General features: G+C 43.7%; 4 protein-coding genes and 3 long non-coding RNA genes across 16 annotated transcripts; 3 read left to right on the top strand and 4 right to left on the bottom strand.

The window, feature by feature from the left end:
- Positions 1-14,872: 14,872 nt before the first annotated feature.
- Positions 14,873-46,139, bottom strand: znf618 (zinc finger protein 618). 7 transcript variants are annotated; one of them, XM_060038142.1, is made up of 14 exons: positions 45,759-46,137; positions 38,761-39,068; positions 36,687-36,764; positions 36,247-36,291; positions 31,029-31,118; positions 29,411-29,491; positions 28,276-28,365; positions 26,823-26,909; positions 25,922-25,999; positions 25,170-25,214; positions 23,872-23,949; positions 23,222-23,404; positions 20,221-21,344; positions 14,873-18,669 (listed from the first exon to the last, which is right to left on the bottom strand). In XM_060038142.1, the coding sequence occupies exons 2-14, from the start codon at positions 39,038-39,040 to the stop codon at positions 18,064-18,066; spliced, it is 2,865 nt and encodes a 954-aa protein (XP_059894125.1). In that variant the 5' UTR covers positions 39,041-39,068; positions 45,759-46,137; the 3' UTR covers positions 14,873-18,063. The 7 variants fall into 7 exon arrangements, with proteins under 7 accessions (XP_059894125.1, XP_059894124.1, XP_059894123.1 ...); XM_060038141.1 differs by having other exon boundaries at positions 29,411-29,499; positions 31,028-31,118; XM_060038140.1 differs by having other exon boundaries at positions 38,707-39,068.
- A 28,011-nt stretch (positions 46,140-74,150) lies between these two features.
- Positions 74,151-74,860, top strand: LOC132448019 (putative nuclease HARBI1). The gene is given in 3 exon segments (XM_060039082.1): positions 74,151-74,423; positions 74,494-74,688; positions 74,691-74,860. Coding segments are annotated over 3 exon segments (624 nt in total). The 5' UTR covers positions 74,151-74,164.
- An 18-nt stretch (positions 74,861-74,878) lies between these two features.
- LOC132447582 (uncharacterized) lies at positions 74,879-75,339 on the bottom strand. The gene is made up of 2 exons (XR_009523125.1): positions 75,204-75,339; positions 74,879-75,121 (listed from the first exon to the last, which is right to left on the bottom strand). It is a non-coding gene; the product is annotated as an uncharacterized LOC132447582 (long non-coding RNA).
- A 6,829-nt stretch (positions 75,340-82,168) lies between these two features.
- Positions 82,169-85,171, bottom strand: LOC132447448 (uncharacterized). Of its 2 annotated transcripts, XM_060038241.1 has the most exons (8): positions 85,020-85,171; positions 84,409-84,545; positions 84,155-84,278; positions 83,713-83,867; positions 83,391-83,470; positions 83,021-83,134; positions 82,783-82,884; positions 82,169-82,624 (listed from the first exon to the last, which is right to left on the bottom strand). In XM_060038241.1, the coding sequence occupies exons 2-8, from the start codon at positions 84,540-84,542 to the stop codon at positions 82,542-82,544; spliced, it is 792 nt and encodes a 263-aa protein (XP_059894224.1). In that variant the 5' UTR covers positions 84,543-84,545; positions 85,020-85,171; the 3' UTR covers positions 82,169-82,541. The 2 variants fall into 2 exon arrangements, with proteins under 2 accessions (XP_059894224.1, XP_059894225.1); XM_060038242.1 differs by lacking the exon at positions 85,020-85,171 and having other exon boundaries at positions 84,409-84,569.
- Positions 85,172-117,024: 31,853 nt separating this feature from the next.
- Positions 117,025-125,166, bottom strand: LOC132447439 (regulator of G-protein signaling 3-like). Of its 3 annotated transcripts, none has more exons than XM_060038227.1 (4): positions 125,011-125,166; positions 122,668-122,729; positions 120,602-120,768; positions 117,025-119,632 (listed from the first exon to the last, which is right to left on the bottom strand). In XM_060038227.1, exons 1-4 carry the CDS (start codon positions 125,100-125,102, stop codon positions 119,432-119,434), a joined length of 522 nt encoding a protein of 173 aa, XP_059894210.1. In that variant the 5' UTR covers positions 125,103-125,166; the 3' UTR covers positions 117,025-119,431. The 3 variants fall into 3 exon arrangements, with proteins under 3 accessions (XP_059894210.1, XP_059894211.1, XP_059894212.1); XM_060038228.1 differs by having other exon boundaries at positions 125,020-125,130; XM_060038229.1 differs by lacking the exon at positions 125,011-125,166 and having other exon boundaries at positions 122,668-123,252.
- LOC132447465 (uncharacterized) lies at positions 120,058-120,811 on the top strand. Its single transcript, XR_009523090.1, has 2 exons — positions 120,058-120,284; positions 120,579-120,811. It is a non-coding gene; the product is annotated as an uncharacterized LOC132447465 (long non-coding RNA).
- LOC132447466 (uncharacterized) lies at positions 120,908-121,830 on the top strand. Its single transcript, XR_009523091.1, has 2 exons — positions 120,908-121,058; positions 121,292-121,830. It is a non-coding gene; the product is annotated as an uncharacterized LOC132447466 (long non-coding RNA).
- Positions 125,167-128,295: the final 3,129 nt, after the last annotated feature.

Below are 128,295 nucleotides of genomic sequence, written 5' to 3' on the forward strand. Positions count from 1 at the left end.
GTGTGTGTGTGTGTGTGTGTGTGTGTGTGTGTGTGTGTGTGTGTGTGTGTGTGTGTGTGTGTGTGTGTGTGTGCGCGCGCGTGCGTGCGCTCGTGCGTGTGTGTGTGAGTCTGTGTGTGTGTGTGTGATTGGCATGATATATACATTTGATCAGAAGCTCAAATACTACAAAAAACCCTTGCATACAGGTAGAACGTTGATATTGGGGAATCGAACCCATGGCGATTCTGCCAGGAGTGGAACACACTAGGGACCATGTTGGCACCCCACGCACACATGACATCATGCATTAAACCTTAGTACAACAACATTGAGCAAACTTTCCTAAATTAATTGTCAAGTGTTCTTGGAACACTTTAAAATGAGTTTGTGCTGTGCTAATATAGAGGATTGGACTCTAAATCAAATTGAATTAGTGTTGTAATGCTAATTTTCCAAAGAGGTTTTTTTTTCGGGGGGAACAGAAAATGAAAGTGATCCACTTTAGGTTGCAGATTATCATGATAGCAAAAGTAGCATGAGTCGTCAGATACTATTTGCTTTGGGGGGGGGGGGGGTGGCAGTGGGGGCAGGGTGGGTTTACCCTCTTCTCTTGAACTCATGTCCCCTTTTGGATAAAAAGGACAAAAAAACGATGATTCCTTAAAACAGAACATGCGGTGGTGCCTTGTCATGTAAAAGAAGGGTTAACATGGTATTCAGACATGGATTCAAATAAAATGCTGCTCTTAAGCAGCTGTCTCTGAAAGGTCACGAGGAGTGTGTGTGGTCACAGTCATTTGCCACCATATATTACTCACGGTCAGGGAACAACCTTTACCTTGATGTACACGAGACGGCGGGGCGCGGAAAAGCTCCAGATACTATGGGGGGGGGGGGGGGAGGGGGTGACACCGGAGGACCCCCCCCCCCCCCCCCCAGTGGCCTCGCAAATACATGGCCGCCACCGTCCCATAAACATAAAGCATCCTCCATCCCGAGGATGAAGTCTTCGTCTACATCCTCGGAATGTACGTGCTATGATGTCAACGACTGAGCGCCGAGGTCGTCAAGCAACGTTTATCTTTCTCTTGGTTTTCAGACTTTTCCTCCTGATACAATGGGCCCGCTAGTGTCTTAAACAGATGAAATAAGAACGTGATCACTTCCAGGTTCACCGTTTCCTCCACACCAGGATTGCAACATCAACCAACCCTTGCCCATTTCTAGAGACACACCACCCAACAGACCTCAATCAGTCCAGCTCTGGTATCAAAGAGAAAAAAGCTTAATCCGAGATGGTCAGGCCAACTGTTGCATGTTGCAAGCAGTATGTGTGTGTGTTTGCGTGTGTGTGTGTGTGTATATGTGTATGTTGTTTTTTGATTGCTAGCAAAGTTTGTATTTGTGTGTGTGGGTGTCTTTCTCCACAGACCTTTTCTTCTTCATAAGTACTGAATTGTACAGGGCAGCATGTGCGATCCTACGACTACGAGAGACATTGAGTGGAGTTCACTTCAGGTTACTCTTTCATCGACTTTATCCAATCAGCCTCCCCCCTCGGGCTGTAACCATGGCCCGATTCGACCGGCAACCCCATAATATCTGTTGTTTCCAAGAGAGCGCGAGTGCCACCAGATATTCCTGGCTGTGCACTGTTAGCCACCCGTCTTAACCTGTGACCCGCTATGCTTTATGTCATGGGGAGCAGGTGCTTAAATCCCACCGCAAGTCTTTGTCTTTCCACGAATCACCTGCCCTTCCATTCCAGGCACACCACCCACCACCAGCACCATCACACCACCCACCACCAGCACCATCACACCACCCACCACCAGCACCATCACACCACCCACCACCAGCACCATCACACCACCCACCACCAGCACCATCACACCACCCACCACCAGCACCATCACACCACCCACCACCAGCACCATCACACCACCCACCACCAGCACCATCACACCACCCACCACCAGCACCATCACAACACCCACCACCAGCACCATCACACCACCCACCACCAGCACCATCACACCACCCACCACCAGCACCATCACACCACCCACCACCAGCACCATCACACCACCCACCACCAGCACCATCACACCACCCACCACCAGCACCATCACACCACCCACCACCAGCACCATCACACCACCCACCACCAGCACCATCACACCACCCACCACCAGCACCATCACACCACCCACCACCAGCACCATCACACCACCCACCACCAGCACCATCACACCACCCACCACCAGCACCATCACACCACCCACCACCAGCACCATCACACCACCCACCACCAGCACCATCACACCACCCACCACCAGCACCATCACAACACCCCTGCCACCACGAGCACCGCCATACCACCACCACCACGAGCACCGCCCTGCCATCACCAACACCATCACCGCCAGTACCCTTACCACCATCACTACCACACCCCTATGACCCCCCAACCTCCACCACTACTATCACAACCCGAACACCGCCGCACCGCCCACACTCCACCCCCACCCCCACCCACGACCACCACCCCACCCACCCAAACCCCCCAAACCCCCCCTACTCCAACCCTTGGCTCTTTGATATCTCTGACATCTTCCGAGAAAAGTAATCAAGCAACTTGTCTTCTTTGTTGATCAAGAAGATGCATTTAGAAATGACTTTGTTGCTATGTGTTGGATCTGCTATGTTGCACTGCCACTAATAAAACGATACAAATCAGCGAACCCTGTTTTTCTGATTCAGCTTCTCTTTCAAGTTTGTTCAAGAAAAGTGCTCATGCCTTACTGTCAGTGTTTGGACGTTACTTCAAAGGACCTCATGTCAAACTAAAGGTGAACTACTGGATGCATTAATGGCAACACGGAACAGAACACTCAAAGAAGTGAAACAGTGCGCATTCGCACGCACACACACAGACACACACAAAAGAGACGCAACCAAACATTTTCTAACTCTTTCTCACCCTTTATTTGCTCCAACTCTTTTGCCCAGCACCAGATTAAGGTCTAATTCTAATGCAACAAGCTGTACGAGGTGAAAGTAACAGCTTGGGCCCCAACGTGGAAGAACGCAGGAACACGTCATCCTAAAGGCAGAGAGACTTAGCGCAGCTCAGCGAGAACAGAACAGAACGATTACCTGACGCTTTTTTACAGCTTTACAGAGAGAACGGCTACGACCAAACAGTTATTTTCTCAAATCAGTTTTGTCTTTTGTGGTTCAAGGCTGATGATGGTGTTCTGTTGCAGTGGTTTCTGTCTATGTATTTTTGTGTAGAAAGTCGGTGTGGTTTGTGAGATGCCATATCGAATAGATAACAAACTTTATTGACGATCAGTTTTGCGTTTCCATAACCAAATTTTAGCTTGCTGATTCCTGGTAACTTTTGTTTTCGAGAGGAGAAGTGGCCCATTCATTGTACGATCATAATCCTACACTGTCATCCGAGTTACTGCAGAGCAGTATGACTCAAGTAGGGAGAAAGAGAACAACATTGTCCCATAATCCATTAATGGACCAGGCTTAATCTGTGACAGTTGCTGCTTGCTAAAGTGCAGACGTAAATGCTTTTCGCATTTATGCGCCTTTTTTTGTTGTTGTTGGAATGATTTCTGCGGGAGACATATTTAAAAGTATGTAGAATCGACACTGGAAGGTCACGATCAAACTTTAAAAGTTCAAGGTGTTGTGAAGTTGCAGTGAACTGGTAAAATTATGAAAAGCATAGGTCTAGTATGGCACAGTTTCTAAGGACGGTTTGGATCTGGGAGTATTGCCATGGCCTTAGTAAGTCCCCGGCATTTTTTTTTTTTAATGTAATGGCGTCACAGAACACCCATTAAAGCCCTTAAGAATATAATCCCTCGCTACCTATAACCTCACAATACTTCAACTTCCCAGGGTTTCAATATCACTTAAATTCCACAATACGAGACCAAAAAATTAAAACAGAGGCTGAAAATGTGGGATGAATTATTTGCCAACATTTAAAATAGAATAGAAATTGGTAATTTGTTTTTTATTGTTTTAATAGACTAGAAATACTGTATATACATTCAGACAAAGCTGCTGTAATCTGATGTAATGCTTTGGACAGCTGTCAGCCCTAAGCATGAGGATAGGTCCATGGACCATCATAGATGTATATAGGTTGATAGTTAGATAGATACTACTGTGATAATCCCTAGTGGGTAAATTCTGGTGTTTCAGCAGAAGGAAGTCCGACAGCCAAAATAGTGATAAGAGACAAAACAATGCCAAAAACCTGAAAACAAAAAAGACGAATAGTAAAAATACAATATAGTAATCCAAGATTAACACGCAAGCAACAAACAAGCATTTGGGAAAATTAGTGTAAATAAAGGGTATACATTCAAAAGTGTGATGGCCTGTAAAAAAGGTGAATATATATATATATATATATATACATATATTTATATTCACACACAACAGTATAGTAATGTACAAGGCTCCTTTTACACATACCCCAAGCGGTGTCTTAAAAACAACAACAACAAAGAGGGGATATCGTATTACCCTCCAAACTGCATCATATCGCTAAATTGCAAAGTAAGGGTGAGACAGCAAATCCCAAAATACCCCACCACCCCTGCCACACCCCCACCCCTCAAAATGCCCCCCCCCTCCCATCACCTCCCTTATCCGCTGACCTCAACCCTGCTTTATGTAAGTGCATAATTTATTTGTCATCGTGGCTGTGGAGGAACAGGAGGAGGAGAGGTGAGGAGGAGGTGGGGGTGGGGGAGGAGGAGGAGGTTGGGGAGAGGAGGAGGTGTAGGTGAGGGCGAGGAGGAGGAGCTAAGGGGGATGATGTCAACTGAGTTGCCTCTCTGGTGTCTCCGCTCTCCTGCACGGTGACACCAGAGATTCCCTACCTCCTGCTATCACATAACCAGATAGCTCATCCTCCTCCTCCTCCTCCTCCTCCTCCTCCTCCTCCTCCTCCACCTCCTCCACCTGCTCCACCTGCTCCACCTGATTAAACTCCTTGTTCAGATCAGGTGTTAAATCGCGGGACATCAGCCAGGATGTGATTTAAGCGACTTACAGCTAGATAAACATGTTTTGGCTGGGCGGCATTAATAGACGACAAATATATTGGTGTTGTCTTCTCCGCACACTGGCACTGGTTTTACACTGATCAACGGGATCTTATTCTGGAGGCTTTCAGGGTTTTACTGGAACGCTTATTTTTATATACTGTAGAAACATATTATTCACCTCGAAAAGCACCAGTGTGTGTGTGTGTGTGTGTGTGTGTGTTGATGTGCATGTGTGTGTGCACGCCTGTGCGTGTGTGTGTGTATTGATGTGCATGTGTGTGTGCATGCCTCTGTGTGTGCATGTGCATGCAGGTGAGTCTGAGCATGCACAGGTGTGTGTGTGGAGTGTGTGTGTGTTGATGTGCCAGTGTGTGTGGGTGCGCGCGCGTGTGTGTGGATATGCATACATGTGTTTGTGTTGATGTGCATGCGTGACTCACGTCAGTGCATGCACACCTACAATATGTGTGTGTGTGTGTGTGTGTGTGTGTGTGTGTGTGTGTGTGTGTGTGTGTGTGTGTGTGTGTGTGTGTGTGTGCGTACGTGCGTAGCGCTCAGCTATCTGGGCATCACGTCAGTGCGCCCGGCCGCCGCCGTGGCCGGTGTGGTGAACAGGCAGGCCTAATGGCGGGTGCTGGGTTTACCGCGAGCTCCCTGCAGGGACACCATAAACGTGCCCGGGGTGGCACAGGGGAGAGTATGGCACAGTCAGCACACCACCGCAAACCACGCGACCCGTGCCCACGTCCGTCGCGCGCGCGCACACACACACACACACACACACACACACACACACACACACACACACACACACACACACACACACACACACACACACACACACACACACACACACACACACACACACACACACACACACGCACCCCGTCCATATGGAGCTGGTTAAAGTAAAAGCTCATTAGCCCGGGCCTGCTTGGAATACCGTCGCAGTGTGCGCGTCCATAAAGAAATAGAAAACACAACACAAAAGTTAGAAAGCGGTGTCAACCAGGTTCATTCCCTTCACGTCCCTGTGTGTGTCTGTGTGTGTCTATGTGTGTGTGTGTGTGTGTGTGTGTGTGTGTGTGTGTGTGTGTGTGTGTGTTGCATATTTCAGAAGTATGTTTCTAAGACGTGCAGGAAATAGTGTTTTTTTGGAGGGTGATTAGAAAGAACGATCCGATAATGAGTTCTTGATAAAAAAAAAGTTGTCCATGTTATGTTGGTTGTAATAAAGCTGCCTGTATTCATTACATTAACTGTTTTTATGCATCCAATTAAACAGGAATATAATGCGTCATCTTTATTGGGTATGTAAATTCACTCGAGTCCACACATCTAAACCCTGCTACTGCCTGTAGAAGCTTCTTTAGCTAAGTCAATTCTAAGTCAATCAAATGCTTCTAATCAAATTCCCCAGATAGGCAGGGGTTATAAAAGAAGACATAAAAAAGGAGCACTTTACATTTGTAATGGGTTATTCCTTTAAACCAGTCACTGACAAATGTAATTTTCTGGCCCAAAAAACAACAAAAGCTGTCTGACGTCATGTTAGTGGCAAAGGATCAAACTCTTAACCAACTCTTATCAAAGCGGTAGCGGTAAGTAGAAGAGTGGATACTATGGTAATAGATGTGGATACATTACAATACGTAGTTTGAGTTTCTTCACTGGTAGAATAACCAGACATGCATAATAGATGAGAGACGGACAGAGTCAAAGTATGACATTGGCCGTTTTAAAAGTATGATACAATTCAAGAGATCCTTTGCTGAAGTTTTAATTACCAAAACAAAAATATGTTTATCTGTGTGTGCGTTTCGTCTCTCCGCTGGGATAAAACAAACAAAATCAGACACAAACAACAAAAACGAACATTCATTTGAAGTAAATGGATGATGTCAAAAGGAACAAGCCATGTGTGCGTGTGTGTGTGCGAGTGTGTGTGCGTGCGTGTGTGTGTTCGTGTTTTTGCTTTCTGTCTTTATTGTATTCTCATGCATGCCCTTGTTTGACTAAACATTGACATCACAGTGTCGGCATGCTTCACCTCCAGATGAAATGGAAATACCCAAAACAAAGTAGAGTAGGAGCTAGTGTCACACACACACACACACACACACACACACACACACACACACACACACACACACACACACACACACACACACACACACACACACACACACACACACACACACACACACACACACACACAGCACTGGGTGGGTGTGTGCATGTCCATGTGTGTTTGGGTGTGCGTTTGTGTGTGTTGCTGTGTGTGTTTGTTCACATTGAAGGGTTGCGTGTGTTTACGTGTGTTTGCGCGCGTGTGTGTGTGTGTGTGCATACGTGTGTGTGTGTGTATGCGTGTGTGTGTGTGTATGCGTGCGTGTATGCGGGATTGTGTGTGTACATACATGTGTGCTTGTGTGCTTGTGTGTGTGTGTGTGTGTGTGTGTGTGTGTGTGTATTTTTGTTTCTGGAATGCAGTGATATTTATTCTGCTGTGTTTCTCCTTGTGCAATTTCCTGAATCCAAAACGTCTGACTTCCATGTTTCCTCAACATGTAAGCCCGGAGAGGGGTTAGAATAGCATGTCTGGCGTATCCCCCCAGATCACGTCAAGCACACGCTGTTCTCTGTTGACGCAAAACTGTTATATTACGAAAAATGAAGAGGAAGCGCCTGAACCCGGATTGATAAACTTCAAGTTCAACACTCGGGTTCGATATAAAACGACACAATGTGTCCGAGACCGAATGCAGTCGCTCTGGGCAAGCAGGCGGTCAAGTCTTCAATAGGGTCGAAAGAGCGTGAAACATGAGACAATGCACCTTTTGCACTACACCTCTTCCCTCACCTGGGAAGCCTGTAGAATAAGAGCAAAGGCCTTTGTGGTCAAACCAATGGCTGTGTCACCTGCCAGCTCTGTCCGGCTGATGTTATGGATAGGGCAGCTTGCAGAAATCTGCAGCACAAACTATCTTATGGAGGCTGCCGTATTGATTATTCGCCGTTGAACTGTTCTCGGATCAGGTTCACTCAGGCAAGAAACGCATCTGCGAAATGACTTCTGTTTGTTTCTGCCAAGGTCCACCTTTCAGGAAGGTATCGGGCTGCTTCCAACAAATTACACACCACGTAAAGTTCATCGGCAGCATGCTCACGCGTTACGCAGACACGATAAGCGCCGCGTTGGCCCAAGATGGAGTATTTCTCGCTCGGCCACGTAAACAATGGAACCGAAGCGGGGTAAAAAACACAAACACACGCACACACGCACACACACACAGCTTGGTGGCTAGGTCAATAAACCAAGCACATGGTGCTGCTGGTGTGTGTGTGTGTGTGTGTGTGTGTGTGTGTGTGTGTGTGTGTGTGTGTGTGTGTGTGTGTGTGTGTGTGTGTGTGAGTAAACAATGCACAGAAGAGTAAACAATGGACACGTGCATTCCCGGTCAACAACGCCGGGCCTACCTTAATACGTCTGGGGCGTATTAAAACAGACACACACGCACACTCCCACACTCCCACACACACACACACACACACACACACACACACACACACACACACACACACACACACACACACACACACACACACACACACACACACACACACACACAATGCACAAGCAGATTATGCAAATTGAGGTGATGGAGGGCAAACGCGGGGACGCTAACAATGGCATTGAGTTGATTGAGCTGGGGGGGGGGGGGGGGGGAACCCAACCCCGACCCTACGCCCCCCCCCCCCCCCCTCCCCCACCACGACCAAACCCTACGCCCGCCCACAGCCCACCCACACAACCCTCTCCCCCTTCCCCTCCCCTGCGCCCGGGTTCTGAAGGCGAGGTTAGATAGTGTCCGCTGTCAGTCAGCCCTGTACAGGGGTCAGGCATCGGAGGGATCCGCTGGATCCAACCCTCTCACTGGGGGGTTGCTGATCAATCAGCTCCTCTTTTCATCTGCGCCCGTAAGATACCATCCGCACCCCCCGTCCGCACCCCCCCCCCCCCCCCCCCCCCCCCCCCGCCACCCAACCCCATCACAACAAAAGAGAACAAGAAGATAAATAAACATGACATGATGTGTGGGGGGGGAGGTATAGAAGGAGAATGTAAACAGAGTTTCTCGTTCGGACCCCCTTAAAGGACTTTCTAATTAACACGGGGCATTATGTCTTACTCTGTCCTTCTTTCTCTCTAATATATTTCTCTATTTCTTCCTTACTTTCTCTCTTTCTTTTTCTCTTATATCTCTTTCTTCCTTACTTTCTCTCATATCATTCTCCTCCTCTCCTACATTTCTCTCTCCTCCTCTCCTACATCTCTCTTTCCTCCTCTCCTATATTTCTCTTTCTTTCTTCCTCTCATACATCTCTCTCTCCGCCTCTACGATATCTCTCACTCTTTCCTCCTCCCCTATATCGCTCTCTTTTTGTGTGTGTGTGTGTGTGTCTGTGTGTCTGTGTGTCTGTGTGTGTCTGTGTCTGTGTGTGTGTGTGTGTGTGTGTGTGTGTGTGTGTGTGTGTGTGTGTGTGTGTGTGTGTGTGTGTGTGTGTGTGTGTGTGTGTGTGTGAGTCATCACAGGTGCACCTGCCTTGCCCTGGGGGTCCTGGCTCTGTGTTCTGCTCTCCGTGTCCAGAGCCAGGGGGGCCTTTATAAAAGTTTTTAACGATGGACGTACTGGCGGTGATGGGTTCTTCCTGGTGACGTAGTGACGCTACGGCTAGACCTACCAGATCAATCATCCAGATTCTTTGGAATCGGTGGAAAGCACTCTGGTATTACCGTCAGCCGCCTACACGTAATATGAAAGAATGGGGAGAGGGGGGAGTTACTCGCAGAGGGGAAATGTAAACAATGTTCCAATAGAATTTTAACAGTTTAGTCTATCCTATTATCCGTTTGTGACGGCTCTGTTTAACAAATGAAAACCATCCATTAGCCGTGATTATGGAGAGAAACAATTGAATTGAAAATATGAAGAAGAAAAAAAGGGAAAAAAAAAGTCAGCACGATTGGCCGAATAGAAAAATGCCTAGTTTGTATTTTTGTGTTTGTCTAAGTTGAGCCTCTGCCCGACGATGCCAAGAACGAAGTACATCCACCCCCTTAAGATTAACGATAGCCAGCCTGTAGTTACAAATCACTGAAATGAGATGGGCGGAATCCGGACGGAACAAGTCACTCAATGGTAAATCATTAAAAACGTACTTACTTTACCGTTCTCTAGATCTAGTGCAGTCCCTCGCTCTGACACATAAGTTGGCTACTCTGGTGGTCTGGATGACTGTCATTATTTACAAACTAACTGCAATACTAGAGTTTGGGGGGGTTGGGGGATGGGTGGGGGGGTCTGGGGAGGGGGGGGGGGGGACACAATCGTCAACTGCCACAATGGAAGGAGAAAAGTAAATTGATTTTAATCATCCTCTAAAGGTTTTTAATCCAATTTACTGGTTTTCCAATTACCAAAACAGGAGCAATAATGTAGTCGCGGATGGCGCTTGGCCTGTCTGAGCACTAAACACTCCCAATCATTACGTCATATGGTTAGCCTGGCGAAGTAGGCCGACGTGTTCTATCCAGGCTAACTTTAACCTGAATAGGGCTCAACGGGTTCATACATGATCGATGGATAATGCAGTGTTTTAAAAAAAAAACACAAGACTGAAAATAGAAAGGGGATTGAGGAAATTGGTTACATTTCAAAGTAAAAGCTCATTATATTTGAGTTTTGGGTAACGTCTGAAGGACTTTTCCTTTTTATTTATATTTGTACTTACATACGGTACGGTACGATACCTCAACAGGTGTACGCTTACAAATCAATCCATGGATGTAATACTATATAGGAATAGCACAAACAAAGAAGGAGACAAAAGATTCCAAATAATCAAAAATAGTGAAATCAGATAGATGCCTCAAAAATAACATTTCAGATTCACTTTTGTTTTTGGTAAGTATTTCCTACCTAGCCCACAATGGACAAAATATTATCATATTATGTACAGATTATTAAATTATAAATTAAAGATGTCTAGTCAGTCAGTGTGTGTGTGTGTGTGTGTGTGTGTGTGTGTGTGTGTGTGTGTGTGTGTGTGTGTGTGTGTGTGTGTGTGTGTGTGTGTGTGTGTGTGTGTGTGTGTGTGTGTGTGGTCAACCATCAAATGTGGTACACAACATGTAAATTGTACATATTTGTACTGTGTTCAACCTTGACCTCTTCTCCAATTTTTTTTGTCTTCACTCTCCTCAAAGCAAAAAATAAATCTGCGCACCTCTCACATAATCTCTTCATAGTCATCTCATAACTCAAATAGGACATGAAATATTAAAAATCCTTTTGGACAGGCCCCCCCAATTTCCCTCCGTCTTGGCTTCAGAGTCATTTGCTTCCCCATGACTATGAATGCTTTGTATCCAAGGAGAGAGTACCTCTGTACTGTGCACATATTGCATGCACACGCACACACACAAAAACTCATACCACACCACACCTGGACACTTTTTTTTTAGCAGCATACCCTGGATCACACCTGCTCTATAAACTACACCTTATGTGTAACCTGTTACCTATACAAAGTATACAATAAGCAAAACTAAATATAGACATGCGTGTGTGTTTCTTTTTTTGCCATGTGTGTGTGTGTACCTGTGCACAATGTATGCGTGTAATGTGTGCGTGCGCTGCGTTTGTGTGCGTGCACAGTGTGTGTGTGTGTGTGCGCTGTGTGTGTGATCAGTGTGTGTGCGCGTACATTCGTGCATGTGCGAGTGAGTGTATGCGTGTGCGTATATAGCATGACCGGGGGTTCATGTGAGGTCATAGGGGTGGTGTTGGTGGGTGGGAGGGGCTAGGTGGAGCGTTACCGGGGGCGACACCTGATGGCCGCGGGGAACGATGCGTCCTGGCAGTTCTGTACGTCGGTGTCACTCCTGATATCACTCAGCCCCTCCTGGAGACCCGGAGGGGTAACCCACGGCGACCAACGCCGCGACCGTCCCCCGTTCTGCACCTTGGGGGGAAAAGGTGGATTTGTTTTATATAAATGCTTTGTTCCTTCCTTCTGAACCTTCTTCGCTCTTTTGTTCCTTCCTTCCTCCTCTCTTCTGTTCTTCCCTTCTGCCCTTGCTTTCATGTCATGCCTTTTCCCTCGCTCCACTTCCTCCCCCCCTTCCTCCCTCCCTCCCACCCTCCCTAACTCCCTACCTCCCCTCCTGTCTGTTTGTTTGTTTGTTCCTGGTGAGGCTCTGGGGAAAGGTGGTTTGAGGAAAAAGCTTTCATCCTCCCTCCCTCCTTACAGGAGCAGGTAGGGGTTAAGACATCTATTCAGGGATGCCTACAGGTTACGCTGCGGACATTTGGGGGATGGAACTCTGTTCCTCTTGGTCGGGAGTCAACCACCCGAACCACTGCACTGATGCTGATGAATCATAATGCACAGTGCAGAAGTCCTAGAAGTCAGCAGTCTCCCCTAACCCTATAAGTACTGTATATAAGGAGACCCAGGTGGGGCCTCGAACCCAAGCGAGGTCTCGAACCCAAACGTGGTCTCGAACCCAAACGTGGTCTCGAACCCAAACGGGGTCCTGAACCCAAGTGGGGTCCGGACCAGAATGTTGGGAACCACTGACGCACGGCGTTCGTCAGGCCAGCTTGTCCCCCAAACAATAACGAATGGGTGGGTGGCAGTCTGCAGTTCTTGGCAGGCCCTCAGGTCCAGCAGTGAGGAACTCATTGTTCACTTTCATCTGACCTATGATGTCATTATCTATAAAGAACATCCTAGTACACCCCCACACACACACACACACACACACACACACACACACACACACACACACACACACACACACACACACACACACACCAGGTGAAGTGGTGCTGGCAGACACAGGAGCGCCTCAACAGAGGTGGAGCTGAGACAAAGCTAGAGACTGCCATCTTGTGTTTGTATGATGGTACAGATAGGGGAACCCCCACACAAACACACGCACACACACACACACACACACACAAACACAGTCCCATGCATGGGAACACACAACCCTACTCACTCACATACACACACTAACAAACACACATGTACAGACCCCTAACCGCAAACACACACACATCCACGCTAACACACACACACACACACACACACACACACACATCTGTTTACCCTCCAATTTCTTAAGCATCAGTGATAAGAAAAAAGTAACACCAGGCCACACACACACACACACACACATAGAATTCCGGAAAAATTCGAACAGCCAAGGCAACCCCCTACCCCCCTTGAACCCCCCCCCCTCTCTCTCTCTCTCCCTCTCAAAACACACACACAAAAAAATACGAAAAAAGCTGATCTGCAACTTTTTTCCATAAGCCAGCACGCAACGGAAGCAATTGTGCAATGATTATGTTGTTTTTCCCCCCGTTTTGCCGTTCTAATGACTCCAACTCGGGGCAGGCTGTGAGCTCAATGCAACCTCACCATACCACTCTGCGGTAAGCAGACGTGGAAAACCTCACCTTCAGCTGGGAGAGGAGGGGGGGATAGGGGTGTGTGTGTGTGTGTGTGTGTGTGTGTGTGTGTGTGTGTGTGTGTGTGTGTGTGTGTGTGTGTGTGTGTGTGTGTGTGTGTGTGTGTGTGTGTCTGTGTGTAAGAGGTGGTGGTGTTTGTGGACTAGGAGGTGAGGGGAGGATAAGAGAGGGAGATGGAGAGAGTGAAAGAAAGAGGGGGAGACAGACCGAGGGGAGACAGAGACAGAGACAGAGAGAGAGAGAGAGAGAGAGAGAGGATGGAGGGGAGTCCGAGAGGGAGAGCGAAAAAGGGAAAGGGGAGTCAGAGGGGGAGAAAGTGGGGGGAGAGGAAGGCCGACGCATGTGCTGCAAATTACACTTTCGCGGGCAGCCCTTGTGGCGGGGGTAACCAAGGCGACAGCGCGCGGGTGTTTTTGCATGGCTGCAGACCGCCGTGGGGGGGTGGGGGTCCCACTGACCCGGGTACGAGTTGTCAGGGGGAGGGAGAAAGACGGCAAAGCGGAGGGCCAGCCCCACTTTCCTTTTTTCCTCTCTCTCTCTCCTAATTCGCCCCACTGGCGGCCTCTGCGGACCCCTCGCACGCACCTCCAACCTGCCTCCCCCCCTCCCTCCCCCTCTCCGTCTGCATATGCGAGTCTTCAATCGCTTCACCCTTATACAAGGCCCCTTCTCCCCATCCATATGTCGGGAGGCCCTTAATCTCACACTCCCCCCCCCCCCCCCGCCACTGTAGTCGGAGCTCAGCTTCCTTTTCACCCTCTCAGGGGGGGTGTGTGTGTGGGGGGGGGGGTCCTTCTTCACATGCCATCACTTATAGAGGACCACATTCTTCATTTTTCTCTCTCAAAGCAACAAGGTAACCCCCTCACTGCCCCCCCTTTCCTCCACACACACACACACACACACACACACACACACACACACACACACACACACAGGGAGGGGGGGGGCTTTTGGGGGTTATATACAGTAGGAAGTCTTTTTTTTTGTTTTATACTTTCGGCTTTGACTGAAAAAGTGAAAAAAGTGAATGGGTCGGCCTTCTAGAAAAAAGAAAAAAGAAACACAAGGTTGAGCTCATCGACTGGTCTCAACCCAGGGCCTCCGCGGAACTGCCCTCACTCTCTGTGCCTCTCTCTCGCTCGCTCTATTGACTCTTATACGCACGTACAGTGTTCCAACCCTCTCTCTCTCTTCAACCGTATACCAACATACAGTATTCAAACCCCACACTGTATAAACACACCGGGGAGAGCCATGTCAGTGATTAGGTATTTATTTGGGTTTGTTTGTTCACACGTCACGTATTACAGTTAATGTATTTCAATAAACATTGAACAGCGCTGCCATGTATGATACAGAAAAGACTAAAACTAAAAAAAAAAGAAAAAAAAACTAAAAGAAAGAAATGCATTTAATTCTCACTTGTGTTTTATAAAAATAGTGTTGCTAGAAAAAAAGTAGAAATTAGGCGTTGTACTAATCGAACTCAAATTGGACTACACGACTATACTGAAAGTATAACAAAAAGACAAGAAAAGAAAAAAAGAATAGGGTACATTGCGTTCTTTGTCAAGCAGGGTATAAAAGGAGAACATTTCTGTCAACGAAAGACATACAACAGATGCAACAGTGAACTCTCCACCTGATTTGCTAATGGACTAAATGTTCTAAAACATGACAGATTTCTATGTCAACCATCTTGTACAGATATTTGAATAAATTAAAAACGCAAAAATAATTCTAATAACGTTACCCAAGTTTAGTTCTATATATATCAAAACTTTTTTTTAAACGCTAGTGTAGAAAAAAGAGGTATGGTGGTATCGGTGCTCGCTATATTTCTGTAATGACGATGCCCCCTGGTGGCAGAAAAACAGCAGTTCACTTTTATTTACACTCGAATGGTCGCTCAATCCAGATAACGTCACCCCAAATACACCAACCTACGCGATTCGGAATAAGATCACCTATAGCCATACTCGTATAACCATAGTAATAATCAATAAATTGCTAAGGCTCTTCTTTCAAGCAAATAATAGTCTCGGTTTATTTGTTAAAGGAACAATCCGGCCTATTATTAATAAACTATTATAATAATTATATATAATACATGTTCATGAGATGAGACATGTTCATGAGAATTTTTTTATAGTCTTTGCATGCATATCTCAGATAGAAAACTCTAATCTCACCAACGAAAATGTCATTAGTTAAATAGACTTTAGTGCTTCAAAAGTGGCATTTTGTTATCAAAGCATTCCTACTTGGAAATGGAGAGTTGATTTGGCGCGAAAAACTAAGAAAAAAATGATAGAATATATAAATAGTATGGACACAAATGAATTAGCCTTCAAATCGTTTACTCAACAGTCGTCATGTTAAAAAAAATAGATAGCTTAAATTCGTAACTGACCAAAATGAAATGTTTACTGCAAACAACACATTTGAATAGTCATGCCTTTGTTGCTCTAAAATAAATGTGAATTCTTCCACTTTTGATTTTATAATACGAAACCAGTTACACCGACTTAAGCTCCTTACAGTTTAGGTTTCATTCAGTGCATGAACTGAATCCCTGAAAAACATGATCACGATTTGATTTGCGTTTTTGATGCTGTGTGTGTGTGCGTGTGCGTGTGTGTGTGACAAAGCAAAGGTTTCTAATTGATCTTAAAACGGGTGGAAAATCCTGATTTATAACTGAATTCAATGGTGTGAGATATTCTCTGTTCTTAAATTCAGACTACACTGTGAAGCAATTTCATTTGAGTATTCCTATTGAAGATGGTTAGCAGTAGTCTGTTTAGATCTGTTATAATATATGCACATTTTAGTTTTTAGTTCATGACCACACCACCAAACCAATCGGTGATTACATAAAGAGAAACCAAAGCGATTTTCTTCATATAGTTGCCTGATTTATACATTTAAAATATTTTTAAAATGTAACTTCTTGAGTCAATTTATTCGCCGAAATTTGTATAATCAATGCACATTGTTAAAAAAGATTGGCTTGAGGCTTTATCAATATATACAATTAAATAACATTTTTAGATAACGTTTTAAAAGTGGTCTCTGAATCAAACTAAAATGGTTCCGACACTGAAAAAGAACCAGCAGAGGTCACTGTTAGGTCCAAAAATAAATGTAATCAGTACACAGTCAGTCATGAAAGTACACAACAATTTGCATTTTACAAACAATGCAGTCATGAAATAAGATACCTTCTAGTTTCAAGTGACAACAGACTCTAGGCCTGAATAATTTTTTTCAAGCCCCAGGCAAATATGAATTCAAATAGAATCATGTATCGTGAAATCATAACGCATACCTCGTCTGTAAAGTGACGTTGTTTAACCTACAAAGGATCTGTTTTGGTGCCGCTGAACGGAGCTAACAACACACAGGGGTTGGACCTTGCCTTGCGTTCATCCATACCCGCTCATTTGGATGACCTTGAGGTGAAGTCGGCATAGTGTCCCTTTATAGCAGAAAAATAAACGTGCTGCTTGGTGGGGCTTTCCTGAGAACAAACTCCATGCATATGTCTAATGCTAAACAATAACGTCATCCACTACAGCAGGAGCTACACAGGAAATGGCATTTTTGCGTTGATAAAAGTGAATTGTGAAATGCGAATCCAACACAATTATGACTTTAATATACTTTTCTGAATCTGTTAAAATCAAATTTTGGTCTAGGGACAACTATATGAGAAGGAAGACGGATTATTTTTTATAGAAATTCCTTTTACCATCCTATGGAAAAGCTGTTTTCTCACTGTAAAAAAAGAAGAAACAATACAATTGGACTTCAGCAGTTGTGATACAGGTTGCAAAATAATATCGTACCTATAGTCTAACGTCGGCTTGGTCGTGAACATATATATTCAATCAATGCACTGAAGTGTATAGGTCAGTGTAAGGTCACTGTAAACCCTGTATTAAAGGTTGTATCAGCGTCAGCGATGTTGGGTGACGTGGCAGTGAACTTCATAACACACATGCCCGTGTTGCTCCGTTTGAGAGGATCCATTGGATCACCATAGCGATAACCGCTATGGTGACATAATATAGAGTGAAGGATTCATAGATACTGAGGACAAGTAGGGGGTGCAAACAAAAAAATTACTTTAGTTCAACGACTCCAACCCTTTAATCATCGTACTGTCCGTGTCTCTTCTCACCAGATCTAATATTTAACTCACTGTCCAACTGGATTTGTCCAACCGCTACAATACGCCCGTTAAGTCTTTGAGTTTGTCTCGAGTGTACTTCAGAAGCACTCTGCGTCTATACACGTCTAAACCCTCGATGCGTCACACACACGAACCTCTAAGATTATAAATAGTCTTCGGGGATCTCCAGCGAGGAGGTCGTTGGGGTCACTATCCGATCTACACCTATATATATCCTAGCGGCGCGGCTGCACCTCAAAGCGAGTCGGTCCTACCCCATGTTGGAGCGCAGGAAGATGAGCTTGTTCATCTCCTCGGCCGTCACCTGCTGCCGGCGCTTCATGGCCAGGCTCTGCTCGCACAGCGCCACGCACTCGCTGCGGACCCCCACCGCCGGCACCGCCAGCAGCCAGAGCGCCAGGCGCGCCAGCCGGGGGAACCTCTCCCCGGCCCCGCCTCCTCCTCCTGAGGCTCCGCCCCCCGCCGCTGCAGAGCTCCAGTACTGGAAGAGGTCCGGCGTGCCCTGCACCGGGGGCTCCGCCAGGTACTGGTAGAGCTCCTTGCGAACGTGCTCACCGCCCACCCCGTTCCCCGAGGGGGTGGACTGGGTGGCGGAGGAGGGGGGCAGGGCGTTGGCCCCCGTGGGGACGCCACCACCGCCGCCGCCGCATTCGAGACGGCCGCGCTTCGGCGGGGGCGATCCGTCGCTGTTGTGGTCCTCGGCGCCCGAACCTCCCCCTCCACCGCCGCCGCCTTCCCGGGGCTCGGAGGCCATCTCGCAGGCCCGGGCGATGATCTCGTCGTGCTGGTAGGCCGGCACGGGGCGGAGCTTCAGCTGGGGGTCCAGGATCATGGCAACCTGGTGGGCGCGCTCCACCTGGCATGGGAGGAATACTAAATAATTAATACTTTAAACAACGTGGAGTGGACCGTTGAGCAGGGTCGGCTGTCGGGACACAAATACAATGGGGTGAGCTTCAGGGATTCTGGGGTGTGGCCGAGAGGCTGCAGGAGCACGTCGGCGCAGATCGGAGGCTGGGCTGGAAACCAGGAACCGCAAGGGGCGGAGAACCGCAAGGCGCGGTTCTCCGCCCCTTGCGGTTCTTGGTTTCCAGCCCAGGCTCCGATCTGCGCCGATTTGTTCATCCCTTGAATAACAGTTAGTCTCAAAGGACTTCATAGGACACATTTAAAACACCCCCGAACCCTCGCCCCCCAAAAAAGGAAAAGCTCCACTTTGTTATGAAGGAAGAAAGCTTGAGATTTTAATGACGGAGAATAATGTGGTATCTTTTTATTATGTGTTCTATGGTGTGATAAAAAAACTAAACATAAAACATTGTTCTTTTGTCCAACAAAGTGTGAGGTTTGATGATGTCTTATATCTGTGATGTCCCGCCATGTTTTTATTGATCCCACCCTAGTTCCAGGGAAGAGCAAAAAAATACGGCTATAAAAACCATGGGCTCGTTTATCAAAGCCTCAACTCCTCACGCTTCTCCCTTCAAAGCAAAGCACCGGATTGATGCCTTAAACCCTTTAGAGAAAAGATGGAACAATCCCTCCCGGCAGGAACGCCACTGGGAACCACCGGCTCCTCAAACTCCCACTCCAAGACCCCCCCGACGAGAGTGCTAAAAACAACAACTCCAGGAAGCGCTTGGTGGCTCCCCCCAGCCGCTAGTGTGCTAACCTTGCAGCGACCCGGGTTCAATGCCGACCTGCGGTCCAAAGCCGACGGCATCGAGTCTCCTTCAAACCACTTTCCTGTCTCTCCTCACTGTGCTGTCCTTAAAAAGGCACAAAAGCCCATCAAGTACGTTTTAAAGTTCAGACTGGTGTCAGAAACCCATCCCCTCCTGAACGCCCAGCTCCTTGCTGGTGAAACATCTCATCGACTGACTTGCGACTTGAGCCTTGTTATTTTCGCTTGTAGTCTTGATGGACGTGCTTTGTGGAGCTGCTCTATCGTTTGGGGATTGAGAAAGCACTTCCAATGTTATGTGTGCGCTGCAACGTTTTGCACTGCCACTAATAAAAATGTTTTTCCTAAATCCTAAAAAATCCTACGGCTGCTCTGCATTGTGTCTAGGTATTTATTTAAGAAAATTGCCACATAGTTTGTCTAGTTATTCAAATTTTCATTATGTACTTTAATTGTCCTCCGCCTCAACTTGTGAGTCGCACTGGATAAAGGCGACTGCTAAATATGTTTCCAAACAGTTTTTGTAGGTACAGCTCAAGCAGCAAGCTACCCCTTTAATCGGCACCAAACCAAAAATGTTTCCCTTTGAACTACTACTAAACTATTAAAGTTTTAGCATCATCATTAATATTCGAGCGGTCTAGGAGGCATCCAGAATGGAAGGAGCTGTGGTGTACACTATTCGTGGTTCGGGACCAAATCAAACAAAAAAGGAATGAGTACCTTGAAGTTTTCCTTCAGCGCCTCCAGGAAGTAGTGGCAGAGCTTGCTGGCCGTGCCCGCGCCGGGCTCCCCGGCCTTGGCCGTGAACAGCTTCTCCAGCCGCAGGTAGACGGGCAGCACCTGCTGCAGGGTGGGCCTCCGCTGGCTGCTGAGCTCCAGCGCCGCCAGCCGCAGCGGGGCCAGCAGGCAGGCCAGCGTGGCCAGCAGGTGCTTGTTCAGGCCCTGCAGCAGCGGCGCCGTGGCCTTGCTGCGGCCGTACGCCTCGCACACCTGCTCAAAGTGCGTGTGCACCTGGAGGAGCGACTCCGCCGTGCGGTCCCAGCACGGGGGCGTGGCCGCCTGGGCCCCGCCCTCCTCGCCTGCCGGCGACGGCGCCGGCCCGGCGGCGGCGGCGGCGGCGTCCTCGCGCAGCGACAGGCGGGTGGACGAGGCGATCTCGCGGCACGCCGCCAGCAGCTCCGCCAGCTCGTGGAGCCCCCGCGCCTGCAGGCTGTGCTTCCCCAGCACCGCCTGCACCACCGCCCCCAGCGAGCACCCGGCGCAGCGTAGGCACACCCGGCCCCGGCCCCAGCCCCCGCCCCCTCCGACTCCCCCGCCGCCCAACGGAGAGCCCCCGCCCACGCCGCCCGCCATCCGCGGCTCCGACACGTACACCGTGCGCACGTCCGACATGACGAACTCCGACAGCACGTTCTGGATCCACTGCTGCACCTGCTCGGGCCCCTCCCTCAGCTCCGCCTCGCGCACGCCCAGGACGTAGCGCCGCAGCCGCGCGCCCTCCACCTGGTGGGCCGTCAGCACGTAGCAGGCGTCGGGGCCGCGCGCCTGCGAGTGGCACGTCACGCCGAGGCCCAGCGCGGCGTTGGCGCCCAGCGCGCACGTCACCTTCACCTTCACCTGGTTGTACATGCGCGGCAGCTGCCGCAGCGCCAGCGCGCTCATGCTGCCGCCGAGGGCGTCGCGCGTGGAGTAGGCGCCGTGGCGGGCGCCCGTGTCCACCAGCGTCTGCGCCAGCTTCAGGAAGTCCTTGCCGCTGAGCACCGCCAGGGCGCTCAGGTCCGAGCACATGACGCGCAGCAGCCGCTCCGCCACCTGCTGCCGCTCCTTCTCCGGGAGCCCGTTGTCTGCAGTCGTCACCGTGGTGACCGCGGGGAGGGGGGGGGGGGGGGGGGAGGGGGAGGGAGGGAGGGACAAAGGACGGATCAATACGAAGGTCTAGAGTTGCATGAGGCTGACGGGGTGATTTGTCGTATCGCCGCTCGCTGAGTTAGTGAACAGCATTGTATATTTTGCAGGGCGTCTATATTGTGTAACATAATGCAGTTACTGTTGGTGTTTTTTTTTTATGTGCAAATACTAAACAAAAAGGAGAACGGTCAAATCCAACCGTGACCGTGGAACCGGTTCAATGTTCATAAAACATTCTTTGCTGATTTTATACACATAAGTAAATGTCCCCTTTCTTCACACACACACACACACACACACACACACACACACACACACACACACACACACACTGTGGCATCCCGCCCCTGAAGCCTCGGCCTGAACGGTCCCGTGGGACCGTGAAGGACGGGGTGTACCACCCCCACCCACCAGCCGGCGACGGAGAGCACCGGGTCCTTCCCCCCAATCAGGGTGATTGGGGGACACCTGGCCGTAAGCAGAGGAGCCATTTTAAGTGGAGGTCCAGACCAAGAGCACGGCAGAGGCAGAGACACACATGGACTGCAGAGGCTTGAGGCCCACGGAGACCCAAGCGCACCCTTATCCTGTCTTTTATAATTGCAATAAACGCCGAAGTCGGCTTAAACCAACCGTTGCCACCTGTTTTCCTGAATCCCGGCCCATTCTCCAAGCCGGATACCACAAAACACACACACACACACACCATGAAAAACTCTTGATCGATGTTCATTCATATTTGAAAATAATTGCGACTACCGTATATCACCTGTAAAGCCTGAAATAAGTAAAGGAGTTGGCCTTGGAAAACCCTGCGTTATTTTTACAGAGAGCAAAATCCAATAACGAGACTGCATTATTTTTCTTTGAAATAATGCAGCCCATTAAAATAATGGTCAATAAGCTCAGTAGAGAGCAACAACAATAAATGCGAAGGGTAATCGAAATGTTGGATTGAAATTTAACTGTGCGTATCGGACCAGTCATTGTGGTGTTAAATTTCTAAAGCAAAAATAAATAAAAAATGCACTAACAATATCTTCACAGAATATCTTCTCAAACAATCTCAGCAAATGGCAACCGCAAATAGGCTACAAAGAACAATCAAAACCGGGATTGATTTGTTTGTGTGCTACTGCAGTGTTGTTTTTTTGAACGACAATGCAGTCTCCAAAGCTAATTATACATTTATAGACTCAACAAAAACGCAACATTTTTGTTCTCCCTCTCATTTTCCACGAGTTGAAATAAAAGATACATTACTTTTTCAGTGAACACAAAAGGCCTATTTCTCTCAGATTCTGAGCACAAATTGGTTAAAATGGAAGCACGTGCACGTCGTCCTCACAAGGTTCCTGACCCGACTGCGGTTCATTGACCCAAACGTCTAGCATGGTCAAATACTCTCTTTCGATTGGCTGTTGGATGAACTTCTCCTTTGCCAAGCAAAAGGCTGTTAGTTTTGCAAAGGAGAAGTGCTCACTCACAGATTTTGAGCAATGTGTGCAAAAAATATTGAGAGAAATAGCCTTTTGTGTGCATTGAAGAAGTCTTGGAACTTTCATTTCAACATTTAAAATTTTTTAGCTATTTTTGATGAATGTAGTTCAACGCAAAATTGTGATCTATATTGATAAAAGGTTTGGTTTTTTTATCAACAAAAATAAAGTCATCCTAGTTCTGCATATCTTTTTAATACTTTTCCACCCAACAGCTCCCTTCTGGGATTCACAAAATCCATCTCATGTACATCTAACCCCCATCTTCAATGAGCTCGTTAACAGAGCGCTGGAGCCCTCCCATGCTGACTCACGGCTGGGGAGCGAGTGGTTCCTCTGAGCCGCTCCGTGGGCCTGGGCCTGGGCCTGGGGGGCTGGGGGCTGGACCGCAGAGATGGTGGTCTGGGCCCCTCCTTGGCCCCTCCACGGTGGCTCCTGGGGGCCTGAGACTGGGGGCGATTTGGGAGAATCCCCCTTGGTGTGGTTCTCGTTGTCGGCTTTAAACATAGACGGAATAACAACAACAACATTCACCACAACAGTCAAATCGAAAAGAGCGTTTGTGAGTTTGTATGTTAGACGCGTGGCATGGGATTAGAACACAATGCAATGGTTATGAGTGGGTTGAAATTAAATGAAGCAACAAAATATAGCAAAAGGAGATAAGAGGAGATGAGAAAAGCAGCAAGCTAACTTTCCCTACAGAGAGAACATTCAGACTAGTACCGATACCTTTTTTGTAATTTCAGCAGTATAAACTAGCAGTTTGACTTGCACCTTATATTTTGTCCCATTAATATTAGTTCAGGCCGATTATTATTATTAATATTATTTCAGAGCGGCTACATTTTAGTGCCAAAATTAAACAAACATGTGCACCCCCCCCCCCCCCCCCCCCTTCTCCATGCATGATGTGCTTGTTGGCATCATGCAGCCGTGCATCCCCCAGGTGTGAAGGACTCACCTGCGTGGGACTGCATGTGCTCCAGCAGGTTGTTGTAGAACTGGAACTGGATGCCACAGGCGCCACAAGTGTAGGGTTCTAGGAAATCACAAAAAGGGCCAAAAGAAGTTGGACTCCCTCTCTGGGTAGGCCAGTGAGATTTTGGCATTCGCAAAAACTCTGGACATTAGCGTGATGTTTATTGTTTTTTTTAACTGCCAATCAAGCCATTGGGCGGATGCTTTTATTCAAAGCAACTTAGAGTGAATTATGGGTCATCGAGGAGCCAGGTAGGGTCGGCTTAGCTCAGGAGGTAGAGCAGTAGAGCAGTTGTCTTGTAACTGAAAGGTTGCCAGTTCGATCCCCAGCTCCTCCTAGCTGAGTGTTGTTCTGATGTGACCCTGAGCAAGACACTTGACCCTAACTGCTCCTGACGAGCTGGCTGTCGCCTTGCATGGTTGACCCTGCCGTCGGTGTGTCAATGTGTGTATTAACCGATGTAAGTCGCTTTGGATAAAAGCGTCTGCTAAATGCCCTAATTGTAATTGTAGGGTCGAGGGCTTGTGAGGGTATCTTGCCATCAAGGATGCCCAAAGGTTTGGTGGGGTGACAACCAGGGGATTGAATCCAGTGGCCTTCGGCTGGGAGTCAAACATCCTAGCCACTAGACTATCCTGCCCCTGATTGGTCTATTTATAAAAAAAAAAAAAAAAAGAGACCAGATTTTCTCTGAGATTTTCTCTTTGGAAAGTCTAAAAAATAGACAAATTTAGCTTTTCTTTGTTGTCCTGCAGATTACCCGATTATTGGAGATACACTCATAGAGCGTCCTAAACCTACTTTACAGAAGCTGCACATTTTGTGAATGAAAAATGACTTAAAAACACTAACACCACTCACTCCGTTTTAAACTGCCCCTGCACTTTCATCTGTACTGATTATCTAGAGTGTAAGTTAGCCACGTTTCATCTTGGATTCCAATAATAAAATACTTGGGCAGGAGGGGAGATCGTTTACACCCATGGTTTAGACCAACGGCCAGTTTGTGATTGTTTTTTTTTAATCAAGCCCGAGTCAGCCATCACCAGATTTTGACACCATTATTTTAGTGGCAGTGACAAAAAGTCCCTGATTTCTATATTGAGACTAAGACGTTCAAAACTATTTTGGGTTCACTGGCAAAAAAAGGAAAGCAAAAATGAAAAGTACAAAAAAAAAAGCAAAACGTGAAAGGATTAGAGGAGAAAATGCGGAAGATGCCATGAAGACAGGGAATGACTTGATAAGTGCTCTTGGTGATGGATGGTGTCGGGACATACTTTGAGTTGTAGAGAACGTGCTAGCCACCAGGGGGCTTGTGGTTCCTGGGGAGGAGAAGAGAGGTGGATGAAACAGCGCCCTCTGTAGGCCACAGGCGGTACAACAGCATGCTCATACATCACAGTCTCTGCACTGACTTCAAGAAGAGGGCTTTCTCTTCTGATCGTTGATGCCAGAAACAGGTTGGAATAAATAAACGCTGCTTTTCTCAAGGCCATTTGGTACAACATACTGGGTCCTCTTTGAGTGGGCTAGAGATGTCGTGTTTGTTTGTATTGGCAAAACATTGTCTTGGTTTGGGTGTTGGTTAGACTACAGTAACAGCTTTGAGATCAAGGCATATAAACAGGCTGAATTGGCATTTCATTTTTCGTATCATCTTATCAGTATTTGGGACCAATTATTTCTCCTTCACTGGTTACTCTAATTGCAAGTAAAAATCTAGAATCCAGACCAAATCATACACATATCTCAACTGATTAACTGATTGTAAGAATCAATTAAGCCCACATTAGAAGCAGGCTTGACTCATATCTGTGTTCATTTAATTCAGTGTTCTGTGCAAAATATTGACAAGAGCCTTTTTGATGATACAGTGCTGCGATGGCTCATTAACAAAGTATTAACAGCAATGTTTATTATGGGATTGCGCTGCCAGACATGTTTTCTCTATGCGCACATGATGACAGATTTCTACTTAAACACCAGGATTAAATAGATAAGTGAGTGCATAAAACTTCCCATTGCTTACCACTTGAGTTCTTGGAGCTGTTGGTGTCCACCAGACTTGACTGCATTGTGCTTTCCACTTTACGAATTAACAGAGTGTCTTCGAACACAAACATGACAATAAGAGGAAATGTAAACCAGGAAAAACAAAGTGACAGCCTATCTCTGCATCGAATTACAATGGTTTTCTAAATCAAACAATCCCAAGCACTACATCCAACATGGTCGTAGTAGTGTTAATGTAATGTACAATGCACATTTTCTAACAGTATCAAAAATATGGGCCACATTTTTCATCTTCATTTCCCTTGCTTTGACCCACTTCAAGGAAGTGTGTGTGTGCGTCACGCTTTAAATAGTTCCTTTAAAGCAGAGCTCCATAGCAGAAGAGGGAGGGGGGGGGGGGGTTGATCAGGTGAAAGATACCTCAGCTAAAGACACCCTTTAAGGTACTAAAATATATTCTGTAGTCCATCGCTGTAGGATGCGAACAAGTAGGTGTAGCACACGAGGGAATGCTGAGAGAGTGAACGGTTTATTATGTATTTTTAATTTTGGGTCTTACGCCTTCCAATTTAGAATTTTACTTTCCTTTGACTGTTGCGCTTTTATCGCCATGTAATCTGCTTTTCCTCGCCCTTTGTGTTTAAAAACGCTGCTGTATAAATAAAGAGTTGATTTATTATTATACATCATTATCAGACGTGTGATGTATTTATACCCAACATGAATTGAAATGATTCCAATTCCAGCGCTTGAATAAAAATGTTGTCAGCGTATATATATATTTTTTTAAATGGCCATCTTATCTCACCATCTTGCCTAACAACATGCTGCAGTGTGAAAAAAGGAAAGAAATGTAAAAGACAAAAAAAAAAAATACACAACATTTCGTGACTGCACGGTAGAGAGGAAAGACTTACTTTTCTCCTTGCTCGGTTGACCAAATTTGTTCAAGTCAATTTTCCCTCGCTGCTGTGTGCACGGGGACTTCATGTCAAAGGAACGACCTGAAACAACAAACCAAGAGTTCTGTCCCACACTCTACTTGGAAAAGTAGTTCACTGTGACTCAAGTTGTTCATACAGGATGGGTACACTAAAAACATATTGAATGTCTGTAAAAGTTTGTGCTATACATCCAGTCATTAGCAGTTTAGTTTAGTCACTAAAATTACATATTGGATCATATATTTTCTTCATTACAATGTTTCATAATCTTTTTATATTTATATTCATCAACATAAGCCAAAGAATGTATGGCATGATAGTATTATGATAGTAGATATGCTGAAACCAGGAAAGAAAATGCATAATTCTGTTTCACAGTTTGCTTCCTAATAAAATTAAAACAGTATTTTTTCCGAGGAGCTATTTTTGGTAGCCAGACTTGTACATAACTGCAGCAAGGCCTGAGGTCAAAACATATCTAACATAAACATAATTTTAGGACGCTTTTTTATAATTTGGTTTTCTGAGCATGCTAGGACTCGGGCCGAGCCAAACATGCCCGCACCCATCATGCATCTTGTCGAGTGTGATTATCAGCTGCTTCCAATCACCCTGGACCAAACCCTGAGAAAACTAAAAGAGCCCCTCCTCCCTTTTTGGCAAAAGTCTTTCTTATGAGGATCAGATTCAATCCATCCACTTTTTTTTGTGTCTTTCATTTATGTTCAATGACTATGTATGGAATTATATTGGTGGGATTTCAAGAACTCATGCCCTGACCTGAAAGCCATTGGGCAACACAAGGAATTTGTCTCATTCACAGTTGGATTGTGTACGTCTAACAATATGAAATCCAAAAATAAATTGTTTTTAATTTAACTTATACAAAATATCAAATGTTCTGTACATCTGGAATCATAAATAGAAAAATAAGATATCAAAACACGATGGCAGTATAGTTTTACAGTAACAATGTAATTCCCTGCATGCACTCCCGTATTCAAAGCATTTACTGTGTCGCTGCATTCGCAAAAAAAAAAAAATTACAGCCAATTAGAATTCCATAAAAAAAAACAGCCAAACAAATTTCGAACAGCCTGTAAAGCATCTTATAGAAATGACATGAATGGTATTTATCAGGGCTATTCAGTCAAATAGCAGACAGATTTAGAATTTGATGTATTCATATTTAGATACAAGCCACTGAGGAGATGTAGGGGGGGGAACCTTTGCTAAAGGACGGCTACGGGTTGGACTGTAGATATGGGGGATGGAACCCAATTCCTTCCAGCTGGGAGACCACACCCCAAGCCACTAAACCGTCCTTACCCCTTATAAAAGGGCATATGGTGCAGTGCTGCACGATGTAATGCCATTTCCTTTTTCATTTGACATGCAACTTTCATTTGATAATACAAGTGCTCACCCATCGGTGTGTGAAGAGCAACGTGTTCCTGGTAGGGGTTAAAGTACTTGTACTGCTTGCCGCAAACCTCACACACATAGCTCCCCGTTTCTGAAAGGGAAAATCAGATCAAAAAGCGAGGCAAATCAGTAAGCAACTCATTGCTGATCTAATATTTTCTAATGACGTAATCTTACGTAACATTTGTTTTGGTTTTGACTCATGCTGCCTTTACGACTGCCCATTGGGCATACTGAAAACCTAACTACCCCTGGAACGAGGGATCCCTCGAGTGTGTACTTTCCCATGGTTCCTTCCCTCTGAGTTTCGGGCCTAAGTTTTTACATGCCCTTTAGTTGATTTAGGCTTAAGGGGAGTTGATAATGTGTGAGACTAACTGGGATTGAGGGCAACATAAACTATAACTCAAGTCACTCAACTGAATGTTTTGTCAAGTGTAAGAAGCTTCTTTAAAAAAAAAAAATATCATTTGGATTCATTGGTTTGGAGCCGGAGTCCCAAAAAAAAGTGGATGTTTTAAAGCAGAGAGTGGAGTCAACATAAAAATTGGGGTCACGAATCAAACGAAATCCTGCATTATTTAACACAAATAGTATATTTAAAGTGCCTGTAAATCGTCATTTTGGGTGACTTTTTTTTTGCAGTTTTTGCAGTTAGCACTCCCACCCACAGGCTTTCCCACCGATCGAAGGCCACACAACTGTATATGTGGCTCTTACATGTCTCCTGCCTCTTTTCCCTGACAGATTTGTATTTTTTTGGTTTTTCGTTTTTCGATGAGCATGTTTGGTTTTGTTAGCCACTTCTGGGAGGTGGCTTTGTGTGTTACCCCATTGTGAATCAAGACTGAAATCCTGCTACCTGACAGTGAACATGCACAGCTAAACTAGAGTTCTCTCTCCTGATTGGACAAATTGGGAACGGGATACCTATGTCCCTGACCAAGTCCCTGACTCAGTGATGCCTGTCGGAATATAGAGCTACCCAAAGTTTATTTCAACAAATAAACTTTGCTTATGTGTATAGAATAGTATGTATAGTTTTGTTTTGGATGGGATCCTGTTCTGCACTATGTATTGCCTGGCGTCACAAAGCTGCATCCTTTGAACACATAAACATCCACATGAGGTCTTACTTGGTCCAATCTTCTGATAGGGTTCGACCGGCTCTCCCTCCTTAATGTCTTCCACCGGTAACCCCACCTGCTCGTACGGATCTGAGAGGCCAGAAAGCACAAATGACAAGATAAACATCTTGTCATTTGTACATGGGTCGTGGAATTGCCACAATATTTGTTATTTTCAATTAATTTCTATAACAATTCTTTATAACGGGTTGCTTTTTTCCCCAACAACAAAAAACAATTTGTTTGTTATTTGTTAATGAAAGTAAAATGCATCCCTAGATGCCTTGCATGAATTAGTATTGTATTGATGGACACACACACATATATATATATATATATATATATATATATATATATATATATATATATATATATATATATATATATATATATATATATATATATATATATATATATATATATATATATATATATATATATATATATCAGTGGAGGCTTCTCCATTGAGGAGAGGGAGGAAGATCCTCCCTAACATTGTTGAGAATAAAAAATTTAGATTGCCCCGACTATTGTAATGAATTAATGCCCTTAAATATGACTACTTTATTGCCTTTGAATATATAATGTTCGTTTCCCTGGGTAAAGGGACATTAGCACCCCCTATCGCCTATTGACAATTACTTCAGGGAGGAACGACCTCCCTCCTTCTCCGTTGACTCCCATTCATTTTCCCGAAAGTACTGGCGGCCGGTGGATAACATGGGTTTCAATGGGAGAGAGGAGGAAAATCCTCCTCTGAGTGGGTGGGACCTTAAGGGGTCTGATTTGCGCAAAAATCTATCCGTCTGCGCTATGAACCAATAAGCAGGATCCCTGGATGTTGAGCAGTGTTGCCAGATTGGTCCGATTTCCCACCCAATTGGGCTACTTTTAACCATGTTAGGCTGGAAATATTATCATTGGGCGGGAAATCTGCCCAATCTGGCAACGTTGTCGATAACAAACCCGGTCTGCATTGCCGCGGTGCTCAGTCTGAGAGACGCAGAGCAAGTGAAATCTGCGATAGCGAGATCCTAAATGCACAATGGAAACATTGGAAACGGAGGACATTGTTAACGTCTTATTACAAAAAACATTCCATTCATTCAGAAAGAGGTAGACCACTTCCCAAAATCAAGGTCATCAGAAGTAATGGCAACGTCAGTGTTGTGAGTGCTACATGGTTTGCTAGGTACGCATGACTTACTGGTAGCATTACAAGCAATTGTAACTGAAAATAAACATAGCTAAATAACTTCAGTCAGTGAGGGCAAAAATAGGCCCAATAATAGGCCCAGATTTTTTTATTTACTTTTACAAATCAATAGTAGGCCTGATTTGACTAATATGCTTTGCATCCTTTCCTTCTCAAATTACAGTGATGCCACTGGTGGCTTTGTATACATTTTGTTCACATAACTCCCTCCCTGCTATTTTGTAGTTCACCAAAACACCCTGAAACAACTTGAGTCTCACATTCTTATGCCACCATACACCAACAGTGCAAGCAGGCCAATGGCAACCAAGCGCGCAGTCCTTCCTCCCTCACTTTAAAAACCACCAGCCGCCACTGATATATATATATATATATATATATATAGAGAGAAATGATTAGCATGGTGTTTACCATCGACCGCGTGCAGGTCCCGATGCTCCTGGAAACAGCTGTAGTACTTGTACTTCTTCCCACAGATGTCACACGAATACCGGAAGTTATCTAGATAGGGAGACAGGACATTCATTTTTGGTTTGCTTTTGATGGTCAACAAAGATTGCATATTTATTGTCCGGTAGCCGGTAGAAGGAATGAAAAGATAAATAGCACATATTTCACCTTGGATTTAATCCAACTGATAGTATGTGAATATTCATATGGCCATTGTTTAACAAACTATTATACAGTCAATCACAAAAGGAGCAGGGTCTTTCAAAATTATTCCGAAAGTATTTAAGTTGTACCCATTCATTTCCATTTAAAATTTGGCAGGGAGTGCGACTACAACTAGAATACAAATGTTATCAAAGAAAATTGACCAAAGTGAATCACTTCAAAGAACACGGCAAAAGAAGGCATTTGAAAACAAAACAAAAACCCTTCCATAAAGTGCTGTGTTTCTGGTTGATGCTTTGAAGAGGGTAAAGGGGAACAGAGGGAGCTAGCTAATTGCTATCTGCTAATTTGCTAGATTACATTATAGTTTAGCTCTGAATGAGGATCCGCACAAAAGAACAGGCCTGTGAATCATTCCTAAACAAGCTATTGTCGAGGCACGTTCGTAAAAGAGCCACGGAGAAGCCAAATCAATCACTGGCAAATCAAATCATAGCTCTGTTGGCAACATCTGACAGAACTAAGCCCCCTGGTAACACTTTTAATCTGCCGTCATTGTTTAATTAATGCTGCCTTCGGAAACTAAAGTGAACAATCGACCCACAAATAGCAGAAACGATCAATGACAAATTTGATACGTTTCAGACAAAGAATGATATAATAATTATCGTCTATAGTTGAACGTCGTGCTTAGCTTGTGGCCTTTGACTGTCGTGTACGGAAAACAAGATGGACCTACGTATTGACGTGGAGGACGATTCAACTTTTAAAACATCTTTGATAACAAGTTTAGTTTATTTTCTCCTGGTTTCATACTTCAACTCATAACATAATTAAATATGCACCAAGTCACTTTATTTTTTTAGCTCTGCCATCACTTTTGATACAATTATTTGACATTATGAGGACGTTGAAGGTATAAAAATCTAGCGACAACGCCTCAATCAACCCAGGGATGTTTTTATCCCCCCCCTCTCCTTCACAAAAAAATCTATTTAGTGTGGGAAGGTTAAAAAAAAAAAAGGCAAGGAAATCTAATCTTGAACGAAAAAGTGATGGCAACAGTGGAAACGGTAACACAGTGCACGTTTAATTTATTCCTTGCCACATGTCAAATTCAAGCAATGTGCTCCCTTATACAATCCATATGCGAGTCGTATGAATATTTTAATGACGCTGTGGTATTAACAACGGCGAGCTAAATTCCTCATAGTGCTGTTGAGAAAGATTTCCTGGTCTGTTGGGGATAAGGCTATATTTGGCTCTGGGGACTTGGTGAGATATCAAGGCCTTGTAGACCCTTGCTAAAGAAAATCCACATTTACACACAATAGGTCTTTGTAGGTCTTCCGAAAATAAAGTCTACATGGTCATCTTCAAATTCAGAAAGTTTGTACCGCTATTTTTTAAGCATAGAATCTGTGCTATACTTCACCTATGCAGTTTCCTTATTTTGAAAGTTTTTTTACAGAGTATTTCAAAACAATGTGGGTAAAAATCAAACCTGCCAAAAAGCTGTCGTGAACCACTGTTTGCACAACTACCATCTTCATTGCAAAAGTTCAAACCCCGCCCCTTTCTTCCCTTTCATTGTCCTTTTCTTGAAGAAAAGATGAGAGAGTCCATCAGAATATTAACCAAACACTGTTCTGCTAGTCTATGGTTAGTCTATCGCACCAGTCCCTAGAGGGGGCTTCCTGTATCGTCCACCAGTACTCCTGGTGGGTGTGGGTTGGGGCAGGTTCAGATGGGCAGGGTCAGGTGAGGTCATATCTCTTTTGACTGAACTGTTTTTGTGTGCCCACAACACATGGCAGAAGTGTTCGTAACCCCCCCCCCCCCCGAACCCATTGATCGCTTGGCTCCCGGTGTGCAAAGTGTCTGGCGCAAATACGACTGAACATGTTGACAAATCAAGCAGACATTCAAGTTAATTTAGAAGAAGGCGTAAAAATGGATAGTGTAGAGTCTTGTTCAGAAATACCTTGGATACCTCCGAAAAGTAAAATGTGTTGTTTTGGAGAAACCAGCAAGAGTAAGCTATATCATGATAGCAGGCCCCCCTTCAAAGCAACTGCCCAAAAAACACACAACTAGCTCACATCAATGTTAATGGTTCGCACCAACTCATTATATTACTGACACTTAATTTTATGACTGTCACGTTTTATATTTAGGTTTTTACTTTAATTATGCTATTTCGGCAGATCTATGCAAGGCGTCTTTTCAGTACAGAGAAGAGAGTACACAAAGTGAAATGTAGTCAAGTGATTATCATCATTATTCAGAACGGGCCTTTGTTGCTGCGGACTGCAGACGGCGGCCTGTTAAAGGCAGGTCAGTGACGCCGGTAATTAGCCAGCGGAAGCCGCAACTTGCTTTTCTGCTTCTCCTTTTCTTATTGTTGAAGTGTATGTGGGCGGGCAGAAAAACACATTTAAGACAGAAGAGAATCAAGAAGCAGGGGGGCAGGGAGTGCTATTAGTCAGTCCTAAATAGAACACATGCATTTGTGTCATCACTTGAAGTACAATTATGACACAGAGCATTGAAAAAAGTCCATCCCGAAAAACAACCGATTTTTATCACCTATCATGCCATATCCTTCAAACAATTACATTCATACACACATACTAACATACATACATACACACACACATATTCTTTGAAGGTTACTGGTTAAGGCTAATTCTTGGCTTGTAGTTTCTAATTCAAAGTGCAAAAGCTTTTCTTCGTAACATGTCATTTTCTCAAAAATTAAAGCATGCAGACAACCTCAGAGCATCAGAGTGGTGCTCTGCTCCATGTCCGGGAGGATGTGTTGAATGGGACTAAAACGTTCATAGTGAAAAGGGATCGCATTTCGGGACGGAGCCAAAAGCAGCCTAAAGAGAGCTTTATGCTGAGACCAAATTAGATCAACAGTCCAATAAAACCGTATATTTAGGTATGTCCTAGATGAACACCCAGTGGATTTTTGCACTGGATATAGAATTTCTTTAGTGCAAATGTGAACACAGATGTACACCTTTCAAAAGCATCTATCACAGTCGGAATAAATGTATAAAAAAAAGAATGAAAGAAAAAGTCTTGATCGTCAGAATGTCAACAATTGCTGTGAATACTAAGTAGTTGTAATATTTATCATACTTAAAGCTTTTGCAGTACATTTAATGTTTTAGCTATTTGTCAAAATTCTATTTACATCCCGACAGCAATCAGTAAAGCAAATGCTCTGACAAAAATAGGACAAAGATCTGTTATCTGTTGCTGTCAGAGGCATTGATCATTTCACTCAGCCTGAATGAAATGATTCTTTACCTCCCTACCTGGCTACAGATCTTCAAACAGGTGGCCGACAGGTTTCCAAAATGCTGGGCAGACCTATTGCTAAAGCTAGCTAGCTAGTCATGTTTTTTTGGGATTAGTTTTGGAGGGAGGCCTGAAGGGATTTTTTGTTGGTTTAGATACTTTAAAAAAAAATAAGGCCTACTCTGGCTGGTTTGTCCAAATGGCCTACCCTAGCTTTGAAGAAAATATGAAATAAACAGCTTACTTTCAAAATATGACCCATTTCCAAGTAAAGAAATAGCTAATTGTGCCAAGATGAGATTTGATTTGATTGTGCCAAAATCAAACTACTTGCCAGCTGTTCCCATTTCTAAATGCAGGAGGTTATGTTAATTACATTTGGATGGTGAATACTACTTACAATACTAATGTTCTTAAGCTTTACAAGGTAGGAGATAGGGCTTCTCGATTCTAATCTTATTTTGGTCAATATTGAAATCATTATTCAAACGATTATTTTTGAGTTTGAAAACATGATAAATATATTCAGCATGTCTCTCCCAAAAAACACTTTGAAACTGAGAACTTCGAAAATTCTAATCGAAAATTTGATTACCGGTATATTAGTTTTGTTTGCGTTAGACCATTGGTTCTCAAAGTGCGGCCCGCGGAATCATTCCTGGCGGCCCGCAATGACATACATAATTATGTAAGTTATTAAAAAAAAATATATATATATATATATATATTTTTTTTTTTTAATCAATATTAATTTAAACAAATATAAATAAATATAAAGAGAAAATTCGACTCTCTAGCTTTCAATTAAATCCTTTTACATTTTTTAGTTTTAATCCGGCTGTACATTACTTTGAAAGGGTGAACCTCAGTTTCATGATTTAGATCTCACTTGACCTCACTCCCAGAGGTCCACGGTGCGGGTGCAATGTTTTTTTTCACCACTGGGATGCTGACGGCGTTTCCCGGCAACATTTTTTTTCCTTTGGCGGCCCTCAGTCAAATTTTGGGTTCCTAAATTGGCCCTCAGTTGTCAAAACTTTGAGAACCCCTGCGTTAGACGCTAAAATCGAAATCGTGTTCAAATTTGATTAATCGCCCAGCCCTACTAGGAGATGTGAAAAGTTTTCATTTTTAGTTAAAAAAAGATGAGACCCATAATTTGTGTGAAACACCACCCCGGTGTTTGTTCGCTGTACAGAGGATCTATTGAATACGTTTAAATAAGATGCGTCGTCAATCCAACCAATTAGGAAGCCTCAAAGAAATTAATAGTCTGTATAGCGGGCTCGTTAAAGGTTGTATCAGCGATTCTAGGCCGAAACATCAGTGATCTTATTCATCTGATCTTTCCTCACGATTCACTAGCTGCCCACCCCATAAGCAGGCCGTCAATAAAACGCGTCTCTGTAGGCAGACCATGCTCAGAGATCGCACACGAAAACAAATGGTACTACCAACCACTCAAAACCAAAATAAATAGAACTCCAACCAATCACCGACAAGGGCTGGGTGTTGTGGGGTTTTGCGCTGCGTTCATGATAGTTTTTACTGGATGCAAACGCGGAAGGGGGGGGCGAGCGGGCTCTGCTTGTTTGGGATCTCGCTTTAAATATCAACAGAAGTGACGTCACCAGACATCGCTGAAACAATCTTTGATAAATAGCGTGGTAGTTATATTGCAGTTTTACAGTTTGATACTCACTGCTGGGAGCTGGCGGTAAGGCCTCTCCAACAACTGTATTTGTTTCTGCAATGAGAAAAAGATGCACATGTAAGAAATAATTTAAGTCGTTGAAAAATGGTCTTGCACATATTTTGGACCAGCAATATTATTACACATAGGAATATTTACAAAATATATCAAAACAATCTGCTAATCCAATTAAAGATGAAAATATGGCTATTGAAAGACAAATGTACTAGACTATCTGTATTCAGATAAATGGGCTACTGGTCATTTGGTCTAGATCTACCAGGTAATGAATTCCAATGACATTCTGTAAAATAACTATGCAAAAGCATCTACTATCCAGCTAGCGTCAGATCCTTTCGGACAATTGTTTTGGACCATCAAGTGAGTGCATTGGGATTAAATTGCGCCATAGCCTTTTCACAAAGATCGATAGAAAGCATGTGCTTTACCTCTGTGTGCCCTGACATGGGTCTGAAAACAGTTGTAGTACTTGTACTTCTTTCCACATACCCTACACACATAGGAGCCTACAGGGGATTGAGAGAGAAATAGGTTACATGGACAACATCTTATGTAAAGAGCATCTACACAAACAAGCACATTTTCTACACACATATCACAATGCAAACATTTTGATACCAAAATAAATCTGATGAGATGTCATTTCATTTCGATCCACATGTTTGTGGATGAAACCCACAATCATGCCTCGCTTTGCAGTTGCACCATTTAAAAAAGGCATATGAATTCTAAGCGTTTCCAATCCGATAGCAAACATTGATTGGCTGAGGCAGCCATGGAATTTGGCCCCAGGCCGCCATATAGCAAGTTGTTTGTTTAAGATACACAAACTGTCTCCGGACATAAGACTGTATTTCAGGGATTGACTGGCTTTATCAAACAAGGGATTTCATTCTTGGCACAGACTGTGAAGTATATGACTGACAGGCAGTCTGTGCACATTGGACATAGAGTAGCTAAGCCACGCCCATCTGAACGCCAAAGAGTCAAACGCAGCTACATTTGAAAAGCGTCTATTTTAATTTTAGAGTTTGTCTAATTATAATATTAATTACCACATACAGGAATTTGTTGAAAATATGTTATTGGTACAAGACTGCAAACAGCAACGGGAGTAACGTTGAGGACAGTGTTTGAGCAACTCTGTATTTTCTCATAATTTACTATGTATGACTAGCCTAGTAATTGGTATTATTTTAGGTCACCAACATGTTAACATAAAATACACATACACAGTCAGTCGACAGAAACAAATCACTCCTATTTCCATAGAACTGATTACAATGGCTTTCTAAAAATCAATTCGATCCGAAAACACACAGATGTTGTTCAGATATTATTCGTAGTTTGGTGCTAATATTCAGTCAATGAGCCAGAAGAGTAACGACGGCAAGCTCTGCAAGTGTGCTTGAGTTTTCCTCAGCACCCTGCAATCAGTGGGAGAATTCACCGCCTCTTCAAAGGCAACACTATTTTTCCCCCAGATAAGACTCACATTTCAGGGACATTTGCTTATACTTTTATGTGGCCATCTTGCCTCCAATCTTTTGAAATAAATTGCACACTAGATGACAATAACGGCTGTTTTCTATAAAGATGCACATCCAGTATGAAAAGTAAGTCAGCAAATTAGAGGGCACCTGCCGACCATGATAAGTTGGTCTTGACAACACAAGGCGTGTCCATGCTGTGTCTTTAGCTTGATAGGGGAATTCAGCCACGGTTTGAGTCTACACTTCTCATTTTCAGCCAAACTCACAAGTCGCTTTAAATAAAAGCCTCTGCTAAATGACAAAAATGTACATTTAAAAATAATAGGTATAGAACCACTATAAACCCTGAATAATCTCAGATGTTCCTAGAAGCACTAAATCTGAATTGGATGACTGTCTGCTGGAACCTGCCCTATGCAACTCTTCTTTTCCATTGAGGCCATGGGTTTTGTTCTTTGAAATTCCAATTATTTTATTATGTCTCAAAGAATAAAAACAACCACCCAAGGCTCAATTCCTCTGTAAATCAAGTTGAACGAATACCAGTTTTGACCTAAAGCAATGGGACCATTGAAAAAGTGATATAGTGCAGGCGTACCTACATTTAATACGAAAAAAGTGCTTTAAAAATCTAAAAAAAATCGATCTGACTTCAACATTTCAAGGCCTCCTCTTTTACAATATAGTCACACGGCAGACACTTTCATTTATAACCACGATCATGTTGAAAAATTTAAGTTGCAGGATAGGGCTTAGGGGCATCTTGCTCGAGGATGCCTACAGGTAGAATGGACAATGAGGATCGAACCCAGGACCTTTGGGCTCTGAGTCACTGACCCTGCAGCCACTACGTCACCCTGCCCCCTCAGCACTGTTCGACTCTACCTGCCCTGATCAGAAAACGGCAAACAGCAGAGATGTCGGGTAATACACATGTAAATATATTCACACACACCTATGCATGAGTCTGTATTCTTCGTTGGAGGAGGGGTACCATGGGTAAACATACCCTGGGTCTGCGCTGCACGAGCTCCGCCCCCCACATCGTTTCCACCAATCACCACGCAGATCTCCGCTGGGTCGGCGTCGTCCCTTTTGCCGTTGGTGGTGCCCGGTTCCGTCTTCACCGTGACTGGCAGCTGGACCGGCGATTTGGTCGACGTGCCGACAGTTGCTGGCGCCGATGTAGCAGTGGTCGGGGTCAAGGTAGAGGCAGGGGTACCTTTGGCCCCGCCCCCAGCCGCCTCTGCCAACCCTGTGCCAGGATTGGCCGCCTTTTGGGCACTCATGGCGGATGGGTCGTCTGGGGTGTTGATACTGTAGATGAGAGAGAGGTAGAAAGAGTGGTAGAGAGTGAAGTATAGAGAGAGAGAGAGGGAGAGATGTTTAGAGGAAGAGAGGCACAGGGAAAGGGAGGTAGAATTACATTAGAATGTATGACTGCATCAATCACGACGAAACATTTGAAAAGGGAGAAGTGGGAAAAGTCCATACTACAACTAAAGCCAGTTCTTTACCTATAACAGTCCAAACCTCACAGCTCAAATTTAACAGCCCAGAGTCGAAGTTGCATCTTTACCATCTTATGTATAGTTTCTAGCTGCATTCTATTCCAGAAGTGAACACGTTGAGGCAATTATGCTAACCTTTTTCTAAATATAACATCAAGGCCTGGTTTTTCAAATACACATAGTATTTGCCATGGTGGAAAAAGTTACCCCAAAAAAATGAAAGGGTACGCTGAAAACTTAAAAGGGTGACTTTGCAAAGGGAATAAAAAGCAGCGATGGTTACTGTATGCAATTAGCTTTGAAGAGAAGCACGGTGCTGGTTTCATATTTTATAGGTGATCTTTAATGTCAAGAAGACCTACGGTTCCTGCAGGCAGAACAGGCGTTCTAGCACAACGAGTGCTCCAATTTCAAAAACATCTAAAATTACTAAACATCTTTCTACTTTAGCGGCCAGCCATTGAATAGTGCATGCGCTCACAATGGAGTGTGCCAAAATGAATGATGTTGTACAAATAAGGTAAATTGGTCTTCAGCACAGAAAACAAAGCACGGCAATATAATGTGGGTGTTGTTTTTCATAGCCTGCTGCATACCTTTCCTCAGAAATTCATTACACAAAAACAAAACAAGGTCCTGGCAGCTATGTGTTGAAAGTAATTTCCTCACATTTAATGCATGGGAATCGTAAAAGATCCAAATGGGGAGAGAACAAACACCTCTTCAAGTGAGCATTTATCTAGCACTGCCAAAAGCTACCTCACATACCAAAATGCACACCTATATTTTTATAATCTAAAAAATAAAGGTTGTGTTAGCAATTTTAAAACATATTGTTTAATAACATTCCCATACAAATGGAATCAATGGTTGAAAATGTTCACACAATGCCTGGATAATATTTACCCATAAATGTGTTGCTCTGTTTCTGCATGTCGTTATATCTTCAGACATCACAGTAGAGAGAACACTGCTCAATCATATCATAATTTAGATTGAACAAAACAGACAATTATTAACAAATTAACAAAAGCATCCATTGTCGACCAGAGATACAAAAAAAAGCCTGTTATGATCAGCCACATCCATCCTACCACCCATCTAGGACAGTGTAATACGAAGGTTGTTTGGCTCCCAGCTAAAAGAAAAAGGTACTTGGTTCGACCCCCAATGCATACACAGTAGGCCTAGCAAGATGTTTGCACCTGCGTTGAATGTATGTTACATTAAATATATAAGTGACCGTCAAATTGATCTGAATAATGTATTATGCTGACTACTGCTGGCTTCCAGGCAAAAGGGGAAGTGTTATTTGGCTGTTGATAGCTAGACGAGTCGATAGGTGGGATAATAATAATAATACACTCTTCTTTTGGTCGGTGGCAACATATTAGCACATAAATTGATGTGTTATCCGTATAGTTCACCTACTTCAAAGCAGAGTAGCAGAAAGATAAATTAAAACATTTAAAACTAGATGCATTATTGACTTTAAGTCAAGCAAGAACAATAAGTGCCAGACCAATTCCACCAAAAAATATTTTGAGTATTAAGTTAAAGCTTGTGTGATGAACCAAGGAGAAAACCAAAATCTTCTGTTGTCAGCAAATAACCAATCACTTTCTCTTTTAAGCTAATGTGAAAGCTGTTGACAACAGCATATTAACTCTGTTTTACCTCCTAGATTAAACTCTAACCCCAAAAGTACCTTTGGGCATTCATTTTAATCTATCAATGTCCATGTTAATAGGGTTTGCGTTTGCTTACATGATTGCATATTGCTTTGAATTTGTTTCCCTATAGTTACTCTTTTCAGCACTTCTTTACAAAGAACTGAGACGGCACAGAAGAATAACAAAGTTAAATCAGATTTTGAATAGGCTGGTTGATAGATTTATTCTGTTATGTCCTTCTATCACAAGTTCAAAACATGAACATTCCACCCCAACAATGACCTGTCCATGCATGACTTTATGCAACGGTTCTCTAACAAGATTCTGGGAAACTGTTGTCTCAAAATCCAATGAAACAGTTTTCTAGTGGTATGTCCCCCCCAGGGGAAATGCTGGAGTCAAGACAGGAAATTAAGTTCAAAGCATCGATCACATCCATTGTCGATATTGCCCTTGCAAAAGAACATTATGGAAATTTGAATTGAAATTAAATGTGTAAACACATGAATAGAAATAGACCCCCCCCCCCTCTCAAATCTATAAACATCAAATTAGATTAGGTTAACATATGCAAGTTATTCTTCACAAAAATATGTTTGTGGATCCATGCATAATAACCACAATGTGCAAGAAATTGGTACAACATACTTGGTACATACTATGTAAACGGTTGGTCACAACAGAGACCATTTCTCCTCTATGCTGTTTTTGTGCTACTTAAAATAATTGCCCTATATATGGACGGTATATTTTTACTCCTTGCCGCAAAGGTACGAAGTGTATTCAATTTTTTCAATATACTTTGCTAATAATTTGACCCATTCCATTTTACCTCATAATCTTGCTATCCTGGGTTCTCATTGGAGTTTCTAATCAGCCTGTAGGTGAATCAAATCTAAAGCAATAAAGTAACCTGACATGATTCATGTCATATGACACATGTCAAAGACTACCGGTTATGTCACAGTAAGTTTCTTGGTTGTTTTAGGTTCCTTTGAGTTTCCCCAACTGTTTTGTGAGTGAGGTACGTGCGCGCGCGTGCGTGCGTGCGTGTGCGTGTGTGTGTGTGTGTGTGTGATGGGGGCTTCACTGTAACACTGCATATTCAAAATATCCAGTAAAAATATCAACCTCTCTTTTTAATCAAATGCACATTTCATGTCCTATGCAATAAATGTCTCCCCCAAGATGGTGCGTACGAAACATACAACATTTCACAAAGCAATAATGCAGGGAAATGGATGACTCCCTCAATGAATCTCACACACACACACACACACACACACACATTAAACATTCTGGAGGGAAAAAAACGATGTCAGCTAGTAAAATTCCATTCGCCTACACGTTGAAACCGCCGCCTTTAAAAAAATAAAAAAAAACTTTTCAATCTATATGTTAATGACATGAATTAAAATTTAATAACAAGAGATATTGAAAAGCAGAGACTTGAATTACACCAAAAAAAAATCCTCAAAGATCAGGGCCCCTAAAATTAGAAATTCAGGGCAGCTTCCTCCGTCTGCAGCTAAGCCCTTGTAGGCTGGCAGATTAAATTTTTGATGAAAATCAAAATTACACTGCAGAGCTGAGGCAGCCGTAGCATACCAGGCCACTATTGTGATTTATGGATTCATTAAACCCCTGGGAGTTTAACCACCTCCCCCTCCCCTTTTCACTCAGTGAAATAAGATTTGCTTTGCTGAAAAATTTGTATTTTTCTGAAACACAAGCAAGGCGGTTCTGCTCAGCCTTTGAGAAAAAAAAAAAAAAAAAAAAAAAAAAAATGCTGTCTGTTTCTCTGTACATAACTACCGCGAGTAAACAGCACTAATTTTTTATAGCTGCAGCAATTGAATGTCCTTCTGCATTATTCATGAGAGCAATAAGGTTGATTTTTCAAAAGGGAACGGTAGGCACAATATGTGCAGAATGCACAGATTTCTTTTTTTTATGCATCAGCCTCAAAGCCTGAAAAGCCTTTCCCCTGGAGCATAATTTAAGTGATGCCATTTTCTAACACGCCTTGGAGAATACTAAAAAGTATAAGCCCTAACAACAGTTTATGGTTGTGTTGAAATACGTTGCTTCGTTTACAACAAATTACACACACACACACACACACACACACACACACACACACACACACACACACACACACACACACACACACACACACACACACACACACACACACACACACACACACACACTAATACACTAATACTTAGCAGTGAGATAGACTTGGCTTTATGTTAGCCAATGTCTTACATTGACAGCGACGGAATACATTTTCTTTAAACGAAACAACGGCCTACAAGTCAACTTAAAAAGCGAAGGATACCATCCCACTATGTTAATCAACATTTGAGAAGAGATGGCTCCACCGTTTGATTGTTGCTGAGGTCATTGTGGTTTCTTAGATAACCAGTGGGCATGAAGATACCAGGATAAACCTAGCCCTCAATTTTCGAGGTCCTTTTTTTAATTGAAGTCAAATGATTGCAGTGACCTTAGGGATTGCATCTTGGGCTTATTTGCAATGGTATGGCAATAGCTTGTGATTTCAAATTGCTGAATACATGGGAGGTATGAGACAGTCTGACAAACCACTACCAAAATCCTGAAATATGAAGGTGTAATCTCTGAAAATAGCACATCAGACATTTGCTTTGGCCAAGACTTATGATCCTCTAAGGAACTAAATATTGGTTGACTTGAATAACCTATAACAACCTGTTTAAAGCAGGCTTAATAGTCGCTATGATGTGCGTGGCCAGTCCACACAAAGCCATGGAATTTGTAGTGGCCATTTCACAGTAACATCGGTGTTCAGTGCACTATGACACGCGATAAACTGCCGTATGAACCCTGCGCAAGGGGTGGGATGATGATGTCCTTTTTGGTGTTGCTGGCTTGCACAGTTCAAGCACAGCGACTTTAAATTAGGGATGAATGTCGGTGTGGCTTAGCATCACTATAAAATAAGAGAAGAGGAAAATATTTTGCCCCTCATGCATCAAGCCTGGACCTTAGAAAACAGAAGAAGTTGCATGGGACTCCCCAGAGCTAAATCAAAAAGCTTTAATTTAGTAAAATATGAAAACATAATCGCCTAAACACTGTCATCAAAGTTACTCCTGCTGCTTTCTGATCCCTCTTTGAGCCATACTTAACTCTAGTTGACTGGCTACACATCTTGTAACCATGACCTCTTTTAAACAAATTACCTATTTCTTGATGTGGAACATTTAATTTAAATTAGACAAACCCTGCCAGGAACGTTACATGGATATCTAGTTCAAAATCTAAAGATATTATAATTGAGCTCCATTGATTCCAGTCAACTTTGTATATTACTGAGGTCCAGACATGATGGTGAAGTGTGTGTGACTTAGCCTCTCTGTTAGTGTCCTGTTCTGTTATTGCTAGCCCACTAACAGAGCCTTACACAGGCCATATAAAGTCAATGCAATATTTGAATTGTAAAGGGAAATTTGTATTAAGGAGCTGACCATTAAGGAGCCAGGTTCATCATAACTTTCCCCTCATGCAAGGTCAGTACACTTTATTATGATAGTCCTGTTTATCTTTACTGGTAGAGTGTGGATACAACACTGGCAGGGTTAGTGGCTGGATTCCCATTGTGGCCCCTTTTGGATAAGTGGCCATGGAAATTCTTTTGTAATTTGCATAAAAACGACCTCTCCATTATTGATATGCCAGTATTTTATTATGGTCTATAATGTAAGTCAAAATTCAAATTTGGGATAGAACCAACAAAATATGAAAATGTCATTTTCATTCTTCACATTCTAACATTCCCTATACATGGCTTCCTCTCACACTGGCCTATTATCGTAAATTACCTCTTACATAATAATATTGACGTTGCAATTCCTTATTTATAAAGGAAGGTTGCTTTATGCTTTATAAAGCAGGTGAACTCAACCAACAGGACTCATACACAAGTAACAGAACATGCCAAAAATAGTTGTGGACCTAAAAGCGTTAAAACAGTCAATTGTGTCTTTATTTATAGTAATATGGCCTTCCATTATATATATAACAAAGATGTTGAAACATGCAAGGTGATTGTTTTCATTAAATTATAAATATGTGCAAAATAAAGACATTAACGCATGATTATAATGCCTAACAGCAGATTCTGAAGAGAGTGTGATATAGAATTGACTCATCATTGCATTTGAAAACAAACTAAGCTAATTACAATTTCTTAATTTTTTCGAAATGACCACCTACAGGTGGCGCTAGAATCGAACCGAATTCCATCGCTAAATATATTTTATTTTAATAAAAAAAAAGCATTTGCACATTGTAGGTAATGTAACGTTACGCTCTAACCGCTGACAGTCTATAACAACTATGATGGGATATCAAAGAGAGAGATTGTTAATAAATAGTTTATAAAAAGGAACGTTTCATCAAATTTTCAGGAATTTCACAAAACATGGCTGCAGGAGGTTTTTGTGTTTGAGATTGTTCCACCCCTTCGCGTCCTTCATGTTACCAGTTACCAAAATACAACCAATATAGGCTGCCCCGTATGATTTACACAAGTACAGCAGGCCCACCAATATATCCCAATTGTTGGAGCCTTTTCGTAAACTTTGTTTGCATAAAAGCGGTCAAAAATCAACAGATTGAGAGTATTTGGGGATGTCTTGTAAACCCAGGACCCTTTCGCGCTACATTTTCATCCTCAGTGCAAACCCGGCCAGACTGCACAATAATCAGAGTGATAACACGACCTAATTTAGAAAGAATAGGATGCTTTGAATATCCAAAGTGCTCCGACTTACCTCCCGAAACGATGAAGATTAAGCGAGGCAGCTCAGCTGCAATCTCCCCTTTTCGACCAGCGGTGGCTGCTGGCTGCACACAAACGCCTCTTCCAAATTTTAAATTAGTTAGTAGAAAATTCCAAATGTTCAAATTCGAAACAACTTAATTTCCGTCCACACCAGCGCCGTTACATTTTCTTCAATAGGTCGTGGCGTATGAGGATTGGTTTCCGCGAGGTTTCCATAGTCCGCGCAAGCCTCATTTTCGGACTACCACGGGTTTCTCTTGCAGTATACCTCCTGTGTGGAAATTTTCGTCCGCCATATACAAGGGCAGATTCCGAAATTGCAGCGCCGGGCAGCTATATTAGACAACGTTAAAAAAAAATATATAAATAAATATTCGGAGAACATGGGAAACAAGTGGATGGACAACAATAACGTTACACTGGGAAAAGGAAGGTTGCTACAACGCAAGTAATAATGAGGTTTAAAATAGCCTATTCGCACACAATAACACTACTACAGAGGAATATATCACAGTCAGAGACTCTTATACAATATTTGTATTCAAAACGTTATGCAAAATAAATGGCTCTTCGTAACATGAACATCAACCTGTACTTTCCCAATCTCCCAGCTGAAATATACCATATAATAGATTGCTTCCAACAGTATTAGATGCATTGGGATAATATTGACGTTATCATATTTTTGCCTCAAATCGTTTAGCAACATCATGTTCATATACTTACCATTGAAGAGAATGCAACTTTATTTGACTTTAGAGTGTAACCAAGGGAATTCTTTGACTGGCCATCAAGTTTTTGAAATAAAAATACAAAAAAGTACAGTCCAATTGTTCTTTTGGTGATTTGTTTGGTTTTTTTATTCTTTTATTTTCCTTCTCATTTAGTTTTTGTGTGTTTTTGTCACGCTCATTATAGTTTTTACCTGTTGTAGGAATCTTAAATGTAAATTTACCCATTTATGAATATGTAAGTAAGGATAGGGTGAAAAATTAACAAATTCAGTTGCATTATGCTCATGAGGTTTTCCACGAGAGGGGGGGGGAAAGAAAGTTATTTTGCTGCCTAGTTATCCTAATTGGGTAACTTTAATAGACAAGTGTTTATATGGATGTCTTCAAAATACGTTTTTGTCCCAAGCTTTATATCTTTTATGATCAGCAGCTCGATATTTGAGATACATGTTCGACACTAACCACAAAAACCAGGGACCATTTTAGTATTCTGAGGTATGTCAGGATGAGATGGTTGTTGATGCGATGCCTCATCAGGCCTACATAGACTGATCCGTTGCTTTACCGGTTTTCCCCCCTCACTTCCGTTTCATCTGTGGTTGCAGCCAGCCATTGGTCCACATCCAGTCCACTGACTCGTGTCAAGCAGAGTTTTATAAGTGGCTCTGGTGCCAAGAGCAACCGGCCCAATCACAGCAAGGGCCACCCTATTGCCCTATTGGCCAGCCAACATGGTGGGGGTCTTCCTCCAGGTTATCCTGACTTGTACACACAAAAGAGACTGAAAATCGAGGCTAGGCCCACATGTTGGCATGGTCGTTTTTTATATTATCACGTGTAAGGTGGATAGTAAGAGTTAGAACCCTGTTAGCATGTCCTGGCCACATGCTAGGGTGGCCATTGTATGACCTGACCTCTATAAGGGGGGACATAATAACCAACTGGTTAAGTTGTTGCGTAAGGTCTGTCTTGACTCACTTGATAGCTAGCCTATAACCACAAAAAGGAAGTGAATCGAGTCAAATCAAATGTCATTGAACATAGTTTCAGTAATGAAGAATATTGTCACACGTGATTTGCATTTCATTTAGAATTTAAAATCGAATTAATATTTTGTAGCCTATGATGATATAGATTGTTGTATTTTATATTATTGTTATCGTCATTGATATTCTGGTGTGACACCCTCACCTTTTCCATTTTAAGTACAATTTATCACATCAATCATCACAAAATAATCGAAGGATTCAATTTACCCCAATATAATAAAGATACAACGTTTACAAAGTAATATATACCTAACAATATGATAAGATTAAAAATGAACATTAATAATCGGATACAGTCTGGAATTGTGTCTTTTTTCCGGGGCTGGTCTAGCACAGTGTGTGGTGTGTACCCCTAGTGTACAAAGACACATGTGAGTAATGTATCTTAATACATTATTACGATACGGTTTTGTGAATTGTTAGGCCTTCAGGTAGGCAGAGTCACTGATAATGCCCCTGGATAATTTGAGGAAGCAGAAGTAGAAGTAGGATCTATGAAAAATTGCGACGGTCAGTGTTTTGTTTTTCTAGCATACGGCACGTGCCATAAGCTAGAAAAAGAAAACTCTGACCGACGCAATTTTTTCATTCATCATCATATTCATAACATAACTAAACACGTCATCACTTAAGCACCTAAGCACAGCAGGAGTAATTCAGAAATTATATATAATAATGTCATTGTAATATAATGGTCCAAACCAGGTTGTAATTTTTGAAATAAAAATACAAAAAAGTACAGTCCAATTGTTCTTTTGGTGATTTGTTTGGTTTTTTATTATTTTATTTTCCTTCTCACATAGTTTTTTTGTGTTTTTGTCACGCTCATTATAGTTTTTACCTGTTGTAGGAATCTTAAATGCAAATTTACCCACTTATGAATATGTAATTAAGGATAGGGTGAAAAATTAACAAATTCAGTTGTATTAAGCTCATGAGGTTTTCCACTAGAGGGGAGGGGAAAGAAAGTTATTTTGCTGCCTAGTTAGCCTAATTGGGTAACTTTAATAGACAAGTGTTGATATGGATGTCTTCAAAATACGTTTTTGTCCCAAGCTTTATATCTTTTTTTAATCAGCATCTCTACATTTGAGACATTACTAAACACGTCATCACTTAAGCACAGCAGGAGTCATTCAGAATGTATATATATATATATATATATATATATTAATCTATATCTATATAAATGTTCATATATATATAAATCTCTATATATGTATAGATACATCTATATATATATAAATAATGAATGACTCCTGTGCTTAGTGTGCTTAAACAATGGCTGTAGTAATGTCAGTAATGTTATGAATTTGATGAGCTAGTAAAATAAAACGTTGCACTCTTTTTCATTCACTAGGGAACTAATTCCTCAGTTGAATCTTCAGCCGTATGGAAACCTGAAACGTGGAGCCGTATGGAAACCTAAAAAAATATATGTTATATTTGATTCAATTTCAGGTAACAAAAAACCTAGAGCATCCCTGAGGATAGCACTTGAAAGTGTAGGAAACGTATTTCCAAGAAGGGCCTGAATGTTCAAACACGGACATAAACTCTTATTCTTCAAGCCATATGGAGCTCTGTGTTCTTAAGACATAGCCCCATCTTCATCTAGCAATCGTTTCTAATGAGAACTTTTAGCAGTATAGGGAAGGATAGATGTCTAATTCTACTGTGAAATAAGAAATCTAGCCAGACACATGTATTGCTACCACATACCCAAAGAATTGTAGGAATTGTAAGTGTTCCCCTCACGCCTCGGGACAACAGTGTCCTTGGAGACAGCCATCATTTAGCTGATAAAGGGAAGACCTTTTGGTAGCACCCCCTGAATAGAACATAGCCATTACCGCACCCAACCTACGTATATGCTATTCATGTAGGTGGGGTGGTAAAGTGGGATGTTTTCAGAGCAGCTACTGTATAGGGCCCCTTATTGGGCCTAGCATGCAGCGATGGCAAGCCAGAGGAGAGTTACGGCCGACACTGCGAAGAAGAAGATGGCCAGGAGCCAGACTTTATCCGATAGGTCGTGTTGGCCTCTCACGGTGCACCACTTATCTGCAGTGTCATCCCCGAGGACCCCAGGGTCTTTTTCTTTGTTGAGGAAAGCTACACAGCGGCGTAGAAGGCCAACCTGGGTTGGGCCTTTTCCTCCGGTCTCATGCCCTACCTCCTGAGTTTGTTGATGGAATTACCCGCCAGCCTCCTGGTTTGAGATGGGTGGAGTGGCTCTGCCCTTGGTTTCAGGAAGCACCATCAGAAACAGGCCGTAGCACAAAAAGCGTGATGTAACCCAGACCCATGAATTCATTGACTCCCTGCTGTGGCCATTTTGGAAGAACGTTTCAGTGGTCCTACGTAACGGACCTCAAAGGCAAGACAGAAGGATAAGTCCTGTCGTTGCACACATCAACACCAGGGGGTAAAACTAGTAGCCATGACAACCCGGTTTTGACCATTAATTCGTGAAATTGGATAGTACTGAAAGTAATTGGTTTTGTTTTCAATGTCTGCTTAGCACGTTCAACCAGGCCTGGGTCGTGGTAACTACAAAGGTGTTCTTAAATCAAGTTTCAAGTATCGAGGCATCAAGTTTTGCTGAATGCTCTCACACTATACATTCACAGAATGAGTGCGGTTGTCTGAGGTAAGTTTGGAAGGCAGGAGCCAACAGGAAATTCATTCTCTTTGCAGGGATGTGCCCTTTTCCACTGCTTGGAAAAGCCTCAACCCATTTGGAAATATGTAATGCACACATTTTTATAGTGCACAAACTGCATTCTACATCTTGCTCTCCTCACCTCTCTTTTCCTTCCCTCTTGCTGCCTCTTCATTTGTATGTTTGAGTGTTTAATTTGTATGTGTTTAATTTTTATGAGACTTATTATTGCTACTTTGTTTGTTTTTTTTGTCTTTGAGTACAGAGAAAATGTATATAGGCCTATATGTAAAATGTTACTATTATTGCAAGTTTTAATGTTGTTATTATTGTATGGCATTAATGGTTAACAAGCAGTACTTGAATCCTTGCCAGGGATTTTTCAATAAAAGACTTTATATCTATCACCATGCTTAAAAGGTCCATCTGTGAGCAGGACATGGCATCTACAACCGGTGACGGAAAAAAAAAAATTTAGGACAAAAATCTAATAACAATTTTGAAAATGATTATTCAATTGCACTAATGTTTTTTATTTTTTCCCAATTTGAATCATAAAGAAAATGAAGATGAAAAATTAATTTTCATTTTCCAAAAATGCCCTGCTAGTGAACAATATTCAAATGCAGGGAAAGGAAAGGAAAAATCTAATTGTATTTGCATTTTCAAAAAAATGCCCTAGAAATTTGACAATATTTAAGAAGTAGAAGTGGAAAATGAAAATATTATGACAAATTTTATTTGTCATAATTTGAACGGCATTATCTGAGTCATAAATAAACTAAAAACACAATCTTCCAATTTGCATTTTTAAAACATGTCCACTTTAAAGTGAGTGAAGTGGTTTCCTCCCACGGGAAAGCTGTTTTTTGAGATAGGTTTTGATGAAAGTCTGACCAGAATTCTGTTAGTCAGTTGATGATGCCACAATACAATGTGTTCCAGTGTTCTTATAGCACACCCCTCTGCCAGTCCGGTTCCCTTGAAGCGGGTCAGGCCGGCCATAATCCGTCGGTTTTACTCCCGCTGGCTCTGTCGGGACAGAAACACCAAATATGATTTGTTGTCATAGGCTAAGAGTTACCCTTCAAATCACAAATTATGTTTACTGACTCTGCTTTGAGTGAAGTCGCCACAGCTGTCCATATATGCACACATGATCTGATCTTTGAATAGGTCTTATTCTATTCTACTCAACTGTGAGTTGTTAGATACTTAATCTGTGTGAATTCATTATAACAATACAATCTCACATGATCTTCAATCACTCACGTTTTCTTTCATGGGTAAGCCTATGAGGCCTCTAAACGTATTTTAAAACACTAGGGTCTGTGTATTATCTGTCACTCCCCATGTGGGTCCCTTCCACACTTGGTTGTTGGTGAGAGCAGACCCCGGACAAGTTCCACCTGTTTGTGACCACTAAGTAGTTTTGATAAACAATGTCCAGTAAATGGGCAAATTAGAATTTGCTAATTCAGTTGGTATATAGGTTCCAGACCCAGTGTAGTGTAGAACCAGGTATCCATTAGTTGATGTAGGTTGTACTTCGCGCACCATTTGTTACATAATTGGCTAACATACTTTGAATATACACATAACTTTGAATACATTTTGCACATTTTCCACACACACACACACACACACACACACACACACACACACACACACACACACACACACACACACACACACACACACACACACACACACACACACACACACACACACACACACAGCCAGTTTAAGGTTACATATAGTGGCATGACGAAAAAACAATTGTTTGGTTTATTCAGAATGTTTTTGTAGGGCATTACATGCATTGAAATAGTAGAACTATATTATGAACATTGTGCTTGATTTGTTTATGTGTTGAATTTATGTAATTAAAACAATATACAAACATAAACTAAATATTGAATTCATACCTATACGCTATATTACCACTAGATGGCAGAATAAAACAAGTTAACTCAATGTAGCTCCTCTCTCCCTCTCCCTCTCTCTCTCTCTCTCTCTCTCTCTCTCTCTCTCTCTCTCTCTCTCTCTCTCTCTCTCTCTCTCTCTCTCTCTCTCTCTCTCTCTCTCTCTCTCTCTCTCTCTCTCTCTCTCTCTCTCTCTCTCTCTCTCTATATATATATATATATATATATCCCTCTCCCTATCCCTCTCCCTCTCCCTCTCTCTCTCGCTCTCTCTCTCTCTCTCTGGAAATGTACACAATGCATACGAGTAAATGTAAATACTGATTGGTCAATGGTCAACCATGCAAATAGGAAGATGAGGAATTTGGTTATGCTTTCGTTCGTATGGACTAAGCCTGCATAATAGTACTTCGAATAAGACGAGATAGGCCTTATTCTGTGCAGCAATTGCCTACACGAAATATGAACTCCCCGTGGCAGTGTATCATTAGATCATCTCTGACAATGTGAGGCAATGCAACAGCATCACAACGCTCACAGTTATTACTTTATTATTATTATTATTATTATTATATTATTATTACTATTTCAACCACTCGGGGTATTTTTCGGGATGACGCCGTATTTTATGTGTGTACCTTTCTCACGCTGCGTGAGAAACCAGAGGGAAATGTACATTATGTTGGCAGTGGGAACAAGAGTTGAAATGGTCCATTGTGAATTTCTAAGGAATAAGACTGAGCGACGTTGTGAGACAAAATAGGGAAACGAATCATTTGTCTGAAATCTGTAAGGAAGAAAATGTGAATGTGTGTGTGTGTGTGTGTGTGTGTGTGTGTGTGTGTGTGTGTGTGTGTGTGTGTGTGTGTGTGTGTGTGTGTGTGTGTGTGTGTGTGTGTGTGGTGTGTGTGTTTGTGGTGTGTGTGTGTGTGTGTGTGTGTGTGTGTGTGTGTGTGTGTGTGTGTGTGTGTGTGTGTGTGTGTGTGTGTGTGTGTGTGTGTGTGTGTGGTGTGTGTGTTTGTGGTGTGTGTGTGTGTGTGTGTGTGTGTGTGTGTGTGTGTGTGTGTGTGTGTGTGTGTGTGTGTGTGTGTGTGTGTGTGTGTGTGTGTGTACTTTCCCTCTAAACATTATAATATAGCTATGATGCAATTGATTTGCAGATTTAATTTCAGGAGAAGAATAGGGATTATGTATTGAAAATCTAACGTCATAGACACAAATACCACAACATGTGGTTAATAGCACATTTGTCAATGAGGGAATCATGTTTTCATATTAAACATCAAATGAAACGCTGATGAAATGTTGACCTCTCAGCATAATCGACTGGTGTAGCACTTCACCCCTGAGTTTTTTTTTTTTTTTTTAAAGCAATGGAAGACTCCCTCTTACGCATGCGTGTCATGACATTCTAGGATTCCAATGATGACCTCACACTGGGAACATTTATCGTATGGACAATGTCAAACTTTGAATGAAATACAATATTGAGGTACTTAAGATTAGTACGTACAACTATTCATATTGTGTATAAGCAAATATATGTTCAATAAATGTTTTGGCCTATTGCTATTTGAAATGTGTATCTCGTACATTCTGTTTACTGCTGCTGTGACATCCACAATTTGTGGGATCAATAAAATACACATGATATTATTGTACATCTCATCTGACCTCTAATTTCTAATGAATGAAGTAGCAAATTGAACATGCCTTGGTGGTTAGCTCCGACTCCAATCAAAAGGCATCTTTGTATTCTTCACCTGAATGACTGACTGCCAAGTGTGACATCATCAGGCCTGCTCTCCTGGAAAGAGGCTATCATTGGTCTAATCCTACCGTTTAGGTGCAGGCACTTGATTAGGGGAGAAAGGAGCTGAGCAACGGCAATTTGGGTTGGGAAAGTAGCAATTTAGTTTAAACCCGAATAAACCAACCTGTTCTTTCACATCCATACAAGGTCAACAATGACTGACCGTGTGCTAAGAATAAAAAGAGGACCATTGTTCCAAAGTCTCCATAATGACCCAAACACACCTTTTGTTTATACCGGACCGGCCGAGAGCAGGCTATAGTTAGCCTTAATGCCAATGCCTGTTTTTGGCTGATGCGTTCACATTGTGACTTTCTGAAGTTGTTATGTGTCATTAGGAGTTCATTATTATAAGTGTTATGTATTGTACCTTTAAATCTGGTAATTGCCTGTTGGAAATAGATTTGGTTGAAAGACTCAGAAGACAATAAAAGAAGATAATGTACTTCTAGACTTCTTTATACACCTCTGTTGTACATTTGTCAGGGACTTTTTGGTAAAAAAAATAAATAACTTTCATTATTCCACTGACTGGAGGGAACAAACATGTCTGGTGCCTGGCTGACCCCAACATTATATTCTATGCTATTATAATATATAAAGACAAAATGCACAAAAATAAATGTCTGGCACCTCTAAAAATAGCACAGAGGAACTTTATTACACAACTTCATCTGTGCAATCGTTTACATTACTCTGCTGTAAAACAAGGCATGTAAAGATCAAAAGAACCATCAAAGCAAGCTCACTAGTTGTGTCTATCTCGTGAATCGTGCACACATATAAAGAGGTCGGGACCGGGGAGTGTGTGTGTGTGTGTGTGTGTGTGTGTGTGTGTGTGTGTGTGTGTGTGTGTGTGTGTGTGTGTGTGTGTGTGTGTGTGTGTGTGTGTGTGTGTGTGCGTGCGCGCGTGTGCGTGTGTGTGTGGATGTGGCAAAACACACCGGAAGATGTTTATAGGATGGTAAGAGGGGAACAAGATGTTAACCCCAGAGGAACAGAAAAAAAAGATGGCACTTTGTCAGAATTGTTGAATTAGGACTACTTGGACTCTCAAACTTGGTATGAAGGTATAATACATGATCTAGGCCTACTCTTAAAAATCAGTATGACGTAATGTTCGATTGTGGGATTTTGCGTGGATGAGTATACGTTTGTCGTACCTCCCGGTATCCAGCAGGTGGAAATAGCGAGCTTTTATTGTCAAAGAGGTGATCTCTTAACATTTCATATAATGGAATTACAATAACTCCAATCCTTGAAACCTCTTGACAACTCTATTAACTACAATGCTAAGAGGCAAACTCGTACAAAATAAATGATATTTGTGTCCATGCATACATATTTTATGGAGATAATTTAGAATTTAAAGGGGTTAGTCTCTATTCTGACCCAGAATTGACCTACTCTGCAACTCAAATGGCAGTTCATGCTGGCCTGTTTTTATTCAGGTCAAGAGGAAATCCCCATACAGTTAAGGAACTATTATATTGGAAAGCAAATATATCCGGTAAAAAAATTAAACAATTTGAAATGCACTCCACTGGGAGTAAATGATAGAGATACATGTAAGCTTATGTGTTTTGTTATACGTGCCAGTTTGCCGGTGTGTGTGTATACGTGTGCGGGCGTGTGTGTGTGTGCATTTTCTTGTGAATCTGATTGAGTGTGTGTGTGTTAGTGAGATTGACCTGAGCAGTTAAACGTTTTAATGAATGGTCTAAAAGTGGAAGCTCATTAGTAGACAGTAATAATAGACATGGGGCTTCTCAGGGGCTTGGCAGGGTGTGATTCTGCCGGGTATACACTCATATTTATAGAACCCCTCCACAAAATAGTTCTCTGTAGTCTCTGCATATTTAATCAGCATTCCTAATATGCATTTCACACTATTGGTTTTATTGATATACTATAATTACAAATGTTGTGTTTTACATATAATAAAGTGCGTTTATCCTATTTCTCAAAATATAAGTTAGAAGTATTTCAAAGTATAAAATGTATCCTAGAAAACATGTTAAACAATAACACATTTCTCCTTCCCAGCAAAGTAAGCAAAAAATAATGTTCGAATGAATAAAAAAAACAAATTAATCAGTACTGTATGAAGCATATCAAACTGATATTATGAATGATCCGAGTCATGAATGCATTTAGGAATTTCAGGAATACTCTAGATAAGATTTCATTCACCTGCGTTATTTTCAGATTGTCCCTTTTCTTTTGCCAGTTCAAACAAGGGGAGAGCCTGCGACAGATTCCTGCAGCTGGCTGAAAACGCCACTGACCCCTCCACCAATCAGCAACCCCCCTCGGCAAGGGGCATGTTCCAAGAGGGGCATTGTGGTTCCATCTTGGTTCCATCTATCTCAAATCATGTGGGTGGCATCCAGAAAGATGATGTGATGGTGTTCAAAGGGACACGCACACTTCATACAATATAGGCAGTGCAGGCATAAAGCACTGCATGTAGCATTGACGCTAGCTGGGTGGGGGAACTGAATGAGGAATTCTGCATTCAGTTCCCCCACCCAGCTAGCGTTTAGAACCAAGATGGCCGCTATAGGTGAATAAGGCCTGGTAAGCTAGGAAGCGAGTATTCAAAACATCCAGAGCAGTTGTTTTTAATATCTCAAGATTACAGCTGTCGGTTCCTGGCTACAGGTACAATACAAAACTATCATGACACCAAAGGTAGTGGTGGCAGATTTCAAACTGTGTCTTTAATACAAATTATACGATGAATGAATGAATGAATGAATAAATAATTTTCTTCATACATTAGGTCATACGTTATGAAGAAGAAAACGTAACAATTGAGTGGATATGCAAATGACAAAGACATCATCATATATATTTACACCAATCCCGTTCACACATTAAAATTCATATAATCATAACCGAAAAGGGAATAGGCTGAAGCCAATGGCATATTTTTGCCCATCCTACTCAATCCATACAATAACCCAGAATATCAGCAGTACAGAAGCAAGAAAAAACGCCTACGATAGGATTTATTGTTACACCAAAAGCATTATATGTATTTAATTCAAAATTGACTGCACTCTTTCATGCCAAACAAAGCGTAGCTTTAGGTACAGGCCCAGGGTCGAATTAATTTATATATCCGGTACTCAACCATTATTGACTATCTAATTCATAGATATTTAATAGCTATCTAATGCATAGCCAGCCAGCTCATTGGCTTGGCAAATTGAACAGTTATGCATGGGTCCACCGCTTGAACTAAATCCTTCAACTTTATGGGGGGAAGGGAAAAGGACCATTATATAATAATTTTATGAAAATAAATATATACCAGCTCCACACATGATTGTCTCTTCCAGCAATATGCCTCCTTTGTTTGGGCTACCGGTTTCAATTCAGACTGCAAGGTCGAACAAAATCATATTTCAGGGAAATTCCATGGGAAACGGGATTCATCCATGTCCAACCCGGTATCACGCGATTGCGTGCTCCTGCGCACGAACGTTAATCTATTGAAGCGTGTTCCAGAGCACGATAGTCCGACTTTTTGCTTGTTACACAGAACGAAATGTAAACCAATGCATTCTGAATGGGAGTGTTCTAAGACAATTAACTAAACGGTACGAGAGAGAGAGAGAGGGAGGGACAGAGAGAGAGAGAGAGAGAGAGAGAGAGAGAGAGAGAGAGAGAGAGAGAGAGAGAGAGAGAGAGCGAGAGAGAGGCTTCAGAAAGGGTATGCGCAGATAGTACAGTGCACCCTAGTTATGTTTATACCAAAACCACAAATGCCATATGTATATATATATTAGAGCTGTCAAGCGATTAAAATATTTAATCGTGATTAATCGCATTAATGTCATTGTTAACTATTATTAATCGCGATTAATCGCAAATTATTTTTCTATGCTAAATATCCCTTGATTTTTTTGTCCCATAATTCTTCTCATTTTAATTCTCTTATCAACATGGTGAAGTGCATCGGCTTGCCTTGTGCAAATGATTTTTTTATTGATAACAACATTGGCATATACTGATCAAAACAGGACGATACAAAAAAAGAGCCTATAGTGCAATTAAACGACTGCTTTGAACAAATGTCATTTGAACATAGCAGTCAGGCTACTGCTTCTTTGTTTTGAGCCAAAAACAAAGAAGCAGTTTTATTTATTTTTTTTAATAAAATAATTACGTTAATCGCGCGATAAAAAATTTAACGCCGTTAAATTTGGTTTGCGTTAACGTCGTTAATAACGCGTTTAACTGACAGCTCTAATATATATATATATATATATATTGCCTAATTATATATATTGCCTATATATATGTATAGGCTATATATAATTAGGCTATAATTATATTATTAAGCGTGTAATGAGACAATCTATAGCCAAATTGTCGAAGATGCCCGAGAATCTCCGGGGATATCAGCATGGGAAATCGGCAAATCAGACCCATGAACCTATAAAGAAAGACGTCATCTCAAGCGGGAGAGAACGTTTGCGGTGCTGGTTTGTGTCACGTAAAGTACAGGGCTCTCATGTCTCATGCATTCGGCGTGAGACACGCAATTCAACCCATGCACACGCTCGAACCTGTGCCGTGTTCCAATACCCGTACTGTCCGTACTTACTAGCCAAAATTTGAGTATGCAGTACGTTCCAATTCAGATCCGGCGAAAAGAAGTATACTTCAAGGACCCGGATGCCGTACTCAAAACGGGCTAATCCTGAAGTGTGGATCGAAGGACACTCCCCGTACTCAACGGCAGCCATCTTAGCTACGTAGCGGAAGAGGCGGAGCCAGGCTGAGCCAAAGTCGGCGCATTTTCCACATAGCCTGCATTAATAGAGTCATTTTGTAGTTTTTATCGTTTTTATAGCTGCTCGGCGTAAAGAGTTCCCCGTTCAAAGCGGGATGTTTATTGCGGGGGAGGAGCCACGGCGGCAGTCGTGATCGTAATTTCCGGTTAGTGCACCACGGAGTACTCGATTTGGAACAGCACTCACATCTGAAAAAATAACGTAGTAGATAGTGCGGATAGTATACTTCCTTTAAGTATACTCATGGAAGTACGGGTATGGTCTCACGGAAATACGTGACACTGTCACGTTATTTAATCTATTGAAACGTGATCAGGGACACGTAGGCCTATTTTCTAAATTTTGTATTTCAATTGGAAGTAGGCTATTTGTCGTGTCTAAGGTTCTGTCCGGGAGCGTTCTCCCTAATGTCCCTTATGGAGCTCCGTACAGATATAATTGTCTTAGAACACTCCCATTCAGAATGCATTGGTTTACATTTCGTTCTGTGTAACACGACTATCGTGCTCTGGAACACGCTTCAATAGATTTACGTTCGTGCGCAGGAGCACGCAATCGCACACACACACATACACACACTGACACACACACACACACACACACACACACACAACCTCTTGCAGGCAGACTCAGAATCTTGAGCCCATTTATTAGGGAACAGGTGTTATCGGGATTCCATCACTGCATTCCCAGAATCCTGCATTGTGAAAGTCTTCCCTTTTTTTTTTAAATGTACAATGGCATTTTATTCTACATACAAAACAACCATAGTATTTTTCAGGAGTCCACGACAACCCTGCCCGTTTTGACACACAAAAGTAATTTGACACTTCTGGGATGAGCCAATGATTCATCTGTTTGGAAGGTTTTGTTGGAGACAAACAAAGAATCTTCAGGCAACAGATGCACTTTTAAAAACTGGGACTGGTGTTAATTAATATTCAATAGATAAAAGATAGCAACCTTTATGTAATAAAAAAGACTTTGTGCAGTTTTGAATCACATTGAGTGGTTTTCAATACCTTTTGTGTTTTTATTAATTGTTTTTTAGTATTTTTTGATGGAGTAAAATCAGCTGTAATTCCCTTAGTAGTATTTAATTGTATTTTATGAGGACGATCAAAGTTCCATAAAATCTATAAATTTGACCCATTCAGAGATCTTTGGTTTTAATCATTTTACACAGTAAAAAAAAAAGGGAATAGGGTTAATTCATATTTGATAAATAAACAGTAGCAACCTTTACATAATAAAAAAGACTTAAAGCAGTTTGGATACACATTTAGCTGAATTCAATCAATTTAATGTTTTTTATTAGGTGATTGTATTTTACTATTTATGTCCGAAAAAAATCTGCTGTGATCCCCTTAGTAGTATTTAATTATATTTTATCAGCACTGGTCTTTGGCTCTTATAACCTTACACTTCCGCCGAGCGGGCATTTTGCGCCACATGGACGTCTGTCAGCACATGCAGTCAGCACATTTCTGGGACTGCCACTTCCCAAAAGGTAAATAACTTTTCATTATATTCGTTAACAGATACTGTTAAACCAAGATGCAGTAGCATGTGAACATTGTTTCGCGTTTGTTACCAATAATGTCAACCTTACTCTGCTCTGCTGTAACGTCAAAATTAAGCTTTGTTGCTGTGATTCGAAGTCAGTACTACGACGGAGTATTAGGGCCACACGTGAAGAAAAAATATATTTTTGCCGTGACGAGATTAAAATCGACACGTCGACTTTAAAGTCACGTCGACATTAAACTCGAAATGTCGAGAATAAAGTTGAAACAACATATCGACTTTAATCTCGACGTGTCCATTTTTCGTTCCTCTGTCAGCACGCAGACGCTCCGGGCATCCTCCCAAGCGTGCAGCGGATGACACGAAGTAGTCGGCAATAACCCTGGGGTCATTGTTTGTGGTGTAGGCCTCCATCCAAACAATATAGCGACTAAAACCGTCAATGCAATTCGTGTCATCCGCTGCACGCTTGGGAGGATGCCCGGAGCGTCTGCGTGCTGACAGAGGAACGGAAAATGGACACGTCGAGATTAAAGTCGATATGATGTTTCAACTTTATTCTCGACATTTCGAGTTCAAAGTCGACACGTCGAGATTAAAGTCGACATGACATTTCAACTTTATTCTCGACATTTCGAGTTTAATGTCGACATGATGACTTTAAAGTCGACGTGTCGATTTTAATCTCGTCACGGCAGAAATATTTTTTTTCTTCACGTGTGGCCCTAATACTCGGTCGTAGCCTACAATACAGAGGCCGGTTTGCCTCGACCAAAAGGACAAAGTGGTCAGCTCAATGCGACAATTATGTTGAGCTATTATTTTGAACTATTTTCCTGTTATATGCAATTTAATGCTTTTAAGACACGTCAAATGATCTACTTATACTCATTTTCCTGTGGACGGCTTCGTCTCGGGCGGTAACCTTCCGCGAGCCGGGCATATCAAACCGTTTATTGCCCTGCCTTGAGGTGATTATTCCGTTTATTCTACTTCGCGCCGGCCAACATAATAAAACAATTCAAATACTTTAATAATTAGCCTTTTTCGTATTCGTAATGCATGCTTATTAAATGTATACTCTGTTTAAGTTCATCTCCCTCGAAAAGTAGTTCCCTTTAGTAACTTTAACTACGGTGAATAACGTTAGCTCAGCTGTAGGTAACTCGTTTCTATAGCAACCACACTAGGCTGGATCTGATAACTAGTTTAATAACGTAGTTGCTACATTCGTATCAAGTCAGTTTTAATGACGATCGATCAAACATGCACTCCTTGGTTTATTTTTACTATGGACCTCATGTTGGAAATGTATGTGATAGAAAACGATACAAGCGGCGTATTGATCTACTGTGCTCAGTCTGCAGCAAGTAGAACCGACAAGTCAGCGGGCAATATGCCGGATTAATGCACCCCTCCCAGCCAATCAGAATCGAGCATTCTTAAATGAAGTAGAATAATGCTTATTTTTTCATTTCAGGCTCCAAGCAATCGAAGCATCCACGTGACAAGAGATGTTGTCATTCGATGTTTGATGGTGTACCTTGGGGAATCGACAGATGAACTCTTAAAAGAGTATGATGTAAGTAAAAGTACATGTTGAAATACAACATGTAAATACACTTTGGCAATTTTAAATTACTACTGCAGAAATACGTTTTACTTAAAACTCCCTATCTCTTTATATTCTTCCTGAGAACTCACAAAACAGTTGAGAGACATTTTTACAGAGACTGAAGTAACCTCTAAAATAAGTTGCTTAGGATGACTTTAAGCTTCAAGAATGAGCTCACAGTGCTATATCATTTGTTAATAAGCTGGTTGGATGCTTTTTTAACTAATCTTGGATAACAATGTGACAAATGGCAAAATAGACGGACAGTCTTGCCTTTTAATTGTCAAAGGGTTTGAAGCATTTTAGGAGATGTTCAATTTGGTCATTAATATTTTGCTGTAATGTGTTTGCTATTTCAGGATGCTGATGAAGACGTTGTGTCACAGGACCTTGCTCTACAAAACATGAAAATCTACAATTTGAAGACTAGTACATCGGAAGATCCCGACGTTGGTATCGTGGTGGATGGCATCAAAGTTCTGAGCGCTCTGAGCAGAGGCGCCGCGTCCCATTAGGCATACCAGGCAATTGCTTGGGGCCCCGGGCCACTACTAGGGCCCCCAAAAGGCCCCCCCAAAAAAATAAAAAAATCGCTCCATACCCCCCCCCCCGTCAACAATCGGCCCCCTAAGAATTCTTGCTTGGGGCCCCCACACTACCTTGCAACGCCCCTGGCTCTGAGTAACATGCCAAGGGCTTGCTCCATGCTCGTTGGATTAGCATACGCAGTGAATCTGGACTATCCCAAGGAGCTCAGGTACACATTTGAGGCCTTCCAGAAGCTCTTTCTCGAACTGGATAGTTCGAAGCTGTCCCCAAAAGTGAACAGCCTCAAAAATAAGCTACTAGTTTAAGCTTGAGAAGCGGACTGAAGGCTCTGTTCAATGCCTGATTTTCTGTGCTGCAGTTGATTGTTCTGAAAAATCCAAATAACCATACTCATTTCAGGGGAGTGGCATAATGTTTTTTACTTAGAGTTGGCAAAGGCCGTTGTTCTTAATCTTTGTTCACTGTAAAGGAATGCAAATTGAAGCTGTTTGTAAAAGATATTGGCCCTGATGATTTCGTTTGGCGCATGTAAAAATACACTCTGCAGTTTGTTAAATTTCTGCCTTTTTCCAAATAACCCCTCTTTCAAAAAAAATAGATTTATTGCACCTGAAAAATGTTAGATAAACATGTTCAGACAAAGTTCCAGAAATAAATGTTAACATGCTTTTATGGTTATACATGTGTATCTTTTGACGCCTTCTTTAGTAAATGCATGATATTGAGTGGATTATGCATAGAAAAATTATGGCAACAAAGTGACAATTAATACTATTGAATAGATTTATATTCCTGTGATGCCAATTGATAGTGGAATTAAAACATTTGGTTTAGGTATGGATCAGTAACTATAGCAGTGTAAATGTGTTGAATTTAGTAGAAATGTACTCAAATATGAGTCGACATATTTTTTATTCAGTAAATATAAAAAGATTTCCACCAGATATTCAGTGAATATAAATACATTTTAACCAAAAATATAGTAAATGTAGATCAATTAACACCAAATATATAGTAAATAGATCAATTTACACCAAATATATAGTAAATGTAGATCGATTTACACCAAATATATAGTTAATGTAGATAAATCTACACCAAATATATAGTAAATGTAGATGGAAATTAATTTAGATTTACAAAATATTTTTGTTCCCAGTATTTGTTTTGTCTGTCTGGGTAAGTTTCCTCCGTTCTGGCTCGGTCGGTCCTTGTGATTTTGGTACTGGTTTTCTGTCCAAACCATATAATCGCACATTTTCTAATCTTCCATACGCTACACTAATACCTTTACAGATTTCATGATACTTACTTTATTCTAATAAATAACTTTATCCCTTATCATGTGTGGATCCCGATCTTCGCTCTGACCCGAGCCTCGTCTTAATGCAGCCAAGGAGATGGAAGAGCGTTATGAATAATTATTAGATGATTGTGTTGTACAATGAAAGACGGTAAAGATTCAATATGAATGGCAAAATAAGGATGGGATTTTATTTGAACAATAAAATGTGTTGGGCAAATTATAGAGAGGCTGAGATTATAGATTTCATATTCAAAAGGCGAAGGGGTGAAAAAAATTAAGAAATATATTTAAGAAATATAGGCCTACTCAAAGCCCAAATCATTGATATCATACCCTATCCAATAATAAAGAAATTTGAATTTGAATGGTAACAATTCCGTTAAATCCTCGTCCTCGTTTTGAACATCTCACTCATGGCAGATCAGTGTGTTCTTTCTGATTAGCTCTTAATTGAGATCACCTGTCACGCACCCCTTTATTAAAGGTGAACACAATGGGTTTGGATTACTTTTCGCATCGGCCTGCGTCAATCAAGGTTGAGTTTTGTGAGGGTTGAAAGTTTTCGATCTAGATTGCAGATCACTATTGTCACTTTATACAAACTGAAAGTATGCGTTGTTGCGTGTTTGTTTTTGTGGGCATTTGACTGAACAGCCCAGACAAATATTGCTACCAACATGGCACTTCGAAACAGACCACCGCAGTGAGTAAAAGTTATTTTCCTTTATTAAATGTTGACGTTTTTGGGCTGTCTCCTCAGACACAAGCCATCAGTATCCCTGCTCTTTGTACCTTGACATGCATGTCGCCGCTGTTTGTTAACCTAGCTTTGCTGATTTGTATCTTGTGATGTGTGTGTGTTTTTCTTAACAGGTGTTAGATGACTGACAAGATCTATGGGGGGGCCCCCTTTGGGCCCCCCCATACCAACTTAGTCTTCAAAGTAATCTAGTGCCATGGGACTCCAGTGTCTTCAAAACATCCTCGGAATACATGTGTATGAATGGTCCACCGAAGGGTTGATCTGGAAGCCACCACGGTCCACGCAGTAATCTGCTGCGTGGGCCGTAGTGGCTTCCAGAGCCATCTTTTGGTCTTGGTCAGGATTTGTTACAGTTGCCCTTCAATGTAGCAGGCTATGGGTTTCTGAAGAAGCCTGCTTTATGTAGCATTGGAGTACAAATATTGTGCAAAATGCTCATGTAATTGCACTAGCACTAGTAACCTGTAGATTAGCTTAGTTTAACGTCATTCCGTGCTGTCTCTGTCAAATGTGTGGCTTACTTTAAGTCCACAAGGCCCTCTGGTAAACCACGTTGGAACACCCCTGGACAAGGTGATTAGTCACTGGGTGTGTGCTAAAGTTTTGTTCCATTTTTCACTAGTTGGTTAAGGTTTGGTAGAATTGTTTGGATGCTAGCGACCTGATGGCGTATGTACAAGAGCCTACCGTGGCCAGGCCACAGTTGCGACGGTCACGGCCAGATGGCCTAGTGTGAGTGCAACCTTGATTGCATTTGTATACTGTTTACCATTGGATGTTTATGCAATTTGGCTTAATTCATCCGCAGTAAAGCTGCATTTGACTATTCCAGGGTCGTTTTGTACAGGCTTTCAATTGACCATGTTGACTAGTTTGTGGAAGTTTTTTTTTTTTTTTTTTTACCTTTGCTTACAATCCAACGGTTGTGACCACTTATGCAACTGGGCTGTGAACCTTGCAATTCTAGTTGCATATTTGTGCACGCAAGCTTGTCCATTTCTATCGCCATCTTTTCACTCTTGTTAGGTTGTCCATTTCTCTTGTTTTAACCCGAAAGGGCTGAAATATCAACATTTCAGGTATTCTGTTTGGATAATGTGCAAAACTTGTGGCTTCACTAATAAAAAAAATTAACAAATGTATTTTTCTGTGGTTAAACTATTTAAAGATTTGTATGCAAAATATTTCTGCTCAATTTGTGGTCAATGAAACTCTGAAATTTTTTAATTTGATAAAACACAACTATGGGTTAAAGGTATTTGCTTTGGGAATCTTTTGATATTTTTAGAATCTAGCTCCATTGCCGTTAGAAATGGTGTCTCCCAGTACTGCAAAGTGCTTCCACAAGTTTAAAAAAGAATGGGCAGAAAAGGAACTGCCAACTAAATCTATTTAACATGGGTAGAAAGTTTCCATGGAAGCTCTTGGCTGCTGGTTCCCAACACAGCTCCACTGTTAGCCTGTGACCTTGCGTTTGACTTTTGGTGACTTTCACAAAAGAGAAATGAACTGGTTAATACAATAAACAAGACATTTCAATGGTACAATTTTGAACTGTTTGTGGATATTGCATTAAATCCATATGCTTGAAACTTCAATAATCCATATCAACGAAACAATGGAATGAAATAAATAGTTCAAGCAATTTGTGGGGCTTTTACATTATTACTCATTTTGGGGGTTATTTCAGTCTCTCCAACCTGCAGGTCGTGCGAAGAATCATGTGAATGGGAATATTCTATAAATGTCTTGATATCATCTTTCGTCTCAACACTTCTGCTGCAGCCGCTGTTGAAGCGTATGAGTCCTTTGAGACCCCCTTTGATAAAAGGGGTTCTCAAATGTTGACCCTCAGTCACCTATTGCATCACTTCCTTTAGGGCTTCGGCCTCCTAATTGATCATTATAGTATAATTGAATGCCCTCTTTCATATATATGATACCTCCACCACTGGGACGTGGCAACAATTCTCCAAATCCATATGGGGGGGATGCTTGTGGACAGTAAGTAGGGGTGTATACTCGACATAAATAGGAAGCAAACTCATCTCACAAATGAGTAATGACATCTCACAAATATTTATTGAATAAATTGTTTCAATTTATAATAATCCAAAATCCGTTGGCTTTTTGTCAAGGGAATCCAGGGCGACGCTCACTTCCGGGTTGGCCAACATACGTCATCCCTCCACCACTCTACTGTAAAAACACATGTTCAAGTTGAATGAGAATAACAATAATAATAACTCTGCTATAGTATTTATTTAGGGGGGGGGGGGGGGGGGGGATACAAGTCTTTTGGCCATTTGTAGTGATCAGCAGAGAAATAATCTGTCCGCAAAGACGGTGACGTCGCTTAGCAACGGTAGACGCTGGGGTAGACAAGTCACCGGACTACTACCCATGCAAGTGAACGGAGCGTTCCACGGCATTGAGAAGACCCGTGTAATAAAGGCCTATAATATTTCTGTTTATGGCATAGATTTCTCCTCAGATTAGGCCAATAAACCAATGGTAAAATAAAAATAAAAACGCTCGATCAAAGGCCCGGCCCGAGTATAGTGGTAGGAAATATCGGCCCGACCCGGCCCGCGTCGGGCTCGGGCAGAGAATCTAAACACTGACTGGAACTACTTAGCAGGTGTCTGTAGGGCTATATCAGGAGTTAATGCACGCACTGCAGCCAATCAGAATCAGAGTATTCCCCCAGACCGTGGTCTAAACAATATTATTCACGAGTTATAAACAACCCCTACACATCAATATTAATGATAACCCTGTGGAAATTGCCATAAGTGAGAGACACAATTTCGCACGTTGAGCACACAGTTGTGTCTGTGACTCGTTTATTTAGTAAGAGAGAAACGGGAAATCAAAACGTGCTGAAGGTAAACAAATCTCGCATGGGCTCTGACGTCATGAGACGCTCGTAATCCTTAAAAGGGACAGCGATCCCTGAACCACCAAGACAGTAAACGACATGCCTAACACAATTGAAAGAACAACACATAACAAAATACTGTAGGTGAATTATGTTACACTCACTACAACCCATTAAATACGGTATGATTTCTAGATGTCATGGCAACGTCCGCTCGCGACACTGGACTTGCGATCGAGGCATCGACGCGGACGTTCATTCACATAGCCAAAAACAAGAGAATAGATGGCTAGATAAAATAAACATCAAGACATACAATTCTAAAAAGAACAGATGAAGCAGCTACCCTTTTTTCCTTCGCGGTTTGCCTACAGAGCAGCGCACCTGCATTTAATGTAGGCCTATCCGTGTATTGTCACAATTTCTCAGTATCAAAGGTGAAAGTAGAACCGGGTGGCCAAAAGCTGTCATTTGTTAGTTATCACAGACAATTTTCAACAATGAATGATCTGTACGGAGCTCCATAAGGGACATTAGGGAGAACGCTCCCGGACAGAACCTTAGTTTGGAAGTCATGCTTAGTGACACGACAAATAGCCTACTTCCAATTGAAATACAAAATTTAGAAAATAGGCCTACGTGTCCCTGATCACGTTTCAATAGATTAAATAACGTGACAGTGTCACGTATTTTCGTGAGACCATACCCGTACTTCCATGAGTATACTTAAAGGAAGTATACTATCCGCACTATCTACTACGTTATTTTTTCAGATGTGAGTGCTGTTCCAAATCGAATACTCCGTGGTGCACTAACCGGAAATTACGATCACGACTGCCGCCGTGGCTACTCCCCCGCAATAAACATCCCGCTTTGAACGGTGAACTCTTTACGCCTAGCAGCTATAAAAACTACAAAATGACTCTATTAATGCAGGCTATGTGGAAAATGCGCCGACTTTGGCTCAGCCTGGCTCCGCCTCTTCCGCTACGTAGCTAAGATGGCTGCCGTTGAGTACGGGCAGGTACGGGTAGTGTCCTTCGATCCACACTTCAGGATTAGCCCGTTTTGAGTACGGCATCCGGGTCCTTGAAGTATACTTCTTTTCGCCGGATCTTACTCAAATTTTGGCTAGTAAGTACGGACAGTACGGGTATTGGAACACGGCACAGGTTTGAGCGTGTGCATGGGTTGAATTGCGTGTGTCTCACGCCGAATGCATGAGACATGAGAGCCCTGTACTTACGTGACACAAACCAGCACCGCAAACGTTCTCTCCCGCTTGAGATGACGTCTTTCTTTATAGGTTCATGGGTCTGATTCGCCGATTTCCCATGCTGATATCCCCGAAGATTCTCGGGCATTTTCGACAATTTGGCTATAGATTGTCTCATTACACGCTAAATAATATAATTATAGCCTAATTATATATATAGCCTATACATATATATAGGCAATATATATAATTAGGCAATATATATATATATATATACATATAGCATTTGTGGTTTTGGCATAAACATAACTAGGGTGCACTGTAGGCCTACTATCTGCGCACACCCTTTCTGAAGCCTCTCTTGCTCTCTCTCTCTCTCTGTCCCTCCCTCTCTCTCTTTCTCTCTCTCTCGTACCGTTTTGTGGAGCACGTTAATTGTCTTAGAACACTCCCATTCAGAATGCATTGGTTTACATTTCGTTCTGTGTAACACGCAAAAAGTCGGACTATCGTGCTCTGGAACACGCTTCAATAGATTAACGTTTGTGCGCAGGAGCACGCAATCGCGTGATACCGGGTTGAACCTCAGCAGGCAACCATACTTGCAGACTACATCTTCAAGGGTACGTCTTTGTATTACTACTAAAAAGGGAGACGAAAGGTGAGATCAGATTATATGGCCACAGTGAAAACTGACAGAATTTGTGTCAAATGGAATCTGAAGCATCTGAATATGTCAGCATTTGTCCACAGCTTCGAACAAAATATTTAGCAGTTACTATTAGTAGCAGTTACTATTCATTTTAAGCTGATTATCGCCCTCACTTATTTTTCAAACATACTGAATTTTGTGTTCACAACAGAATCTTAGGGTGGAGCGGATTTGGCCTGAAGTCAATAACCGGGTAAACTACCCACTGAAGCAGGCCCTGGTGCACCTGACTGACCAAGAGGCCATAGACATGCAGGACAACACAGTGAAGTTCTGTGTGTCTAACCTGACGTGCCAACTCAGCCAGATTGGGCTAGACAGGGTTGTGCAGTCATGGAATGCACATAGGATTCCAGGTATGCTAAAAAATAAATTGTGAATGAATCATGTCAGCCCAAAATAAACGTACTACTAATATTAATAAAATCCTATTTTTATTTGCTATTCTCTTAACCATTATATATTTTATTTTCAAATGTCGTGCTCCGTTATGACGGTGAGGAGGTTATGTGTGGAGCACAACCTTCGAAGAAGAAATCTAGTTCCTTCTTCTATGTAGCCTATTGTACAATATGTATGCTACTTGTCATTTAGATGTATTTTAATGTTTTATGACCAGCTAGGTTTCTTAGTAAACAGCCACCTGGAATATCATGGCGATCTTCTCCACGGTCATCGTCTACTCGCAGACTAAGTCGCCGGCTCCCATGCACGGAAAACAATAAAGCTGGCCATTGTAGTATGCGAGACTCAATGGAAAGTTTGAAACGTCTTAATATGTATTTTTTTAAAACCACGTGCCCTTTTCCCGGCATTGTGGTTTTATCTAAATATCATACAAACAAAACAAGCAACTGGATTATTCAGTATTCCCGTTTTGATTTAAAAAACAGAAAAATGCAGTTTATTTGTTTATTCCTTTTGCCCTTTTTCCGTTTCAAAACCAAATCAGAAAAACCCCAAAACGACTCTGTTATTTGGTTTTTCTGATTTTGTTTTAAATCGGAATATTCAAAGAACGAACCATACACGGATTAAGAACGACTCTGGTATTTGGTTTTTCTGATTTGGTTTTAAATCTGAATATTCAAAGAACGAACCATACACAGATTTTTTCCCGGCATTCATTGTGGTTTTATCTAAATATCACAAAAACAAAACAAGCAACTGCCGTTTATTTGTTTATTCCTTTTGCCATTTTTCCGTTTCAAAACCAAATCCGAAAAACCAAAAAACGACTCTGTTATTTGGTTTTTCTGATTTTGTTTTAAATCGGAATATTCAAACAACGAACCATACACGGATTATTAAAGAATATAGTGGAATATAATAATTTACAATGGGCTATATTTCAAGTAGTCAGGGTTATTTTCATACTTGGTAAATGACAACAGGACAACATTAATGCAGGTCTCTCAGATCTCAAATAGCAGATTATTCAGGAAATATCATTAGTTCTTGTTTGTTTATTTTAATATCAAACAGTGTTAGTCTGTTTGATTGACAGGTGAGATTATCAGGAGGGAAGAGTTTATACCATATACTGTTGAAATGTAGGTCCGCCAAGAGAAGTCTGTAGCAGAGAAGTACCGTCCTAGAACATTAGGTGAAAAACTTACATATGCATATTTTAGCCTTTGCTAATTGCATTATGTCAGCACTTTGAAGTGGGCTATAGACCGAATTTCACATAAGTTCAGGCACTGACTGATATGATCATACTAACTGTTGTACCGACTACTTGCACACAAGGAACCATTTGATTTTACAGTATAGATTTAGAGAAAATGTCATTTGAAAAACGTACACATGCATATTCTCACCTTTGCAAAATTGCATTATGTCAGCACTTTGAAGTGGGCTATAGACCGAATTTCACATAAGTTCAGGCACTGACTGATATGACCATACTAACTGTTGTACCGACTACTTGTACACAAGGAACGATGTTATTTTACTGTATAGATTTTGAATAATTTCGAGAAAATGACCTTTGAAAAATTCGCATATGCATATTTTCGCCTTTGCTAATTGCATTATGTCAGCACTTTGAAGTGGGCTATAGACCGAATTTCACATAAGTTCAGGCACTGACTGATATGACCATACTAACTGTTGTACCGACTACTTGTACACAAGGAACCATTTGATTTTACTCTATAGATTTAGAGAAAATGTCATTTGAAAAACGTACATGCATATTCTCGCCTTTGCAAAATTGCATTATGTCAGCACTTTGAAGTGGGCTATAGACCGAATTTCACATAAGTTCAGGCACTGACTGATATGACCATACTAACTGTTGTTCCGACTACTTGTACGCAAGGAACCATGTTATTTTACAGTATAGATTTAGAGAAAATGTCATTTGAAAAACGTACACATGCATATTCTGCTGGCCAATGGAGTCGAAGGTCTGCACTGGCGGCCAACTTGCCACAGTCAGCTGCTCACCCATAACACTGTGTTGACTTGTTATGGGTGTACTTTTTAAATAACCATAACCACCTTGCTACATTTTCAAACGGTTTGTTTTGTTATAAACGTCAGAGATGTAGTTACGGCACTGCATACTTGATACTGATGAATAATTATGTTTGATTAAAAAAAAATTGAAATGTTGTAAAATAGGTACAATATTATAACCACGTTAATAAGGTTTGTAATAAACCAAACCGTTGGTAAAACGGTTGAAAATGTAGCAAGTTATGGTTATTTATAAAGTACATACAGTACCACTACCAACACAATGTTATGGGTGAGCAGCTGACTGGCAAGATGTCCGCAAGTGCTGACATTCTAGATGCCGCCGTAAGACAGCTAGTGTTCTATATATCTACACACGTAGGTGAAGGGTTTTATTTTGAAAACGTTGCGAGATACCACCCAAAGGCTGTTTAGAGTAAAGGCGCACAAAGATTTTGTGTGACGGCTGGTTTAACCGCGGATGAACGAATGGCGGCTCACTTGACCGCAGTGCCACGGGCCACGTGGCCGCGCAGACCCCCCCGAGGGGCATGCACGGTACACAGGTCGGGGTCGTGCCATCTCCCTTTGCCTGCACAGGGAGAGACTGCCCCATCTTCCAACGGTTCTGGAAGCCCGGGTCCCCCCCCCCCCCCCCCCCCCCGGACCCCAGCCGAGGAGACGAGGCCGACCTGTTCCTACCGGCCTATGGCGCCCAAGTATCCCACTCCTCCCCATCAGAGTGGTCCGGAGAGGGCGACGTCCCCAGGAGGGACGCCCCCCCCACACCGCCGGGCACACCATAGCACCTGATGGGAGGCTACAAGGAGGCCCCCCAGGCAACCCAGACACTGGGACTGCCACGGAACAGAAGGGGCGGAGGGCTCCCTGCTCATAAGTTCTCTGACTTTCCACCGACCGGGGGGCCCCGAACCACTCATTGAGCCCTGTCCACTCCTAGCCCATGACAGCCAGTAGGCTAGTAGGCTACCCCTCTCCCATTCCAGCACCAGCGTGGGCCTGCTTCATCGGGTAGTAGAGAGGGAGTGGAGTCATGACCGAGCAGTGGGTGGTGCCCCGCCCCTACGTGAACAAGACTAGGGACAGAATCCTAGACCGCTTTTACTTCCCCAGGGTTTAGAGGGATGTCACCCAGTACTGTCAGGCGTGCCCGGAGTGCCAGCGCAACGCCCCAAAACACTCTTCCCGGCAGCGGCGGCTGTTGTGGGAGTGACAGTGCACTCTCGAGCGACGTCAAGGCATGTACTTTCCCCCCTCGGAGGAGACCGGCGTTGCCGGGAAGGTGACTGGAGGTTTCCCCGTTGCCACAGAGCCTATTGGTTTCTGTTGGGCACTGTGCCTGTTCTTCCCTATTAATAAAAATACCAAAGTCAACGGACCGTTGACTTGTGTTTACTGGGGGAACCTTATTACCGGACACTTGGCTAATCAATGCTTTCATAGACATCATTTTGTAAGTAGCTACTGGCACCCAACACAATACATGCCAGGATAGAACAACTTAGTCATTGGATAGCACGGTGGCCACCTACATTTTACACATCTGAACTTTAAAGCTTACGCCAAAGCTAAGCACACATGCCCACATACATACATGTACTTGCACGAGCACACGCACACAGAAGAAGGCAGAAGAAGCCAAATATTACAAAAACAACAATTACTGTACAACCAATTCAAATTGTTCCAGGTTTAGGGGTAAGTGTGTTGTAAGTTGGCCACCAAAAAATAATAATTTACCTTTACCCATGCCTCCATGAGGAAACTAAGAGTGCTTCTAGTAAAAAGGTATGGACCGAGACCATTTAATAATTTACTATACAGACATTAATCTTTCACTTGAGGTTGTGAACTTAAGGCATTGTTTTACAGTTTATAATATAGAATATATATTACAGTAAGAGGAGTTGAAAAAAGTGTACTCAAGGACAGAAAGCTGGACTGGTCTGGGGTCTCATTTATAACCGTTGCGTACGCACAAAACGGGGCTGAAAGTTGCGTACGTGACTTTTCACGCCAAGGTTGTGATCTATGAAAAACTAACTTGGCAGGAGAATGCGCAGCCCTAAGCAAACTCTGACCCATGCGTACGCATGGTTTGGAGGAAAAGGAGATTTGGCAACACAGGTAAGTGTTTCATATAGCTGCATCTTACAACAATTATGCTTAAGCATAATTGTGCTAATTTTGTTTGTTTTCCACCCTGTAGATCCGGTATATCACAGCCATCCCTCAGTGCCCTAATGCCCAGCGTTTAGAGTGGCATCATACATATGGGCAGTCGATACATAAGGTTTCCCTACACAGTGGAAGAACAGGCCAAGATTAAAAGGCAATTTGCAGCAATGTCCGATTTCCCAAACGTAATCGGCGCAATTGACTGCACTCATATTGCTATAAGGGCTCCATCTGAACATGAGTTCGCTTACGTCAACCGCAAGCACGTGCACACTATTAATGTTCAAGTTATATGTGATGCCCATATGAACTTGACAAACATAGTGGCACGTTGGCCTGGTGCAACACATGATTCCTTTATTCTGACGCACAGTAGTGTAGGGAACAGACTACAGGCAGGCGCGGGGCGGGATGGCTGGCTTCTAGGTGAGTTTTTTTTTAAAGAGGAATGTAACATTGTGGTTCTTGACATAACTAAGGATTTTCTGCATTGCAGGGGACAGTGGATACCCCCTGAGACGCTGGCTCCTCACCCCAGTTTTGAACGCGCAAAGCGCCGAGGAACAACGATATAATGAGGTCCATGGCCGTGCTCGTTCAGTGGTGGAGCGCGCCATCGGCCTCCTGAAGTGCCGGTGGCGCGCTCTGGATGCGTCGGGGGGAGGCTTTTATACCAGCCTGCCAAAGTGTGCCGCATTATAAGGGCTTGTGGCGTGCTGCACAATTTGTCCCAGAGGAACGGCATCCCTCTCCCCCCCGACCTCCCTCCCCCCGAGCTTGACCCGGAGGCCCAGCCCCCTCCGAGGCAAGTCGGATTTCAACAGGGTGCACGAGTATGTGCGGATGTCATGCGGCGTTTATGAAATGAAGACGACTCAAGGTTCATTTTTTCACAGTATCTTTTAATATTGTGGCAATTTCAGTGATAACATTTCGAATCTGCCTCATCTCCTCAGTCAAGTTGTTGACTGCATCTATCGTTTCCCTCTGTAGCTGCAGAACTGCGTCTGTGAGGACCCGACCAGCGGACTGACGCTTGGTGCTGGGGGTGGGGGCAGCCGGATGACCTGCGGCCGAGGGCCCCTCGCCGGCATCATCGTCCTCCTCCCCACCGACCGCTGAGTCTGGAGGACGCACAAGCAAAATAGCTTGCACTAGGCCTACATGATCGATAATAAATCTATAAAAAACAGAAATCAGCTTTACCTTGTTCTTCTGTGTTGTCAGTGTCTCCTTCCCTTTCGGACACGATGCCACTCACGCTTGCGGTGCCAATTATGGATGCAACTTTCGTGTCAATTTGTGTTAGGTCAGGAGTACTGGGTCCCCCTCCAGTTGCAGTCACGCTCTGGCTCTGTGAGGACAGCCTCTGCTTTGCACCCACCTGTAATAATGATCTTCACTATACGACCAGTAACATTTGAGCAATTAATTATAAACATGTGCTGTGCGTGAGGAAAATGACCACTTCTTTTTCAATTCTGGTACTGTGCGATCCGTACCACTGACAGCGTTCACTGCCGCAGCAACATGTTGCCACTCATTCTGTTTTTTAATGTAGAACAACATTTATTTTCGGGCCTCCACCTCACCCACAAGTGTCTCCACCTCAACCTCCGTGAAGTTTCTTTTTTTGGCTTTTCTCTGTCCTGCCAATGTTTCCAACAAGACATAATACCGGCATCTGAGTCTGTTTTATATGCAGATCGCATTCATGAGGTCATTTGCATTGACCATTTATGGTTAAAAAGGGGCGTGTAGAGGGCGGAACGTGAAGCTGATTCAGCTGCGCACAATTGTAGTCAGTATGTGATTTATAAAGCAAAGATTGCGTACAGGTGTGCGTGCGCAGTGTTTTATAAATCCGAATATTTTTTGGCGCACGCAAAACTTGGCTTCTGGGCGTACGCACATTTTTAGTAACGATCCCACACACAGTTTTATAAATGAGACCCCTGGACTGGTAACCTAATTGGCCCAGTAAGCAAGATGCAACCAGACAGCTGTTAACAGCCACTGCATTCACATGCACTGATTGGTTAAGGCATTCAGTCAATTCTATTGTATTTACTCTCCACCTCAAGCTGGTGTGTGGTGAGCGTTCTGGCGCAGGTTGGCTGCCGTGCATCACCCAAGTGGGTGCTACACACTGGTGGTGGTGAGTTAGGTCCCCCCCTTCTGTAAGCGTCTTTGGGTCATTGAAAAGCGCTATATAAATATAATGAATTATTAATTATTAATTATTATTTACTCCCAGACTCCCGATAACTGGATCACGAGGGCTGATAACTTCAGATTAATGGTCAGTGAATTAGTCTGTATGTGCCGACAGGTCAGAGATGAAGTTTCAGCTAGCACAATAATCACAAGCTGTGTTCCGCATTCAGTTCTACCAAACTAGGGTTTATAACCAAGATAGAACCGAGATAGCTGCTAGACAAATAAGGCCAAGGGCCAGGAAAGGTCTAATGGTTGAAGGATCAGTTGAGGTTTCAGATTAAATAATATATTGTTCAGTGTTGATTCAAGGATGACCAGTTATTCGCATGTGGGGTTGTAAATATAAATGACTTAGGTTAAATCCAATTCAATTGTGTGAGAGGTTTTGGCCTGTTCTCACACAATAAATCCATATTTCTAGATTTCAAGATTGGTTCCCAGCTTTGAGAAACAAATTCTGACCACAAATTGGGGATCTGGTGAACTGTAGGGGTAGACAGACGGAGGAGAATACAAGATGCTAATAAGGCACAAGAACATTCAAATCAAAGAAATTTCAACTTTGTTGTCATTGCACAACGAAATGTGATCTCCGCAGTTAACCCTACACTAGCAGCACTGGGAGCAGTGGGCAGACACAGTGTATTGCCCTGGGAAAAAAATAGCCGTACTGCCAAAACCTTGGTCAAGGGTAATGGCAGGAGTATTCAACTAAGACACATGTCTTTCTGTGTGTGGGGAAACCTACATCAAACAGGGAAAAATCGAAACCCAGCAGGGTTTTAACCCATGACCTTCTTGCTATGAGGCAACAGTGATAGCCACGGGCCCATTACTTAGAATAATTATTACAAAGGTAAATTTGAGGTCAACTCTACACCTGCCAGTTAGTTGATATTGTTTACATAGCTTTTTAGACTCACCTTAAGGTACATTGTCTTTAATCGATAAAAGCTGTGAAGGAATTTCTTTTTTGAATCTTTCCAAAAGTTCAGGAATGGATTGTATTGTGAGCATGCTAGCACGAGGTATGATAGAATGAAGAATGATAGCATTTAAGATAGCATGAAGTATGATAGCATGATGTATGCCAGAATTAAGTATGAAAGCATGAAATATATAACATGAAAGCATGATGTATAATAGCATGAAATATGATAGCATGATGTATGATACCATGAGCTACAATAACAAACAACAAACTACAAGAGACAACAGGGTTCCTAAATGTTTAAGGTGTGCTTGGTTAAGCACATGTATGCTGACAAGCCAACAAAACCAAAAAAAAAAGTTGATATGTAACCTCAAATAATGATGTCCAACAGAGCAGTTATTTTCCTCACACACTGTAAAGTTGAACTTTCTTACTTCAAACAGAGTGCGGGTAAACCTTTATCTACCCAGCAGTACCTCATTAAAAAATACAGCATGTAAAAAAATAATACATGGAAATATTAGGATATAGAATTGCTTATTTTGTCGATGATAATTATGCTTTTGTCATTGGAATCCATCCGTGACGCATAAATAATTACAAAAAACATCTAATCTAAATCAGATTCTAGATTTGAACAGCTATTTAGATAGTTGTACTGGTCTTGTTATGCAACTATGTGATTTTCTGTGACATTGCCTATACCTGTAAGTGAGAGCAGGAGGACTGAAGAAGAGAAAATGGTACAGAAAGAAAAAGATGTACTGATTGAACTTGAAGGGACATGAAAAATAAATGGAAAGGGATATGGTTAGCGACAATGTAAAAGGGAATTGACATATGGATCAAATAATGAAGGGAAGATATAGAAAATATATTGAGTTTTTCATCATGGTTATCAATATATTCATCAATAATTTTTTTGTATTTCATTGCTTTTTTTATCTGCCATAATGATAAAGAATAAGAAATCAAGCCATGCAAGCATATGAAGAAAATTATTTGCATTCATCACCCATATCTTGTCGTATATCTATGCCTTGGACATATAGGAAAGTCATCGTGCTACATGCATATGGAGGAAAAAAAGCTTAAGGTCGTCTCTGAGACAAATGAGCGTGAAAGAACAGGGTCAAAAGTTGAGTGTGATTGCATATCTCTGTGACAACGAGCGAGACAGACGGCAAGGTCGCTCCAGACATAAAACACCCTCACACTGAGATCAGTCTGTTTGTCCGGTCTAGTATATGGTTAGCTCTGGAACAAACCGCATCTCACAGACGAGGCAGTACCTCAATGTAACAAAGCACCTCTACAAAGACTTTGCTACACTACCAAAAAAAAAAAACCCAAATCAGGTCATAGTCATATTTATAATTGATTAAATGATACTGTCCGTGTTTTTTTGTAATTTTTCTTCCAAAAAGATAGAGAATCAAATCAACAGTGACCATGTACAGTGAAACAATCAACATAACTTAAATGTAAATATCTATTTGCTCATATATTTTTGCTTGCGTAATAATATATTGTATGTACAGTATTTTATTAGCAGCAGAAATAGAGACACCATAATGGCATATTAGTGAGTAATCTAAAGAAAAAGAATGCTATTTCTACAAATATAGACTTAGACGTAGACTTGTTTTATTGTCATTCAATAAGCGCACCAGTGCACATATTAAACGAAATTTCGTTACCTTGGCACACGGTGAAGTGGACACAGAATATAAAAAGATGGCATGAAGTAAAAAAGGTTAAAATGCTATCTTTGTACGCGGGTTGCAGATGTACCATTGTAGATGGTTTATTTATTGGCCGTGGGTGGTCAACAGTCTAATGGCCAGGGAGAAGATACTGTCACTGAACCTCGGTGTCCTAATGTGGATGCTGCGGAACCTCCCGCCAGAGTTCAGCATGGGAAGCAGTCCGTGGTGAGGGTGGGAGGAGTCAGAGGAGATGGGCTCTGGTCAGGCAGCGCTTCTGCCCAACGTCCCCGATGGAGGGGAGCGGGTACACGGTGATTGTCTCTGCTGTTCTCACCACTCTCTGCAGAGACTTCCAGTCCGAGGCCTCGCAGGGCCCACACCAGACAGAGATGCAGTTGGTCAGCAGACTCTCGATGGCGCCTCTGTAGAAGGTGATCAGGATGGGAGGGGGGAGGGAGACTTTCCTCATCCGGCGCAGGAAGTGCAGGTGTTGCTGTGCCTTCTTCGCCAGGGAGGTGGTGTTGAGGGACCAGGTTAGCTTGTCGGTCAAATATGGTATGATATATATAATGAACTGGATAAGGCAAGCCAAAGACCACTTCCATTTGAATTAAACATTTTCCCCCCATTTTTCCATTCAGACCAAAGATGTTCTTTCATAAAAGCAATTTTGTAATGTACTGCATCCCTGACCTCATTCCTGGGCAAACCTGGGAGGTGATAACAGCCTGAAACAAAGCATCCGATGCACACCATATCAACTTGAGATTGAATAATCACACACACTTGGCCTGGAATTTGAGTGTGCTTTTTTTATTAACCCTTAACCCAAAAGATGAAGTGCATCAGGGAAATCCGATATAAGAGGATGTGGGAGTCCTTTTGAAAAAGGTCTGTAAAAAGGGTTAAAGGGTCACAACTACAATACAATGAGAACTCAAACATATTTGTAAGATTGAATAATATTTAGGCCGATATCGCAAAAGATCTAAACGGACGAATACATTCTGTCATTGTGTGTGATTTTCTGTATGCAGTTTATTGAAGTTTGGACTTTACGGCCCCCCACACACGTTGTTTTTTGTGTGTCCATGTATTTGTGTGTCTATATGTTGTTTTCTAAAATGCACTATAAACCGTACCTCAACAGTGCTGAGTTGGGGATTATGGATGGATTATGGAACACTTGAGTGGGGATGACAACATTTGGCGAAATCACATTCTTCAGATGTAACACTCATTTCTATGTTGTGTCAGTGCCTTGAACCTCATTGGATATCAGTTTGCACACCCACCCACACACACACACACACTCACACACACACACTCACCTACGCACGGGTGCATACATACACACGCACGCACGCTCACACACACACAAGAGAAGAAAATCGGACCTGAAAAATACAGAAACATCCTATTTAACTCGTTTCCACTCGTATTCTTGGAAACTCAATCAAACATCTAATAAGCAGTTTGTATGCAGTGTCCTAAATAAAGAATTCCCAATCCACACGACACTACGTCGACTCTCGCGGATGTCATTCATATCCGAGTGAATGAAGTGGAAGGAGGAAGAAAGCAAACTGGGTCTCTGTGTAATATTCTAGGAAGTATTAAGAAGAAATCCCAGGGGACGAGCTGAAGGAACAGGCATTCAGAAACATCTGCTACCAAGACAAGAGTCCCCAGACTGGAACATGCCTCATCTGTTCAACCAGGACTGTCTGTTTATTTCCATTTTACAAACAATATGGAGTGAAGATAATTATTTGAGATAGATAGTTAAACCAGGAATTGATCTGAGGTAAGTAAAAATAAAAAGTAACAAATAAACAATAAAGGTAAGTAACAATAAAGAGCACAACAAACGTTATACCCCCAAAACACCTCAAAACCACTGCAAAATAAATCCAAACCAAATAGCAAAATACTCACAATTCAAATTATCCTGAAACTGCCTCAATGATTCAATCCAAACTGTCCCACATTCATTTTAACAAAACTAAAAAAGTGTAAACTAAAAGTATTTGTTTTATCGTGTCCTATTTCATCATATAGGCACATATATTGCACCCTATGTATGCAGAGCAGGCAGAATCTCACTCAGAACAGATAACAGAAACGGTGATTAACCGGCCATACAGAAAGAGAATCAGTCCTCTTCAGGGTATTATACTGTCCGCATGAATAGTCCCAACAACAGGACACATGCTTGGATCATTCTATGATGTAACAGCTCTCTAAATTAGACCCAGAAACCAGCATTAACATATTCATACAGACATGAATCTGAGCCCCTTACCCAATCACCAAAAAGATTTTTATGGACATGATCATGATCTGATGTGCCCAGCAGCAGTGGACCCAGTTGTGTTGCAGACCTTGGCAGACTTGCTGTAAAGAGATTGTTCGAATTTGTGACCACTTCAAAATGATCTCCATTTTGAATTGAATGACAATCGTCCCACAGAACACTCCTATCAGAATACCAAATTTGTGTTTTAAACAATTGTACCATCGTGAAAATTACTCCTGAAATGTATATTCTATCTGTTGCTCACAATTCTGAGCCACCTTTTTAATTCATATCTGTACCTGTAGTAAAATCACTGGAGCAGATCTTTAATGTGGCTAGCTAAGCATTTCACAAGACCAACGTTGGCCGCCATCGCTCTGCTTGAGCGCACACACTGAACTCAGAAAACTCCTGCCTGAAGCAGTTTTCTGGAGCAGTCACTCAAAGCTTTCTTCGTTCTGCTTCATATGTGAATTCAATGATTTACATGCAAGTGGTTTATTTTGACTACTTCAACGTGACAAGATGGGTATCTTGTCACGTAGGAGTAGAAAGTGTAGAAGAATTAGAGTAGAGCAAGCCATCAAATCAGTCTTCATACGATACAAACAATTTGATGCACTACCTCAATTATGTCTCAGTTTATCACTTGCCATTTTCACACAATCGTATATGATACTCTTAAAGGCAGCTTAAACAAGCCATCATCCCCACACACTTGCATACCAGAATCTTTGGAAACTGATTTTGAATCTTTATCATAAGACTTTACAAGTTGTTACACAGTTGTGCACATGTTGGCGGAACTGTTTTCTATCAGTATGATAGCTGATTTCAACATTGGCTACAGCCAATGTTGAAATCCAATGTTGAAACCTGTTAACTGCAGACATTTGGAAACTAAAATGGAACTTAAATGATAAACTTTGCTGTGGGCACTACCTAATTCTGTGAATCATGCACTCAAGCTTCCTTGATAAAAAAAAGAAAATACACTGACATAATGACATCATAGGCAAATAATTTATTAGATTGCAAAGCACAGCAATCAATCATAATATAGCAAGATATGGTACTCGCAGCAAGTAACACACAAACAACTTTTGAAAACAATGTGAAAGAGATATCAACTCAATGCCTTTATAGTTTCAGTAACACAATAGAAAATATTATTTAAATTCAAGGATGTAACAAGTATTTAGACAATCAATATATTGCCATGGATTAAAAGATGAAGCAAGGTTTTGTCAAGCTGAAATGCAGGTGTTTTATGTGCATACAATAGTGGCACTTTAAAGACAAAAAAACATGGAATATTTCCAATGAGAGATTATTTGTTTTTGATATAGCCATTTGATTTCTTCCTGTAGTGTAGACTATGATCACCGTGGAACAAAGAAGTGTTTAAAATCCATGCCTCTCGCTTCAGGAGAATCAGTCTCATTCACGTCATTAGGGCAGAGTTCTGCAAGGGACACATGAAACATGACCAGTTCAACAACTATAGAGAGTTAGATGAAGAGGTTGTTGGATGTACCACTACACACACACACACACACACACACACACACACACACACACACACACACACACACACACACACACAGGTATTTCTTTTCTCACCTGCTCCATAATACTTGAAAGGAGGCGGGGTCACCAGGCGCTTGCAGGAGGCCTGCAGTCTGGTTGGTTTGATGTAATACTCGTGTAAGTCTGGATATAGACCTGCAAACAACAAAGTAGCACAATAAGGTAAACTAACTATGAGCAACCCCCCACATTGTAGTGCTTAATCTAGAAAACCACCAGTTGGTCAGACAGAAAGAGATAGGGACAGACAAACAGATGAGTACTGCATCACCATAGAGAAGCAGGTAGTTCAGAGGGCTATATCCAGGCACATATGCTTTAGCCGTCATGACCAGACATTCATTGCAGGCCTTGAGGAACTGGAACGTCGCTGACGATTTGAACTCTGAAATAGAGACCCAATGCATGGCTTATATTCCTTATATATACCCAAGTTGTTATTATATTATGTATATGACAATGGTTTCTGACGGTGGACAGTTGCTGTTCATTTTCACACAGGGGCAAGAATAAAATGAATTATAAACTGATAACTCGCTTTTAATGCAGTTAATAGATACAGTAGATCAAGAAAGTGCAGGTTTACACATCATCAAATATATCATGCGATTATGCATTTGTTTATTGGTTCATTTACTTACCGGGCAGATTGAGGTGAAGTGTGTTGTTGTGTTGCACAATGCCCGTGAAGTGGTGGTGGACACACCACATTGTCCTGTTTCTGTTACATGAAGAAAGGAATAAAACCTGTTGTTCTGGTTTCAAAGCCGCAGTTACAGCTACTTCAAGCTAATGGACTACAGTACACTTTAACGTAAAAAGATTTGATTCTCCTGACAAGAGGCCATAATGTGCAACCCAATATATAAGGTTTAAACCTACCAAATAATGATCTACACACTGGTCTTCACCCATTAGTGTTGAGTGCTCCTCCCTATGAAAGTGGAAGCGAGCGCTACTCACGGCGGGACACTCAGCATGTGGGCCATATCCAGGTTAATGGTGCCGTCGGGCATCCTGGTGAACTCTGCCCAGGAGCTCTTAGCGTGCGTCAGGGCATACTGATCAAGGGAGTCACTAGAGTACGCCTCCTGCATGATCCACCTCCCAGTGAAGATCTGATCGATAATAGTGAAACAAAAGTTGTTGTTTTTTTTTACACAAATCCAGCTTCCTCAAAAATCCATTGAGAAATGAATCGTTGAGATGTCCGACTGTTTGCATTTAAGGGGGGGGCACATACCCTTGAGCAATATACCCTAACACCCCAGCCTGCTCCTCAGTGACATGCATCTTAAATCACTCTAAATCCCATTTGAAGAAAGTCCCTGCATGGCTAAAAATGAAGTGCATAATAATCGTCATAGATTGATGTCATGCATCTGTCTGTGGGTTTGATTCATACCCGTTTAAGGATGTCGTTAGAACGGATGGTTGCCAGGAGTAGGGAGCAGTTTGGTGATGATGGCACAGGGTAGTAGGACTTCACCAACAGCGCCACCAGCATGCCACCGTACAGAACAAAGAGACTAGGGCACGGTTAAGGTAGATGCATCGACTTTGAGTGGCCATATCACAAATCAGCACTGCAAAACATACACACTTTTACCCGTCGCACACCCAGTCCTTACTGGACTGGTTTTAACCAGATGTGGATACAGTGTCGCAATATGGGTTTTTCTACAACATTGCTTCTTGGCGAATGGTTCCCTTCTGCTGAGCTTCTCTCCATCCTGATTCTCCACATCGTCGCTGATAATGGGGGACTGACTGCCGAAGCCCGGGTCGGTCATTTCCTAAGAGGGCCGTAAAGAGGAAGAAAATCACTAACTTTTTGATAAGACATTACAAAACAATCAGGAACAGGTTAAGGTCACGGCATTGGTTTACGTTTGGATTTGCATCTACATTGTCCTTACGGCTTTTGAAAAATACCTAGGTCAGTTCACTTGTATTTAAATTTAAATGGATTAAAAAATAACAGTTATAGAGATGTATTTATCTATTCTTACTTATTTCTTATATTTGTATTGTATTATTATGGGATTTTTTGTGTGAACGCCTTCATTTCCCCTCAGAGGTGAATCTATGATGTATCCCTATCAATCCATTTATGAAGGACTGGCTTCACTCATGAACATATTAATAAACATTTCCAACATCATCATTATTGTTTTTCAAAAATTATATGGTGTGCGTTAGCCTTTGCATGCCAAAGAGGGTCATCAATCATGTCAATGAAACAGTTTTAAAAAAAATAAGCAACTCACCAGTGAGAACGATTTCTTCCCAATCTGACGTTAATGAGCTGTTGATGTCGTCGGTGTGGTTTTGCATCTCCAAATGCTGCTGGTGTCTATATATACACAAGCCTCACTTCCCTTAAATAGGGTTAATGCTCAACTAGACGCAGGATGTCATGAGAGAAGGTGTGTGACCACATGATATCTTGCAATAACAGTTGTAATGCATGAAACTAAACCACAGTTAATGGTTTTTTGTGTCTTCTGCTATATTTGTACACTTCGGGTTGTGCTTTTTCTGTTTCTTTGTGTTGATTGATTCTCTATTTCCATTACTTTAAAAGTTATTAATTTACCATTTATGTTACACTTACTGATCCATGAAGATATTGTTGTTCTTCATAAAAAAATAAAAAACGTGATTCGATTTTTTATGGCCCTATAAAAATTCCTTCATTGGCCTGATCAATTATTACAAATATGTCTTTACAAATATTTAATTTGGAATGGTATTAGTAAGTTACTATGAACTAACATTTATGAATAGCCTACTTCATAAAATGAGTCCTCATTCTTGTTATTAATCCTATTCGTTTAATTTAATTTATTTTCATATCACAAGCCAATGTCACAACAAAACCAATGTCACAACAGGAGTGGATGAAGGTGGATTAAACAAACAGTTAAGTTGTATTTCTACAAGAAGACGTTATTTCACCTTCTTGCGGATTAACAGTTTGAACATGGGTAATCTTGGAAATCCAAAGAGGAAGTATGGTTAAGCAGCCGTTAATTGATGTAATCATTTGGAGTTTTGTTCTTAAGGGTAATCTTTAAAAAGGTATGATTGTATGATTTTCAAATTAAAATATCTAAGAACCTTATCCATTTTGTTGAGTTCTGTAGTATTTGTTTACAACCAATGTTCAAATGTCCATCGTAAAGCCTGTTACAATTGGTCTCAAGTCAATTCTGTCGTATGCCCTTAACCCCCTAACCTCCGTATTCCAGTAGAGACCTTGTTTAGTGATATAATATTTCAATATCGATCTATCTTACTCTATGTGCTGCTTTGACAAGTGGCTCATGCAGCCACCAAGCGAATGCAGTGTTTCCCCACACATACTAATTAGTTCGACAGCTAATGTTTTTTTTACAATTATTATTTTAACTATTTTAAAATGGGTAAAAGCTTGAACAATAAATAACTGACAACAAAGGACAGGAACTGGGTAAATGAAATAACAATGACAGAGGTGTAGATAATCTCTAACACAGGTGACGCTAATCGACCAAAAGCAGGAGACTCATATTTCAGTGTTGCTAAAAATCAATTTAAAGGTGACATATTATACTGTACCTCTCCTGGAACCGTCACCTTATCGTGGTGGAGAGGTTTGCGTGTCCCTGTGAACCTGAGAGCTGTGTTGTCTGGAGCCTTGTGCTCCTGGTAGGGTCTCTCATGGCAGAGTGGTCTCAGGTGAGGGGCCAGACTAAGAATGGTTCATAAAACTCCAATGAATAACGGAAAAAGAGGAGATGTGACCCGGCCCGGAGGAAGCCCGGGGCCCCCGTCTGGAGCCAGGCCCAGACGGAGGGCTCGATGGCGAGCGCCTGGTGGCCGGGTTTGCCACGGAGCCCGGTCGGGCACAGCCCGAACAAACTACGTGGCACCCCCCCTCTCTTCATCCCATGGGCCCACCATCTGTGGGAAGACCCGTTGGGGTCGGGTGCGCAGCCACATGGGTGGCAGCGAAGGTCAGGGGTCTCGACGGACCAGACCCGGGCGGCAGAAGCTGGCTCTGGGGACGTGGAACGTCACCTCGCTGTGGGGAAAGGAACCGGAGCTTGTGAGGGAGGTGGAGCGCTATCAGTTAGATCTGGTGGGGCTTACCTCCACGCACAGTCTCAGCTCTGGTACCGTACTCCTGGATAAGGGTTGGACTCTATTCTTCTCCGGAGTTGCCAAGGGCGTGAGGCGCCGGGCGGGTGTGGGGATACTCATAAATCCCCGGCTGAGCGCCGCGGTGTTGGAGTTTACCCCGGTAGACGAGAGGGTCGCCTCCCTGCGCCTAAGGGTTGTAGGGGGGAAAACTCTGACTGTTGTTTGTGCGTATGCACCAAACAGCAGCTCAGAGTACTCGGCCTTCTTGGAGACCCTGAATGGAGTCCTGTATGGGGCTCCAGTAGGGGACTCCATAGTTCTGCTGGGAGACTTCAACGCCCACGTGGGCAACGATGGAGAGGCGTGGTGGGGAGGAACGGCCTCCCTGATCTAAACCCGAGCGGTCGTTTGTTATTGGACTTCTGTGCTAGTCATGGATTATCCATAACAAACACCATGTTCGAACATAAGGGTGCTCATAAGTGTACCTGGTACCAGAGTACCCTAGGCCGAAGATCGATGATCGATTTCGTGATCGTGTCATCTGATCTGAGGCCGCATGTTTTGGACACTCGGGTAAAGAGAGGGGCGGAACTGTCAACCGACCACCATCTGGTTGTGAGTTGGATCAGGGAATGGGGGAAATTTCCGGATAGACCTGGTAAGCCCAAACGAGTAGTGCGGGTGAACTGGGAACGTCTGGAGGAGGCCCCCGTCCTAGGTATCTTCAACTCACACCTCCGGCGGAGCTTTTCTGACATTCCTGTGGAGGTTGGGGGCATTGAGCCGGAGTGGGCGGTGTTCAAAGCCTCCATTGCTGAAGCTGCGGTGGCTAGCTGTGGCCTCAGGGTCTTAGGCTCCTCAAGGGGCGGTAACCCTCGGACACCGTGGTGGACTACGGTGGTCAGGGAAGCCGTCCGACTGAAGAAGGAGGCCTTCCGGGATATGATATCCTGGAGGACTCCTGACTCGGTTGCAGGGTACCGACAGGCTCGAAGGGCTGCAGCGGCTGCCGTGTCGGAGGCTAAGCAGCGGGTGTGGGAGAAGTTCGGAGAGGCCATGGAGAAGGACTTTCGGTCGGCACCAAAGTGTTTCTGGAAGACTATCCGGCACCTCAGGAGGGGGAAACGGGGAACCATCCAAGCTGTGTACAGTAAGGATGGGACTCTGTTGACCTCAACTGAGGAGGTTGTCGGACGTTGGAAGGAACACTTTGAGGAACTCCTGAATCCGAATAACACGCCCTCTATGTTGGAGGCAGAGCTCGAGGTTGATGGTGTTTCGTCGTCAATTTCCCTGGTGGAGGTCACTGAGGTAGTCAAACATCTCCGCAGTGGCAAAGCCCCAGGGATTGATGAGATCCAGCCAGAAATGCTAAAGGCTCTGGGTGTTGAGGGGCTGTCATGGTTGACACACCTATTCAACATCGCGTGGGAGTCGGGTACAGTGCCAAAGGAGTGGCAAACCGGGGTGGTGGTTCCCCTGTTCAAAAAGGGGGACCAGAGAGTGTGTGCCAATTACCGGGGTATCACACTTCTCAGCCTCCCTGGTAAAGTCTACTCCAAGGTGCTGGAAAGGAGGGTTCGGCCGATCGTCGAACCTCAGATTGAAGAGGAACAATGCGGTTTTCGCCCCGGACGTGGAACTACGGACCAGCTCTTCACTCTCGCAAGGATCCTGGAGGGGGCCTGGGAGTATGCCCATCCGGTCTACATGTGTTTTGTGGATCTGGAGAAGGCGTATGACCGGGTCCCCCGGGAGAAACTGTGGGAGGTGCTGCGGGAGTATGGGGTAAGGGGGTCTATCCTCTAGCCAGTCAGTTTCGTTCTCAGTGGGTGCTGGTCTCCGCCAGGGCTGCGCCTTGTCACCAATCCTGTTTGTGATATACATGGACAGGATATCGAGGCGTAGTCGTGGTGGGGAGGGGTTGCAGTTCGGTGGTCTGAGGATCTCGTCACTGCTTTTTGCAGATGATGTGGTCCTCATTGGATCATCGGCCTGTGACCTTCAGCACTCACTGGATCGGCTGGCGGCCGAGTGTGAATCGGCTGGGATGAGGATCAGCACCGCTAAATCTGAGGCCATGACTCTTAGCAGGAAACCGGTGGATTGCTTACTCCGGGTAGGAAATGAGTCCTTAGCCCAAGTGAAGGAGTTCAAGTACCTCGGGGTCTTGTTCGCGAGTGAGGGTACTATGGAGCGTGAGATTGGCCGGAGAATCGGAGCAGCGGGGGCGGTATTGCGTTCGCTTTACCGCACCGTTGTAACGAAAAGAGAGCTGAGCCGCAAGGCAAAGCTCTCGATCTACCGGTCGATCTTCGTTCCTATCCTCACCTATGGTCATGAGGGCTGGGTGATGACCGAAAGGACGAGATCGCGGGTACAAGCGGCCAAGATGAGTTTTCTCAGAAGGGTGGCTGGCGTCTCCCTTAGGGATAGGGTGAGAAGCTCAGCCATCCGTGAGGAACTCGGATTAGAGCCGCTGCTCCTTTACTTAGAAAGGAGTCAGCTGAGGTGGTTCGGGCATCTGGTAAGGATGCCCACTGGGCGCCTTCCTTGGGAGGTGTTTCAGGCACGTCCAGTGGGGAGGAGACCTCGGGGAAGACCCAGGACTAGGTGGAGAGATTATATCTCAACACTGGCCTGGGAACGCCTCGGGATCCCCCCGTCAGAGCTGGTCAATGTGGCCCGGGAAAGGGAAGTCTGGGGCCCCCTGCTTGAGCTGCTCCCCCCGCGACCCGACCCCGGATAAGCGGTCGAAAATGAGATGATGAGATGAGATATTATACTGTGGTGGGAATTCCGGAACCACGTCAATCATAAACTGACCAAACGGGGTAAAATAAAGAGTCATCCGAACTTATAACAAATATGGTCATATATTTGGGTAATAAAAGAATATACAACAAACATTCAAATATCTGAGGTCTTACAAACAATCATCCAAGGCCTATAGACAGGAAATCAACTTGTGTGTCTCCAAAGAGCCGCAAGCTGAAGTCCCATGCATTAGCAAATTTAGGAACTTTTTATACATGGCTGTGGTCTCAGACATGCTGACAATAGGACTGCTCCCCAAATGATGTGTGATGGGAAAGTCGGTTATGTGGTCATCATTCTTCTACTTGACGGGAAAACAGGAAACTCCTTTAACTGTCCTTTAAGTAAACATTATTTGATTTGACATTGACAATTGCAATGTGGGGTCTCACAGTGGTGACTTCTCAGTTGGACACTTTGACCCTTGAACACCCCATGGGTGTCCACCTAGATGTGTGCTGGATAGATCAGTCTACCAGCCCATCCACTGAACTGAAGTAAACATTGCTCATCTACCCAGCACAGATCTAGGTGGAAACGCCCACAAGTGATGTCATAAGGGGCAGATTTTCAGAACGGCTTGTAAGAGCTAATCACACTCACACCTGGTGGCATAATATGTCCCCCCCAAAAGTGCTGTAGTTAATATTTAAGAGCTATAATTTGAGTGTAATTTGAAAAAACTATTATTGACTGAAATTTGACAAAAGTTGCCTGTTTATATCTACATTCTTCATCAACAAAGCCACATAATACTTGGAAGTTAGGAAGTAGTTCTGGCAATCAATCTCAGTTTAAAACTCAAATATTAAACATAAATATCAAATAAGAGTTTGGCAGACGACTCTGGACAATGTGTCTCTAAACAGAAAATAATGGACGGCTTTGAATTTGAAACTAATCCTCGAAAACATGAGCAAAACATTTAAACCGGTATGTCCATTAAACCAGTAAGCAGAGGGACTTTAAACCGGTATGTCCATTAAACCAGTAAGCAGAGGGACTTTAAACCGGTATGTCCATTAAACCAGTAAGCAGGGGGACTTTAAACCGGTATGTCCATTAAACCAGTGAGCAGAGGGACTTTAAACCAGTATGTCCATTAAACCAGTAAGCAGAGGGACTTTAAACCGGTATGTCCATTAAACCAGTGAGCAGAGGGACTTTAAACCAGTAAGCAGAGGGACTTTTGGATTTTTTGGGTTGAAATCAGGATAGAAAAGACCGAGACCCCAGAGTGCTTGTTCAGACATCAGGAGGCTGCTGCTAGAAGACTAATGGACCGACAGTCATGGCCTAGGCAAATGGATGGAGTGTGTGTGTGTGTGTGTGTGTGTGTGTGTGTGTGTGTGTGTGTGTGTGTGTGTGTGTGTGTGTGTGTGTGTGTGTGTGTGTGTGTGTGTGTGTGTGTGAAAAAGAAAGTGGCGGATAAAAAAAAAGTGAAGTGGCGGTGTGTGTGCATGTGACCGAGAGAGCAAGAGAGTGTTAGTGCTAGAGCGAGAGAGTGAGAGCGAATGAGTGAGTGGGTGATTGTGCGTGCAATTCGATGTGCATGTGTGTCTGCAGTGGAGCCTGGAGAAGTGGGTATGCTGTTCATTTTTTAAAGCGGCCTGTCCAGTAAAAGATAATGGCCCTGAGTTATATGCAGTGACATGTAAGACCACTCTTAGTATTTAGTTCGCCCAAAACGGGCCAGTAGTATTTGTACATAGTCACTTAACTTCTGCTGCTTGACTTAAGGGAGTAAGGATCATTATGAAACATGAGCCACAGAAGAGGTGCAGATTTTGCAATCAGTACTGGCCCTCAGACTATAGGGTAAGATAACAACATAATTATACATTTTGTATAATTATTCCTTATTCCTTATTCCATCCACACATGGAAATTGGCCAACTATTCGCCCACCGTGTAAGTAGTCTAAGGGCCAGTAGTTTATTTTGTAAAGTTTCTCTTGCAACAAATAATTTGGGCCAGAGTGTGCCACCATTATAAAACAACCATTATTTGTGGGGGTTTGTTAATATTAATGCTTCTACACAGGCCTAATGCATGAATATAATACATATGAGGATGAGGCCAACATGGTGTGTCATTCAGAGATTAGTTTATTTTGAACAAACAATCAAATATCAGTATTTGATTGATCGGGTAAAGTATATTCAAATGAAGTCTCCCAGCACAACTACGGAGTCCCCTACTGGAGCCCCATACAGGACTCCATTCAGGGTCTCCAAGAAGGCAGAGTACTCTGAACTGCTGTTTGGTGCATACGCACAAACAACAGTCAGAGTTTTCCCCCCTACAACCCTTAGGCGCAGGGAGGTGACCCTCTCGTCTACCGGGGTAAACTCCAACACCGCGGCGCTCAGCCGGGGATTTATGAGTATCCCCACACCCGCCCGGCGCCTCACGCCCTCGGCAACTCCGGAGAAGAATGGAGTCCAACCCTTAGCCAGGAGTACGGTACCAGAGCTGAGACTGTGCGTGGAGGTAAGCCCCACCAGATCTAACTGATAGCGCTCCACCTCCCTCACAAGCTCCGGTTCCTTTCCCCACAGCGAGGTGACGTTCCACGTCCCCAGAGCCAGCTTCTGCCGCCCGGGTCTGGTCCGTCGAGACCCCTGACCTTCGCTGCCACCCATGTGGCTGCGCACCCGACCCCAACGGATCTTCCCACAGGTGGTGGGCCCATGGGATAATCCGAAGGCACGGTTTCCAAATCTGTTCACACGGATTTACACATCGAGGTTATTCCTTTCTACAATTTGACCCCAGAGGAGCTTCGTACATTTCAGCCACATGAAGATAATCTATTTATTCACATGAAGAACCTAAATGTATTCCCATGCGATGGATTAGCTACTCGTGTGCTGGACTGTATGACTATTACAGGACACTACTGAATAACGTGCGTCATTGGGGATGTTGAAGTGGGTACACGCAATGTCGACTGATAAAATAAAGGCTTGGTTATGGATCCTCGTTGACGCAACGCAAGGGGGTTTACGGACCCATTACGTCCTTGCGGACCCCCCCTTGTGTCCACGGCATAGCAAGGGCCTGACGTGCGCCCCCCCAAAAATCGTAACCTTGCGTCGGGGCGACGCAGCAGCAAGGGCTGTGATTGGTCATCTCACTAGAACCCGACGCAGAGTTGCGTTGCGTCGACATGGACCCATGACTAAGCCTTAAGTAGGCTTACACCCTGCACTACGCCACTGTGTGCATGTGCACCTGAAACTATGAAAAGATGGAAATAAGGATGGGCACAATGGTGGAGGATGGAGTGGTAAGTGGAGACCATTTAGGTCAACAGTTGGCCTCTGACCCTAACCCTATCACCGCAGGGATCACATGACTTATAAGCACAGTTATCTCCGGAGCTCATTCTAATCTTCTAGCCCCGTGTCCCTCTGACGTGTGTGTTTGTGTGTGTGTGTATGTGCGTGTTTGCATTTGTACAGAACAAGTAAGATGACTTTCCCTGCCTTTGCAGGCTGCACGTGTTGCATACATGTTGCATAAGTGTGTGTGTTTGTGCGTGTGTATATGTGTGTGTGTGTGTGTGTGTGTGTTTGTGATACGAGTGTTTGTTAAGAGAAGGTGTTACAGGGCGTTTGATATCTCCACCTCAGAGGTCTGCGACATCCTGACCAGGGTGAATGCTCGGAAAGCTGCTGGCCCTGATGGAGTCCCCGGACGTGTGCTGCGAGCCTGCGCTGAGCAGTTGGCCGGTGTCTGCACTGACATATTCAACATGTCACTAGCTCAATCAACAGTCCCCCACAGTTTTAAATCTGCCACCATTGTTCCGGTGCCCAAACACTCAACAGCGAAGGAACTTAAAGATTTCCGCCCGGTTGCACTGATTGCCAATATGTCACCCGTGTCTGGTGTGTTGTTGTTAGGGTTGCCAACTTTCAGAAATTAAAATAAGGGACGCCCACCACGGGCCCGACTCCTGTGGGGCGGGGCGCCCGCAGCAGTGGTATGTTTTATTTTGTGCTGGTGTTTTTAGTAAAGGGTTGATCAAGAAAGGAATTGGTCATACTTAAATCTTGAAATGCTTTATTACCACATAACATTCTCTTATAAAGTGCAGTCAATTAAATCTTGAATGAAATCTCTGTGTGGCGTGTGCAGCAATGAACTTTTAAAATATACACTAAATAAACGGAGAACTTCATGTTACTTTTTAAGTGCATAACTATAGGGACTCTCTTTGAACATTTTTACAAAAAAAACCAGTACAAATAAACAACAAAAACACTTATAAACTTATGTAAAAAAAGAAAGTGCAAAACATTACTCCTTCCCTCAACATTACTCCTCCCCTCAAAACTGTTACTTCTTTTTCCAGGTGTACTTCTTGTTACTCCTTGCAGCACTGAGTAACTCTTTGTCTTTCAAAGCGCTGTTGTAAAACTCTGAACAGGACTGCTCAAAGTTGAGAGTGATCAGGAGCTCACTTCTCATGAGCTCTGTGGAGCACCTGTTCCTGCAGTCACTCCATTTGTTGGCCATTCTGGAGAAGATCCTTTCCACACATCCAGTGGATGCTGGGATGCTCAGGATGTGTCTGGTGATAGACAGCATGTTTGGCAGGTCAGCTACTCGAAAGAGAGCCACCCACCTGGCAGCCACACCTTTGGACTTCCATTCATCTTCAGCATCTTCTTTGAGCCTCTTCAGAATGGGTTTTGCTGTGGAGCATTCATCATAAAGTTCATCCATGTTGACTTTATGGATGAGGTTGAGCTTGGTGGTCACCCTCTCAATGTCAGTAAAGGTCATGGTGCCATGGTGCAGAGAGAGAGGTTGCAGTGAGAACAACCAGTAGTCTTCAGAAAAGTTGAACCATTTCTCAACATATGAGAGTGCTGTGTTGAGGAATGCAGTAAAATCTGCCCTTGCCATGTCAGCATCAAGTGGACGGAGACGCTGCAGCTTCAATTTAGTTAAGTAGCCATAGCACTGTTAATCTCGTCTCTGTGTGAGCTTTTGCTTGAAGTTTTCCATGATGGAATATAACTCAACACAGGTGGTTTCATCACTCTCCAGCTTCTTTACAACTTCCTCAAAGAGAGAGAGGATATTATTGCAGAGAAGAAGGTTGCATGCTGTTCTGTTGCATGCTGTCTGATGTCAGACAGCCCACCGTGCGCCACTGAAAACACTCGCCGACATATTTTACAACTTGCCTTGTAAACATCTCCACTGACGCTGTCCAGCCAAGGATGTGCGTCTTCCCACTCACGTCCGTACTTCTGCAAGCGTTTACGCTTTTGAGGACGTGGTGGAGTATCGGGTGTAGCGGACATTTTTAAAAGGCGCAGGTTTTGTGAGCAGCGCCGGTGTGTGGTGTCTGTCGCTAGGCAACCGTGACCACCACACGCATGCGCAGACACACAGATGACCGGAGCGGGTCTTGCGTAGATCCCGCCGCGACAATTTTGCTGACCGTAGTATTCCCTGTGTTTTGTTTTGATCATTATTGTTAGATTTAGTATTTGTGTGTGACAGACATGTGTATTGGACATTTATGGAAATACGGAACAAATTGCCAAATAAGGGACGATTCCGTATTTTACGGGACGGTTGGCAACCCTAGTTGTTGTGGGGACTTGCATTTAGCAGTTAATGGTCAACATGCATTGCCAAAGAGACGGTACTGTTCAGTCAAACCAAATGTGCTGCTGCACCTCATCAGGAAGAGACCTTGCATCATTAACCGACAAACTGATTTCGTGCCAGAGTGCGCAATCTCTAAAAAGGAGAAACAATGAAATAATAGAAATCATAATCCTGATTCAAATACATAAGTGTGCGGGGAAAATGATCAGAGGGTACTACGATATCTTATGTTAAATTTTTTCATTGGTGTTTCGTCCTCTAAAGAGGTCCTAGCATGTGGTTCAGGGTGAGCTAGGCTAGCTGTTTACCAGACTTAATACTCTCTGGGCTCCGTCGACGCAGGCAGACAGTGAATCTCAGGAAGAGTCTCATTATTCATTGAGCGTCTGCAGTCTCTCTAAGTGAGCTATATTTACATGTGAATAGACATCAGGAGTACCGTGTAACTACGGATAACATGGCGAAGGAATGACTAATGAGGGTTAGAAATAGGACGGTTGCAATATTTATTCAGCTATGTTTGTATGTATGTCGTGTTTACTTGTTGTTTGATGTTAATATATTTGTTAAACATGAACTAAATTCCACCAGGAGGGCGGTAAGCACTAGCTTTTCATCTGTTATTCTGGTATCCCATCCAGTAATATGGTCCTTATTTAGCAGATGCATTTATCCAAAGGGACTCGTTCAATTATTTAAGATACAGGTCAATAAAGGGCAGATAAGGTGTTTGTGTGCGTGTGCGTGTGCGTGTGCGTGTGCGTGTGCGTGCGTGTGTGCGTGCGTGTGTGTGTACAAACTATTGCGGGGCACAGTGCAAGAGGAGAAGCAGCCCAAAATAGAATCTATAAATACTAAGGGCTAGGGAGTGAGGACGAGAAGGTCCCTTAAATATGAAGCAGATATCCAATTAGGCGTTCTTTCTTCTTCAAGAGGCTGAGCACGGGGTCTCTTCCATGACCTTGCTGAGGTCATGGAAGAGGAGGCAGCTCAACATCTCCCCATCTCCATATTGGCTATTTTCATTGCGTTTTTTTATTCAGGTGTAATTAACGAGAATGCCCAAAATAACACGTTTGTCAAAACAGACGACCCGACCCTAACCGAGGTGTACAGAGCAGACAGGCAGCCCGTTCTCCGGATTAGTCATCATCAATTCCACATTCTGCTCTGTCGTCTGCCCCACGCATTTTGCTTGCGTCGTTTCTTCGTTGTAAACAGAATGTTAAAGGTGACATATTATACCACCAGGTGTGAGAGTGATTAGCCAGTTACAAGGCTGGTAGGCTGGTAGACTGATCCATCCAGCAAACATCTAGGTGGACACGCCCACTTGTGATGTCAGAAGAGGCAGATATTCAAAAAGGATTGTAATTGGCTAATCACACTCACACCTGGTGGTATAATATGTCACCTTTAACAGGATTAAAACCGTATAGATGTACCCCTTGATAATTATTTTAGGGACTGGTTCACATGAGAAGGGTGGGACAGTGTAGTGACTAGCCTTTTGACCCTCGCACTAGGTTCGGGGTTCGATCCCAATTTTGCAAACTCTAGAATGAAACTTATTCAAAACTAGATTCTTTCTTTGTCATGTTTGCTCAATGGCTCTGGCCACAACCACAACCACGTGATCAGGTTCTCTGCATTCCTTTGCATTTTTTTTGTACACATTCCTTTTAGTTGGGCAACGTTTTATCGTTATTGTGTGTGAAATGTGTACTCAGTATAAATGCCCCATGAGATAAGTGGGGACACATACAATGAAATGGGATATTTGCTGTAATATATCTGGTAAAGCCATTCAATTGCTGTATTTTATTCAGCCTCCTTCAAATCGGGTATAACAGCAAACTTCTTCGTGAAATCGAAGAATCCATCAATAAAAATGAGTTCTGGAGTATGTGGAACAATTTGAGCATAAAAGAACCAAAAGAAATACCAATGCAAAACGGAAATATTTGGACAGGGCATTTCAAAAAAGCTTTACAGTGAAATGAATTTAATTGAAATCAGAACCAGATTAAAGAAAAAATGCACAATTTAGAACTGATATTTAAAGACAATCAAAATCCACTTGACTTCCCCATCTCAAGTGAAAAACTGAAAGAAAAACTTAAATCATTAAAGTCCCATAAAGCCTGTGGGCCTGACAGCATCAGAAGTGAGATGCTTAAACATAGCACACCTGCAATGCAGAATGCAATGCTCAAATTATTCAACCTTGTTCTGTATTCTATCTGTTTTCCTGACATCTGGAAACAAGGAATTATTACCCCAATTCATAAAAGTGGAAACAAATTGGACCCTAATAATTACAGAGGTATATGTGTAAACAGTAATCTGGGGAAGGTTTTTAATAGAGAATAGAGAAGGTTTTTAATAATAAGAGAATTCAAACCTTCCTTAACAAACAGAGTACCCTGTTTAGAAACCAAATCGGCTTTCTTCCAGGCCACCGTACTACAGATCATATTTACACCCTACACACTCTAATCAACAAACATGTAAAAAATGTGATAAATAGACAAATATTTGCCTGCTTGGTCGACTTTAAAAAAGCATGTGACTCTATTTGGCACACAGGAATTATACTACAAACTTGTAGAGAGTGGTGTAGGGGGTAAAGTGTTCGATGTGATCGAGTCAATGTACTCACAAATTGGCACAAAACAAACAGAGTTCTTCGCACAGAACCGGGGGTGAGCAGGGCTGCAGCCTGAGTCCAACGCTTTTCAACGTCTCCATAAATGAGTTAGCGGTGCAGTTGGAACAGTCTGCAGCTCCTGGACTCAACCTTCAAAGCACAGAGGTATAATTCCTCCTATTTGCAGATGATCTGGTTCTCCTGTCACCCTCTGAACAGGGCCTACAGCAGCGCCTGGACCCGACTATTTGGAACATTGGACAAACCAAACTTCCTATTCCTATTCCTATCTGATCCTAAACAGAAATTACAAATTGGCAGACTATCTCCTCTCTGTCAGAGATGTGAAGCAGAGGCAAAGCCTGACCAAGTACAGGCTCAGTGACCGGCAGACAGAGGAGCACTTCCTTATTGTTGTTGTTACTGTTGTTATTATTTTTATTGTCTGTTATTTGTACAATTATTCTTGTGTGACTTGAATGTGCTTTGGCATTCATTACTGTCATGCTAATAAAGCACTTTGAATTTGAGAGAGAGAGAGAGAGAGAGAGAGAGAGAGAGAGAGAGAGAGAGAGAGAGAGAGAGAGAGAGAGAGAGAGAGAGAGAGAGAGAGAGAGAGAGAGAGAGAGAGAATAAGAAGGAGAAAGTGGGATGAATAGGCTAAAAGGCAAATCGTTAAGACCCTGGTGTGACTCATGGAAAGAGAAACGACACCAGGTTCTTGCGTCACCAAGCGTCAAGCGAGAGCTGGCAGGTACGACCAAGAGCAAGAACGTCAGGCATGTCAAGGGGGGGGTTGGCATCATAACCGCTAGCTGAGACAACACCTACATCACATCAGCTCACTCTGTTTGGGTTACTGTTTCCTATGGAGAACAATTGGCAGGTGGTTTCATTCAAAGTGACAGTTGTTGGCAGACTTGCAGGATGGTGAGGTAGGCATGGGCACATTGCTGATCAAACCCAGTACTTCTCAGTCAACTGCCCTCACCACTAGACCCTAGTGGTGAAGGCAGTTGACTGCAAGGTATTACCCAAATCTAACATTAGAGTTAGGTATCAGGACGTATGTGAAAAACATATAGAAATGTATTTCATCATCCTCCTCATATTAATGGTTTATTCTCTTATCAAAAGGGACTGATCATGATCTAGGTAAAGATCCCTGCAGTGATGGCCTAGCAGGAAGGCTGCAGACACAGGTTGACCAAACCCAGTGCCTTTGGGTCCCAGCATCGAAACTGTCCAGCCTCCCGCCAGCAAAATATAGAATAGGTTATAATCCTCTTTATCTAACTGGGGAAACCCGCGTTTCAGCACAAAGGCCTCCTCGATCAACAGAATCAGCTGCTGGTGAAGGTGGGATGTATGTGAAAAACACCTCCGGCAGCAGCTTGACCAAACGAGATAAACGTGTAGAAACTGATTCAAATGAGGTAATGTGTGTTCGGTGTCATCGTGTTCGTAGAGAAACTGAGTGAAAGGTTGAAAACGATGATAAAGTTGGAGAACCAGCAGTGAAACACCTAGCTCAGCAGTGTAGGTACTGATTGTGAGAGTATGCCAATGAGACCAGCTTCAGTGCCCTTTAACCCATATTTAGTGTAGGTCATTTTTATTAAGAAGAGGGCTACATACATTAGTGAGTTGATTCACGAATGCTAACAGTCATTTCCGTTTGCCAAATAATAGCTTTTTAAGAAGTCTTTTTAGTTTTTCATAACAAGGCGTAATGCAAAAAATAGTGTAAATTGATCATCAGAAATAACTGACGAAAAAAAATGAATTGATCCATGAGCAAACACAATCAGAGGGCCCGGTGCAACACAGCCAGCATGTTGGTCCTTGGTACAGTCATGCCTCTATGACGCATGCAATTATTCTGAGCCAAAAACTATAATAAGCCAAGGTAAGTAAGGTAAAGCAATATCAGGAAATCCAATAAAACAAAAATTTAATCAAAGTCAGTGGAGAACACCAAAGGTGGGAGTCTGACATCGTGAAGTCTATTTAAAAGCCAGTGTCAGCATATCCTCAGCCTGTATAGTGGTGTCATATCCTAACGCTGAATCAAACGGTTTTCTTGATTTTCCTACCAGGTGCAGATCCATGAGGCCTTAACCATGTCATGATTTACAACCACCAGTAGAACAGACAGCAGCTCTCAACTCAAAGAACAAACTCCTCTCAGAAGATCCAAGGTGCCAACCCAGTCATCAGTTCCTCGGTTGTCGACAACGACGCAGATTCCCTAGAACCATAGCGGATTCCGATGAAAAGCCTATGGTTGAGTCAATCGGAAACAGTTACCGCATGATTAACCAAATGAGAATAAATTCAGAGAGAAAAAACGCCGGAAAATCTGTGAGGCCTTTGAGGGGTTGGACTTGTAGGAAACCTTGAAATACTACCGTGGTTATTAGCTCCAGATGTTCCTGCTGGCGCCCGGCACGGCTTTTCTCTCAGGAGAACCTCAAGAGAAAATAAACAAGGCTTTGCTAGGAGGCCCCCATGATGTCACCGCCAGTGCATTGTTATTTTTGTATTTCTTTGCAACCATGGCAACGGAATATTAAAAGTAACACCATACCTGTTTCTCATAAAATATTGAAAATAATAAATAAAAAGCAAAGCGATGTTCGGAGCGACGCATAAATCTGTTGGCCCGCTAATAACTCCTGGCCTCTGAAAGAGCATCGTGCTGGAATTCTATGCTAGCCCGCTGATTTTAAAGTCAGATGGAAACACACGTTTTTATACTTTGTTTTGATACTAACTCGAGCTCACTTAGTTCATTTGTATCATCTAGATTAGAGATTTGACACAGAACAACATCTATAATAACACGGGACATAATATAAAACAAGGATTCCCGTTAAAAGACAAGATAACAATATTGTTTCAGGAAGACTATTATCTTTAGGTAAGCCAATGAGCAGAGAAGGTGTTGCGTTGACTCAGCAAACAGGACTGTCATCACGAACAAAAACAAAAGTGAGAGAGTTACGGTAAGGTCAGCCGACACTCATATTTAACCCGGACATAAATAAACACCAAGTTGCTATAGAGAGAAATGGCAGTAAAACAGCCTCTTACCTCAACACCCCTACCCCATTAAAGCTCCCTAAGCGTCGACATCACAGGAGGTCATGGCCAAAACGTGACTTCAACAAGCGTATACCTATTACACCCTGGACCAGTCGAGGACAGTGGAATGTGTTGCGGTCATCCGGCTGGGAAAAGACCAAGGCTCTGACCTGTTGAGTAATGATGATGTGTGGGGCTTGGTTTGATTGAGGGCCTGATTTCCTATATAAGTCATGTATTAGCCCTCAACTTGAGGACCATCCAATGGCCCTCAACACTGTTATGGAAGGCCCCAGATGTAGCTGCCCACGCCTCGTCTGATGCACTGGCTGAACGGGTGGAAAGTCAAGTGGACTACATCTGAAAATGCTGGCTGTGCGGAGCTGAGTGGACTGAGTGTATTTTCGGAAACAATCACACATAATCGCGATGTGAGACGCACATCATTGGCCAGCTGAAGGAGTTGGACATATGGATTGAAATGGGACATTGACATCATATTGAAAACGCTGTTGAAAGCAGACCCGTACTTTTAGCTGCGGTATCGTATACACGGTCTGTAAACCAGTCAATTGCAAATCAAATCAATTGCAAGAGCTCAACGTTTCCGTCCACCGAAAACCAGAGGAAAAACAATGCATTGAGCTGATGTTAATGATCGTGGCATTTAAGGGTTGGGTAGCTGTGAAGGACAGATGAGATTAACCAAGCAGCAAAAGAAAAAACGAGCGACTGAGAAATAGTTTTTGTGCACATTCTGTGGACTTAAAGGCCCCTAGTCTTAGATACAAGTTAAGACCAAAATCTATTCCTTTGTGACATCCAAAGTGGGGATGGCCATGTATAATTGATGCATCAAATCTATTCTACCAAGAGCTATTGTTGGGAGTCTCCACCAAGTATGATTGATGAATTAATTCGGTCCCATCTGTTGGTACGGTCAAACTGGGAGTTCAGCATACACAAAGGTTGGACCCTCCCATTTGTGTTTTCACAAATTTACAGTACTTCAAACAGCTTGCAATGGCGATTTTATCTGGTGATAAAATGCTGACCCTTTTTTTTTTTACCAAGTTAAAAGACAGACCTGTGATATGCTTCTGTCCCACTGTCAACAATGTTAGTTGATGTAATTAACGGGATTAGCACTTGTGGTTTAAAGGTTCACAAGTTTCAGATTATTTTAGGTTCCTTTGTAAGTAAAAATAGATTTCCAGCCATAAAAAAAAACACTGATGGAGTCCGTCTAGTGGAAGGGATGATACTCTGAGATTTGAAGAACAAATTTATTGAAAATCATGTTGGAAATTTATGGGGATTTGATCCCCTTTTTACGAGCGTTTCAGGACACACTGTCCACACGGCCAGGCTGCGGACACAGCTGATTAAAATGCCGTGTGGTTTCACCGTATCGCGTTGCACTGTTAGCTGTTTCAGCAAAGTAGGTCAGCGACCCACAGTTCGTAGGGAACATCAAAAATGCCAAATGTCAGAAATGTCAGATTTCATGTTATTTCTTCTGCTTTGTTTTCAAAGATAAAATCTATGCAAGAAAGTTGTTTTACCTCACTCCACTTGTATCTTGCATAAAAATAACCCATGAAAGTGCCCGCGCACACACACACACAGACGCACAAACACACACACAATCCCCTTTTCCAAACGCACACACCCCTTCACACACACATACACACCAACTCCCTCACACACACACCAGCCCCCCCCTTTCTACACACACACAACCCCCCCCCCATTTACACCCACGCACACACAGACACACACACACACACACAATCCCCCCTCCCAAACGCACACACTACTTCACACACATACATCAGCCCCCCCACACACACACAAGCCCCCCCCCCCCCTTTCCACACACACACACACACACACACACACACACACACACACACACACACACACACACACACACACACACACACACACACACCTGCCAAGCTGGAAACTATTTAAAGCACCCTGAGCTCAGCCAAAACCATCACTCACCACATTCTTAGTAATGGAAGATAAACTTTATACAATTGAATAAAGATAAATTCCTGCTGGCACTCTTCTCCCAAATATTTCTCTTTCTGTGCAAGTTTTTGTTTCTGCACCAGCAGGAGGGGGGGGGGGGGGGTGGCCTCAGGGGGCCCTGAGGGTCTGGTCGTTCTCCTTATCCCCCACCGCATCTTTGAGCCAACAACTTTAGCTCCTTTTCTTCCCTTCCAGCTGCACTTGTGTAAATTAAGATTTTTTCTAAGATTAAATGTTATTTGTGTGGGTGTGTGGGGGAGGGTTGATGACGATTAAGAAGCAACATTCTACTTTGAATGCTTTTATTTATGTGTCTTACACATCATCTGGATATGATTCAATCACATCAGCCCACACCAGATGGCTGTGATCCATCTCGACCCGGCCGGACTCTTAACGTCAGCTAACCACCGCCATTGTACTCCCAGTCAGTCCATCCACCACGGACTCTTTTGTAATCCTCCTGTTTCGTATTTGTCCGGGGCCCCGACACTGAGTACACAGACCTACGCTAACGATCCTAATCCAAATCGAAACTCGGGAGTGAAGTATCAGCCAAATAAGTCTTTACCGTCGCCCCCCGGGGAGGAATTTCCGTTTCAGAGGTTGTTGGACCGCCCGACAGTTCGCAGCCGCCCTGAGGAGCAGCTGCGGGTCAAACGCCAGTGCCTCGCTCGAGTGCACGGGGCAGGGGGGTTGTCTATCCAACTGAGCCGACATGCGTGTCTTTTGGCGTTGGAGTAAACCGGAGCCTCTGGGTGTAGGGGCGCCACATGACCACGGGGAGAACGGACAAACCACTCTCAAAGAGGAGCACCTATGTGTCCAAAACCCAGAGTTGGCTCTTCAAAACACACCGCTCTTTCTCTGGTTCGTTCAAATAACTTAACGCATGGCAAATACAATAAAAGCTTCTTGGAGTTCTTTAAAAGGGATATTTTTAAACTTGAATAAGTCAAACAAAGTCGGGCTTAAGATATGTATTTCTATGGAGCAAAAAGCCTTGATGTTGGAGCAGGTTTAAACCCTGTCCGTCAGTGTGTGCGCGCACACACACACACACACACACACACACACACACACACACACACCTGCACCACATCTCTCTCCCCGGCCCAGAGGAAGCTGCTGTAGACACTGAGAGGTTTTCCACATTAAATTCATCTTTCTTATAAACAAGTGGGATTCACATGGATTACAACCTGCACATTTCTCTCCACAAAGAAGAACTAATACTGACTTCTGAAAGCAGCTTCAAGGACGGTTTGGAACTGGGCTTCAAGATAAAAGAGTTAAATTCAATTAAAAAACGACACAATGAAACTGGGGAGTGACGAATAGACACAACGCTACAAAGTTTGTAGCGGTGTTTGTCCCCAATAACGGAAGCTTTGTGGTGGATACAGCCATGGGGGCTGTTGTATCAAACGTTAAGGATACATCCACTGCTTCTTGGCTCCCAGCCTTCGTCGGGTCCCAGGCTGGCGGATGTAAACACCCACCCTAGACTTTGCAGAGAACAGCGAAACGGAACTCAATGTGACCAAGCCCGCTATGTGGGTCAAAGAAGTCTGTTTATAAGGAGGAGGTCCGTCCCAGCCAAACCGCCAACGTGTCGGCCGCATAGCAGCTGGCTACACCAGGGTGTCAGGGAGCACCAGGTCACCCACCGTTTCCAGGACACACATGTCAAACGCTCACGCGAACGGCTTAAGGCACACACCTGCTCTGAGGCGAGGAGCAGGATACACTCAGTCAGGGCGCATGAGAGCACCGTGCTGTGCACGTTATCCTCAGAGAAATACCAGTTCACATTAAATCGATTCAAAATAAACCGAATAACATTGAAGGAATATGGATTTCCTTTAGTGTTTTTCGGTTTATTTTAACATTGACACATTTATTCATTGTTCATGCATTTATTTTTAATAATGTCCCTTTCGGGCCTCCATAGAGTGCCGCTCGCTATATATATATGTATATATATTCATCCTCCCACGCGGCTCCTTCATTGATTGGAGCAGGACTTGGTGTATGTGTTATGTAATAGCCATACCCACTGAATAGAATGGTGCAAGAAAATAATATATGCAAAAGAAATACATAAACCGCACACACACACGCACACATTTTCTTTATATGTGTACTCAGATGGGTGACATAACAATCATCAAGAGCAGCCATGCAAAGCATAAATTACAAAGAGTATTTGCATCTCTTCAATTATCACGTCGCAGGAGACACTCAATCCAGTCCTGCACAGAATACTAGTGTATGTGTAAGGAGAGAGAGAGAGAGAGAGAGAGAGAGAGAGAGAGAGAGAGAGAGAGAGAGAGAGAGAGAGAGAGAGAGAGAGAGAGAGAGAGAGAGAGAGAGAGAGAGAGAGAGAGAGAGTGACAGAGGATATTCTTTTGTTGAGCAGCATAAGTGGTTCACAGACAGAGGCTAGTGTGTGTGTGTGTGTGTGTGTGTGTGTGTGTGTGTGTGTGTGTGTGTGTGTGTGTGTGTGTGTGTGTGTGTGTGTGTGTGTGTGTGATTCAACCGGGATGATTCCCAGCACCTGGACTAGAGTGCCCAGACCTCATGTGTGAACATGCTTTGTGCGGTTGCATGTGGTGTCTTGTGTGCACGTGTGCACATGTACATACATGCATGCCCGCCCGCGCGCGTGTCTGTGTGAGCGTGTGCATGTGCGTGTGGGTGTATGTCCTGTGTCACTGAGAAAAGTGCAGCATGGATCACACGTGTCTGTGTACTGGCGACATGAGGTGCTGGCCCTTATTTTGTTCATCGCCGTTGGCGTTGAAACTGAACTTAGTCATTCAAAGAAACTGTCAACGGGAGATTGTATGTAGAGTGACAAAACATGGCATGTATAAACTAACGAACAAAAATTGTTTCTGAGTCCATTTTTGTAACGACGAAATAGGTCATCTTTGAATGGGAAATGTTCACAGAGGTTTGTGCATTCATACCTTTTTATGGAATCAAATTAGGAAATCGTTTTTTCCTTTTTCTAAAAGGGTAGATGAATATTTCCAGTCACAACTCCTATTGAAACTAAATTGCTTAATCTGCTGATGATCATCATAGAGAAATTCTCTAAAGCTTGTCATAGTTTTAGTGGTGGGAAAGATTGAAGATCTGCTATTTGGGTGTAATCGGTGAGAAATACTAGCCATCCTTTAGCTTTTAGGGAGATCCTCGGGGAGAATATCTGTTCTGGTTGACCGGGCTGGCCACTATGTGAGACCATTTCGATTTAGACAGCTCCTGGCCCATTTCTGACCCTGATTCTCTCAGGCTTCTCTACCCTTATTGGTTCAGGGAATCCACCTTGCCTGTGACTCACAGGTGCGGGAATACAACATTCTCATGGCGGAGAAACGTAGAGAGAGCAGAGGTAATGTTTTGTGTCGTTTAAATTTGGAAAATCTTGATTTCTTCTGTCTGTCCGTCCGTCCGTCGGCCCCTATCTAACCCTCTCTCCCCCTCCCTCCTTCCCGCCCGCACCTTGGACTACATCAGCTTCAGTATGAGAGTGATACACCCCACAGCTGGTGTGAGTGAGAGCTTCTGTATCCGACTGCATTGTTTCCACTCTAATCTGCTCCTCTGTGACCTCATACCTCGCAAGATGTCTCGTTCCTCCTCTTCGAGCGGTTTAGTCCGCAGAGAAAATTGGTTGTTTGGTTATTTTACAATAAACTTCCTCAGAATTTCGTCACGTTGAATTCTTTCTCCGGGGAAGAAACTTGACTTTTCATAAGAATGATTTCACATAAGCTTTCCGTATCAGAATGGCAGCAGGCTGAGACAACAGCTGGCTATTAGCATGGCTATGGCAGGAGCCCATCAGGTCCTAAGGGATGGTGATGATTCCCAATCCTCTCATGGCATTTAGCCGTTTTCCTGGGAAACTGGTCCCAGTTGGGAAGAGGGACACGCACCAGCATGCCATGGCAAATCCTGTCTTCGTCCCCTCTGACATTACCTGCTTTTTATTTTTAAAGTGTGATTGAATCCTGATGACATATCAAAGCATCTATAAGAGCTTCTGCTGTAAAGGAGAAAGGAGCTAGACGGACGCATGGGACGGATGTGTTTCCAAGTGTTATAAGCATGGTGTCTGTCTGTCTGTCTGTCTGTCTGTCTGTCTGTCTGTCTGTCTGTCTGTCTGTCTGTCTGTCTGTCTGTCTGTGTGTGTGTGGTTATTTGTGCATGTGTTTGTGTGTACGTGTCTAAAAGCACATTTGGTATGTCACACACACACACACACACACACACACACACACACACACACACACACACACACACACACACACACACACACACACACACACACACACACACACACACACACACACACACACACCTCATCTGAACTGCCTGTTTACCTCTTTGCTCCAGATAAGTAAATATATTCTCAATATGTTGGATTCCATCTCCTAACACCATCTTGCTCCAGTTGGAAGATCAAACATCCTCATGACTTTTGCCGCTATATTAGTATTGACCCTTCCTCACTCTCCCCCTTTTTCCCTCCCTCCTTCACTTCCCCCCACTCCCCCGGCAGCAAACAAAAAACGAGTTCAAATCAAGAAATCCAAAATTAGATCCAATGTGGAGGTTCACCCTTTCATTCTGTGCCCTGCCGTTCGTCCTCTCAGCACATCCTCCCCATGATGTCTGCAACCAGATTTTCCATGGGGAGATTACAGTGTAGGAACCTGCTACACATCATTGTGTCAGATCGCTGCTAATAAACAGACCTGCTCTCACTGTTTTCTGGCACGGCACGCGCGCTCTATTTCAAACCGACCCACCAAAACCCTGTGCAGTGAATTATTAATGAAACCACATGGCCAAGACTTTCCATTAGAAGCCTTGACATTCACTTTCAGCGCGCGCGCGCGTGCGTGCGTGCGTGTATATGCGCGTGTGTGTGTGTGTGTGTGTGTGTGTGTGTGTGTGTGTGTGTGTGTGTGTCTGTGTGCATGAGTGTGTATGCAAGTGTCCATGCAGATATCTGTGTACATGTAAATCTGTGAATATGTACATACATCTCATGTGTATTTGCATGTGTGTGTCTGCTGCCACTGGTGTCAAGTCCGGGTGAGTATCAGTATCATGTATTCAGGATGGGACCTGGGTCTGTTTGAGGTCACCACAGCTGGGTCATTCTGTGTGTGGATGACTGTGAAGTACAAAGGCCTGGCTCTTTAAATAGCGCTACAAAATCCCTTTAATAACAACTTCTCTATCAATGCAGACAAGGGAGAAAGAGTATCACACGGGCAAACGGCTGAACCCTGGGGAAAATGTTGGACAGTGACGTTAACAGGGCCGGATGGGTTATTAACATAAAGGTTTTATTAAGCAATGACTAGTTTGTGACACCGACGAAAAAATAACATTGAAAAAGCACTTAGCCACTTATTAAAGTAAAAGCACCAAAACGGGAAGGTTAAAAAAACGTTTTATTCCAGGGGTCTGTATTGTGTTACGGGAAGAAAAGAAAAATACAAAAAGGGCAGGAAAGGTTGTAAATGTATTTTGATTGGATCCCTCCCGCCAGAGCTTCTCTGCTGGGGCGATGCTCAGTCACGGCCCCAGATATAGTGATGCGTTGTGCGTGATCCACCCGTGGAATAAGTTCAAACATAAACCACAGCCAGAGGAGCTAGACGGACGCGTGGGACGGACGTGTTTAGCTGTGAAACGGAACAGGATGACATCATACCAGGCGGTAAACTCGGAGCTGGTCCAGTCACCCGCCCTGGTGTGATGTCTCACGGGACCCACACCGTAGGCACAGACTTCAGCCCACTGTGGCTCCGACGCTGGTCAGAGCCGGCTTTCTGCTGTTTGGAAGGAGACTCACTGATGTGCAACGACTTTTATGAGTTGTATGTTTTTCTTTTAAACAGAGTTGGCTGGCTGCCTGGAGACGTGTGTACGTGACGTGGTAGGCCTTATGGTTGTACTCCTAAACAAGAGACGATGACCTCATGGGGTGGAGTGTGCTCCATGTAAAGGTTTTGTTTGAAATGTGTAAGTAGGTGAACCCATCTGTTGATGGTTTTCTGGGGCTGAGGCCAACAGCGTCCAGCCCATACCAGTACAACCCAGTTCTATTCTCTTTTTGGTAAATGTTAATTGGGCTACATTTATGTAGCACTTTTTTGTAACCAGTGGCCACCGAAAGAGCTTCAGAGTGAGATTTTGTTGGGGGGGGGGGGGGGGGGGTATATTAACATGTGACTGCGTACAAATGTGTCCACAGACATGGTGACTAATGTATGATAGTAAGCATTATTGTTTTCCTTTTATTCCTAGTCTGTTTTACATAGTTTTGAATGATGACTATATGCTCTGTAAGGTGACCTTGGGTGTCTTGAAAGGCGCCTCTAAATTAAATGTATTATTATTATTATTATTATTATTGGCCCTTAACACTAATATTCAGAAACAACACTGCCTCAAAAGGCTATTGGCTTAAGCAACACCAGTAGAGGCATATACTTAACCCTGAACTTTTAAACGTTGCAAACCTGCAAAAACATTATCATATATTCATGTGGCATTCAGTTCAATGCTTAAAATATATCTGTGGAATTCAGTAGTCCATGGCTTTGGTAAAGTGTGTAAAGCATGACAAAGTGTTTCTTTCTGTTCAATAGATAGAACTTTATCAGTCCCCTGTAGGAGAAATTTGTTAATGTTTGTCCCAATAAAACAATAATGGTAAAAAAAAAAAATACAAAACATGACGGTAACTAAGTAAGTCAAACCGTCCAATCTGAAGGCTCTACTTAACCACTCCCCATACTCACTTCCACCAATGCAAAGTCAACAGAACTGAGTAGGGTAGGGTCGTAGCCTAACTAGTTTGTGAACGACCCAGAGAAACGCAACGCAAATTCAATGTGAACATCTATGAGAGGGCATGTCCGGGCAAAAGAGGACGTCTGGTTACCCTACGTACGGGACACCCATTTGATTCATACCTGTTCCACTGTTAAATAGCGGCCCAAATTGGTGGGCGCTATCCTGGTCATTTCTCTGCGTGAGAAATACGAAGTGTGGCGTGTGACCATGTGCATGGGTTGAATTGCGTGTGTCTCACGCCGAATGCGTGAGGCTTGAGAGCCCTGCATTCATACACACATTCACGGCGGCGTCAGCCATGGAAGGCGACAGCCAGCTCGCCGGGCGCAGTTAGGGATAGGTGCCTTGCTCAGGGACACCTCGACAACCCGGGGATCGAACTAGCAACCTTGCGGTTACCAGCCAACCCGCTCTACCTCCTGAGCTGCTGCCACCTTTTTGAATATATTCGATTACAGTACAAAGAAAGGATTAAGTAAGCTAGCATAGTAATAACCAAGTACTCAGGCCTTTAGTGAGTACATAAACTACAGATGAAACGGTAAAGCAGCAAAAACGACTGCATACACACAAAAAAATCAAAGGCACAACGCACCAAACGAGTTGCCCATAAACCGCACGTTGATGTGTGTGTGTTTCACGGAGGCCATATGCTAACTTGTGCCGTTTCATCTGAGGCTAAAACCGTCCTCTTGACCACCGGGGCTGGATATATTTACCTTTGTGTGTGTGTGTGTGTGTGTGTGTGTGTGTGTGTGTGTGTGTGTGTGTGTGTGTGTGTGTGTGTGTGTGTCGGACTACTTTCTTCCCTGCCGTTCTTTTTTGTAAAGACATGGGAGCCGGTGTGTGGAAACAAAACAGTTAATTATATCTCATGGCGGCGTCTTACCGCTCCAATAAAAACATGCCCTTCTCACGGCGTCTGTACCTACACACACACACACACACACACACGCGTGTGCCTGGCCGCCCACGCACTGTGAGGTAACTTCCAGAAACCTGTTGGCATCCGAGCTTGGAATGTAATTATCTCAAGAGTGGATGGGAAGGATACAGGAAGTGAGTCTGCACCGGGAGGGACTGGGGGGTGGGGGTGGGGGTGGGGGGTGGGGGTTGAGGGTGGGGGGTGGGGGGTGAGGGGTCTTGAAGGGCCTACAACATTGTGATCATGCGGTGATTTTAAGTCTGTTGCGTCTACACACCCACAGACGAGAGACAGGTAGATAGACAGAGAGAGAGACAAAGAGGGAGGGAGAGACAGACAGACAGACAGACAGACAGACAGACAGACAGACAGACAGACACTGAGACAGAGAGAGAGAGACAAAGAGGGAGGGAGAGACAGACAGACAGACACTGAGACAGAGAGAGAGAGAGACAAAGAGGGAGGGAGAGACACAGACAGAGACAGAGATAGAAAAATAGAGAGACAGGGAGACAGACAGAGAGACAGAGAGAGAGAGAGACAGAGCGAGAGAGAGAGAGAGACAGAGACAGAGTCAAAGACAGAGACAGAAACAGAGAGAGAGAGAGAGAGACAGAGACAGAAACAGAGAGACAGAGACAGAAACAGAGAGAGAGAGAGAGAGAGAGAGACAGAGACAGAAACAGAGAGACAGAGACAGAAACAGAGAGAGAGAGACAGAAACAGAGAGACAGAGACAGAAACAGAGAGACAGAGACAGAAACAGAGAGACAGAGACAGAAACAGAGAGACAGAGACAGAAACAGAGGGACTAACTGAACATTCACACCAAAAGCGAGAGAGAGAGACCGGACAGGCCAGATGAGGTTGTGTGCGGACAGTGTGTTGACATGTATGTTTACGGGGACGCAGGATGTTTTCCTTCGAGTCCCCTGGGTCGACGAGGGCCACTTGAGGCCCTTTGATGGTCCCCACGTGTCGGAGTCGTGTAGCGAGGGGGGGGGGGGGCGGGGCCTAGCGAGACGTGAGAACGACGCTGACCGCAGTGACGTGCAAGGCCCGTCAGACTGAGGACATTTACCGACACTAGGTGGAACAGCATTCCTTCATGGCCTTTTTTCATTTATCTTTGTTGATGTATTGCTCACACATTCGACTTATCATTCCAAGCACCAATATCAACTCAGGAAAGATTGCTTTGAACCCTTATGCTCCTGACAGATGGAATTACCTTCAGACTAAAACTGGAGCGATTGGTCTCAATTGAGAGGTTCAAGGGGATTAAATCGCATTGAATGAGGATTGCTTGTGTTTTTAATGTTATCCCATTGCACTGTATTATTTGTGTATTGCAGGGTTGTTCTGGTTGTTCGACCGACTGATCTTATCTGTTGTGCGTTTTTTATATGTTGGAATCAGGGCATCAGTGGATAAGAGCGCCTGGCCTTTTCCTGAATAAATAAACGTAAAAATATATATATATCCATGCAAGAATGGAATGGGATAGAAGAAGGTTGGATTTGGTAAACTATCCGCTCCTTTTAAAACAGTCTTTTTTAAAGAGCTTCTTTAGTTCACCTCGTGGTTCTTCAAAGAAGTTTCAAGCAACGTTTGCATGAATGATGAAATTCTGTAGCTTCTGTATTGGTTATAGATGGAAGTTATTTACGACAAAAGCGAATGATTACTCCTTGAGGTCTTACGTTGTCTGCATTCATTGGAACGACGAAGTATACCAAGATTCAGGACGTAGTATCCCATCATCAGGATTATGATAAACGGCTCTTCTATATAGAATAATATTTGGGGAACCATTGTGTTTATGTGGATTTGTTTTTACGCGATGGATTCAGACACAGAGCGGCTGGGAGGCCGCAGCTGTTGTCTGCCGGACCGGAGAGCATCCCACACACACACACACACACACACACACACACACACACACACACACACACACACACACACACACACACACACACACACACACACACACACACACACACACATATCTCCAAACATCATGAACTTGCGGGCCATGTTTGTGTTATGTGTGTGTGACATACCAAATGTGCTTGTAGACACGTACACACACACACATGCGCAAACGACCACACACACACACACACACACACACACACACACACACACACACACACACACTCTGAATTCCCAACAAAAGCCACAAGTCAGAGTGGAATTCAAGAGTAAACAGTGGTGAATTCAAGACGGCCCCCCCCACAGCTGTAAGGCCCCTCAGACAACATCAGCCCAGTGCAGACAGGGACTCTGTCCGTCTGCAACATTAGTCTTGTCATATACCAACATATATCAGATTTTATATACCTCCTCTAAGTTCCATCTTATATTAACCTTGCCAAGCATTGTACATAGTGATATACTCCTTAGCATGGGTGGCCTCGAACCTCTAACCCTGGCTAATGTGTTAATGCCCGGCTCTACCATCTGAGCTGGACAGAAAGAAACATTTGTGGTAGAATATTGCTCTGGTCATATTGTAACGTTGTTACTTTATGTGTTACTTTCGTTATATATTAGTCTTGTTATACATGGTGTCCTGTTTTATATTTATCATTGCTCAAATTTAACAGTCAATGTTAAAAAATTGGGATAGATAAGATGACCACCACCACCATCACCACCACCTACACCAACACCCAGTCAAGCTCCGAGTTGGAATTTGGCGCATTAACAGAAGGAAGAGACAAAGAGTTCAATGTCATAATTTTCACCTTTTCAAGGCTCTGTTCCATTTCGAACAGAACTTATTTATCTCTAGGCTAGCTGTGAGACACCACTCACTTTGTTTCATAGTTTTACAACAATATTCGCAAAAGCAATGTTTTATTATTCAAATAAACAAGGCATTTCCAAAGCAAAGACACACTCGTTCCCATCACTTGTGAGCTTTTTGTTTTCCAAAGGAGCCGTGGCAATGTCGGAACAACAAGGATGTTTACGGGAAGAAACTGATTAGTAGAACACTCATAAAATATGAGGCCAAACAGAGAGGTGAGAGGAACATATGAAAATAGGCAGGTGTGTGTGTGTGTGTGTGTGTCCGTCCTTGTATGCCCATTTATCATCACGTAGTTAATAACACGCTTACCTCATGCCAACTCATAAAATGTTATCGTACAAAATGTGCACACAAACACACCACACACACACACACACACACACACACACACACACACACACACACACACACACACACACACACACACACACACACACACACACACACACACACACACTATGAGCGAGTGAGAGCTCTGTTAACACCTATGATATCAGAATCAGAATCCAATAACGATGTTTATGTTCAATGTCTTACACCACACTTGAAGGCACCAGTGCTGGCCACAAACACACACACGCACACACCAACTCTGCTGAAAGAACTGAGTCCCCTTGATTCGCTCTCCGCTCCCACTAGTTAAACTATTCAGGCAGAGAGAGACTTCCTGGTGTGTGCGGTCCTTCAAGCCTCAAGGATGAGAGATAACACATGAAGGTTTGCATGGCACACACACACACACACACACACACACACACACACACACACACACACACACACACACACACACACACACACACACACACACACACACACACACACACACACACACAAATACGTCATTGGAGAGCCACAGACAACCCTGAGTACGGCATAGTCCAAAAAAGGCTTGTTAGATTTGGAAAATACATTCAGGTATCAAAGAATAGCAAATCCTTAAGTCTCACAAATCAGACACAGTAGGGTCACTGGTCCGAGATTAAGAGGGGTTATTTGCCTCTTCTGACATCACAAGTAGGCGTGTCCACCTAGATGTTTGCTGGATAGATCAGTTTAGCAGCCTAACCAGTGGACTTTGTCAAACGTTGCTCATCCATCCGTCATCCATCTGGGTGGACACGCCCACTTGTGATGTCAGAAGAGACCGATTTTCAAAACGGCTTGTAACGGCTAATCACACTCACACCTGGTGGTGTAATTAATCCTGGGACCTTTAGTCGACTGTCCATGCACTTCGATTTGGAAAACAACAGGTAGATTGAGGTGGATGTGGATTTGCATCCCTTACCTTAGCCTCATAAGTTCGCTGTGTAGCCATTGGCTGATCCGTTGTAGGCACCACAACCCAATGTTCCTGGGTTGTGGTGAAGGAAGAGAACGCCATCACAGGGGACCAAACAGAGGTATGGAAATGTACTAGTGGTAAAACACACACACACACACACACACACATAAACAAACAATAAGGATGGAGCGTGTGGGTTGGACACCTGAGACCCTGAACAAGAGCCCAGGTAAACATAATCAGTATCAACACACAGGTGTTCGGAATTTCACAAACGAGGACCGACAGGGAAAGGAGGAGAGGCTGCGGGTCGGGGCGGGATTGTGTCCAGCTAACGTTTGACTAAACATACAGGATGAAGGTATACAGAGGGTTACTTTTCACCCTTGTCACCGTTTTATGTTTTTACAACACTTTGGGTCATTAAAAAACTGACGGCCATCGGTCCATCTGGGAGGCCTTAGAATGGCCCTTTGGTGAACTATGAGCCGGGCCCCCAGGCAATAGGACCCCCCCTAAACGGATGGCTCCATTGAGCCGATAGCAGCTTGGGGCGGCTCTTCTGCTGCCCGCAGAGAACTGTCGACGTGAGCTAAGAGGGTCATTAAGAAGTAATCAGGACTGGCCCCCCACTGATCTGGGGAGTGTGTGTGTGTGTTCGTGTGTGTGTGTGTGTGTGTGTGTGTGTGTGTGTGTGTGTGTGTGTGTGTGTGTGTGTGATGTTAACAATGTTTTAGATTAAATACAAATGAAGTAACATATAACATATATATTTTAAATGTTAAACTTTTAAATAAAAGAACTTGGTGGTTTATTTCAAAGCAACTTTATAAGGTTGAAGTTTTCCTGAAGTACGGCCTACAACTGAAATGTTCACAACAGTGATCAACGCAAACACAACACAATGAGCGGAAACATGGCCTTCCTTTGGCCTCTTCTGATCTGTCACTCACTGCCCTCCAGTCCCAAAGGTCTCCTATCAGAAGGAAACCACGCAAACCGTGGATGGCACCAGGAAATGGATATCTTTTTCCTCGTCAAGGAGCAAAAACCGATAGAAGACGTTTTCCAGTTGTAATTTTGCGGAACACAGAGACGGACTGATTGACATGGCGGCAGCGAGGCCTTCCCGTAAGACATAGAGGAAAGGGAGACTTTAAACAACGGGACGAGGATCCTTCAGAAGGAGAAGGAGGAGGAGACGGAGTAACAGAGGGTTAAACAAAAGGAGAGAGAAGAAAGAAGAGAGGGAAGGGAGAGGGGGACAGAGGCAAGGGAAGCCAGCCAAGGACAGAGACAAAAAAGTCCTGGAGGGCAATTCCTCTTGAGACTGAGTGTATGTGTATGTGTTAATGCATGTATATGTGTGTGTTAATGTATGTGTGTGCGAGTGTGTGTGCGTGTCAAAGCAGATGGCAGCTGAACAGTATACTTCAGGCGAGTGCCCTGTCATTGCCCCCCCCCCCCCCCTAACACACACATAAACACCTCCTCTTGCCCCTCCCTCATCAATATAAAACTCCCTTCCCCTGACCTATTCAGCCCACCACACAAACACACACACACACACACACACACACACACAAATGCATACACTCACTCTTCGTCTTTCAGTCACTGCCTTCAAACAAAAGAGGTCCACTTTAGGAGCTTATCTAATCTCGGGGTAAATCTTCATGGTTTGCAGAAAAGGCTTTGCCCACATGGAAGCCCCCCCCCCCCCCCATACCTCACACACACACACACACACACACATATAATCAACCACACTAACACTGACGCCCATACAGTACGCACAGTACAGGCAACCACACACACACACACACACACACCATACACTTATCCATACAATATACACATGCAAATAAAGAAACACACTACCTCAAATGACTGTTAATGTCTTATTGGCCTGGATGAGGTGAGGCACTGAACTCATCATAGTGTAACTTCAAATAGTTCATGGTTCAAAAGAAAGTCTACAGACACAGGGCAGATGACTTCATCAGTTGGTAGTTTTTATTGTTCATTAGCAATGACACCAAATGTACTCTATTTCAACTTTGCTTGCTACCTTAGGAGACGCGTCTTCCATTGTAAACAGTGAAAATGATGAAACTGTAGTCCATATAACTCCTTACAAGCTGTGTTTTTGACCGTGGCCGCACCAACGTACCAGCCACCTTGTGTTGTTGTCATGGTTATTCATGACAACATCCTGTTATCTTATCGTATTTCAGCCAGGCCCCACGCTCACGACATGTCAAGACCTATTGTTTTGTTTTTTTGTCGATTTCTTTTTTTAAAACAAACTTTTTCTCTTGTCCGTTTTCTTAAAGAATTATATTTACATCGGTAACGTCCCCGGCTGCCTGCTGCCAGAGATCACACACGCACAGTTAATAATAATAATGCAGTAAAACTCAAAACTACTTCACACTCCTTTTACGTTTTAAGTCCTTATGGTCAACCTTATAGCTCTAAGTTATGTGTCTTTTTCTCTTAACAAATAGTTGTATTTATATAGAGCTTAAGCTGTTTTATATCCCCGCCCCCCCCCCGCCCTCGTAAAAATAAAAACAAAAAGAACGCACCAAAGAAATATATAAATATTGCACTTAAAGTTCGGGTCTGCACGTGACCTGTTTCGTAGTTTGTGGTTTTAAAGAGGAAGAGAACGCGCTCTGAGCTGAAGGAAGTGATATCGGGAGATAGAGAAAGCAGTTCTGCAACGTTATCTAAATAAATAGGCAAACTTTATGCAAACTTTATACAATAAACACAAATTTGTTACTTCTTCCTTTAACCGTGTCTATGACAAAAATATGAGCAAGATCTACTTAGTGCCCGGTATACTTATGGAGTGCAGATATTATACCTAACGCAGATATAAAAAAAAAAGAGGAAAAAATATACACGTAAAAAAACAAACAGAAGAAAACGGCAGAAGACATTTCCAAACAAGTTTAAACAGAGCGGTGAACATCAAACGTGGAGCGCTTTAATGTCCTGAGAAGGCTTCCTCGAGGAGCCCTGGATCAGCTACAGTGGAAAAACAAACGCCTTGTGTGTTTTTGGCTCGTGCAAACATTTTGCAAGCGTTTGCTTCCGTTCTTTTCGTCTCGTCGTCCGCTGCGAACAGTCTTTGAAGACGGGCAGAAAGTCTCTTTTAGCCCGTTTCTTTTTTTTCGTCTGTTTGTTGTGTTCTACGCAACGGACACGCACACCCGCGTTGGATGCCAGGCGCGTGTTTGTGCGTTCCTGGTTACGCTTGTGTTGTTGCTGTTTTTTTTGTTCCTCCCTCGCGGTGGCGTCACTTGGCATAATGTTGTTTGTGATGAATTCAAACCAAGCAGGAACTCTTTCTCTTTTTTGTACACAGAGAGGCCTGTGGTCGCCACCTCCCGTCAGGCGAGAATGTGTGATTGTTTCTCGTTTGGGTTCTTGCGTTGTCGTGCACTGCGGCGCTACAGCGTGCGGAATATCGAACTGAAGTTCTAGTTATCGACCAGCGGTCGTCACTTCCGACACGTCGACTGTCATGAGCCCACTCCCCCCCATGCCCCCCCCCTACACCCACCCACCCACCCATGTCTTAGACAGCGTTGACGTTCAAACAGGGAAAAAGAAACAAAACACAGGATCGTACCAAAAACAAAACAGCTTCACACTGGCTTCCCGAGGAGGAGGTGGAGGAGCTCGGAAAAAAACGGGGAAAAGAACAGGAGGGTGGGGGTGGGGGTGTGACCGGACAGTACCGGACTGTCTTCATGTCAGCAAGGGGGCTTGTGTCCATACCCCCTCCGCCTACCTTTGTCCAACCGGAAACAACAACTTAAATACACAGAAATAACATTAAAGTCTGTGAAACCAAAAACAGTACAGCGATCAGAGAAGAATCCAGCTCCTGTTTTGGCCCCCTCATTGGCCACAATATCTTTTTTTTTTACTATCCATCCACCCACACGTCCTAACCATCCATCCATCCGTCCATCCATCCATCCATCCGTCCACACATCCATCCATCCATCCATCCATCCATCCGTCCACACATCCATCTATCCACGCGGCTTCGTTGAGTAAACATCGTTTCTTTGCAGTGCCATAGCTTGGTCATCTCTCTCTCTCTCTCTCTCTCTCTCACCGTAACCACCAAAAAAACTAAAATCAAAAAAACACACATCACAGTGGCCGGGTGGTGTGGCTACCGCGACACCAAAACAAAAAGCCCCAAAAACAAAAAAGGCAAATAAGGAGACGTAAACGGAAACCCACTCAAAGTGTCTGTGTTTCTCTCTTCCTCTCTCTCTCTCTCTCTCTCTCTTGAGCATCTGCCCCCTCCACCCTCCTCCGCTCTCATCGTCCGTGGCTCCTTTTAGTTTCTCCGCCCGCCCCCGTCTTCTCCTACGAGGACGAGGACGTGGAGGTGCCGCTGGATTTCTTCTGGTTGACCAAGTCCAGGTAGAGCTCGGAGCGCAGGAAGCGGGGGTACGAGTCCTTCTCCATCAGGCCGTATATCCGGCGCTGGGCCAGGTCGAAGCAGGAGCGCGCCACACTCTGGAGGTTGTCCTTGGTGTGTTCCCGTGTGTACGAGTCCAAGTTCACCTGGGAGGGAGAGAGGGAGAGAGAGAGAGAGGGGGGGGAGAGAGGTTATTATGGAGGCAGGGACAGTGGGAGGGCTAACGATTCAACCATTCATATTTAGTAAGTCCAAGTATTCATATCTATTGCTTCAAGTATTCATAGTTAGTCAGTAGAAGTATTCAGAGCTATTCAATGATTCATATTTAGAATATATTTTTGGCTAAATGTGATGTTGGCGGAGTCACGTTGAAAAAGTGTGGGTGAAACAAAAAGTGCCTATTAAACTCCTTGGCCCCATCCTGCACTATATTTAGGAGGTGATGTGACATCCTCTCCACCCCATTCATTCCATGGTCGGCCCAAGGAGCCATAATGACAGCACCACATTCGATGACATCAGCGCTCAAAGGCTGTGGCTTTTCTATTCAATGACAGCAGGGACTGCTTTGTCAACCATATTAGCTCCCTTCAAAGGGAATTATTGTACTTTTTTTCCGCTCTCTCTTCCTCTTTACATGACTGACTCCTGAGTTATTGGAGGGGAATGTCTTTTAGCTGGCTTTCCTCACTCCATGAGTCAGTAGCATGCAGTCGACCGCGTTTTCGTAGACGTTGTGTGTTAGCCATAATCCGATGCGTTCATCACATGTAGACGCATAACATGTGAGGTAAGGTAAGCTAAGTGGAGCCTTTGTCTCTGTCCTTTAAAGGGGACATATTATACCACCAGGTGTGAGTGTGATTAGCCGTTACAAGCCGTTTTGGCCTCTTCTGACATCACAAGTGGGCGTGTCCACCTAGATGTATGACGGATTGTAATGGCTAATCACACTCACGCCTGGTGGTACAATATGTCACCTTCAGTGGTTTTAAATTTGCATATTTTCTCTTTCCTTCTTCCTACTATAATCAATCTCCTACTGTGTCCCATATCTTCTCCCATCTCTTCCGTGTATCCACTGAACAGCACGTTCTCTTGGGTCCGCTCACCTCTTTACATGACTGGATGGCGATGTACTCGGCGAAGATCTTCTTGGCCTTGGACGCCATCTTGGACTGGGACTTGACCTTCTTGTAGTCCTCGCAGGCCAACCAGAACTCCAGGTTCTCCTCGCTGAACTCGGTGCGCAGGAACGCTCGGAACGCTGCCAGGCCATCTGAGAGGAGAGGAGGAGGAGGAAACGGGAGACTGTCAGACTACCAGAACACCATGGCAACGGCACAGCGAAAGCTTTTGTTTTGGAGGTGTGGGGGGGGGGGGGGGGGAGCAGAGCAGCCTCTAAATTGCACTGGCGAAAATGTGAGTCATGCAGTTGGAATAGAAGGCAGAGAAGGCACAACATCGAAGTGTGTGTGTTCCTAATGCACCATGTGTGTGTTCTTAATGCACCATGTGTGTGTTCCTACTGCACAATGTGTGTGTTCTTAATGCACCATGTGTGTGTGTGTGTGTGTGTGTGTGTGTGTGTGTGTGTGTGTGTGTGTGTGTGTGTGTGTGTGTGTTCCTAGTGAAGCTTGTGTGTACTCCTAATACACTGTGTGTGTGTGTGTGTGTGTTCCTGCTGAAGCATGTGCGTTCCTAATTCACCATGTGTGTGTGTGTGTGTGTGTGTGTGTGTGTGTGTGTGTGTGTGTTTCGACTGAAGCACGTGTGTGTTCCGACAGCACCAGGGGCTGAAGCCCAGCGAATCACCCTGGCATGTCCAAAAAGGATGCCTAGCCACCCGCCTCCACCCCTCCTCTCCTACTCACTGCCCCCCCTCCCTCCTCCATGACAACATCGACCACTTCCTGTATTCTAGCACCATGGGTGAACAAAGGGGATGACTGTCCCTCTCTCTGCGGCTGTAATGGTTAACATGGTGGGGGGTCACGGTGGTGGGGGCGCTGGAGGCGAGCGTGGGTCTGATTCATGGCAGAAACAGCCAGCCAGAGGCACGTGATTGGTCGGATTTAGAGGATCCGCTAATGGCTGGCGGAGGAAGGAGGAGAAGAAAAGGCGTCCTGAGGTATGAATGGCAGGAAGCCGCTTCCCACCCACCCCTTCTGGCCCACACCTTTCCGTTCCCACACGCTTGCCCGGCCCCACGTGCACACACACACACACACACACACACACACACACACACACACACACACACACACACACACACACACACACACACACACACACACACACACACACACACACACACACACACACACACACACACACACACGGGCCCGAGAGGCCAACGCAGACACTTTAAGAGGCTAAAGAGAAGAGAGGACAATGCCAGACGTGGATGAGGGGAAAACCTGCAATGTGAAAGTAATGGAGTATTGTTGGCTCTACTGTAGTCGTTTCCTCTCAGACCCCTCGAGCCCCCTAGCTTTAGCCTAACTCTTAGCATTGACAGACACATGCCATTGCTTTAGGCTGTTGTAGTCTCCTATTTGCAATAGCAAAAGGTAGAATGCAAGTCCAGCAAAAGAAATATAATCAACTCGCTTGATAAGAGCTTGGCCCTCGGTTTATCCCTCCTCCTCTGTGTGTGTGTGTGTGTGTGTGTGTGTGTGTGTGTGTGTGTGTGTGTGTGTGTGTGTGTGTGTGTGTGTGTGTGTGTGTGTGTGTGTGTGTGTGTGTGTGTGTCTTAGGCCTACGCTTCTATTTTTATGTCGGCGATTACTGCAAAGAGAGCATGGTTGCATACACACCGTCCGTTCATCAGTCAGACTTCATACACAAACACCACCAGCTTACACTAAACCCTCCATGTCAAAACAAGAGCATGCGTGCATGCATCCCGATTCTCCCCGGGCCAAGAGCTTATGTGTTTATACTGTACGGTCGCCCGGCTCGCACTGGGGAGGGCTGGCGCTGCGCAGCCAAAACCCCTTCACAATTTCCCTTAATCCACACCATATGGCAGTCACTTAATCCCAAACCAAACAGCGTGGATATATTTTTTTGTCGTTTCATGTGTTCCCAGACATGCATGCATGCAAAGGTGAGGGATGAGGAAAGGCTGGAGGGGGGGAAACAGTGTCAATGATCCTGAAAGAGGGGAACTTACATTTGTGCACCAGCAGCTTGTCCAGCGACTCGCCCCACTTCAGTGCCTCCTCTGGCGTGGGCCTGCAGATGAAAGCGGAGCGATTCTTTAGCAAGCCCATCTCAGCAAGGTTCCTCATTGTGTGACCCATCCGAAAGATCCTGCTCACTGTGGCGCCGCAGACTACAGTCGGACAGGACGGGGCTTCGGCTAAAGTGTGAGACGGATGGACCCTCAGGGCTGCGCTGGAACTGCGGCAGATATATAATCGTGTGTTCTTCGCTAAAGTCTTCAAAGTAGTCCACTGTTTGGCTCGTGTCCTTGGCTTGCCTCCTCTCTCCTTCTCGCTGGCTGTCTCTCTCTGCCCCGTGTGCCTCTGAGCGTGTGTCTCAGTGAGGCGGCTGTGTTGCTCTAGGCGCATGCACGTCACCGGAGGCAGCGAGAGTGTGTGTATGACTCAAGAGGAGGTGGTGGACAGATTTTATACTCCCCCCCTTGCTCACTGCATCTAGTGGAGGGGCGGGGAGAGGGGGAGGGCCGGAGGAGCTGACCAATGGCAGCGTGTTGGCACACATACGCTCCACCTCCCTATTTGACTCCGCCCCCCTCCCCCCTTCTCCCCCCCTCCCCCCCTCCCCCCTCCTCTCCAACTCCATGCCATTGTGATTCCCTGCCCGTTCTATTGAGTGGTGAGCCTTTTTCTAAATGCAATCCACGTTGCAGGCCTCGGTGCAATACACATCTGGAGGGCTCGTTCACGCCGCCAGATGATTGTTTGGGTTTTTTCCATTTTCCCCTTTGACAATTCTCTGTTGATCCTGCATGCGCTATTTTTAGCCCCCCCCCCCCGCACCGCGCTGAAAAAGTATGTAAAGGTGACCGACATGCACACCAACCAGAAGCAAACAGTGTGTTTTTGACTCTTGACATATATTCTTGCTCACTCGGTCAAGCTCAACATATTCCTAAAAGATATTTACTAACAATGCACTGACTCAAATATTCTTGCGTTTGCACGCTAAAAGGAATAGATTTACGGAAAATGTTAAGACAATTACTTATTATGTTAATTACTCAGATGTCCTTAACCAAATGCATGCACCATTGAACCGATTAATCTTCATAAAGCGTTTCTACCAAAGTCCTAATTAAAGCGTTACTTTTTTCCACTACCTCCAACACCTTTAGGGTATCGTGAAGTATAATGGCGGCAATAGTGGCTCTCCTGTCCCTGCAGGCCCAGCAGATCACAATCAACATTGCAACCACCCCCCCCCCCCCCCCCGTCCCCGTCCCCCTACCCCCCCCCCCCTCCTCAACCTTTGCTTGAACCTCATTTGAATCCCCCTGATCCCTTGTATTCTTCCTGGCCTTCCTTCCCCGCTCCCGTTCCGTGAACTCAATCCCAGCCTTTTACGAGCCTCCTCCTCTCACCTCCCCTCCACCGCTGCCCACTCTGTCTGGCCGGGGCGCACCGCCGCCCCAGAGTCCACACACGCCCGCACACCAGCGCGCCAGCCCTCGCCACAGAAAGGCATGCAGCGCCGTGTGAGTGAGTGTCCGGCCCTGGCACAGCCCAGCACAGCGTGGCTCGTACTACAGGGCAGGGGGGGGGGCGGCGGGGCGGGGGTCACGGAGCGGGTTCCGGTGGCTTCAGGAGTCCCGCCAACAGAGGTGCACTGAGGTGGGTCCCGCCCCCGTGTCTGCGGTCTAACCTGGAGGCGTCTTTGAGGCGGGACGACCCCCTAAACATGGACCTGCCTGCTTGTTCAGCACGGCGGTGTCTCCACGTTGACATTTAGACTTTTCGGTGTATATGGTCTCTGTAGTTTAGTTATTATACGATTTAATAATAGACAATCGGTTTTTATTTTTAAGCTTTAAAGTTTGTGTGAATCCGTTTTCATGCTGCTACTTCTTGACGTGAGACCCTAATTCGATTTTCCGTCTGGCACGGATAAAGTACATCACCGTGCATTGCTCGGGATTAAAGCGTCTGCTAAGTGACTACATTGTATGAGTACTTCAAATAATGGAGGTAATAGTGTAGTTATTGAAGTAAAAGCAATGCAATTGTCAAAGTAATAGTAGAAAACGTAATCATTTCAGTAGTAGTAATAGTAATTGAAGTAATAGCAATGTCATTGTCATAGTAAAGTAGATCAAGTTAAATAAATTGGAGTTACAGCAATAGTCATAGTTATAGTAGATAAAGTAATAATTATCGGAGTTAAAGTTATAGTCATAGAAAGTGCAGTAATAGTAATAGTAATTGAAGCAATAGCAATTGAAGTAATAGTAATATCAACAGTAAAAGCTATAGCAATAGTGATAACATTGGCGGAGGTAAGAGTAAAGACTTACTTGACTGACTTCATGGTCTTGTCCAGCTTGCTAGCAGGGCTGCTTCCTGGAGACTCATTCCTTCTCCGCAGGAACGCCAGGCGGTTCTTCATATCTTTGGCCCTGAGAGACAAAGCGATAGACAGAAAGAGAGCGAGACAGAAAGGAGGGGAGACAGGGGGAGGAGATAAAGAAAATGGGGAGAAAGATGGGAGAGGCAAAGAGAGAAGGATGGAGAGAGAGACAGATGGATTAGGCATGGGAACAGGATGATTGTTTGGTAAAGAGCACAGGAATTGAATCAACACATGGTTGAGTGATGGAGAGAAGAGGAGAAGGAAACACAACAGAGAAAAAGGAAGGAGAAGGGGAAAGAGAGAGACAGAGGAGGGAACGGGACGATTTGAGACCGATTCATCATTGATGAAGAAAGACATGATTGAGAGAAACGGACAGAGTAGGGAGGAAAGGAATAGAGAAACGCAGATGAGTTTCCGATCCATAACCCAATGAAACCAGTCCAGCGGCGACGGAAGACACGGTGAAAAGGTTGTCCACAGCGCCGAATACAATCCACAAGGAACGGAACCAAAAAAACAACAACAACATAGGCCAACAGGGCCAGGGGACCTGAAAAAACAACACTATTTATCATACATTTTTTTGAGTCTTCAAATTGTGACGATATACTGGACGTCCCGCTTCCCAAAGAGCTGCAACTCTGTCGCCACCGCTCCGAGCGCTTTGCTCGTGTGTCACCGCGACTCTGTCAATCTAAATCGCGCTCTATCACTCACTCTCTCTCCCCTCATTCAGGGACCTGTCTCTGGCACTAAGGGACCGAGAGAGAGAGGGAGAGAGAGAGAGAGAGAGAGAGAGAGAGAGAGAGAGAGAGAGAGAGAGAGAGAGAGGAGAGAGAGAGAGAGAGAGAGAGCTCCTCTGTTTCTCCTCCCTCCATCCTCCAGGGTGGGGGCGGGTGGGTAGGTGGAGCTCTAGGGTGGGATCCTGGTTAGGAAGCCGTGTGACTTGGGAGCGCCCTCACCCCCAAATGCTACCCCCCTAAAGGAAAACCAGTGCCATCCGCTCGCTCTCACCTTGCTCACCTCGCCTCCCCTGACCTCCGCGAACACCAGCAGCCACCCATCTCCCTTCCATGGCCGCCCCTACCCTAATTTGATTTACGCCCCCCTCCCCCCCCCCCCCCCCCCCGTCTGCTCCGTCCCATGCGGCCCGTTCGGAACGCCGCCTTCCACTTTCCAGAATTCCCCGGGGTTCTGTCCTGGCTTCCTCTTGACCCCGCGGAGCGCGCGCGTGTCTGCCGCTCAGGGACGTGACCTCGCCTCGGCTTCCCGCTTCGTCATTTCCTGCCTCCCTTCCTTCCTTCCTTCCTTGCCTCCTCTCGTTCTGGCCCTGCGTCTTCCTCCTCTTTGATTTCCACTGTGGGTTGGCTCCGCTTGCTAATAGCGCCGCCGTGCGCGTGTGCGCCGCGGCCCTGATCGCTCGTCATCGTCGTCATCCCTCGTCGCACCAACAAGCTCACTGTCTCTACCTCCCCCCCCCCTTCCCCCCCATCCACCCACCACACACAGAGGAGAAGGTGCCACAATTAAGGTAAGGAGCACTTTTCCAATTATAGACCCTTATTATAGAAACGCTGGTGGGATTGCGGTACAAGCCCATGCAGGGACACATGCACACGCACACGCACACGCACACGCACACACACACACACACACACACACACACACAAACATGCAATGCCACGCTTTTGTAAAAATGCAGAACTGCGGTTTAGAGTGGCCAATCCAAAGGTTACCTTGTAAACACAATGAAGTAACCATTTAATGATAGATCAAGTTTAAGACCTAAAACGGCAATTGTCTTGCTCAGAGCAAGTCTGTATTTTAACAAGGGTGTTGAAGGATCCATTATTATTATTATTAATGGTCAATCAATGGTCTACATTGCAGGCCCTTATTCTTGCTGCCTGCCAGGCAAAAGAGCATCTCTGACTCCTTACTGCCACCAAGTGGCAGACCCTGGAAGGTGTAAACTCAACGTATAGATCATTATATATGCGCAAAACCAGCTTTCAACATAAATGTAGGGTTTATTCATCATCATCATTATTACTTCTTGTGCGTTTCAGCAGTCCCACAGAACGTCACAGTCTGCAGTCGTAAAAAGAGGCTGTCTGAGTTCGACGCAATTTGTTTAGTTCCTAACCTTACAAACACACAGGTTGCAAAGTAGACTGCTGGGAAATGAGCACGGTTTACAAAGCTCTTTTGGCACGGAGAACCACGTTCTTCCCTGTAGGTCTTAAGCCTGCGTCCTGTATACATGAAAGGCTGACTCTAGTGACGTTTGTGGAGCTGAAATGAAGGAAGACTGAATGCATGCGCCGTGACAACCTCCCCGCTACACTCATTAATCACAATGCTTCAACCGTTATTATGTAATACGCACGTGTGTTTGTGTGTGCGTTTGTGTGTGTGTGTGCACAAGTGGTGTGTAATTGTGAGCATGTGTGTGTGAGTAAGCATGTGGGTGTGTATGTGTGTGCGTGTAAGCATGTGTGTGTGTGTGTGTGTGCGTGTGTTTGTGTGTGTGTGTGTGTGTGTGTGTGTGTATGTGTGTGTGTGTGTGCGTGTACCTGTGTGCAACGAAGAAAGTGTGGTGATATGGACTGTAGGAAAGCCTCTTTAGAACTGTCAACATGATATAATCACAAATGGCTACGCGTGCTTTGTTGAGTCTGCGTGTGTCATCACACTCTTGAAATGGCCATGGCCACCTGCATGCTATCCTCTTACATAAACCCACTCACTATGGAATACCAACACAATCAAATAATGTTCATTGGATCAGGTCTCGACATTGGATTGGCACTTCAGTAAAGTACACATCACTTTTTTGCAGTTGAAAACGGCACCGCTTGGGTCGGTGAACATTTCTATTATTTATTGTGGACCAAAATGTAGAAAGTTATCAAACTGCGGTAAACAACAAGAAGTCCGCTACTTCAGGTTAAAAACACAGAGAGGTGGTTTTCTATTGGCTGCGACCGCAGCACGAGCAACTGTTCCTATAGAATCCCAATTTTTTCTAATACATTTATGACTGACGTCACTGTCTTTCCTGCGCAAAATAGCTTGGTCTTCATCTGAAGTAGTTTCACTTCCTTGTTCATTTTTTGGAGGAAGAATGTTTCCAACATGCAAACACTTCAGTGCAAGAAGACTTCATCAACTTTCATCCACGTTGATGACGGAATGATCCCAGCCCGATGTCTGCAGTCTAACT

The sequence above is a fragment of the Gadus macrocephalus genome, chromosome 19 (genome assembly GCF_031168955.1).
Source record: "Gadus macrocephalus chromosome 19, ASM3116895v1".
Taxonomy (NCBI): Eukaryota; Metazoa; Chordata; class Actinopteri; order Gadiformes; family Gadidae; genus Gadus; species Gadus macrocephalus.

Bases quoted from the DNA above. Each gene is read 5' to 3' on its own strand.
- LOC132447448 (XM_060038241.1), bottom strand. From the start codon at position 84,542: ATGACCGACCCGGGCTTCGGCAGTCAGTCCCCCATTATCAGCGACGAT. The intron at 83,471-83,712 runs GTGAGTAGCGCT...TTCATGTAACAG, and splicing joins CACATGCTGAGTGTCCCGCC to AAACAGGACAATGTGGTGTG. The intron at 82,625-82,782 runs GTGAGAAAAGAA...TGTCCCTTGCAG, and splicing joins TTTCAAGTATTATGGAGCAG to AACTCTGCCCTAATGACGTG.
- znf618 (XM_060038139.1), bottom strand. From the start codon at position 39,040: ATGAGTGCCCAAAAGGCGGCCAATCCTGGCACAGGGTTGGCAGAGGCG. The intron at 36,292-36,686 runs GTAAAGCACATG...TTCTCATTGCAG, and splicing joins CCATGTCAGGGCACACAGAG to AAACAAATACAGTTGTTGGA. The intron at 29,500-31,027 runs TAAACACCATGC...TGTGCTTTCTGG, and splicing joins GACCTGCACGCGGTCGATGG to CCTCTCAGATCCGTACGAGC.
- LOC132447439 (XM_060038229.1), bottom strand. From the start codon at position 123,067: ATGCGCCTAGAGCAACACAGCCGCCTCACTGAGACACACGCTCAGAGG. The intron at 120,769-122,667 runs GTAAGTTCCCCT...CTCTCCTCTCAG, and splicing joins CAAGCTGCTGGTGCACAAAT to ATGGCCTGGCAGCGTTCCGA. The intron at 119,633-120,601 runs GTGAGCGGACCC...TCTCCCTCCCAG, and splicing joins CCATCCAGTCATGTAAAGAG to GTGAACTTGGACTCGTACAC.